This window comes from Budorcas taxicolor, chromosome 3 (assembly GCF_023091745.1).
Source record: "Budorcas taxicolor isolate Tak-1 chromosome 3, Takin1.1, whole genome shotgun sequence".
NCBI classification, from domain to species: Eukaryota; Metazoa; Chordata; class Mammalia; order Artiodactyla; family Bovidae; genus Budorcas; species Budorcas taxicolor.
In genome coordinates this window covers 48925401-49069579 of record NC_068912.1, presented here as the reverse complement: position 1 = coordinate 49069579, position 144179 = coordinate 48925401, and the positions used below count along the sequence as shown (strand labels likewise).

At 43.6% G+C, this 144179-nt stretch overlaps 2 protein-coding genes across 2 annotated transcripts; one reads left to right on the top strand and one right to left on the bottom strand.

Moving 5' to 3' along the window:
- The first annotated feature begins 24968 nt into the window (after nucleotides 1–24968).
- SLC44A3 (solute carrier family 44 member 3) lies at nucleotides 24969–108075 on the top strand. The gene is made up of 15 exons (XM_052637614.1): nucleotides 24969–24995; nucleotides 25438–25545; nucleotides 28961–29103; nucleotides 31515–31651; nucleotides 32557–32650; nucleotides 47673–47833; nucleotides 49668–49757; nucleotides 51476–51600; nucleotides 55251–55437; nucleotides 65991–66156; nucleotides 80543–80699; nucleotides 83763–83849; nucleotides 104108–104245; nucleotides 106632–106868; nucleotides 107980–108075. Exons 1-15 carry the CDS (start codon nucleotides 24969–24971, stop codon nucleotides 108073–108075), a joined length of 1953 nt encoding a protein of 650 aa, XP_052493574.1.
- Nucleotides 108076–110058: 1983 nt separating this feature from the next.
- On the bottom strand, nucleotides 110059–140102 carry CNN3 (calponin 3). Its single transcript, XM_052637147.1, has 7 exons — nucleotides 139820–140102; nucleotides 116544–116665; nucleotides 116269–116335; nucleotides 115340–115477; nucleotides 114863–114979; nucleotides 112694–112840; nucleotides 110059–111161 (listed from the first exon to the last, which is right to left on the bottom strand). The coding sequence occupies exons 1-7, from the start codon at nucleotides 139874–139876 to the stop codon at nucleotides 110820–110822; spliced, it is 990 nt and encodes a 329-aa protein (XP_052493107.1). The 5' UTR covers nucleotides 139877–140102; the 3' UTR covers nucleotides 110059–110819.
- Nucleotides 140103–144179: the final 4077 nt, after the last annotated feature.

Here is a 144179-nt window from a genome sequence, read left to right as displayed (position 1 = left end):
AGCTGTCATTCATCCAGTTTTACAGATGAGTTAATTGAGGCATGGACTTCCCTGGTAGCTCAGCTGGTAAAGAATCTGCCTGCAATGCAGGAGACCCTGGTTCAATCCCTGGGTCAGGAAGATCCCCTGGAGAAGGGATAGTATTCTTCAGTATTCTTGGACTTCCTGGTGGCTCAGTTAGTTAAGAATCTGCCTGCAGTGCAGGAGACCTGGATTTGATTCCTGGGTTGGGAAGATCCCCTGGAGGAGGAAATGGCACACCACTCCAGTATTCTTGCCTAGAGAATCCCATGGACAGAGGAACCTGGCGGGCTACAGTCCATGGGGTTGCAAAGAGTCGCTAAGTAACTTATTCCAGGCAAAGCTTTTTCTACTGCAGCATACTTCTAAGGGGGCAGCAGTAGCGGAACCTGGAGACAGGAATTGCCAAGTACAGCCAGTAACAGGCTAAAGACAGATGCCAAGGGAGGGATGAAGGTCACCTTTTGACCTCAGCCCCCCAGCTCCTCTTAGTCACCTGCCATTCACCAATTTGTAGAGTGCATTTGGAATTCGTATCTCTCATCAATGCCTGCTCTCAGAGTGACACCCAGGGTAGACGTGCTACTTTGCTGGTTTCACTTCTCCAGGATAGTAGTGGGACCAACCTCTGGCCCTCTGAGAGCCTCCTGTGAGCACCTCCCATTTCCTGAAGCTCCCTCCATGTACAACAGAGAAGCAAAAGCCTGAAGCTGGAGGGGCAAGGTGTGGGAAGGCTGGCTTTCTTGGGCTTTCAAGATCTGGAACCTCAGTAGTCAGGCCCACAGACCACTTGCAACACGCTAGCCTGGTTTCCATATCTCGAACTCAAGGAGACTGCATCAGAAATGGAAAGAAACCTCTGTCCTACTGCAAAGCACACGACTGTCCACTGTGCCTCAGTTAGAGGAGGGAGGATGGGTTTGGGGAAGTGGCAGGGAGGCATTAAGAACTCTACTGGGGAGATACATTAAACTGGGGTTCCAGAGGACTCCCTAGGTGGATGGTCCAGCAGGCAACTGGAACTCTCTGATGGAACGCTGAAATACTAAATAGCACCGTGCTTCTCCCACAACATTTTTATTTATGAGAATCTAAACTCTCTCACATGAGTTTCCTCACCATAATCCACCATCAAATCAAACTTCCACAAGCATTAACTGTCATTTGCACAGCTAATAGCTCATAAGCCCAAATTAGAACATTTCTTTAACACCATACTAAAAATGGAGTGAAATCATACCTTCAGATGACTAAGATATTTTAAAAATATGTAATATTTTAAGGGCAAACATACTCTATTTGAATCCAGCTAATGGTTTCTAAACTTTCCTGTTGCTTTTGGTATAAATAATAAAATTGTCATAAATGAGCTATACCATGAGGATATTAGAAATATGCGTTTTTAAATTTTTTTTGTAATTGCAGAATACTTGCTCTACAATGTTGTGTTGGTTTCTGCCATACAACGACATAAATCAGCCATAAATATACATATGTCCCCTCCCTCTTCAACCTCCCTCCCACCTCCCACTCCATCCCACTCCTCTAGGTTGTTACAGAGGCTCCAGGTTGAGCTCCCTGTGTTACATAGCAACTTCCCACGCTGCTGCTGCTAAGTCGCTTCAGTCGTGTCCGACTCTGCGTGACCCCATAGACCGCAGCCCACCAGCCTCCCCGGTCCCCGGGATTCTCTAGGCAAGAACACTGGAGTGGGGTGTCATTTCCTTCTCCAATGCATGCATGCATGCTAAGTCGCTTCAGTCGTGTCCGACTTTGTGCGACCCCATGGACAGCAGCCCACCAGGCTCCTCTGTCCACAGGATTCTCTAGACAAGAATACTGCAGTGGGTTGCCATTTCCTTCTCCAACTTCCCACTAGCTATCTATTTTACATATAATAATGTATATGTTTCAATGCTATCCTCTCAAATTGTCCCATCCTCTCCTTCCCCTGCTGTGTCCACAGGTGTTTCTCTATGTCCGTCTCTCTACTCCTGCCCTACAAGTATATAGGTACCATTCATCAGTACCATTTTCCTAGATTCTGTATGTACATTATTATGTGATATTTGTTTTTCTCTTTCTGACTTACTTTACTCTGTGTGACAAACACTAGGTTTATCTCACTAGAACTGACTCAAATTTGTTCCTGTTTATGGCTGAGTAATATTCTGTTGTGTATATATACCACGACTTCTTTATCCCATTCATCAATTGATGGATACCTAGGCTGCTTCCGTGTCCTAGCTATGGTAAGTAGTGCTGCAATGAACATTGGGGTATATGTGTCTTTTTCGATGATGGTTTTCTCAGGGTATATGCCCAGTAGTAGGATTGCTGGGTCATATGGTAGTTTATTTCTAGTTTTTAAAGAAATCTCCATAGCGGCTGCATCAATTTACATTCCCAACTGCGCAAGAGGGTTCCCTTTTCTCCACATCCTCTCCAGTATTTATTTGTAGATTTTTTGATGATGGTCATTCTGACTGGTGTGAGGTGATAACCTCATTGTAGCTCTGATTTGCATTTTTCTAATAATGAGCAACAATTGCACTCATCTCACACACTAGTAAAGTAATGCCCAAAATTCTCCAAGCCAGGCTTCAACAGTACATGAACCATGAACTTCCAGGTGTTCAAGCTAGTTTTAGAAAAGGCAGAGAGACCAGAGATCAAATTGCCAACATCTGCTGGATCATCGAAAAAGCAAGAGAGTCCCAGAAAAACATCCATTTCTGCTTTATTGACTATGCCAAAGCCTTTGACTGTGTGGATCACAATCAACTGTGGAAAATTCTGAAAGAGATTGGAAGACCAGACCACCTGACCTGCCTCTTGAGAAATCTGTATGCAGGTCAGGAAGCAACAGTTAGAACTGGACGTGGAACAATAGACTGGTTCCAAATAGGAAAAGGAGTACATCAAGGCTGTAAACTGTCACCCTGATTATTTAACTTATATGCAGAGTAGATCATGAGAAATGCTAGACTGGAAGAAACACAAGCTGGAATCAAGATTGCCAGGAGAAATATCAATAACCTCAGATAGGCAGATGATACCACCCTTATGGTAGAAAGTGACGAGGAACTAAAAAGCCTCTTGACAAAAGTGAAAGAGGAAAGCGAAAAAGTTGGCTTAAAGCTCAACATTCAGAAAACTAAGATCATGGCATCCAGACCCATCACTTCATGGCAAATACATGGGGACACAGAGGAAACAGTGGCTGACTTTATTTTTTGGGGCTCCAAAATCACTGCAGATGGTAGCCGCAGCCATGAAATTAAAAGACACTTACTCCTTGGAAGAAAAGTTATGACCAACATAGACAACATATTAAAAAGCAGAGATATTACTTTGCCAACAGAGGTTCATCTAGTCAAAACTATGGTTTTTCCAATAGTCATGTATGGATGTGAGAGCTGGACTAGAAAGAAATCTGAGCACTGAAGAACTGATGCTTTTGAACTGTGGGTGTTGGAGAAGACTCTTGAGAGTCCCTTAGACTGCAAGGAGGTCCAACCAGTCCATCCTAAAGGAAATCAGTCCTGAGTGTTCACTGGAAGGACTGATGCTGAAGCTGAAACTCCAATACTTTGGCCACCTCATGCAAAGAGCTGACTCATTTGAAAAGACCCTGATGCTGGGAAAGATTGAAGGCAGGAGGAAAAGGGGACGACAGAGGATGAGATGGTTGGATGGCATCACCAACTCGATGGACTTGAGTTTGGGTAAACTCTGGGAGTTGGTGATGGACAGGGAGGTCTGGCGTGCTGCGGTCCATGGGGTGCCAAAGAGTCGGACACGACTGATCAACTGAACTGAACTGAATAATGAGTGATGCTGAGCACTTCTCTCATGTATTTGTTGGCCATCTGTATGTCTTCCTTGGAGAAATGTCTTTAAGGTCTTCTGCCCAGTTTTTTATTGGGTTGTTTGTTTTTCTGATATTGAGCTTCCTAAGCTGCCTGCGTATTTTGGAGATTAATCCTTTGTCAGTTGCTTCACTTGCAATTATTTTCTTCCATTCTGAGGGTTGTCTTTTCATCTTGCTTATGGTTTCCTCTGCTGTGCAAAAGTTGTTAAGTTTAATTACATCTCATTTGTTTATTTTTGTTATTTCCTTTACTCTTGCTGCAATATATGTCATCGGGTCTTCTGCCTATATTTTCCTATAAGAGTTTTGTAGTTTCTGGTCTTACATTTAGGTCTTTAATCAATTTTGAGTTTATTTTTTTGTGTGGTGGTAGGAAGTGTTCTAATTTCATTCTTTTTATATGTAGCTGTCCAGTTTTCCCAGCATCATTTATTAAAGAAACTGTCTTTCCTCCATTGTATATTCTTGCTTCCTTTGTCAAAGATAAGGTGCCCATAGGTGGGTGGGTTTATCTCTGGGATTTCTATCTTGCTCCATTGGTCTATATTTCTGTTTTTGTGCCAGTACCATACCATCTGATGACTGTAACTTTGTAGTTGTAGTAAATCTGAAGTCAGGAAGGTTGATTCCTCCAGGTCCATTCTTCTTTCTCAAGATAGCTTTGGCTACTTGGGCGGGGTCTTTTGTATTTCCATACATATTGTGAAATTTTTTGTTCTAGTTCTGTGAAAATATGCCATTGGTAATCTGATAGGATTGCATTGAATATGTAGATTCCTTTGGGTTGTATAGTCATTTTCACAATATTGAGTCTTCCAATCCAAAAACAAGATATATCTCTATTTCTGAGAGATATATCATGCTCTTGTATGTATCTCTGTGTATATAAAAGATGACATGTTTGTATCATCTCTGATTTCTTTCATGAGTGTCATAGTTTTCTATATACAGGTCTTTTGTTTTCTTGGGATTCCCTGGTAGCTCAGATGGTAAAGCATCCACCTACAATTCGGGAGACCCGGGTTCAATTGCTGGGTCAGGAAGATCCCCTGCAGAAGGAAATGGCAACCCACTCCAGTACTCTTGGGAAATTCCATGGATGGAGGAGCCTGGTATGCTACAGTCCATGGGGTCCCAAAGAGTTGGACATGACTGAGCGTCTTCACTTTTCCTTTGTCTTCTTAGGTAGGTTTATTCCTAGGTGTTTAATTCTTTTGTTGTAGTAGTGAATGAGATTGATTCCTTAATTTCCCCTTCTGATTTTTCATTGTCAGTGTATCAGAATGCAAGGGATTTCTGTGTATTGATTTTGTATCCTATGACTTAATTCATTGATTAGTTACAGTAGTTGTATCCGATAGTATCTTCAGGATAGAAACATGTTTTTAATGGTATTATTTATAAATTCATATGATCATAAAATTTCCACTCTCTTCCAGGTATTATAGTTATTTGCATGTCTAGGTTAGGGTATGGGGATTTAAATTTAAATAAACAGTGACCCTTGGAAGTGACATGTGCTTAATAGTCAGAACTCTTGCAATTGAACAGAACTGTTTAAAAAGTTAATCATATTTATTTGTTTAAATGCCTGTGGAGTAAATTTTGAAATAAGTATCAAGTTCAATGGAATATTAACCCAAGTGCAGTTTTATAAGGTAACAATCTAGGTATCTTGTGAACAACACTATCACACAAACCTCTATTAGAACTATCTACAACACTTATTCTCAGCCTTGGCTATGAATTTTGATACCTGAGCTCAATCTCTAGAGATTATTTAGCCTAGCAATTAATACAAGAATATAATTTTTTAATTCTAATATGCACTGTAAGTTGAGAGATAATGAATTATAGTTTACTCTGTTCAAAAACATGATTTTCCAAAATGTCAGCCTCTTGAGTAATTGAAGAAATCAAGATAGAAACAATAGCTTACCATTATCTCAGATTACCAGACAGGCAAACACTAAAAAGAATGCTAGTATCCAAGCACTGAATAGTGTTTTTTTCAAACTGTTGTTACTACTCATTCATGGATCATGTAATTAACTTAATGAATCATATCTGGCACTTGAGATAATTTTGAAAAAGAAAGGAAAGAAACAAGAGAGGAGAGAAAAAGAGGTCATTGCATCTAGTGAAGAAAATAGAAAACTTAATATGCGTGTATTGAATCACTATATAAAATGCTTTTCTTATACTCTCCTGTACTGTTAAGGGGGAATTTAAATGTGCACAACATTTCTTGAGGGCCTTCTGGCAACAGGGGTTTAAAGCCTTGAAAATTTTCACTTGGACCTACATGTTCCTTATCTATGAACTTATCCTAGTGAAATACTCTCTCAAATGTACACTTGTATGTGGGAATGTGCATTCCTTTGCTGTTTACAGTAGGGAAAATTTTTTTAAATATACAACCATATGGATTATGGTTGAATACATTATGAGTTACCCATGTAATAAAATACAATGCCTCTATTAAAAATAACTGATTGTGGATCTATCTCTACTCATTTGGACTGATGTTCAGTTACATTAGAAAGAAAAAGCAGATTACAAGGTTAGGCACTGTATAACCCCACTGCGGTTAGTATGTATTTATAAACGCACAGACTCAGAGCTAGAATGCCTGGCTTCCACATCCTGGCTCTACCGCATCCTAGTTGCACGGACAAGAAACTGAACTTCACCAATGAAATGCAGATAATTATTGTACCTACTTCACTGAGAATGAGCCTAGTTAATAACAATTCTCCAAGCAGTACCAAGCACTTGCTAATCACTCAAGGAATGTGAGCTCTATCTATACCAGGGAAAGAATGAAGAAACTCATGTTGTAAGTCCAAGTCCTAACTAACACTAGGATCACTAATGAACTTCATTCATTAATTTATACATTTTGTACATTTGAAATTTTTAATTACAAAAGACAATTCACGGCATAAAATTAAAAGTATATAATTTTATCTTTGGGTTCTACAATGTCTTTAATTTGATGACTTCAGGCTAAAAGATAAGTATTACTCAAATAGGAATGACAGTAACAACATGTTTCAATTGGATTTTGCTTACTTCTTTAAAGAAATAAGGTTTGAGTGATTTCATGCCCAATCAGGCAAAGAATTCTGCTCTGGAATTTCATTTCCCTGATTTTGGAATTTCTGTAACTGTGACTGGTACCAGAAAATCGGCTTCCAGTCTAAGTAAGGCCATGACAGGAATCCACACTAAATTGCCCCCTTATACAGCCCCCAGAGCTACTCCCCTGTCCCAAAAGCATACCTTGGGCAATTGCATTTTAGTGAAACAAAGATGACATCATGCCCAAAGAAAACAGTGCAAACTTAGCTATCCTTTGCGTTGATCCATGAGTTATGAACAGGGACCTTATATGGCATTGTGTGTGGGTGGGGAGATTCATTAGGAGAGAAAACCGGGAATTAACCGAAACAAATGGAAAAAAGAGAGAGAGAGAGATTTAAAAATTATCCATTGTTTCATCATTCAAAATCTACTGTGAACATATTAGTATATTTCCTTCCAGGCATTTTCTTCATAAGTTTTCTTAGGTTGCTGCAGTTATATTACAGACACGATTTAGTAAACTGCTTTTTCCTCATGGTTTTATATCATAAGCATTTACCATGATATCATGCAGTTTTCAAAAACAATGCCGGCATAAAGTTTTCTTGAGTGAAAATTTTAACCATTTCTCTTTTAAACGGCATTCAGATTCTTTTCAAGTTTTAGCTACTATAGAGAGAACTATGAAAAATTTTGTGAAGGAGCTTTTTAGGTATACAAAATTGTTCAGCTTTTTTCCACATGTGCAGTCAAAAAGTGAAATTACTGTGTCAAAGTTAATGAGTATTTTAAGTCTTAGGATAGATGTTGGCATATTGGTGTTGGCCTTATGTCTAATTACTCTCCTACATTGGAGGTGGCAGGATAAATTTACACAACTATTAAAGAAGGCACTGGAGACATAGATTACTAATTTATATGCAGACTTGTTCCAAAGAGGATTTGAAGCAGTTTATAAAAGCACACACATCTAATCAAGTACTTTTTAAAAGTGGGAGAGTTAGAGAGAAGGGTGAAAATAAGAAAAGTAACAACTAGCATTTATTGAACACTTATTGTGATCAGGCACTGTATTAGGTCCATCAGATATAATCTCATTTAATTCTCACAACAAAGAGGAGGGTAATAATACGCCCACTCTACAGATAAGAAAACTGAGGCCTGGAAAGTTAGTAACTTGCCCCAAACCAGTATGGTGCAGAGCAGTTACTTAAACTCCAAAAGTTGAGCTCTTACACAATACTTCATTTGGGGCTACACAGAGATACCTTTATTAGGGGAAAGCCAAAATAAAAGTCTGCTATCCAGGGGTCTATGCAGACAGGGAGACAGGAGACATTAGAAAATTCATAGTGTTCAAAAGATAAACACAAATTAATTTCTTCTAAGTGTAAACATACCTGTTATATCACCCTTTCTCCAGCAATGGATTGTTTTATTTTTAAAAGCATATATTTAAAGACCTCCCAGGTGGTACAGTGGATAGGAATCAGCCCACCAAGGCAGGGGACATGGGCTTGATCCCTGGTCGGGGAAGATCCCACAGGCCAGTGGAGCAACTAAGTCCATGTACCACAAGTACTGAAGCCATCATGCCTACAGCCTGTGCTCCACAGCAACAAGAGCAGCCACCGCAATGAGAAGCTCGTGCACTCCAGCTAGAGAGCAGCCCCCGCTCTCCACAAAGAGCCAGTGCAATCAGCAATTAATTAATTTTTCAAAGGCATAGACTGAACATGTTCACATCAGTGAATGTTCTATCCCTGCTGATTTTAATATCAAGATTTGGCCATTTTTCCATATGTGTGCTTATTTCTACATTTCCATGTCTTCTGCTGTGAATTGGCTAATTTCTTTTCCTTATTCCTTTTTTCTCTACAGTCTTTATGATCATACCTTAGAATAAGGATACCAGGTTCTTTGCAGCAAATATGACAATTTAATTTCTAACTCTGTAATTTTATATTACATTCTGTAGTCAAACAGAATGTAATGGTTTTCTTTCTACCACTTGGAAACAGTCTTTCATCTACTAGAAGTCTGACAAATATTAAAACTTACATCAATAAAGTTGTTCTGCAATATAATATTTGTTTAATTTATCAAGAATGTATTTGGGGTCATGGTGTGAGGTGAGAACTTATACTGTTTCTCTTTATGACTGTTATTTATTTATCACATATATTCATTTATGTGCAGCCTTGTTCCAACAAGGATTAATTTTCTTTATTATTGTTTGTTTATTCCTTCTCTTTGTACTGGATATTGAATTCATGTACACATAACATGCACCATTGTTAGGCCATAGATTCTGCTCCAGGAACTGTATCCTTCCATCCCATTACTATTTCTGTGCTACCCTCTGATGATACCAGTGCTCCCTTAACAAGGCAGTCTCATCCTCCCCCTTATCTTTAGAATATGAGGTGGTCTTGTCTGAATATATTTTTAGATCAATTTTGAGACTTCAAATTTGCCAAGACTTCTCCCCCACAGAAAATCCTACTGAGTTCAATTTGAAAATGCATCAAGGCTATGAATCATTTTTGCAAACAGTCTCATCTGCACAACGGTTCCTTTTTCAACGTGTGGGGGCCTTCCCTTTCTTCCATGCTCCTTTGCATTGCTCAGTAAAACTGGTGCTCTGATCGCCGTCACATCTGGTCTCCTTCTTCCACCCCACCTCAGGTTCACTCCACATCCCCCTGTTTCCTTACGCGCATCCAAACATCACACAATAGGACTTTCACTTACTACAGATGAGAAATCCTGCATCAGGTCTCATTTACTTAAACAATTAGCTAACAGTGTATTGCCTAAGAGGCATGAGCTATAACTAGAAGGGTAGCACTCTCTAAGTCATTTGTTTTTATCTCATGAATAACCACTCAGAACAGGAGAGTCCTAAGTTCTTTTTAAAGTTACTTGGCTCCATCTTCGAGGTGGGATTCCAATTATTTGGAGTGAGGACAGTTGGAGCCCCCAGAGCCGGGACAAGAGTGAGGCAGGTGCAGTGCCCATGATGCAAAATTCAACATTTCTGGAGGTGCCTCCCTCTCCTCACCCTTGTCCTGGTTCCGCCCCCAGAAGGCTAGCTGCCGTGTGCCAGGCAGTGACGGCCTGCAGCTGGGAGAGGAGACCACCCCCAGAGCACTGCCAGGGGCCTGCAGGGGTGGGCCTCTCACCATCTGTGAGGAGCTCTTAGTCCTGCTTGACAGATGGCCCCCATCTTTGCTTATCCAGGTCACTTTTGCATTTTGATAGCAAAAAAAACCCCAAAAACCAAACACTAGAGCAGTGTGACAGCCTGACACCTACAGGAATGCTCTTACAGGGTCCATGACCATTTGTCTGAACCACTTTATAGGTCAATGGAGTTGTGATCTGCACACTGGCCTTTGCCACCCTTAACTGTTCAGAACCACCACTCACTTGGAAGAACCAGATAATGCTTGAACACAGGAATGACAGCCAGTTAAAAACCCAAGAAGAGTTGGAGATAAGCAGAGGAAAGCAATTATGATAAAATGCACTGTAAAATGGACATCAGGAGGCTACATAAATATGAGGTCTGATTCCATAGTCTTTGTATGCTATTCAAACACAACAAAATAGCTTTGGTTTGGGGCAAGGGGAAATTTATTTAACAATCTTAGCTATGCAGGACACATTCTCATTAATTAGAAAAGGCTCTAAAAGCAAAGAGTCTGAGATAAAATTCAGAATTTGAGAGAAAAGGAAAGAGAAGAGAGAAAATGGAAGAGGACGTCAGAGAGCAGAAAGCTACCAGGAGGGGCAAGAGGCTCACACAGTGAGAAGAAGATCCTGGCACGGGGAGAGGGTTATGGCAGGACGAGGTGCCAGGCAAAAAGGGCCGGGCCACTCAGTTCAGTTCAGTTCAGTCGCATCTGACTCTTTGTGACCCCATGAACCACAGCACGCCAGGCCTCCCTGTCCATCACTAACTCCCAGAGTTCACCCAAACTCACGTCCATCGAGTTGGTGATGCCATCCAACCATCTCATCCTCTGTTGTCCCCTTCTCCTCCTGCCGTCAATCTTTCCCAGCATCAGGGTCTTTTCCAGTGAGTCAGCTCTTCACATCAGGTGGCCAAAGTTTCAGAGTTTCAGCTTCAACATCAGTCCTTCCAATGAACACCCAGGACCACTCTCCTTTAGGATGGACTGGTTGGATCTCCTTGTAGTCCAAGGGACTCTCAAGAGTCTTCTCCAACACCACAGTTTAAAAGCATCAATTCTTTGGCGCTCAGCTTTCTTTATAGTCCAACTCTCACATCCATACATGACCACTGGAAAAACCATAGTCTTGATTAGACGAACCTTTGTTGACAAAGTAATGTCTTTGTTTTTTAATATGCTGTCTAGGTTGGTCATAACTTTCCTTCCAAGGAGTAAGCGTCTTTTAATTTCATGGCTGCAATCACCATCTGCAGTGATTTTGGAGCCCCCCAAAAATAAAGTCAGCCACTATTTCCACTGTGTTCCCATCTATTTGCCATGAAGTGATGGGACCAGATGCCATGATCTTCGTTTTCTGAATGTTGAGCTTTAAGCCAACTTTTTCACTCTCCTCTTTCACTTTCATCAAGAAGCTCTTTAGTTCTTCACTTTCTGCCATAAAGGTGGTATCATCTGCATATCTGAGGTTATTGATATTTCTCCCGGCAATCTTGATTCCAGCTTGTGCTTCTTCCAGCCCAATGTTTCTCATGACATACTCTGCACAGAAGTTAAATAAGCAGGTGACAATATACAGCCTTGATGTGCTCCTTTTCTTAGTTGGAACCGGTCTGTTGTTCCATGTCCAGTTCTAACTGTTGCTTCCTGACTCGCATACAGATTTCTTGGGAGGCAGGTCAGGTGGTCTGGTATTCCCATGTCTTTTAGAATTTTCCACAGTTTATTGTGATCCACACAGTAAAAGGTTTTGGCATAGGCAATAAAGCAGAAATAGACGTTTTTCTGGAACTCTCTTGTTTTTTCGATGATCCAGCAGATGTTGGCAATTTGATCTCTGGTTCCTCTGCCTTTTCTAAAACCAGCTTGAACATCTGGACGCTCACAGCAGGGCCACACAGTGCAGGGTAAATGTGCTGCCCACCACCAACCACACATTGCTCACAGAGAGTCCCCAGGTGATCTCGCAGTACAAGAATTTATGTATTCTTGCCTGGAGAATTCCATGGACAGAGGAACCTGGCAGGCTACAGTCCATGGGGTCACAAAGAGTCAGACATGACTGAGAAACTAACACTCACACAGCAACAACCTTCTGTCGGCAAGAAAGTTGAGACACACATGCCCCCATTTGAAGGAGTCACACTACTGTGTTTCTTTATAATACCATTTGTCTGTAAAACAGGAGGCTATTGAAGTAAGTAGAGATGTGAAGTTATACAGGAGACAGCAATCTACCTTCTCCCACGCCCCAGGGACATGACAGCTATGCTCTCTGGCAGCCAGCGTTGACCCTCATCTCCAGAAGCTCTCAGCCAGGAGCGCCCCCGGACGCCTCATCCAGCCCCGTGTGTGGCTCACTCAGCTGTGACCCTGTCTCCTGCCATGTTACTTGAAACCCTCTTTGACCCAGAGTAGTTGATCAAATGTGCAGAAGACACACATTGACCTGCCACACACATATGTATGTGTGTATACACGTCTACAGATAAGCAGAGAGCTGTATATTCAAGGTTTGGGGTATGTTGAGTTGCCTTCAATGAAAACAGTAGAGGAGAAGGTTAAGTTCAGCAGGTAATTCGGTATTTGCAGGGAGCCCTGTAAGTCTGACCAAGAACTTCGTGAAGGGCAGCAGGAAGAACACCCGTCCAACAGGTCCTGACTGAGGGCACGGGCAGCCCAGGAGGCCCTCCTCACAGGAAGTGTGCTGTGTGTGGAGAGCTGGTCCAGCTGGGTCTCCCAGCTCCAAACACCATGTGCTGGTGTGTTCAGTGTACAGACAAGGGAAACCTGTGCCTGGGACCAACGAAGTCGTCAGCATGTATTTGTTGAATAAACAGTTTCCATCAGGCATGTTAAAGTAGTGTTGACACTTTAAAAGTTAAACTTCAGTTATCTAGAACTGTCATTCACCAATTCAGAATTCTCCTTTTCTATTTCACACAATAGAGATGATACCTTATCACTGTCATGCCAGACCCATTCACTTTTTAAAAATGGGTTATAGGTTTTTATCGAGAAATAATTGACATATAACACTGCAGAAGTTTAAGGTGTGCAATGTGCTGATTTGATTCAGTTATATATTGCAGCATGATTACATTAGCTAACAACTCTGTCAAGTCACAAAATTATTTCTTTTAGGGGATCAGAATATTTAAGACCTAGTCTCTTAGCAACTTTGGAATATATAATGGCACCCCACTCCAGTACTCTTGTCTGGAAAATCCCACCGACGGAGGAGCCTGGTAGGCTGCAGTCCATGGGGTCACTAGGAGTAGGATATGACTGAGCGACTTCACTTTGACTTTTCACTTTCATGCATTGGAGAAGGAAATGGCAACCCACTCCAGTGTTCTTGCCTGGAGAATCCCAGGGACGGGGGAGCCTGGTGGGCTGCCGTCTCTGGGGTCGCACAGAGCCGGACGCGACTGAAGCGACTTAGCAGCATGCAATATGTGGGATCTTAGTTCTCCAACCAGGGACTGAATCTGTACTTCTTGCATTGGAAGTGCAAAGTCATAACCACTGGACCACCAGGGAAGTCCCAGGAACTTATTTTAAAGACATATTCTGTGCCCTGCCTCCAAAGATTTTTAATTTAGTGGGTCTGGGTGGGCCCAGGAACTCCTCATTTGTTTAACAAACATCCCAGGGGATTCTGTTCTGGTAACCACTGGAGACGATAAAGCAATGCCACCTGGGTTGAGTGCCAAACAGTGGTCCAATACTCACAGTCCCCAAGTCAATTAGCTAATTCATGGAATAGCACAGGTACACTCTCCTCAGTTGTTACAAAATAACAGAAGTCTGTTTCACATTTCATTGTTAACCTCAGCTTTTCAAAATTACATAACACTCGATGGAGGTTGGGGCTTCCCTAGTAGCTCGGATGGCAAAGCATCCATCTGCAATGCAGGAGACCCAGGTTCAATCCCTGGGTCAGGAAGATCCCCTGGAGGAGGAAATGGCAACCCACTCCAGTACTCTTGCCTGGAGAATTCCATGCACAGAGGAGCCTGGTGGGCTGCAGTCCATGGGTCACAAAGAGTCGGAAACAACTGAACAACTAACACACACAGATGGCGGTTACTGAAACTGTCTTGAGCCAAGATATTTGCTAGGCATACAGTAACAATTTTTCAAATTAGCCACTGCTATCATCATTTTAAAGATGAGGAAATAGGTTTACAGAAGATAAGAAATTTACCCAAGATAACATAGTGAGTCAGTGTCCAAGCTGGGTTTCAAACTTCTAAGTCTGTCCAACCCCAAAGAAAAAGTTATTCCAGACAACTAAATAATGCATCATTTTCAATTCTTCCATAAGAACCCATGTCCACTGATTTCAGATATTCTTTACAGGTGACTCATTCATTCCAGTTTCATAGGTTCATAACATACTGAATGTCTTCCATTCTAAGAAAATATTAAGATTTAATAAGAACCAACATCATTTGAATAACAGTTTTCAGGGGCATAAAACTCTACAGTAAATCCACACATTGAGTGTAAGATGCCTCACAATTCTGGAAATGTGAAAACGCAAAACTAAATAACAAGGAGGAAGAGAGGGTAGAATCTGGGGGGAAAAGAAAGCATACTACAATTTATGGCTAGTTTACTATGCAGCCGCTGGCTTACAGTGCCACCTGCTGTAAGAAAGTGGCAACTGCATTGGCCTTCAACGTCGACACTGGTCTGAGGGTTATAATCCATCACCTCCTTTCTAACAGTGCCAACATCAGATACAATATGTGGCTGTGGAACAAAGATGAAAATAAGAATAAAAATAAAATTTTAAAGAAGGAAAACTAAAGAGAATGGAAAGAAAAGAGGAAACCAAAGTTGGGAGGCGGTGCCTCACCACCAACCCTTGTGTCATTAGCATCTCTTTTCTTATGCATCAGGTATTTTGCGTGTCTTATCTCCAATCTATTTATGATCTTACACCACCTTGCCTTTTTGTTTTTTTAGTCTTTTCAAAGAACACGCTTTGTTTTTATTGACCATCTCTATTACATTTTCATTTCTACTTCACTTATTTCTGCTCATCTCTGTCATTTGCTTCTTTCTGCTTACTTTGGGTTCTTACTTTCCACACCTCTGCCATGTAATTTTAAGTTACAGGATTCCATAGCTGGAAGGAGACAAGACCTGGCCCTCCCCTCTCGTTTTATAAAGAGGCCCAGAGGGAAAGGGCATTTGCCTAAAATCCTCCAGCTGGGAACAGCGCTCCCACACTCTCCGCTCACTGCTTCTTTTCTCATGCCCCCACTCTCCTTCCTTCTCTCTCTCCTCTCCCAGTCCTCTCCCTCAGCCCAGAAGAGAAAAAGAGAAGATTTTTGGATTATTAAAATTCAGAGGAAATTGATGAATATCTCCCTCAAAAGAGTTGCACGTAAGAACTTGAAAATCAGAGCACATCTGTGTTGGTGGGTTTCCTGTTGTTATAACACAGCACGTTTAGTTCAAAGGGTGTGTGCGTGCTCAGTTATGCCTGACCCTTTCCAGCCCCATGGACTGTAGCTCCCCAGGCTCCTAGAATGCGGGAGTAGGTTGCCATTTCCTTCTCCAGGGGATCTTCCTGACCCAGGAGTTGAACCTGAGTCTCCTACAGCTCCCACATTGGCAGGTGGACTCCCCTGAGCCCCCAGGGAAGCCCAGTCCAAGGGCAGGGTTACCTATTGAATAAGCAGACAGAAATGTCACAAGTAATCAAGTACAGCACAATTTTATAAAACAAAATTCAATCTGCCTTCTAGAAGTTTATGCTTGTGTTTATAAAAATTCTGATACTTAGATATTTGGAAAGAAGCAAAAATTGATGGTATCTTAATGAATCAGGTATCAGTGTCAAAATGCAAAGGTAGTCCTACATTCCAGGTTAAACAGGTGAGCACTTCTGGCCATAAAATGTACTGAATTGTGTGTAAAAAGCACTGGTCCTGTAGGGTTACAAGGCAGCTGAGGTTTAACTTCTGGGCTCATGTCCTGCCACCCCTGGGACTTCAGAAGCCCTGGTCGCCTTGAGGGCCAGGTATCTTCCTCCCTCTGCCAAGATCTTGGATAAGAAAGACTGACCATGAGGTTAGTTATTTACGTCTAGTAAGGAGATATGGCTCAAATGCCTTCTCTGGGGCTGTCCGTATTGGAAGTTCTCCTTCAGTGTGAGTTTTCTTGTCTATGAAATATGAGGTAGCTTTGATCAAGGAGGTAGGTATGGGGGGACAAGGGCTTTCCAGGTGCTCAGAAATAATTCCATCCAAGACCCTGAATATTTCAACACAAGTTTGCCATGTCCTCCAAAAATGTGTAGTCCCCAAAAGCACTTCCCAAAGTAGCATTAAAGTTGTTAACACACACACACTCGCACAGTGTGGTCTAGTCTCTAATCTACTGGTGTACAGTGTGATGCTCTGAGAGGGATATAGAGAAGAATACTTCTAAAACACATTCAACCATGAGACATCTTCTTCAAGTAGCATCTGGAGGTCTGTAATGAGTTAAATAATGTCACCCCCCCCCCAAAATAAAGATGCCTCTACCTGGACATTACTTTGTCAACAAAGGTCCATCTAGTCAAGGCTATGGTTTGTCCAGCAGTCATGTACGGATGTGAGAGTTGAACTATAAAGAAAGCTGAGCGCCAAAGAATTGATGCTTTTAAACTGTGGTGTTGGAGAAGACTCTTGAGAGTCCCTTGGACTGCAAGGAGATCCCACCAGTCCATCCTAAAGGAGAGTGGTCCTGGGTGTTCATTGGAAGGACTGATGTTGAAGCTGAAACTCTGAAACTTTGGCCACCTGATGTGAAGAGCTGACTCATTGGAAAAGACCCTGATGCTGGGAAAGATTGACGGCAGGAGGAGAAGGAGACAACAGAGGATGAGATGGTTGGATGGCATCACCGGCTCAAAGGACATGGGTTTGGGTGGACTCTGGGAGTTGGTGATGGACAGGGAGGCTGCGGTTCACAGGGTCGCAAAGAATCAGACATGACTGCGCTACTGAACTGAACTGAACTACCTGGAACCTCAGAATGTTACTTTACTTGGAATGAAGATAATTAACGACATGAATCTTGAGATAACATCATCCTGAATTGATTAGAGTGGGCCCTGAATCCAATGATGAGTGTCCTGTCAAGAGACATAAAAAAAGACACATGGCAACCCAGAAAATAAGGCCACATGAACACGGAGTCAGAGATTGGAAAGACACAGCCACAAGCCAAGGGAGCTGAAAGGAAGGGTTCTCCCCTTCCAGGGCCTTTGGAGTGAGCATGGCCTAGCCAATGCCTTGACTTCAGGCTTCTAGCCTCCAGAACTGTGAGAAAATAAACTTCTGTTGTTTTAAGCCACCAAATGTGTGGTAATTTACTGCAGCAGCCCTGGGGAAGTAACACAAGGCCTAACATTCTCCAGAACACGCAAGAGAAATCCGTTCATAAACTTCCTTCTGCTCAGTCTCCAGCCCCATCAAAGAACCATTCTGAAGGCTTTCTGACAGTATTGCCATTAGAACTCAGTATTCGCTATAAGACAGAAAAAGAAGAAAATGGTTTCTGAAGACATGCGTGGACATAAAAGGCTTTGGCAAGAGGTGTCCTAGAGACAGGAACAACTGCTTGGTAAGGGGAGGCAGGAAGTGTCTCAAAGTCATTCATGGGAAGGCTCTGCCCTGCACAAAAGCAGAAAACTGGGAGGTGAGAGATCTGATTAATATTCAAATAACATTATAATCAGAGTAAGTGAAAGTGGTGGGACAAAGGAAAGTCAACAAATGGGAGTAGTCAGCCCCCAGCAGCACATGCATTTTATCTTCAACAACATTTTAGAACTCTGGGATCTGATCCTTCTGCTCTTCCACATTATAGTCAGAAAGTCTGTGCTGAAATTGATTGTTATGAAGAACCAGCCTCAATTTTAAAACCAAGCATGAAAAAAAATTATTATAAGTGAAAAAAGTTCCAAACAACTCTATATCATATACCACCATTTTTGTAACATCCCCTAAAAAGCAAAGTAAATTATATTAAGGAACAGGACAATGAGATGTGTATGCTCAAGCAAGAGATTGATACAATTCAGAGAACCAGTTACCTCTGAGATTGAAAGTTTGGTGGGGGTTATGTTCAAGGAAGAAGAACACGGTAATATTCTAACTCTGAGATTGGCTGGTGGGCTCAGAGTGTTCATGTTAACATGCATTATAACTCATACATTGACATTTATAACATGTGTTATACATAATTTTATTATGCAATACTTGATACATTTGAAAGAATATGCTGCTGCTGCTGCTGCTAAGTTGCTTCAGTCGTGTCTGACTCTGTGCGACCCCATACACGGCAGCCCACCAGGCTCCCCCATCCCTGGGATTCTCTAGGCAAGAATACTGGAGTGGGTTGCCATTTCCTTCTCCAATGCATGAAAGTGAAAAGTCAAAGTGAAGTCGCTCAGTTGTGTCCGACTCTTCAAGACCCCATGGACTGCAGCCTACCAGGCTCCTCCGTCCAGAATATATTAACCTAAAATACCTGGGCTTCCTGGTGGCTCAGATGGTAAAGAATCTGCCTGCAATGTGGGAGAGCTGAGTTCGATCCCTGGGTCGAGAAGATCCCTTAGAGAAGGGAATGGCAACCCACTCTAGTATTCTTGCCTGGTGAATTCCATGAACAGAGGAGCCTGGTGGGCTACAGTCCTTAGTGTTGAAAAGGGTCAGACATGACTGAGCAACTAACACACACAAAATATATATAGCCTTTTACAAGAAAAAAAATTAATCAAACTGAAAGCCCCTCAGGGCTTGAGGACAACTGTGTTCCAAAGCAGAGAAGGCAATGGCAACCCACTCCAGTACTCTTGCCTGGAAAATCCCATGGGCGGAGGAGCCTGGTAGGCTGCAGTCCATGGGGTCACGACGTCAGACACGACTGAGCGACTTCACTTTCCCTTTTCACTTTCATGCATTGGAGAAGGAAATGGCAACCCACTCCAGTGTTCTTGCCTGGAGAATCCCAGGGACGGGGGAGCCTGGTGGGCTGCCGTCTATGGGGTCGCACAGAGTCGGACACAACTGAAGTGACTTATCAGTAGCAGTAGCAATGTTCCAAAGACCACGTTTAGGGGGAAACCTGGCAGCTGGACTGTCTCCATGGCTCACTTCCCCAGAAGAGTTTTCTCACTTGATTCCTGCTGTCTCCAAGCCTGGCTGCAAAATTGTCACTCTTGCTCCCAGCCCTTCGGAGATACAAGGATAAAACAGCCTCTCTTCCTTCCAGTCCTCAGAGCACAGCCAGGCAGGGGGGCATTCTCCAAAAGCTGTCCTAAGTGAGGGTGAGTGGGAATGATATACGCATAGCAGGACAAGCAACAACGTGCTGCAGCCCCACACAGGCTGCCCTCGGAGTCACCACACCCTCTCTGCTTCCCTCCTTCCCTGGCTCACACCCCTCCTTCAGTCCTGCTACACTGCTTGGTATTGTCTGTGCAGGCCCATGCATCCAGCCTCTGTCACTGCCGTGTCCTCTGCCTAGGATACCCTCCTTACCTTTCCCTGCCTCGCCATATCTTGTTCATCCTTCGCCTCTCCATGCAGGCAGCCTTTTTCAGGAAGGCTTCAGGTAACGTCAGCTGGGTAAAGAACCCTATCACCTGTCTCACGTCTCATCACCAACCCCAAGTGAGCATGTCTTGCGCACCTGGAGTTGACCAAGTCCTGGTACAAAGCAAATGCTCAGCCAATCCTTGTTGAAAGGATATGTGCTAAAATTAGTCAAGATCCCAGAGGCCAGATTTCTGTGCAAAGATCTCAAGGAGAAAAGAAGACTTTTCTAAGTCTCCAACTTTTTTATCCTGAAATTAATTCAATCCAGCTCCAAAAGGCTGGGACTCCTTTGCACACATACCTTTCTTGGCTCCCTTCCCCCACCCCCTTCCCTGTCCCCTGGCCAAATGGCCTTTTGCAACCCCCTTACCTAACAAGGGCATCTTGAGTGATTCCCAGACAAACTACAAAACCAAAGTTCAAACCCAAGACCCCCTGTATCCATCTTATTTCTGGCTTCTAATCTGAGGGATGAGTCTTCACAACTGATAGGAGAGGCAAGATGAAGAATGATCTGGACCCTCAAGCCTGAGTTGATGGGCACGGTCCCTCTGGAGCCTCTACTAACTGTCTCTTTAAGTGAAGTGAAGTGAAAATTGCTCAGTTGTGTCTGACTCTTTGCGACTCCACGAACTATACAGTCCATGGAATTCTCTAGGCCAGAATACTGGAGTAGGTAGCCTTTCCCTTCTCCAGGGGATCGTCCCAACCCAGGGATCAAACCCAGGTCTCCCATACTGCAGGCCTCTCTAAGGTGAGCCCTAATTCCTGGAAAAGAAATTTCGTTATCATAGTCTAATATCACAGTATTTTAACAATAGGGCGTCAGGCTATGGTTTAAAGGATGCTGGGAACTAGGCCACAGGAGATGGTGAGGAGAGGGAGGAAGCTTGAGAAAGAGAAATGAAGGGTGGGAAACCAGACCTTTCCCAGGTGCTGGCTCCCCAAGCACAGGATCACTAAGACACACCAGCTGAAGCTTAGCTCAAGCCTTAGTCTGCATCTGGAAACCTGACCCCCAGGGTAAAGGTCAGACACCTGAAAATAAAGCAGGCTACTTGAGGGCTTGCAGTTACATCTCTGGCTGACTGGGCAAGGAACAAGAGCCCAGCATCTGTGGAGAGCAGCTAGAAGTTCAGGCAGGTGCCAAAGCCTTTGATAAGGAGTAGAATATCAGGAAAGACAATCATGAGAAACCTAGGATTAGATGGGTGAAGAGGCAGCGTGAGGGAGGGGATAAATAGATCCACACAGAAGAGGAGAAAATGCTATGACCAAAGTGCTACAGAAAAACTGGGAGTCCAGATGGAGTCGAAGAGGAGACTGAGGGGCAGGGGAACCATGAGAGCTGGCACCTTGGCTGTACTAATAGGTTGTGTCTGGAGATACAACCGTCCTAAAGGTCCAGCAGTGGGTGTTGCTCCTGAAGAAGGATGGGGTCAGGCTGAGCCTCAGGTCTAGGCAGTAGGGAGTAAAACTGGAGGACAGCGAGTATGTTAAAAACAGGTACATGCATACAGTACATGTTAGAAGCCTCCTAACTGGAGGCTACCATGTGGCATGTGTTGTTTCCTGTGTGTGTGCACGTGCATGCATGTGTGTGTGTGTGTGTCAGTGTATAACGTATAAAAGTAGAGAAAATAATGAACCTCCATCCATGGAGACGTCCCCCAACTTCTGCACAACTGATGGTCAATCATCTTTCCCCCACACCTCCACCCACTGCCCTCTGCCCTGAATTTTTAGAAGCAACTCCCATATTATCATTTTGTAAAAGTTCCAGTATGTAAATCTAAGAGATAAGGACTTTCCTTTTTTTATATAATTTTATTTATCTATTCTTGGTTGCACTGGGTCTCATCGCCACGTGTGGGCTTTTCTCTAGTTGTGGCGGCTGGGGCTACTCTCTAGCTCCAGTGCACAGGCTCCTCACTGGGGCGGCTTCTCTTGTCACAGAGTGCAGGCTCAATAGTTGTGGCGAAAGGACTTAGTTGCTCCACCGTACATGGGATCTTCCTGGACCAGGGATCAAACCCCATGTCTCTTGCATTGGCAGGTGGATCCTTTACCACTGAACCACCAGGGAAGCCCAGGACTTTCCTTTATTAATTAACCCCAATGACACCATCGACAGCATCAGATCCCCAAATTCCTTAACAGAAATACAAGTTACCAAATATCCAATCAGGATTCACATTTCCTAGATGGCCCTCTAAACGGTTGTCTTTCCTTTTATTTTTCCAGTTAGTTTAATCTGGATCTAAATAATGTCCATACATCGTTAGTTAAAATACTCCCCAAGTCTCTTTTAATTTACAGGTTTTCCTTCCCTGTCTTTTTTATGAAAATTGTTTTGCTGCTGCTGCTATTGTTGTTAAAACACTAGGTCGTGTGTATGTAGGAGGTCCCATTCTTGGTTTTGCTGATGGTATCCCTGTGGTGTCATCTGACTTATTTTCTCTATTCCTTATATTCTTATGAATTATAGATTCACGCGAACTCCTCGGGCGCAACTCTTTCACAGGTGGCAGTGTGTTCTTCACTGAGAGGAGGCTGATGTCGAGTTGTCCCTTTTTTGTTTCAGAAAACTGTGAGGTCCTAAATTCTATCATCCTTTTGGCACTTAAAAGCCAGAATACTTCTATAAAGAGAAACCTCCTTCATCCATTACATGATTACCCTGATGAATGGTTCGGGTAGAAGAGACAGTATATGTGCTCGGTTCTTTCATTTACCAGTTTTTGATAAGGAGTTAGTTCCCTAGAATCTTCTAAAGGCAATCAGTGAGGCTTTATTTTTGTTGAGTATTACTGTGAATTTATGAACATGAATATATTTGATGTATTTCAAGGATAAGATATTTGTAAGATCTTTAAGGTCTGGTATAAGACGGGCCTTTCAATGCAGGCAGCCTGATTAGATTGACCGGAGAAGGCAATGGCACCCCACTCCAGTACTCTTGCCTGGAAAATCCCATGGACGGATGAGCCTGGAAGCCTGCAGTCCATGGGGTCACTGAGGGTTGGACACAACTGAGCGACTTCACTTTCACTTTTCACTTTCATGCATTGGAGAAGGAAATGGCAACCCACTCCAGTGTTCTTGCCTGGAGAATCCCAGGGATAGGGGAGCCTGGTGGGCTGCCGTCTATGGGGTCGCACAGAGTTGGACACGACTGAAATGACTTAGCAGCAGCAGCAGCAGTCCTTTAACAGTTGAGGATGGGTAGACCCAGCAGGGGGCAGGCTTGAAGTAAGCTGTGAATGGCACAGTCGTGTGATCAACCAGTTGACTGATGTATGGTTCCGAGGAGAAGCTATAATTCTGATGAGAATTACTTGAGCAGTCAATCTATTGCTCCAAAAAGTGGATTTTTAAGAAATTCCTAAAACAATAAAAATATTTGGCTTGAGACTTGCCCTTTAAATCTGAGGTTTCTTTCCTTCTTTCCGCCTTGAAATTCATTCCCATTGTCTTCAAATATGTCTTCCTCTCTGTTTTTATATCGTTCCCTTTCTGTTCTAGTTCTATTCTTGATATTAATTAGAAATTTTAAAAATAGCTGCCTTATTTACTGCAAGCTGCTGAAACTACTCTTTCCAATCACTGATTTCTCTTCAGCTGCATCTAGTCCATGGTTTATCCATGTTATTGATAAAGAATATTCATTCTGTTATCATATTCTTCATGTTTAATGTTTCTATTCATTTTAGTTTCATGATTTTTTCCTGACCTATACTGGTATTGTCATTCCTCACTTTCTCAAATATATTTATCATGCTTATTTAAAAATCTTGCTCCATCAGTTTTAATTATTCCGTTTCAGAAGGCATACATTGTTCAATTGTTGTCGTTTTATGGTAGTTGTACTCCTCGCAGGTTTAGTTATTTGGCCTGTGAATTCACGTTCTCTTGGAATTTCAGCTACTCTGATAAACATGCATCCAGAAGGCCCAGTGACTTAGGGGTGGGAGGTCGGTGATGAGCCCAGAACCGAAGTCTCAGGCACAGGAGAGCCACTGTGTGTCCCTCCCACTCCCTGGCTACACCAGATCACTCCTCAGCCAGGTTTCTGCCCTCAGGGAGAAGCAAGGCTGAAAACAAAGGTAACCTGGCAGCCCTGGGTGTGTGCGTAGGGGGAGGAGAGAGCGAAAGGGGGGTAGGGGGTCCACCTTCAGTGTTTAATGTCTCACCCCAGCACCACTTCTGTGTTGGTCAGCTATTCCCAGGGAGGACTCCCCACCAGTGGCTTCTGAGCTGTTACCATTTCTACTGTGAAGAGCCGTGAAAGCAGAACCTGAAGTCTGGTTCATCTCATCTAACTTGGTGGCGTCTCCTCCTGCCACCCACCTGCTACATGTTCACGGATTAAGCCAATCTTTAGATTCCCCAGCCTTTTTATTTCTTTTTTACTTCCTAGAACCTGCGGTTCCTCCAGCTGTTTTAGTTTCTCCACGCGTCGTGGGAGAGCAGCCCCGGGTCGCATCCTGGTGTTGAGAACCACCTTGACAACCCCTCGAGTCTCGGGGTTCAGCTCTCCTAGCTCTACAGTTTGCTGGCTGTGTGTCCCCCAAATTACATGGCTACTGTCCGTGCCTCGGTTTGCCTCGTCTGTAGATTGGGGCAATGGTAGGTTCTGCCTGGTTGACTCTTTAATCATGCCTTTGAAAGCGGTTAGAACAGAACCCGGTGCAGGGAAAGGGCACTCACCTGTTAGCCATGTTGATGTAATTCGGCATGCCACCGTGGCCCGCCCTCGGCAATGGTTTCCTGAGACTTTCTATTTCCTGCTGTCTGCGTGGCCGCACGCTAATCAGGCCCCAGCGGGGGCGCGCGCAGGGTCGTGGCGGGGCCAGCGGGGACCTCACGCTTCAGCGGGCTACACGGGCAAGTCGGGAGTCGCACCGCGCGGTGGTTTAGACGAGCGGCGAAGAGCCCCGGCCTCGGGGGAGGTGCGCGGGGACTCGCGCGGATCGCCGGGTGCACCCGAGCGGCCCCGGGTGCGCGCGGGGGCCGGGGGCCGCTCAGGATGGCGCACAGGGCGAAGTCCGTGGCGCTCGGAGGCTGCCGCGGGGCGGCGCTGCGCCCCTTCTTGCCGGTCGGCCGCCGGGCCCCGGGCCGGCCCGCAGCGGGCTCGGCGAGGGCTCCCAGTGCGCGGCCCCCGGCGCGAAGGGCAAGATGCAGTGCCTCGGAGCGGAGCACCTGGTAAGGGCCGCACCTGGCCCCAGGGGAGGGATCGCGCGCGGGGAAGGCTCGGGCCCCTCCACGCACCTGCCCCGCGGGGACGTTTCCGCCTCCCGGGATCCCGGGGACCGACCTCCCGCCCCTGCGCCGCCGCCTCCTGGGGGCACCTGGCGGGGCACCTCGGACCCACTCGGCTGCTGGGGCGGAGGCGCGGGAGAGGCTGGCCTCTAGGCCCCAACTTGGGGCGGCCTCTAGGTGCGCCTCCAGGTAAGGACTCGGCGGCTGGGAACTTATCCGCTCCGCACAGGCAGGTGTTTCAAAGGATTCGCGAACGTTTCGCGAGGCCACGTTAAAAAAAAAGTTATTTTGAACAGTCTTCGAGTAAGTTTGAGCTCATTTTCTAGGTTGGGACCTAAATATATGATTATCCTCTTTTCCTAAACACTCTTCCTTTTTCTGGAAGGATTCCGCAGAAAGAATCCCCACGCAAAGACAGTGGCGACCTCAGATATATAGGAAATGCACAGATACGGCATGGTTGTTCCTGTTCTTTCTCTTCTGGACTGGTTTGGTAAGTGTGGGTGCCTGGCAGGGAAAAGACCAGAGTGTGGTGTGTGTGTGTCCCGAAATAGCTGTGCCCCAAATATAAATCGCGTCCCTGGGCGGGGGTGAAGTGAGGTGGGGAGTGAGGGTTCCAGGTTGTACCAGGTAACAGGTTGTGCCACGGCTAGAGACGTTTGCCACAGAGCAAATAGCAGTTCTCAGAAGTGCCAGTCAGGTATCTCTTAACCTTCTAGGCTCAGTAGATTGGAGAGGCTGGCTTATTACCATGGGCCACTTTCTAACACAAGACGGCATTAGGATATGGGAACCACCGTCTGCAGTGGGATTGCCATTCAGTAGGCCTCTTAGTACCAGCCCACTGAGGGGGAAGTTCTTGTACCATCTGGTCTCATTCCCCCGCATAAAATGTTCCTCTCACAAAGGGATATCCAGGTAAGCCTAGAAATAAATTCCTCTTACTTTAGCTGAGTATAACTTGCTCTTGGAATGTTGTGTTTAGCAGGTGAACAAGCCTTTGCTATAAACCCTCTAGTTGGATAGGAAATGAGGTTTTTGCCCACTCTAGTTACCAGGTGTGTGTGATTGCTGGTAGACCTTCCATTTTAGTCCTGGAAGAGTCTCTTGGAAGCTGAACTTTGATGCTTTTATAGCTTATTTTAGAGTTGTAGGTAACAGCAGAAAAAGGCTCACTTGAGTTCTTAAAAGATCATGTTCATGAAATCCTCCATTTCAGATGGAGGCATGCTGTTTCTTCATGGTAAATGATTATAAAGCCTGACAGTGGCTACCATGTAATTACCTTTGTTGAAAAGAGTTAAATTTGAATAAACCCTAAAATATGATCTCTTTCCAAGCTAGAAAGGCATTTACTCACTTGACTTACCGACTGGTTTCACACAGATAGGTGAATAACAGGCACAGTGGAAGGCGGGACCTTAAGGGCATAACCATATGTTCTGTGTTGCCTCTATAATGACCCCTGCAGCTTTTCTCTAGAAGTTGGGAAAAACTATACCTATAACACCTCCTCTTAAACTTTCCACAGATGCTGGTGTTTCTCTCTTGGTCTGCTGTTGTGTAAATGTAGAGAGCAGCTGTTCTGCCAGTTCCCAGCTGCTTTGAACTTGGACTGTTACTGATCTTCCCTAGCCTCTCCACAGCTCAAACCCAGTGCCTAACTATCAAACCTTCAGCCAGCAGTTGTCTGGGGAAAGGATTTATAGATGGCCCATCACAGCCGAAAGATCTAAGAACCATCAGAACGGTGGCACAAAGCTGGAAATGGCTTCAAATTTACATATCATTTGCAGAATAAACCTGAAAACTTCAATGTGCCCATGTTCTCTTTACTATATTAAATTTGAGTAATGATAGTTCTTCCTGAGGTGACTAGCTTTTATCTTTTGCAATATTTTTTTATCCACAGCCAAGAGGGCAAGGATGTTATTTCTGCCTCTGCTCTTTGGCTTTCTGGTCTTTGTTATGACATCCTGACCAGGAACAAGGCACATGCTGGATGGAATTATTGATGGTGCTGTCCTGAGCTGGGGCTGAACAAAGGAGGTTTGGGTGAGGGACCAGAATTATAAACCAGGGCAGTCTATGGCAAACAGAAAGAGTGCCAGCCTTTCTTTATATATACAGAACAGAACCTGCTCAATTCTGGGCCATCTCTGCCGGTGCTCCCTCCCCAGTGTCCTCTCTCACCTTGCCTTTTCTTACTCTTCTTTCAAGACTCCTTTTTCCATATCTTCCCACAATTGACTGAAACCTCCTTGAATAGCTCCACCATAACTGGTATACCCACCTACTGTTTGGAATTGCAATTGTGTGTTTGAAGTTGAAAGAAAATTTTAATGGTTTAATGTGGTAATATGACAGGGCCTCAGAATTATCCAAATCTCCCTCCAGCCACCGGCCCCTCCCACCAAAAAAAACCCTTGCCCTCCTGGGCAGGAGCTCCCCTTTATTATTAGATCTCTGCTGATCTGGGTGGAAGACCAGAACCCCTTTCCTTTGTCTAAGTCTAAAACCAATCAGAATCTGACCACACTCCAAAAGGAAGAGCAGGAAGGGGACCAACTGGGGACTGGGTCAGCCGATGGTGCCAGCCACAGGGGCACACACCCACCCCCCACCCGAAGCCTGAGAGTAAAGGGTGAGGGATCTGTCCACTTGCACAGGTGAACCACTCGTCCTGGAGTCTGACCTTGAGGTTGAGGAGGTACTGGTAGAATAGGAGTGGCAGAGACCCTCCTTCCCTGGGATGTCAGAAGTTTCTCAGCCCTGAGCCCTGCCTGTCTTCTAGGCTAAGTTTCTTGGGGGCTCAATTTTGTTTCCGTATCCCTTAGTAGGCACTTTAAGATGGTTATTTTGATTCCTGAATTAGTAATGAATATAAAGTATCTGAAACATAATTGACTTTGGGAATATGTACTTTTGGAACATCTGGTACCACAGTTATTTTTTCCAAATATTGAATGGTATTTTCTGTATTACAGATTGAGAAATTTATGATACTAAGCTTATGTTATGGGAAGATACAGACTCAATCTGAGTAGAGGGCCCATCAATGCATATTAAGGGACTAGTCACTTGAGCTGAAATTTTAAATATTCCACATTCATTACAAAATTGGACAAAAGTGACTACAGATTGCATGATGTTCTTGTCCAGCAAAATTCCTGAAATTCCTTATGTATTTTAACCACTTATTCCAAAGCACCATTTTCTCACTTGTTACAGACCATATTTTGGTATTTTTCAACTGTGTTGCTTCTACCCCTGAAGATCAGTGTCCCCTAAATACAAGATACAAATAAAAGTGGAAGAGGAAGTAGGAGGAGAGAGAGGTGGAAGGGAGGAAAGGTAAATGGATAGAACCTCAGGGAAGGAAGCAGAGCCCCAGTGCCTTAGATAAAACAAGGGACAAAAGTTTTAGTTATCCTGGTGATCTTAGGCAAAAAGAGAAAATGACAGACTCTTGGGGAAGAAGGAGAGAAAGCAGAGAGGAATCTGCTTCAGAGTTTTAGAATAGTGTCCCTCCGTAACCTGGTAAAGCAAGTACTAGAGAAGCAGCAGCCCCATCAGCGGTCCTCAGCCTTATTGGCGCCAGGAACTGGTTTCATGGAAGACAGTGTTTCCACGGACGGGGGTGGGAGATGGTTAGGGGATGATGCAAGCTTATTATATTTACTGTGCACCTTATTTCTCTTATTACATCAGCTCCATCACAGATCGTCAGGCATTAGATCACGGAGGCTGGGGACCCCTAATTGATCTGACTTGCTGGTGTCACTGCTAAAGGAGGGAAGTGCGTTCATGCTGGGGAGATTTGATTTCACCAGGTTCCATTTTAAGGATGTGAGGGCTGCTTTCCAGCCCTTTGGCCAGGCTCTCACGTGCCACTTGGGTTTTGCCAGGCGTTCATCATGGGCTACTCAGTGGCGGCTGGAGCCACAGGAAGACTCCTCTTCGGCTACGACAGCTTTGGGAACGTGTGTGGCAAGAAGAACTCCCCCATAGAAGGGGCTCCTCTTTCAGGGCAGGATATGACTCAAAAAAAGTAAGTGTTGAAGTAAGTCCTCAACCTACAGAGGGGCTAGAGTTCACAACTTTGTATAAATTAGTCATTTTGAGCCTGGAAACTGATATCCACTCAAAACTCTATCAAGCCAACTCATAAAAGAAAATTTTGATATGGTAGTAAGGACACAGGTTTTAGTATCAGCCAATCCCAAATTCAAATTCAATCCTTGCTGTGTGACTTTGAGCAGGGTACTTAACTTCTCTGAGCTGAATTTTCATCTTTTTAAACCAGTTATTATACCTATCTCATAGGCTGTTTTCAGGATCCACTGAGACACTGTGTGAGCTAACGCTTAATAAGTGTTAATTGTCACTATTATTATCCATTATGTGTGTGTGTGTGTGCATGCTTAGTCATTCAGTCGTGTCTAACTCTGCAGCCCCATGAAATGTAACCCTCACCGTGGAGTTTTCCAGGCAAGAATACTGCAGCTGGTTGCCATTTCCACTTCCAGGGGATCTTCCCAACCCAGGGATTGAACCTGCATCTCTTAAAGTATGCTGCATTGGAAGGCGGGTTCTTTAGCGCTAGCACCACCTGGGATCAGAATCATGTTACTAACTATACACCAAAGAGAGTATTGTTTCTATGTGGAAATACCTCAGTCCCACCTGGGGATGTTGAGAACCTGTGTCCCACTCTCTCCCAGCCTACACTCTCAGCTATGGCACCGTGGTGCATACTCTTATCTCCCTGACTCCAAAAGAGAAACCAAAAGGGGAGAGAAAAGACAGGACTCCCCCAACAGGAGAGAAATTCCTGGCCATGATTTTCTAAGATGATAAGGCCTTATAATAACTTCAAGACTTGATAATCAAAAGCAGCTCCTAGGAAAGACACCTTAAGTGTATAAGGTCCTGGGTATAAGTTTGGAGTCACCAAATACAGATCCCAGAGCAGGCCTCTTCTACCACTGAATGTTGCTCTCCAGTAAGGGGCTTTGCATTGCTGGGAATGGATTGCCCTGGGGCCATTTCCCCCTACACTTGTGGGTGTCACTCACAAAGAACACAGGGAGGAAGAGGCTTCCCAGATACACCTGTGCTTCTCTTTGGACACTGCATTCATAATGCAGTGCTGGGAAATAGTCACCCTCTTTGAAATGAAAAGTATATATTTTATTATTAATAGCCAAAAGGTAGAAGCAACCAAGTGTCCAGCAGATGAATAGTAAACAAAATGTATATACATATAATGGGATAATTTTTTAGCCTTTTTAAGGAAAGAAATTCTGACACATGCTATAACATAGATAAATCTTGAGGATATTATGAGAAGTGACATAAGTCAATCACAAAAAGATAAATAGTTTGATTCCACTTATATGAGCTGCCTAGAGTAGTCACATTCATAGAGACTGAAAGTAGAATGGTGGTTGCCAAGATTTGGGGGTGATGAATTATTATTAAGTGGGTACAGAGCTTGTTTTACAAGATGAAAAGATTCTTGTGGGAGGAGGGGCGGGGTGGGTGGTAGTGACGGTTGTACATCAACGTGAATGTGGTTCGTGCCACTGCACACATAAAATCTTTAAGATGGTAAAATTTTATGTGTATTTTACTGCAATTTTTAAAACTTAATAAAATAAGTAGAAAAAAGTATATAGTTATCATACACTTGGAAATCTGTTCCCCCATCTCCTGTTACACCACCACCCCCCTTCCAACCCCAGTTGAGGAAAAAGAAGCTTCTGGGACCCCTTCTCCGGGTCTCTCTCCTGGAGGACTGCCTACAGGGCTCTTGACCTGACATTGCTCTGATCTCAGCAGCCGGGATAAGTGTAGGGCAAGGGTCTGGGAGCTGCCGCTGCCAACCCTCACGTGACCTTGTTAATTGCAACAAGCAGTTTTGTTCTTGTGCCCAGTGGCTGGGCAGCTGCAGCAGGAAGGGTCTCGAGTTTCCTGGCTCAAACTGGGAGGCAGGGGGAGGGGTAAGCCTTTAATTCACAGCCTCGGCCTCCTCCTCTCCCCTTCTCACTTCCCTGGGTTGAGCTATTCTCTGAGATATAGTTGAATATACTATGCTTTCTGTGGACTTCACTGATGCACTGGCCTCACCTAGGGAACCCGGGCAGTGTTATCAGTCCTTTTTGCTTCTCAGCGACTTCCTCCCAGAACGCCCTAGTGTTATCAACATCCCAGAAAATGCTGAATCTGAAAGAGGGAAGTTTTGTTAACATTTGAATACAGCTCCCAAACTGTACAACTCCATAGATGACCCCAGGTGGGCATAATACTTGTTAAATTATGCAGGAAGTATTTGATGATGAAGTTGGCTTTAAGTATTCCCATGTTTGATAGCGTGTGGCTATCGTTTAAGTCCCACAATTAAACTCAACAACAGGAAATGCTCTATGACATTCTCCTTCTGTTTCATCTGCCTCCTAGACACGTGTTTTTTATGAATTCCTGCAACCTGGAAGTCAAGGATGTGAGGCTCAGTTCCACCGTTCTCTGTGTATCCAGTTGTCCTGAAGAGCAGCTTGATACCCTGGAAGAGGTCCAGCTCTTTGCAAACACCAGTGGTGGGTACCAAAGGATGGGGTCTCTATTCCCCCTGAGGCTGGGGATCACGGCAGGGTAACCTGTACAGACATAGATGAGATCACTTGCCTTGCTCCTGCTTCCTCTGCGAAGTGGGAAGTTGTCTTTCCTTGTGGGTGCCTTTCCTTGTGTAGAAAGGGCCATGAACATTTTCTCCTGAGCTTAATTGCGTTCAGGTTTATCTGGAATTCATCTGAAACCCTAGCTGTTCTCTGCTCACTGCCAGGGTCTGGTCTGCCGTAGAAAGTGGGAGGGAACAGCAGACATTGAGGGCCTGAAAGCAGGGTCAGACGGAGGTCAGAGAAGCGCACTTGGCAGGTCCAGTCCTAGAGAGGCACCCACAGGCTTCGCGTTGAATTGCCAACAAGTATGTTCTTTCATTAAAATATTCGGGCTGTGGATAGTTTCACTGACCAGTGGGACAGTTGTACGTTGTTCCAAAAGCGCTTAACTTGCTCTGAGCCTGCTTTTCAGATTTATATTTTAAGGATTAAACAAGCAAAGGGAAGTAAGAAATTCGAGGCAGCCCACTGCAAATTTCATCTGCCTGAGAAGTGGGGTGCCAGATTTTTAAAAATTATTTGCAAGACTGGGTTAAAAATATCAAGCCTATATAATAAATCATCTTCAAATCATTTTATTACCAATCATTTTATAACTTTTGAATTTGGCATTTTGGAGAGAGGAAAGCCGAGAACCTGATTTAATCTCAACTGGATGCTTAATTCTTTTTGTCTTTAGGACACCCAGAGACCTGTTTTCTGTTAATGGTTTATTCTGTCTTTTCCCCAGTTGGGTAAAATGACTATGGTTTCTTTACTAGCTCCCCTAGAGAGATAAGTACAATGTAGGAAAATGGTATAGCCTGTGTGTTTTCTGCTTCCAGGATCCTTCCTGTGTGTTTATAATTTGAATTCCTTCAACTACACCCAGATTCCAAATGCGGACTTGCTGTGCCCCAGGCTACCAGTTCCCCCAAGGTAAGAGCTTTCAAACGTTTTCCTTATCCACTAACAAAACTTATTGGGTACTTGGTGAGAGTCTCTTACATTCTCCATAAGAAGCAGGCCTTGGTGGGCAAGGCCAGATGGTCAACACACCTTTTTTCTCAGTGAGAATAGAAAACAGATCCTTCTCAAGAACATCACTCAGCAAACTGCTTTCACAGTCTTATTCATCCCTATCAACTAGGGCAATACCTGGCACAGAGGCGGTCTCCTGTAATTAAAGCTCTAAGTAGTTGCACTGCCGTGATTAACGGCTCACGTGTGAGCCATTGAGAAGGCTGAGGGGGGAAATGCAATTAATTATCACCACCACCATCTAAACTATTTTAGATACCATCAGGATGCTGAGAGGTACTGAAGAAGGACTTAGGTTTATTTTGCATTACCATTCTTTTGAAAATTATATGTTTACAGTGAATGAGACCTCTGTGCAAAATCCCTTCAAGATAATCACAATTTAAGTAGAACCAAGGCATTATGCCAGCTCCCTAGTATAATGTTCATCAAATTTGTGGTCAGGATTCCCAGTAAGAAGTGCATTACATCACAACTTCATTATACACGTATCTTCATACATACTGATGTATATGGAAACAGAAATAAAGTCTCACAAAACAAGACTTCTTCCTTACTAATAGTTTCTAGTCGGTTTCAGTTTTTTAAAAAGTAATATATTTCGTAATCTTCTAAGAGCTTGGAAAATGCTGAGATAGCCGGTGCTAAGAAAAATGAGTAGATTTTAACAGAACAGGGGGAAGACTATAGGTAACCATCCTTGTGTCCTTTTCCGAAATACTTTGTGTTATAAGTAATTGAAAGAGGAGAGAATTCTTTCCAGAGGAGAATACCATACTATTTTTCTGTAATACCTTTTTTAAAATTTGATTTCTTATTCGATGTCATAAACATATCTCAATGAAACATAACTAAATCCAGAAAAAAAATAAGATATTCCAGTAACTCAAAGAAAAATGATTTAATATGTGGAGAGAAGTTTTTTTTAACTTTATACCCTTTGACCACATCTCCCCTTCCGCCCCCACCCTGTGGCTACTACATTCTGTTCTCTGCTTCTGTGAGATAAACTATTTGAGCTTCCACATATAAGTGAGTTCATGCGGTGTTTGTCTTTCGAGAAGGATTTTTAAAAGAACACTATGTGTGTTCTGGGCCTGAAGAAGGAATTGAAAGAGAATAAAATATCTAAGGCTGTAATTTAACCAGAGTTGAATAAACTGTCCTCTTACTATCAATGGGATGATTACTGTAATTCCCTGGGAAGCTTATATTTTGATATTGATGATAATAACAGACATCTATTGAGTCTGATGCTTGCCCAAAAATTATCATGTACTTTTCTAAGCTCTTAACATGTGTTAATTTACTTGGGCCTCATAAAACCTATGTGTTGTAGATATTTCCACCCCTGTTTTATGGCTGAGAAAGCTATTGCAGAGGCAGGTTAAAGTTATACAAGTGGAAGAGCTGGCATTCAAACCCAAACAGCATCCACGTTTGTTCCTGTAACTCTAAGCAGACAGGTCTTTGTTCGTTTTATTTTGTCTGGCAAACAGCCTAAAGGGCTCACACCAAGCTGGGGAGGGGATGGCGGGGTTGGTCCTGTACCCTGCGTCCTTGGAACACCATCTTTTCTACATCTCAAGCCAGTCTTAGTCCTTTCACCCCTTAAATGCAGACCTTTCCAACGCTTAGCTTTTCAAGTGAAGACAAAACTGCTGATTGACTGGTTTTTCTTGGATGGAGTGAGGGAGATAAAAGTAGCCTCGAGGGCTCCATTTCCTTTTCCTACACAAGCAAGCAGTTGTTTTAAGATGGAAATTATCATATTTTATCATGGAAGAGCAGTGCCAAGAGTGAAAAGCTTGAAAACATGAGAAGTGGGACCATACAGCCAAGGAACGTTTTCTAAACACTTCTCTTTGATAAACCAATTGTTTCTTCTTTCTGGGTTGATCATGTGAGGTATAACACACCCTTTTAGAGCAATGACTGAGTATAGAGAAGGTTTGTATACCTAGGAACAAGCTGCTAAGAGCAGTGAAAAAATACTGCAGAAGATAACAAGCAAGCATATCTTTTTCCTTTTGGTGTTCAATGTAATATTGTATTTTGAGTCCCCACACCTGTTAGATTTTAGATTTAAAGTCTAAAAGGCTTGGGTTTTTCCCTCTAGTAAATTCTATTTCTAGCCTCTCACATAGGAGCCTGTGCATGTCACTGCATTGTTTGCTTGAGTAAATTCCATGTATAGGGTCATCTAAATACGCAGTCAGCTCTCTAGATAGTTCCCTGTGTATTTGAGTGGCTTTCCTGGTGGGGGAGGAAAAACAGACGTGGGAAAGAAACCACCATTTGTGGACCAATAGACACATCCCCTGCCCCAGCTCATTAATGTGCGTCTGGTCCACAGCCTACCAGGGATGACCCACGCTTTACATGCCTCCCTCCATCATTCTCAGAACTAAGATGGAATCAGCATAGGGGAATTAAATGCCTAAAAAGCACCATATTTAACAAGCCATGTTGTCAAAATTAGGGTCTTATGGAGAATTGTGTTTGAGGAAAAGCAAATAAAATGACGTGAAATCTTTATCTGATCTTATTTTTTGAAAACACTAAATAAAAGTTCAGAAAGCATTTTCTTTCAAAACAATTCAGATTCTTTGGTGTTAAGACTGTTTAGTAATAGAAAAGAAAAAGAAATTCAAAATGTAAACACTGGAAAGCAGGAGTTAAAATTATTACTTTATATGTGGTAAGATATACATACTGCTTTATATGTCCTATGGTCCCAAGGGTTGCAAAGAGTCAGATGTGATTTAGCGACTGAACAGCAATGTGGTTAAGAAAACTAATTGAAAAACAACAAATGATAAAAAAAAACTAAGGTAGCAGGGAACAAGATTAATATACTGAAATCTGTAGCATTCATATGTTTTCTGAAAAGACTGCTTTTATCACAGCGGGAAAAAGTATATACAAAAAAAGTCTAGAAATTAACAAGAATGTATAAGAACCACAGAATGAAAGCTTACATATGCTTCTGAGGTACAAAATAATCTTGAACAAATAGGAAGATAGAATGTCTTCTTGATGGTATGACTCAACATGTTAAAAATGTTACTTCCCTCTACACTATTTAAGATGTTATTTCTAAGTTGAAAAATATAGGTTTATCATGATTAAAATAAATATAATAGGATTTTTTCAGTAGCTAGATAAGCTGATTTGAATGTCTGTAAGGAAAAAAATTCTCTTAAATGACCATGAAAAATCTGAAGAAAACAATGAAGGAAAACTAGCCCTTCCAGTTTTTAAACCATGTTTAATAATTGAATACTGTGGTACTAGTTCATATGTAGAAAGGTCAGTAAAGGATACTAGATAATCCAGGAACAGGAATGCTTACAAGAATTTAGTACATGATAAAAAATGGCATCTCAAGTCAGTGACAGAAACTTGGACTATTCAACAAGTGGTGTTGGGACAGCTGGGTAGGAATCCAGAGGGACAAACTGCATCTATACCTCATGGCTTATATGGATAAATTCCAAATAGATTAAAGATCTTAACTTACAAAGTGAAATCAGAAAGTGCTAGAAGGCAGGGGAGAATTCTCTTATAACCTGGAAGTAAAGAAGGCTTCTCTCTATGACTTAAAATTCAGGAGACATAAAACTAAAAACATCAGTAACTTTGGCTACATTAAAAAGAAACATTTCTGCATGACAAAGCAGTAGAAGCAAAATTAACAGGCAGATAAGTTACAATTCATATAAAAAAAGATTGACCTCTAATTTATGAAAGGTCTTACTAATCAACTTCTAAAACACCAGTATCACAATATAAAACTGAAATGAGAATATGAATAGACGCTTCAAAGAAAAGTGCAGTATTTTTTAAAGATACTAAAAAAGACTGAACCTCCCTTATAATAGGGGAAATTCCATTTAAGACTCTGATGTTTTCACCTCATAGACTCAGTTCAGTTGCTCAGTCATGTCTGACTCTTTGTGACACCATGGACTGCTGCACACCAGGCTTAGACTGGCAACATGTTTTGTTTTGTTTTTTTTAAATAAAAAGCACGCTTTGCAAAAGGGTAGGGAAATAGGCACTTATACAATCCTGAAGCAGGATTGTAAGGCGGGTAATTCATCAGTATTCATCAGTCACTGATGTATAATACATGCTTTCATTTATTTGCATTGAAGTATGGTTGATTTACAATATTGTGTTAGTTTCAGGTGTACAGCAGAGTGATTCAGTGTTTTTTCTGATTATAGCTTATTACAAAATATTGAAAATAATTACCTGTATAATATAGCAAATTCTTGTTGCTTACCTATTTTATGTAGAGTAGCTTTTATCTGTTAATCCCATACTCCCTCCCTCTTCCCTTTGGTAGCCTCAAGTTTGTTTTCTATGTCTGTGCGTCTGTTTCTGTTTTGTATATAGATTCACCTGCATTACTTTTTAGATTCTGCATTATAAATGATATGATATTTGTTTTTATCTGCCTGGCTTACTTTACTAAATATAATGTTCTCTGGGTCTCTCCATGTTGCTGCAAATGGGAATATTTCATTCTTTCTCATAACTGAATAATATTCCATTATATGTATATACCACATTATCCATTCATCTGTTGATGGACAAGTGTTGCTTCCATAACTTGGTTATTATAAATAGTGCTGCTATGAACATTGGTGTGCCTCTATCTTTTCAAATTAGAGTTTTCATTTTTTTCTGGCATGTACCCAGGAGTGGTATTGCTGGATCATATGATAGCAGTGTTTCTAGTTTTTTAAAGAAATCTCCATACTGTTTTCTCTAGTGGCTGCACCAATTTATATTCCATAAATGGTTTACAAAGTGGTGTAAAAGTAACATAAGTGCTCCCCTATTGGGTGCATATATATCAATGAGTATAGTATCCTCTTCTTGTATTGATCCCCTTTTCATCATTTAATGCTCTTCTTTATCTTCCTTTATGGCCTTTGTTTTAAAGTCTATTTTTTCTATGAGTATTGCTACCTCTGCCTCCTTCTTGTTTTCTTTTTTTTTCTGATTATAGTTCATTACAAAATATTGAAAATAATTACCTGTATAATATAGTGAATTCTTGTTGTTTACCTATTTTATGTAGAGTAGCTTTTAATCTGTTAATAAAACTCCCTCCCTCTTCCCTTTGGTAGCCTCAAGTTTGTTTTCTATGTGTGTGAGTCTGTTTCTCTATACCCTCACTTTCAGTATGTGTATGCCTTTTGCCCTGAAGTGAATCTCTTGTAGGCAGCATATTGTATATTCTTGTGTCTTTTATCCAATCTACCATGCTGTGTCTTTGATTGGAGCATTTGGCCCATTGACATTTAAAGTGATAATTTATAAGTATGTACTTAATGCCATTAAAAAAAATATTTTTCAAGTTCCTTTAATTTTATGTTTATTATTTTTAAATATTTATTTATTTATTGGCTGTACTGGGTCTTAGTTGTAGAATGCAGAATCTTTGAACTTTGTTGCAGCATATGGGATCTTTTAGTTTCAGCATGTGAAATCTAGTTCCCTGACCAGGGATCAAACCCAGGCCCCCTGCATTGGGAATGCAGAGTCTTAGCCATTGGCCCAACAGGGAAGTTCCGTTACTGCCAGTTTAATCTTTGTTTTCTAGTTGTCTTCTAGTTCTTCTTTGCTTATTTCTTCTTTTTATTTTTCCTTTTGTGATCTGATGACTCTCTGTTGTAGTATGTTTGATTTCCTTTCCTTTTGTTTTTTGTGAATATAGTCTATATTTTTGATTTATGGTTGCCATGAAGTTCAAGCACATTAACTCATGACTGTATCTACTCATTTTAAACTAGCAATCATTTAAGGTCAAACACATTGTAAAAGATTTGCATTTTTGTACTCCCTTCCCTCACATTTTGTTTTCTCGATGTTGTATTTTGTATCTTCATGCTTATCGTTTTACTATTTGTGCCTTGCTTAGTTGTTTAGTTATGTCAGACTCTTTGCAACCCCATGGACTGTAGCCTGCCAGTCTCCGCTGTCCATGGGGATTCTCCAGGCAAGAATACTGGAGTGGGTTGCCACGCCCTCCTCCAGGGGATCTTCCCAACTCAGGAATCAAACCAAGGTCTCCTACATTGCAGGCAGATTCTTTATCAGCTAAGCTATCAGGGAAGCCCTCTTTCACTATTTAATGTAGTTAAATATATATATATATATATTTACAATTTTTTGATTGTTTTTTTGTCTATGTGCTGGCTTATTTAAGTGATCTTCAATCCTTTTATGATTTGGCTTTCCTATTATGATTTTCCCTTTCCTATAGATTCTTGCTACCTTTCTATTCAGAGAAGACTCTTCAATATTTCTTTTAGGGTAGATTTAATATTGCTGAATTCTTTTTGCTTTTGCCTGTCTGGGAAATTCTTTATCTCTCTTTCTGTTCTAAATGATAAGCATGCTGGATAGAGCATCCTAAGTTGCAGGTTTTTCCCTTTTAGGACTTTGAATTTATCTTGCCACTCCCTTCTGGCCTGCCAAGTTTCTGTAGAGAAATCAACTGATAGCTTACAGGAGATTCCCTTGTAACTGACTCTGTTTTTCTCTCACTACCTTTGGAATCCTCTTTATCTTTAACATTTGCCATCTTAATTATGAGATGTCTTGGTGTGAGTATTCATGGGTTCTTATTGTTTGGGACCGTCTGTGCTACCTATACCTGAATATATGTTCCCTTCTTTAGGTTTGGGAAGTTTTCAGCCATAATTTCTTCAAATGCATTTTCAACAATCCACCACCTTCTCCTTCTGGAATGTCTATTATGTGTGGGTTGGCACATTTCATATTATCCCATAGGGATCATATGTTGCTCTCATTTGTTTCCATTTGTATGTCCACCTGCTGTTCTAACTGGGTGATTGCCATCATGCTGTCTTCCAGATCACTTATTCATTCTTCTATAACATTTATTCTGCTATTAATTACCTCTAGGTTGGTTTTTATCTTGGCAGTTGAATTGTCCTTTTTCGATCAGTTCATCTTTATAGTTTTTAGTTCCTTGTTACAATGATCTCTGTTTCTGTCAATAATCTTTCTTAATTCAGTTAGCACTTTTATTGCCACCTTTTTGAACTTGGGGTCTAGTGGATTAGAAAGGCCTGTTTCATTATTCATTATTTGTTCTTTTGGGGGATTTCTCTTGTTCATGTAATTGGGAGTAGTTCCTCTGCCTTTTTATTCTATTTAACTTTCTTTGTCTTTATAAATTCAGGAGAAACAATTATCTACTATGGTCTTGAAGAGAAGTTTTTATGTTGGGGCATCCCCATGTAGCCTCTGCATGTCCAGTGTCTTTGGTGTAAGTTGCTGGCTTCCATATGGCTGCCAGCCAGGCCTTTCCTCAGAGTTTGCTGGCCATTTTGCCCTTCGTGGGGAGGGTTGTTTCCAGAACCTGTGCAGGATATGAGGGGGGGCTTCCCTTTTGCTCCGTGGCTGTTGTGACTCTATTAGGAGCAGTGTCAGCTCCTCAGTTATTGAATTAGAAACCCTAAAGGTCAGGGTCAGTGAGGCTTTATGGCCCTTGAGTGTGTTCCCCTACCCCTACGGAGGTGATTGCTGAAGCAAGTGAGGCATCTGTGGTCACAAAGGACCTATGGGTCCCCATGGCTCTGCTTGGAAGCAGCCCAAGATCACATCCCTTTCTCTGTTGTGTTCGTCCCAGATCTAATGCAAGGCTGTGGCGTGGAGTAGGCTGGGGCTAGGGGTTGGATGTTGTGGCTGCCCAAGTTTATGTGCCTGTGCCCCCCTACCAGGATCTATGCTGCCTCTGTGCCAGTCTTCTCCGGGACCTGTCTGCCCCAGATTTAGGGTGAGGCTGTGGTGTGATGTGGGCGAAGCTGAGGAGCTCTCACTGGGAGAGGACTTGCCACTTCTGAATGCACGGACAATGGCCATCGCTGCCCCACCCAGACCACATTCCAGGCCCTCTGGGCTGTTTCTGTGTAGCTAGATGAGTCCCAGGGCCTGTCTGCCCAGCCCTTAGCCTCTGTGCAGTTTCTGTGTAGCTAGATGAGTCCCAGGGCCTGTCTGCCCAGCCCTTAGCCTCTGTGCACTTTTGGCACCTCCCTGTGCTCACCCTGCCAATGGCCGATGTGGTTCCACTCGCCCCGTGCGTGACTAGACAGTGTCCTGTGTGGCTTCACCTGCATCACACCCCAGGTGCCCTGGTCTGTTTCTGCATAGCTGAACTGAATCTGTGCCCTGATCTTGCACCAGGCTGTGGTTTGGAGTGAGCAGGGCCAGGGTGTTTGCCCCTTCTGATTGAGTGTGGTGAGCTGGCAGCCACCAGTGCACGGCTCTCTCCACCCTGATTCCCAGCAAGCCAGCATGCACACACTCTGTGTAAGTGGAATCTAGGCTCCTCTAGTCCTTCTCTCTGTCTCTGCAGATTTTCCAGCAGTCACGGGGGCTAGTCTTCTCCGCACGGGAGCCCAGGATGTGGATGCCCAGATTGTGGCTTGACAGCTTGCTTTTCAGGGGCACAGGTCCCAAGGCAATGCCTTTTTGTCCCAGCCAGTTACATGGAACCACTTTTTCTTGCAGGTTTGGTTGTATAGGAGTTCTTCTGCTGGTTTCTAGTTAGTTTCCTAAGAGAATTGTTCCACATGTAGATGTATTTTTGATGTGTTTGTGGAGGTGGGATGTGTTCCACATTCTCTTGATCCCCCTCCCTACTTCTCAAAGGGGACCATTTAGCCATTTTGAAGCTACATATTATGACTGATTATAAGAGGGCCTAGGACCAGTGATTCTCCAGTAGCAATAAACATACCCAATGTCCAGAGCTTGGTTTCTAAGTGCTGTTCTCCAAAGGGTCTGATTTTAGGGCTTGAATGAGGGAAATACCAGATAAGCCTGGCATCATCTTGTCAAATTAGAAAGTAAGGAAGTGCTCAAGGGGGAAAAAAGGGATTGGCCATGTCAAAAGGACGCAGGGGCCAACCTGAAATACCTCCCAGTGGACAAAGATGGAACAATTTGAGCAACTGACTAAATAACAATCATACTGGATTATAACCCAAAGAATATATATCCAGGAGTCCATACTTACGTAAATAAGAGACTAAGTAATAAAGGGGAGGAAAGGGATAAATCTTTACAGAGGGATCTCTGATAATGTGTGTTGGTATTCCTCCTCTAGGATATGGAAATTAATTTCCTTTTGAGAGCAGGCTGGACTTAGTGACTCACTTTTAAGAACAGAGTGAAGAAAGAAAAAATACTCACATTCCAGTGGAGAAATCTGGCACTGCCTAACCACCTTAACCAAGTGATCCTGGTCAAATTCAGCAGTGAAAGGCTGCTGCCATGTCCCCAATGTAGTCTTCTGAGAGCACCTCCCCTTGGTGGCATTCTTCCCCTAAACCCATTCAGTTCAGTCACTCAGTCGTGTCTGACCCTCTGTGACCACATGGACTGCAGCTCACCAGGCCTCCCCATCCGTCACCAACTCCCGGAGTTTACTCAAACTCATGTCCATTGAGTTGGTGATGCCACCCAACCATCTCATTGTCCCCTTTTCCTCCCACCTTCAATCTTTCCCAGCATCAGGGTCTTTTCCAATGAGTCAGCTCTTCACATCAGGTGGCCAGAATATTGGAGTTTCAGCTTTAGCATCAGTCCTTCCAATGAATAATCAAGACTGATTTCCTTTAGGATAGACTGGTTATATCTCCTTACAATCCAAGGGACTCTCAAGAGTATTCTCGAATACCACATTTCAAAAATATCAATTCTTTGGTCTGCTTTTCTGGTTGCCTGATGACCTCTGCCAGTCTACAGAAGTTGTTTTGTGGAGTTTGCTCGGCGTTGAAATGTTCTTTTGAGGAATTTGTGAGGGAGAAAGTGGTCTTCCCGTCCTATTCCTCTGCCATCTTTTCAAAACCTCAAAAATATCAATTCTTTGGCACTCAGCTTTCTTTATACTCCAACTCTCACATCCATACAAGACTACTGGAAAAACCATAGCCTTGACTAGATGGATCTTTGTTGGCAAAGTAATGTCTCTGCTTTTTAATATGCTGTCTAGGTTGGTCATAACTTTTCTTCCAAGGAGTAAGTGTCTTTTAATTTCCTGGCTGCAGTCACCATCTGCAGTGATTTTGGAGCCCCCCAAAATAAAGTCAGCCACTGTTTCCATTGTTTCCCCATCTATTTGCCATGAAGTGATGGGACTGGATGCCGTGATCTTCATTTTCTGAATGTTGAGCTTTAAGCCAACTTTTTCACTCTGCTCTTTCACTTTTATCAAGAGGCTCTTTAGTTCTTCTTCGCTTTCTGCCTTAAGGGTGGTGTCATCTGCATATCTGAGGTTATTGCTATTTCTCTCGGCAATCTTGATTCCAGCTTGTGCTTCCTCCAGCCCAGCGTTTCTCATGATGTACTCTGCATAGAAGTTAGATAAGCATGGTGACAATATACAGCCTGACATACTTCTGTCCCAATTTGAAACTTGTCTGTTGTTCCATGTCCAGTTCTGACTGTTGCTTCCTGACCTGCATACAGATTTCTCAAGAGGCAGGTCAGGTGGTCTGGTATTCCCATCTCTTTCAGAATTTTCCACAGTTTCTTGTGATCCACACAGTCAAAGGCTTTGGCATAGTCAATAAAGCAGAAATAGATGTTTTTCTGGAACTCTTCTTGCTTTCTCAATGATCCAGCGGATGTTGGCAATTTGATCTCTGGTTCCTCTGCCTTTTCTAAAACCAGCTTGAACATCTGGAAGTTCATGGTTCACGTACTGTTGAAGCCTGGCTTGGGGAACTTTGAGCATGACTTTACTAGCATGTGAGATGAGAGCAATTGTGCAGCAGTTTGAGCATTCTTTGGCATTGCCTTTCTTTGGGACTGGAATAAAAACTGACCTTTTCCAGTCCTGTGGCCACTGCTGAGTTTTCCAAATTTGCTGGCATGTTGAGTACAGCACTTTCACAGCATCATCTTTTAGGATTTGAAATAGCTCTACTGGAATTCCATCACGTCCACTAGCTTTGTTCATAGTGATGCTTCCTAAGGCACACTTGACTTCACATTCCAGGATATCTGGCTCTAGATGAGTGATCACACCATCATGATTATCTGGGTTGTGAAGATCTTTTTTGTACAGTTCTTCTGTGTATTCTTGCTACCTCTTCTTAATATCTTCTGCTTCTAGTAGGTCCATACCATTTTTGTCCTTTATTGAATCCATCTTTGCATGAAATGTTCCCTTGGTATCTCTGACTTTCTTGAAGAGATCTCTAGTCTTTCCAATTTTATTGTTTTCCTCTATTTCTTTGCACTGATCACTGAGGAAGACTTTCTTATCTCTCCTTACTATTCTTTGGAACTCTGCATTCAAATGGGTATATCTTTCCTTTTCTCCTTTGCTTTTCACTTCTCTTCTTTTCACAGCTATTTGTAATGCCTCCCGAGACACCCATTTTGCTTTTTTGCATTTCTTTTTCTTGGGGATGGTCTTAATCCCTGTCTCCTATACAGTGTCACGAATCTCCATCTCATCAGGCACTCTATCTATCAGATCTAGGCCCTTAAATCTATTTCTCATTTCTACTGTATAATCATAAGGGGTTTGATTTAGGTCATACCTGAATGATCTAGTGGTCTTCCCTACTTTCTTCAATTTAAGTCTGAATTTGGCAATAAGGACTTCATGATCTGAGTCACAGTCAGCTTCTGATCTTGTTTTTGCTGACTGTATAGAGTTTCTCCATCTTTGACTGCAAAGAATATAATCAATCTGATTTCAGTGTTGACCATGATGTCCATGTGTAGAGTCTTCTCTTGTGTTGTTGGAAGAGGGAGTTTGCTTTGACCTGTGTGTTCTCTTGAAAAAACTATTAGTCTTTGCCCTGCTTCATTCTGTACTCCAAGGCCAAATTTGCCAGTTACTCCAGGTGTTTCTTGACTTCCTACTTTTGCATTCCAGTCCCCTATAATGAAAAGGACATCTTTTTTGGGTGTTAGTTCTAGAAGGTCTTGTAGGTCTTCATAGAACCGTTCAACTACAGCTTCTTCAGCGTTACTGGTCGGGGCATAGACTTGGATTACCGTGATATTGAATTGTTTGTCTTCTAAATGAACAGAGATCATTCTGTCGTTTTTGAGATTGCATCCAAGTACTGCATTTCAGACTCTCTTGTTGACTCTGACGACTACTCCATTTCTTCTAAGGGATTCTTGCCCACAGTAGTAGATATAATGGTCATCTGAGTTAAATTCACCCATTCCAGTCCATTTTAGTTCCCTGAATCCTAGAATGTTGACGTTCACTCTTGCCATCTCCTGTCTGACCACTTCCAGTTTGCCTTGATTCATGGACCTGACATTCCAGGTTCCTATGCAATATTGCTCTTTACAGGATTGGACCTTGCTTCCATCACCAGTCACATCCACAGCTGGCTGTTGTTTTTGCTTTGGCTCTGTCTCTTTATTCTTTCTGAGTTATTTCTCCACTGATCTCCTGTAGCATATTGGGCACCTACCAACCTGGGGAGTTCATCTTTTAGTGTCCTATATTTTTGCCTTTTCGTATTGTTCATGGGGTTCTCAAGGCAAGAATACTGAAGTGGTTTGCCATTCCCTTCTCCAGTGAATCACATTTTGTCAGAACTCTCCACCATGACCTGTCTGTCTTGGGTGGCCCTACACAGCGTGGCTCATAGTAATTGAGTTAGACAAGGCTATGGTCCATGTGATTAGATTGGTTAGTTCTCTGTGATGGTGGTTTTCAGTCTGTCTGCCCTCTGATGAAGAAGGATAAGAGGCTTATGGACGCTTCCTGATGGGAGAGCCTAACTGAGGGGGAAACTGGGTCTTGTTCTGATGGGCGGGGCCATGCTCAGTAAATCTTTAATCCAGTTTTCTGTTGATGGATGGAGCTGTGTTTCTCCCTGCTATTTACCTGGGGCCCAACTATGGTGGAGGTAATGAAGATAATGGTGACCTCCTTCTGTATGCTACCCTCAGCGCCCCCAGCCCTGCAGCAGGCCACCACCCTAAACCTGTCCCTGCAGTCTAATCGTGAGAGAACATGAGGGTCATTCTGCAGCTTGCAGGACGTTCATGAAATACCTGACCATGAATCTTCAAAAGTGTCAAGGTAATGACAAATAGGGAGAACTAAGAAATTGTCCCAGACCAAGGGAGACACAACAAATAAATGCGGTGTGGTATGCTGGAACCGGAAAAGGAATTGGTGGAAAAGGGCCATTTCCAAATAAAGGCTGTGGTTTAGTGAATAATGTAGCACCAGTGTTGATTTCTTAATTTTCACAAATGTACTATGGTTATGTCAGATGTTAACATAAGGTGGAGGTGAGGGAAGGTATGTGGGAACTCTCTGTACCTTCTTTGTGACTTTTCAGTAATGCTAAAGATATTCCAGAATGAATGTTTCTATTTTAAAATGCTTTACTGTTCTCCAGCCTCGAACACTCTTATAATGTGTTGTTATTGTTTAATCACTGAGTCGTGTCCAGCTCTTTAGCAACCCCATGGACTGTAGCTTGCCAGGCTCCACTGACCATGGAATTCTTCAGCCAAGAATACTGGAGTTGGTTGCCATTTCCTTCTCCAGGAGATCTTCCTGACCCAGGGATCGAACCTGAGTCCCCTGCCTTGGCAGGCAGATTCTTTACCGCTGAGCCACCAGGAAAGCCCCTTATAATGTGTAGGTGAAAGATTTATGAGAGTAACAGTTTTTTTTTTCCTACCTCTTGTTTGAAAAAGGTCTGGTATCTCATTTAGGGATATAATTTTTACTATTTTTGACACTCAGCAGCAGACTGCTATTTAAATTTCCTGTTACGTTCATATATGCTAACAAATATCTCTATGGTGATATGCAAGAAACCAAAACCTAATGGCCTGTGGACAAATGTTCTTCAGTGGCTCAAGGAGAAGAAAGAGCAATTTCTTATGATTTATTCTGATGTACTTTTGGAATCTGAGCCATTCAGATTGTATTGCATCTGTAAAATTTTTAATTTAAAAAAATGGCTTGGTTGTATTACTCTTGAATCAATATTTGATGACTCAGGAACTGTTTCTCTACTGTTGAGCCTCCTGAGAAAGATCCTTCTGTATGTTCTATGTTGAGATTCACTGGGTGTTTCGAAGCCATTTTTCCTTCATGATGCTGTAATGTCAAATGACATTTGGGTTCCCCTTTCTTCATCTTCACGCATTTCACAAAATATTTGGTAACTGCCTAATACTTTAGCAATTTGTCAGATAATTAGGCACTTCATAAGTTTGGATTATTTTCACTCTTTGGGGCCCACAGAAGGAAAGAAGAGTGGGATGCTGTGAAGGTATTTGTGGCTACAGTAAAGCCATTAGGAGGAACATTCCTGGGCATTTTTCCATTTCAGGAAGGGCTCCAGAAGGGGTCAGCTTTCTCATCTACCTAAGACAGGTACCAACCACAGTTTCACTCATACATTTATCACTCATTTCTAAAGCACTCACTCTGTTCATAACAAAACTCTGAAGCTTTATAGGTCTTCATAAAGAGAACAAAGATAAAGCTTTTGTTTTCATTAGTACACCTTCTGACTGAGCCAGCCTTTAGCTCTAGAAGTTCCCTAAAGAAATGTGATTCTTGTGTTGGAGTTGGTGGTTGTTATCCAGGAAGGGCCAAGATATGAGACTCAGAAATGTCACTCACCAAGTTTAGGTTTTGGGTGTCTGTGGGTCCCTGTGATCAGTTTCCCACCTAGGCGTTAGCTAAACAGTGTGACAGCTCAGATGCTTGGCTTTGTAAGTGTACATTGCAAACAGGACTTTAACCTTCTTTTTATTACTTTAGATCTTATACATTTTGGTTGCTGAGAATTTTAAATAAGTATGTTTTTAAAGATAAATCAACACCTTTGCCACTTCTTCTATCTTTTTTTTTTAGCAAGTCTTTTCCCTTGTTTAATCGATGCATCCCTCAAACTCCTGAGTGTTATTCTCTGTTTGCGTCTGTTCTGATCAATGATGCGGACTCCCTCCATCGAATTCTAAGTGGAATAATGTCAGGAAGAGACACAGTCCTCGGCCTCTGTATCCTCGCCTTTGGTAATTTTTCATTAATTTTTCTTCAGTGACTATTTATACCAAAATTTCTAGTGCTTATGTGTGGTGTACAATGAAAATTAGCCTCTTGACCTAAATATTGAAAGGTCAGTTCATATATTTTCTCTGTAGATATTGTCAGTGTTTCAAGTTCAAGCGGAGGGGTAGTAAGACCAGGAAAAGGCCAGCTGATCCTGCCTAGAGGTCTCACTAGGTGCGGGTTGCCTTAGACATTGACGATGTTCCAGGGTCTGCTCCTCAGCTCTGCTTGAAGATGGATGTGCAGAGCAGATTGCCACTTTGTGAACTGGCCAGGGAAAGTGCCAGAAATGCATGTCCAGCAAGTGTGGACATTCTGTAGTGCCTCTTCCTGCAGGCAAGCCAGGTCAGAGCCTACTGAGTAGGGAAAGGTGTGTCCATCGTGTTAGTGCCAGAGGGCACTGAGCCGGTGGACCCAGCTCCTTCTAGGAACAGGCTTGCTGGGGTGCAGGCAGGCCAAGGCCTTGCCCCAGATCCTGCCTTTTCCGGGTCTTTCTGGAAGCAGCCACTTCCCCACTCTTTATGGTTTAACTTCCCTTTTGCTATTTTAGCTTGATGAGTCCTTTTAAGAGTCAGCCTTCTCTTTGAATGAGTTAATACTCTCTGTTGCTCTAGGCAATAGTAGTGGCCTATTATTTACCCCTGTCATTTACAGTGGCTGCCTCCCAACCTTGGAAGGTTGAAGGAAGCTCTTTGATCATCCATTAACATCATGTTTCCAGTTTATAAATTGAAGTCTCCATAATTTCATTACCCAAAGGTTACTAATTCCTGAATGCTTGGGGATGCTTCACTAGCCACCATTATGTAACTTCCAGACTTCTTATGACCCACATGCACCAGGCATTGTGCTTATTGTTAACTCTTTAAACCTCATCAGAATCCTATCACCATGTGTATGAGAGGAAACTGAGGCCTAGAGAGGTCTGAGGCTTGACCAAGGTTACACATCTAGTGGAGATGGCAGAGCTGGGACTCGGCCCAGATCTGTCTGACTTCAAACCCATGATCTTAATCACTACACTGAAATACCTATATGTAACCTTGAATTATGGTTCAGAAAGAAAGTGAAATAGTATCTATAAATTCACTGAAGTTCCCTGGTGACTCTGGTGGTAAAGAATCTGCCTGCAATGCAGGAGACCCAGGTTTGATCCCTGGGTCGGGAGGATCCCCTGGAATATTCTTGCCTAGGAAATCCCATGGACAGAGGAGCCTGGTGGGCTACAGTCCATAGGTCACAGAGTCAGACAGGACTGAGTGGCTAACACTTTCACTTTCAATAAATTCTTAGGCTTAAAAACCCCCAAAGTGGAAACAGATACGCAAATTTTTACACATATATCTTATCATACAATTATAATCTTAAATTTTTCATTTTTAAAGGCATTCATCTTTCATATTTAGTTGAGGATATCTGAGAACACAAAATTAGAACTTTTAAGTTATGAAATCAAGAGTTAAGTTCAGTAAAAAAAGAAGTTTAGATGTTTCATTTGGATTTAAAAAAAAGTTTAGGGCATTTGGGAATAATAGCTGCTTTGAAAACATTTTATAACTCAAGAAGCATGCTAGCGCTTTCAGGACACGGCTTACTGTCACAGACTGAACTTGTACATGCTTCAGAGGGTGGCCTGGGTATGTCTTGTTTTTCTGTTTGATAAGTGTCCAAGATATTTCGAGACTGAAGAAAGTCCTCAGCCTTCACTCTTTCGAAAGGCTTAGTCATTCCAGCCCTAGTGTCGTCACCTTCATGCCTTGATTGTTGTTAGAATTTATGTTTTGCTTACTTTTCCAGCCTTATCTTTGGCCATGATGTTCACCTTCCGCTTCATCACCACCCTTCTGGTTCACATTTTCATCGCACTGATTGTTTTGGGATTGTTGTGTAAGTATTTCCACTTGATTGGTTTCTTCTTGAATAAATGAAAAGCCTTTCTGTTACATGTAGAACTTAAAAGCTGGCTTTTTTGAGCAACATGGGATCTTAGAGAAGCTCTTGTCCAGCCCCCTCATTTTATATAAGAGGAAACACAGGCCCACAGAGGACAGGGAGGACTACAGGATTGCTTCTGTCTCACAGCTAACAGCAAAGTTCCTGCCTGGCCTGCCGTCTCTTCTGCACTCTCAGATGAGCCAGCCCAGTGAGTGGTACTGGTTTCATCCGTTAAAAGGCAATTCCAGTGCCTGTTAGAAGCCCTTTAAAGAATTTTTTCTGAATTTTCATAGCCCCGATTGGCACGTAGGGGCCCATATTGCCCTGCAAAGGCTCAGGCCAGTCTGAAGAGACACAGCCCTTGAGCTGGGCAGGGTACCAGAGACATGTCCCATGCCCACTGTTTTCCTTTTCAGGGCTGGATCCTGGGTCCATCCAGTTGTTGTCAGGGAAGAAGATCTGAGGGACAGGGGCAGGCGGGAAGATCAAGGCAGCAGTATAGGATCCTGGTATAGGATATTTTAATTTTTAATAATTGGTATGCCCAAATAAATACTTGGCATGACCATAGTGTTTCATCTTCTGAACAATCAGTTCTGTCCTCGGCACCTCCCAGCCCTGCAGCTCACAGGTGCCCGGCATGCCCGTGCTCGGGGACGTGTAGGACGGCTTGTGAGGGATGCCCTTCCCCACCTGCGAGTGGAAAACACGCCTCCCTGAAGCCACTGTGGATGTGATGCAGGTGTCACCAAGTCCCTAAATTTGTGATGCTGGGACATCACACCTGCAAGACTGGGCAGAGCATTTGTGATGTTGGGACATCTGCCCAGTTTTGTAGGTGTCAAGCCAATATCCATATAGTCAAAGGTATGGTCATTCCAGTACAGATGTGAGAGCTGAGCCATAAAGAAGGCTGAGCGCCAAAGAATTGATGCTTTTGAATTATAGTGCTGGAGAAGACTCTTGGAAGTCCCTTGGACAGCAAGGAGATCAAACCAGTCAGTCCTAAAGGAAATCCACTCTGACTGTTTTTTATAAGAACCGATGCTGAAATTGAAACTCAATATTTCAGCCACCTGATGCGAAGAGCCAACTCACTGGGAAAAGACCCTGATGCTGGGAAAGATTGAAGGCAAAAGGAGAAGGAGGCAACAGAGAATGAGATGTTTAGATAGCATCACAGACTCAGTGGACATGAATTTGATCAAAGTCCTTTGAGATAGTGGAAGCCAGAGGAACCTGGCATGGTGCAGTTAATGGGATTGCAAAGTCAGACACGACTTCACAGTGCAACAACAGCAAGACCGATATCCAGGCTCCTCTGGAGTTGTCACCGCAGAGCTGGTTTGGAAATTTTAGCCTTTGGACTCTAATGTTGTTCCTCTCACCATCCTGTCCGTTCAGGTTCCTCTATGCTCACACCCAGCCCCACCTGTGGGCTAGGCTCACAGGACACACCTGTGTTTTGGAGTCACCTTCCTGCATCTCCCAGAGATACACAGCCGCCCTAGGCCTGGCAGCTCCTGGCAGCTGCTTCAGAGGGTTGGTCATTGCCTGTAAAGCCCAAGGGATTTGGGACCCACTGCCTGAGCAGGGCCACCCAGTGTCAGGGGCCAGGGTGTTCACCTCCTGGCATGCGTGCTGAGTTCCACTGCTGTTTTGCTTTCCAGTTGTCTGCGGTGTCTTATGGTGGCTGTACTATGACTATACCGATGACCTCAGCATAGAACTGGACACAGAAAGGGAAAATATGAAGTGTCTGCTGGGATTTGCTATTGTATCTACAGTGATCACGGTAAGAAGCACTCTTCCAGCAGTAGATCAGGTAGCCTGCCAGAACTCTGAAGTCCAAACAGTTGCATTTTAACCCCAAACAATGAGCATTTGTTTTTCTTTCACTGCAGAAGGTGCGTACATATTAATGTAGTGAGTGTACATAACGCATTTAGTGCCTTCACATTTCATTTGAGATACCTGTGTAGGAATGCACTGCAGCCTCAAAAAGTGAAAAAACAATCTTACCTCTTTCCAAGTCATTTCTGCCATCTCAGAAGTTGATTCGTTACCCATGCGGATCCGTTACCTTTGCTATAGCAGCACTGCTTTCACCCACAGGCAGCTGTGGGGTGAACACTACCGTGCGGAGAGGGAGGCAGACTTGTAACAGTTCCTACGTCCTGGTTTGAGAAGAGACCCCCTCCCTCCTCCAGCCAGTGGACGCTTTGCTCCCAAAGGCGTGACAGCTCCCACTGCTCTTGAACACAGAGAGCCCTTTATCTCCAGACCTGCCATCCACTAGGTTCATTTGTCTTGCAGAGAGCCTGCTGCCTCCCCAGTGAATTCCCTGGCTGAGAGTGGGCAAACAGAATATTGAGCCTGGAGATATAGGTTGTTGGGGAAGGATGGTTGGCAACTGAGAGTCATTCAGGCCACTTCCTGGATGCTGATCAGGGTGCTGGCATCACAGGCCTGGACAGGCTCAGGGGGTGGCTTCAGGCGGCCCATGGCCATCCTTTAGTGTGTTGCTTCCTAAGCATTATGTCATGGAGGCATTGCAGGCAGGGGTTTTCACATGCCCATTAAATGTTTCAGCAACTCAGTTCTCATAAGAGCCTCAAATTCTCTCACCGACTCAGTTCTCTTCTTTAAGGAAATACTTGAGTTCTCACATCTGACACAGGCCTGACATTTTCTCTTCTCTAGGGAAGTGTCAGGTTTGTGTTCCTCACATGAACTGCATCTCAGGGAGCAAGTATCCGATAAAGCAAAACTCCTGGTGTGTCCTGGGTCCAGGCCCATGGCTGAGCCGAGGCCTGGGCAGGAGGCTGGAGTAGAAAGGCCCCCCACACCCCAGGCCAGGTGCTGGGCTGTTGGGCACAAGGGACGGAGAGAAGCAGGGCTGGGAGCCGGGCCGCTCACAGCCTTCCGCTCCCCCCGCACCATTGCCCTCCCAGCCCTCCACAGGGCTCCCTTTGTCTTCACACACTGACCCATCGGTGGCCATCAGATGCCGGGTCAGGGGATTCTCTTCACTGAGTGTAAGGAGAGAGAACGGGGAGGCTGCGAGAGGAGAGGGAGGACCCGCACCTCGGCTCACACACCATGCATTGACACATGTGTCACTGCTGCTGCGTTTCTGCCAGGGACCAGCTTCTGGTGAGCTTGTTCTAATAAGATCCCTAAGACTCTCTGTCACCGTCACCATTCACTGAGCACCTGTCTTGCACAGGGCCCTGCACTAGACAATGGAGCTGACCAGAAAAAACACACAGCCAGCACACACCCCACCGTGAGATGAACTACAAAGCCAGCAATGCCGTGACATGATGCACAGGGCAAGATTCCAGCCGTGAGGGGAGCTGCCTAGGAATATGATTCCAGTGGTTTTGATAGACCCAGTAGCAGCAATGGAGAAAATGGGCTGAAAGGCACTGGCTGCTCACCTCAGGGTGTCAGCCTAGGGGTGCAGGCTGAGATGCAGCAATTTGCGGCTTAGAGCCCAGAAAGGGGAGTAGAGGCTTGAGCCCTGTGGTGACTCAGCTCTGCTGCCCACTTCGCACCCCTAGCACTGTCCCCAGTGGGTAACGCTGATTTCCCTGAGACTAGGAAATAACGGGATAGTTAACTCTTCAGTTCTGGTCAGTATCCTCGTGGTGTACTTTGAACATGAGGAGAGCCTTTTCTACACGCACACACATATTTAAGTTGAAAAACACACATATTAAATACACATATTTTAGCATTCCATTTAGGAGCTACCAACCACTCAGGAGATCCAAGTTTATTTGCCTAAAGATTATATCATTTTGCATCATTAAAATTTTTAGTAAAAAATGAACTCCCTCTTCCTTGTTGATTGTGCTAGGCATTGAGGACACAGAGATGGAAATTCCTACTCAGCCTTCAGAAGTCTCACGTCTCCTCCAGGCATCTCCCTGGGTCCTCAGGCTAGTCCCCGCAGCTGGGTCACAGCTGGGCCCTTCAGCCTCGGGAGCAGTTTTGCACATTTTATCCCTCTGTCCCCCACTTCCCACCACTTGACTATGAGATCCTCATAGGCAGCAACACCCGAGTCCAGCGGGAAGAGGAATGGCATCCTGGGCCCCTGGAGTGGTGTGCTGGGTCACGTGGACAAGAGAGGAGCCTGTGGGACGTTCCCTCGGCAGGAAGGGACCGGACCGGGGAGGTCCTGATTTGCGGTGGTGATGATTTCAGTCTTTATCCAGGAGCTCTGGGGAAATGTCAAAGGATTCTGACCTGCGAGATGACATCCTTGACTGCACGTTTTACAAAGATCCCTTTAGCTTGTGTTGGAGGAGGGGTAAGGTCAGGAGTAGGGGGTTAAGGGAATTAAAAGCAGAAGGTAATGAGGTTATTGGGGGTCTAGGAGAGAGAAGATGAGATCTGAGCTGTGGCATCAGTGTGGGGATCGAGAGGAGAGAATAGACTGGGAGCTCTGTCAGCAAACTGAGATTGTGCTATGGCTGTTGCTTTGCCAGCCCTTTACAGTAAGGCCTGGCCCTGCCCTCTGGAAGCTTGATGTCAAGTAATGTGCCATGTGGGCAATGAACATCCGCAGTAGAAGATGCTGAGTGCTACAGCAGGGTAAGATGGAAGCCTGCAAGAGAGGAACCTAACTTTTTCTTGGAGAGTGCAGAAAAATTAGGACCGCTGGAGTAGGGAAAACGGGGGAAACTGATTTTTGTGTGAAGATGATGAAGTCAGTTCTGGACACGTTGAGTCTGACACACTGGAGGATAGCCACTGCCTGGTCAGTAACTTGATGTGCTTACATGAATCATGTAGAGAAAGGGGAGGTTGGAGATTTTTATTTTAAATCGATAGCATTGCATAGCTTGCAGGATCTTAGTTCCCCGATCAGGGATTGAACCTGTGCCCTCTGCAGTGGGGGCATGGAGTTCTAACCACTGGACCACCAGGGAATTCCCTGGAGGTTTTTATTTGAAAGTTTCAAGCATCTAAGAAGGATGCTATAACCACAAAAGGGCAGGAAGGACCACCCAAAAGATCCCAAGAAACAGCAACTGAAGAAGAAGGAGACCCAAAGGAAGGAGCATTGTCCTTGTGGTCCCTTGCCCTTCTGCAGTCCTTCAGCATTCTCTGGCATGTTAGGTGCTGTTGGGAAAAAGAAACAGACAGTTCCCTGACACCCGAGGACCTCATTCTCTCTCTCTCTGACCAGACTGCAAGCTCCTTTAGGGCAGGGGCTCTGTCTTGTCCACTGTTGTGGCAGCAGAATCTAGCAGAAATATCAGCACATAGTAGATGCTCAATTAGTACTTGAGAACATGTCTATTCCATTATAATAAAAGTAGGGGGTGGCTGTGTTAAAAGAGCTGTTTGCTGAGATGTCAGTAAAATATTAGGGTTTAAGTTCGTCTCAGTTCTTCATTATTCTGAATAATTTAACCCCTTTTTCACCAGGCAGTTCTGCTCATCTTGATTTATGTCCTCAGAAAGAGGATCAAATTGACAGTTGAACTTCTCCAAGTCACGAATAAAGCCATCAGCAGCTCTCCCTTCCTGCTGTTGCAGCCACTGTGGACGTTTGCCATCCTCATTTTCTTCTGGGTCCTCTGGGTGGCTGTGCTCCTGAGCCTGGGGACTGCAGGTAAGGGCCGTGGAGATGGGGTCCATGATGCTGGAGTCAGGCATAGAGGCCCCAGCATTCTGGAACCACTGGCCTGTTTTTTGTAGGGACCAGGCTTCCCATGCAGCTCGAGGCCTCTGGTGGCAGCAGTGATGGTGTCTGGGGCTCTCATGGGGAATGCAGGAAATTCTTTTCCCTCTACTGTATCAATATGTGAGGAAAAAAAAAAAAAAAAGACCCTTCTGAAATGTTGTTGCTGTCTCAGAAGAACCAGTTTAATGTGAGTGCACACAGACCTCTACATTGCCTTGCTCCTGAGAAGACAACGCTGTTTCATTTTGGGCAGCCATGCACAGTTTAAAAATAAGAGGTTCTGTTACCAAGAAAAGATGAAAGAACAGAAATCATGAGACAGCTGGAAGTCTCAACTGGGGCAACACTGAACAATCATGTTCTAGCTCATTTCCTTGACGCAGTCTCAGTCCTGGTCAGATGGGAAGGCAGTGGCCTCGGTCCCTGCAGGAAAGTGAACACGTGTTGAAAATTTCCTGAATTCTGAGTTCTGTACTAGGTGCGTCCTTATGTTCTCTCCTTTAACCATCGCAACCCCCTTTTTATGCCCGTGTTGTTATGTTCAAGTTATAGGCAAGAACACTGAGGTCCTAGTAAGTAATTTGCTGAGGGCCCTCCAGCTAGCTGACACCAGAGCTCTAGAACAGCTCTAGCTCTAGAACCGGACCTCTTTCCACTGCCTCACACATCCCTGTGTCTGGGATACGGGGCTAGGAAATCAAACTAGGTCTCCTGAGCTTTGTCCGTTCAAGTCGAAGCAGTGTCGTGGCCACCGAGACTGGTGGTGGCTGCAGGCTGTGCCCATAATGTGGTGTTTGCAGCCTGCGACTAGAGGGCAACATGGCAGGCCAGGGGCTGAAGCCAGAGTGGGCTGGGAGTGAGGTGTGGCAGGACTTGACGCTCTGGGTGGTAGACTGTGGTGCTGAGCCCTTGTCCTCCAGAACTGCAGGGACGAGATGAGACCTTGGGAAGCATGACTTGGGACCAGGGAGGGACCTTCCTCCTCCAGCCTCCAGGGCACAGTGGCCCACTCTGCTGTCAGTATGGGCCGTGAGTCTGGGTGGAGAGAATTGTCTCTGTGGTTTGGAGCAGGACACATTCTTTTGTTTTTTCTTTAATGCACAGATGTTAGGTGAGGGCTGTGGGACAAGGTCCTGGCAAGGCACTGGGGAAGAGAGGTGGCCTCTGCCCACATTGAGGATGGCAAAGGTAGAGGACCATCACCAGAGGAGAAACTGGGGAGTGGTGAGAGTACCACAGCAAGACTCCAGCCAACTTTGTGAGACCAGGAAGGCTTCTCAGAGGATGGGCTGGAAATTACCAGAAGATCAGAAAGCACAGAAAGAAGCAAAGGGGTTTAGTGGGGTCATGTCCAAGCATAGGAGAGAACCTGATCATAAAGGACAGGCGAGAGCTGGTCCTGAGAGTTGGGGGCCCAGTCGGAGAGGAACATGCCCCAGGGCCGATTTGGGTGAGGGTGACTTGATCCGCTAGCAGGGTGCCCCTCCAGTTCTCCTTCTTAGGCCCCAGTTGGGTCCAAGGCCTGGGAAGCATTAAACAGCCTGGGCCCCAGGGCTGAGAGGGGCGGGGGCAGGGACAGGGCGGGGACTGCTCTGTAGGGTAGAAGGCAGCATGTTGGAAGGTTATGTATTAAAGCGTGGCTATTTCGGAAGGAGATAAATGAGCAAAAGTGAGATGAATTGAAGAGCAGGAGGGACTTCCCTGGTGGTCTGGTGGCTAAGACTCTGCTCTCAAGGCAGGGGCCAGGGTTTAATCCCTAGTTGGGGAGCTAGACCCCACATGACCACGACTAAGAGTTTGCATGCTGCAGTTACAAGATGCTGCAACCAAGACCAAACCAAATAAATAAAAATAAATATGAAGGGCAGGAAAGGAAACTGGGTGCCCCGGACGTGCTGCGGGAATCTGTGAGCAGGTAGATACCAGGCTTCCAGGAGGCCTGGTGTTGACAGAGCTCCCGCCTTCCCTCCTCCCCAGGGTTGGGCAGCATAGAAACCAGGCCACCTGCCTCTCCTTTCCACCCACCTGTGGGGCAGCATGGTGCACAGAGGTCCCTTTGTCTTCAAAGGCCTTTTCATGCAGTGCCAGGATGACAAGCTCTAGGCCTGGGCGGGTCATCTGCTGCTGTTTGGCTCCTCAGCAGATGCCCATGTGATAGAGGGTGAGGGACGCCCGCGCAGCACCTGTCTCATTTCACTTTCCCTAAGCAGATGCCCAGGTGGTGGAGGGTGGTGAGGGACGCCCGCGCAGCACCTGTCTCATCTCATGTCCCCTCAGGCAGTCACAGAGCCCTCAGACTCTCTCTCCAGTCTCCGCCCAAGGTCCCCAGTGTTGTGGGGGTGTCCTCAGTGGTGCATACTGTGAGATTTTTATTGTGTCACATGACTGAATAGTTAATACTTTATTGTGTAAAAAAGAAAAAATACAGAAAAAGTCAACTTAGCTTGATAAGATTTTGCCATTTTTTGATGAGCTGTTTCTCTAGTGACTGTTAGTAAGTCCCTCAACTAGTTGACCAACTCGGGCTTGTTTAGGGATTCCTTCAGTGGAGCAGAAGAAATGACAGGCCCCCCAGAAATGACAGTAATTAGCTGGGACTTGCATGCTACCAGCAATGTGACAGTAATTACTAGAATCCAGTGGAAGAAGTAGCTACAGGAACACGGTAATAACCTTGGGAATCCAGTAGGTGCGGTTGGCAGGTTGGAAAGAGCCCAGATGATCTGATTACCCTCACTTATCATTAGGTGGTCAGAAAGCCTCAGAGTTGAAACAGTAGAAGGAAGGGGCCTGTCTGGGCTGGGGGTGGCTTTCTCTCCCAGCGGTACTACAGTCAGATGAGATCTATCATCACAGGAATGTGCTTAACTTGCTGAAAGGCAAAGGCCTGTGCTTGGAAAGGAAGAAGCAGGGTCAGATAGAGGGACTCCCATCAAGAGACCTGGGATCTAGGCTGGCTCTGGCCTTCCTTGAATGTTAATCTGGGCTTCCTTGTTCCCATTTTTGCAGTAGTCAAATGGTGCTTTCCCCAGCCTGCCTCATAAAGAAGTTAGGAGGCTGAGATGAGACCAGAGCTTTGCTTTGCAAATAGGGGGCTTGTATGTGTTTCTTATATTAGAAACTAATGTCAACCAAGGAATGTCTAGTACTAACTTCAGGTTTGTGGTTTGTTCTCTGCCTGGCATATTTGAGAACACAGTCTAAAAGAAAATTGTCCTTTTTTTAGGTTATCAGAGATCTGGAAGATAATTGAAGTTATTTCACAAAAGCTTCCTAGTAGCCCAGCCCTGTCCTAGGAACAGAGGGAAGAGGGGTGGCTCAGGAGAGATTTGAACAGCTCCTGCTTTTCCGAAGTTTATGTCCCTGTGGGGAAGTGTGAAGGGAGACAGCCTCCATGAACATCTAGTTGTCTTTGCACCTGCTGTGATCTTAGTCTAGAATCTTCTCCCCTTCCTAAGCCTCACCTCAACTTTCTGCTCATCACTGCTTGGAAAACGAGTCATTATTCAAGATTTGTTTTGAGTAATATATTTCTTGGAACTATCCCTGCTGGTTCAGACAGTAAAGAATCTGCCTGCAATGCAGGAGACCTGGGTTCGATCCCTGGGTCAGAAAGATCCCCTGGAGAAGGAAATGGCAACCCACTGCAGTATTCTTGCCTGGATAATTCCATGGACAGAGACATCTGGCGGGCTACAGTCCCTGGGGTTGCAAAGAGTCAGACATAACTGAGCGATTAATACTTTCATTTTCAATATATTTCTTGGAAACTCTCTTATAAATTGCCCAAGCATACCGAGCTATTTCTTCTTTTTCTTTCCTTACGTTTTGTATATGCTTCATTCTTTCAAGAACTGCTCATCGAATGCCTGCTGCATGGCTGGGGAACTAGAGATACAGCAGTGAACCAGACACAGGGAATGGGGAAAGGAGCATAAATGTGTTATGTCAGGCGGTGACGAGGCCTCTAAGCAATTACACAAGATAATGACTTGTGTGTTGTCCCCCTCAGGAGAATGAGCATCTGGAGGGCAGGGCCTGTGTCTTTTTCTGTCTGTCTCTGAGGTCCGTGCACAGCCCTTGAGTGAGTTCAGCATGTGCTGAGTCAGGGAGTGAATTCACATCTATGTTGTACTGAATGTGATGTATACCCAGAAAGAACTAGGTAAGCTCCAGGCATGATGGCCGTGCGATTTTCTTCTCTTTTTCCTTGATCCCTGTGCTGTCAGAGCAGAAGCTGAGCCAGTGGGAGGCACAGGCAGGCTGGGTGTCAGCAGGACACCCAGCCAGTTGGCTGGAAGAGGCCAAGTGCACAGAATGTGGTAGAACATAGGACTGTTTTAAGTTGGGCCTGCATCATTTGGGAGATTATCCCAATCAGCTGCACTGCCTTCCTTGAGAAACTGCCATTTACACTAATCATTAGTAGTATGTCAGTCTTTCAAACTGCTTTAAAACTTGCTTGTAATACCCAAATTTCCAGCTAGCTGCGTGTTGCATTTCCTCCAGGTTATGACGATGATCTCTAGGCAGACTTCCTGAAAGTTGTCTCAGACCTCTTTGATAGGATGTATTACTTGAGGAAGATTGGTGCAATCATTCACTGAACAAGTATTTATTGAACATTTACTAGATCAGATCCTGTTATGGATGCTGGAGATACAGCTTTCCTTCCAGTTTGGAGGCTACAGGGAGATAAGCATTAAATAAAATGAGTAAGTGAACTTTATAGTATATTCAAATTTGATAGGTGGAGAAGGAAATGGCAACCCACTCCAGTATTCTTACCTGGAGAATCCCAGGGACAGAGGAGCCTGGTGGACTGCCGTCTATGGGGTCGCAGAGTCGGACACGACTGAAGCGACTTAGCAGCAGCAGCAAGGAGAAAAATAGAGCAGAGAAGAATAATAAATGTTTGTGTTGTACTATGTGTGCCCAATCATGTCTGACTCTTTTGCAACCCCATGGACTGTAGCCTGCCAGGCTCCTTTGTCCATGGAATTTTCCAGGCAAAACTACTAGAGTGGGTTGCCATTTCCTACTCCAGAATAAATGCTTAAGTAGCCCCAATTAACCTGTTCTACTTTTTGCCATAACACTTATCAGATTAATTTATCATAACACTTTAAATCAGATTCGAGACAAGTTTACCTTCAGGCCCCTAAAGCTTAAACTTCAGGGTCTTTCGTTTGCAAGGACTCTTGCAAGGTTCAGTACCTAACTACCTAACTTTGTATTCTTTGTCTTATCAAGGGACCCTCAAACTGTGTAAAATTCAGACATCTTAAATGTATTCTAGCATTGATTATATTTTCATAGTATATTTTTAAAACAACAAATGCTTGAAGAAGGGGCTCCAATTTTTAATTTAATAATTGGGTAAGGCCTTGTTGAGAAGATCATTGTGAGCAAAGGTTTGAAGGAGGTGAGGGCAGAGCCAGGAGACTAAGGAAGGGGAGGTGTTCTAGGCAAAGGGACCAGCGGAGGCTCTGGGGACACAGTCAGGAGGGCCGCTCCCCAGAGTAGTGTGGTTGAGGGGGAGCATGGTTCAGGCCGGGGTCAGAGGGAGCACAGGGTCAGATCCTGGGCCTCCTGGGCCATTACAGAACTTTGTTTCTGAGACAGGAAGTCGTTGCAGCATTCTAAGCGGCAGAGTGGCATGGTGTGACTCACATTTTCATGGCAGTGATTCAGGGAGGAGGTGTTAGTGGCTTAGAACAGGGTTGTAATGGTGGACATGCTGTGACATACAGGTTCTGTGTCTGTTTTGAAGAATTTCCTGATATTAGATTAAGGATGTGAAAGAGGAGTTGGGGATGACACTGAGGTTTTTTAGCTTGAGCAACTGGAACATGAGATGGCCATCAGCTGAGACAGGATAGGACTTCGAGTGGAACATCTTCCAGGAAGAGCAAAAATTCGTTTTAGTTGTGTTTATTGAAATATATTTTAGACATCCAGGTGGACATTTCGGGTAGGGAGTTAATGGTTTGAGTCTGAAGTTTCTGGAGAGACCCAGCTAGAGGTCTACATTTGGAAATTGGGGAACACATGAATAGTATTTAAAGCCATGAGACTTAAATGAGTGCAGACAGAAAAGAAATCCAAGGACTGTGTTTTGGGGCATGTAAATGTTAAGAGGTCTTGGAGATGAGGAAGAAAAAGGAAAGGAAATTGAAAGGGAGCAACCAGTGAGCAGGAGAATAATGTGCTGCACGGAACTGGGGTGAAATGTTGACTGCGTCGTAAGCTGCTGATCAGTCAGCTAAGAGCTAAGGATGGCCCACTGAGGTTAGCAGCGTGGGAGTGAACCAGAGCCATTTCAGAGCAGCGTGGGAGTGGATCGCAATTAGAGCGGGTTTAAGAGAAAGAGAAAAGGGATTGGAAAGAGTAAGAGACAGCCTCGAGAAATTTGGCTGCGAAGAGGAACAGAGAAGTAGGAGGGAAGCTGGAGGAATAGAGGGAGTTCAAAAGTAGGGGGTTTAAGATAGGAAATTATTAAAGATGATTCAGTAAAGAAGACTATTTTAAGGAAGCAAGAAAGAGAGGGAAATTTTCTGAAGTGGTATCTTCAAGTAGATGAGAAAGGGGGAATCTAGTGCAGGGGCTGACCCTAGAATCATGGACAGTTTATCGTATTCAGGTGGGGACGACAGAGGATGAGAGGGCTGGATGGCATCACCGACTCGATGGACGTGAGTCTGAGTGAACTGCGGGAGCTGGTGATGGACAGGGAGGCCTGGCGTGCTGCCTTTCATGGGGTCGCAAAGAGTCGGACACGACTGAGCGACTGAACTGCTGTCCAGTTATGGACACATGCTGCGGAGGGGTAGAGATGGAGAAGATGCTCCCAGAGATTTTCCCATGGCTTCCGTTTTCTCAGAGAAACCAAAAGTGAGGTCACTGACTGAGCATGAGGATAGGAAAAAAACCCTTAGAGATTGGAGGAGAGATTATAAACAGTCCAGAAGAAGGGGAGGTGAATAAACTAATGGAGCAGCATGTGAGTTCCTGATATTCACTCTGATTGTATCTTCTTTCTGATTTTTTTGTTTGCCTTTTTCATTTTTCTCCCTTAATAGCTGACGTCCAGCATAAATCTAGAATGCTAAATAAATATTTCTTAACTTCACAACCGAAATCATATCTACTTTTACCTCAATTATAGCTAATCTTCTCTTGTATTTAATATTCTAAGCAACTGCCTGTTTAATCCTCGTAACAGCTACATGTATGGCGTTTAGAGCCACGAGACTGGATGGAATCAACAAGGAAATGGAAAGTAGGTATTAGTATCTTCAGATTACCGACATTGAAACAGAGGTTTTAAAAGGCCCTGCAACCTCACAACCTGCCTGACATTGTGCAGCCGTTAGGAGACAGAAGAGATATATGAGTCTCAGTCTGTGTGACTCTCAGACTCTCTAACCCCTGCCCTGGGTTCATCTTGTCTTCTCTCTTCATGTTTACAGTTAGAGAACAGAGGCCCAGGTTGCTTATCACAAATGTCAGGCCGAGATTGGAACCAGGCCTTCATCCAGTTCAGTGCCCTTTTCACTACCATCCCAGATCAAATCTCATCTTGGAATCCAGTTCCCATTAGCATCTGTTAGCTACACATGCTGGTAACAGTACTGTAATATGTTCGTATTAATAACAAAACAACTGATACTTTGATGAGAGGCTCTCGCCTGCACTAACCTAGCCATCCAGGAGAGGGCAGTCGTGTGTGCATGAACACACCTGCCCCACCCACAGTCGTGTTCTAAGCTTCTCCCTGAAGCCAGAGCTCCCGATTCTTCAGAGAATGTTTGCTTAAAGCTGTGGTTATCAAGCAGCAGTTTGGTAATGTTTAGAGACATTTGGGTTGTCTTAACTGGAGGAGGGGAGGGAAGATGCTCCTGGCATCTAATGGGTAGAGGCCAAGAAAGCTGCTTAATATCCTGCAATGCATAGGGCAACTCCCCCACTTCACACCCCTAACAATCATGTGATCCAAAATGCCAAATGCTATGTTGAGAAGTTGAAAAACCCTGCCCTAAAGGAAAGTCTGTAAATAGCCTGGTTATTACTGAACCGGAAGAATAAATAGTTGATGGTTTCAGTAAAGATGGTCAAAAACAGTAAGGTGGTCAGTGAATAATATCTTTACCCATTCTGCTTCTTCGAGGAATGCCAGGAGTGTGGATCCTGTATGGATCCTGATGTATCCCGTTTAGCCAACCTCTGCTTGCTGACTGCTGCCATCAGTGTGCCAAGCTGGGGTGTGTGTGCCAAGCTGGGGTGTAGGCCATTGGCAGCCCCGAGGAGACACAATTCCTCCTCAGCACCCAAGGCCTTTGTATTTACTTGCCTTTTGTCTGTTGAGGAAACCGTCCCTCTTCTTTGGAAGCTTCATCCATCCCCAAATCACGTGTGACATTGTAGACCTGTGCTTGCAGACTGCAGTGTGTCCCCGTCACTGGTGATCCCGTGCTTGTTGGCTGGCCCCATCACTTCTGCTGTTCCGGGAGTGGCTCTCTGAGTCTCCACTCACCTGATCCACTATATCTATGTGCCTGTCAGTCACGAGGGGCCGCCTCCTTTGGGACTGGGGATGCTTTTCTGAAACACGTCCATTTTGGAAAGGCGTAACCAATGGCACCCCACTCCAGTACTCTTGCCTGGAAAATCCCATGAACGGAGGAGCCTGGTAGGCTGCAGTCCATGGGGTCGCTAAGAGTTGGACACGATTGAGCGACTTCCCTTTCACTTTTCACTTTCATGCATTGGAGAAGGAAATGGCAAGCCACTCCAGTGTTCTTGCCTGGAGAATCCCAGGGATGGGGGAGCCTGGTGGGCTTCCATCTATGGGGTCGCACAGAGTCAGACATGACTGAAGCGACTTAGCAGCAGCAGCAAGCATTTATTAGCACCTTACCTGAAATAGAGATTGCCTCCAAGCCAGAATGAATCCAGTGTTCAATAAGATATTAACTTCTGTCTGTGAACCAAACTGATCTGGTATTTCTCACAGTGTGACTCTTGTTCAGCAGAACACAGAGCGGGAGTTACTAAGACCAGCCTTCGTCTGTGGAATCAGTTCCTTCTACAGCATGATCATCTTTCCCACCTCCTTTGCCCAGACCCTATTGTGAATGCCTAAAGACATATGAATTATGAACCTGAGAGCAATTTATAGCTATGAAAGGAAATATTAGTATGAAACTCGCTTTAAATGTTCTTCAAGTTGTAGGTTTTGCCAGAGACCAAAGTGCCATCTTCTTTCTTACAGTAGCTTGTTTAAAATGTACAGCAGGGAACTTCCTTGGTGGTCCCATGCTTAAGACTGCCTTCCAGTGCAGGGCGTATGGGTTCAATCTCTGACTGGGGGGCTAAGTGCCCATATGCCTCACAGCCAAAAACCCCAAACATCAAACAGAAGCAATATTGGAACAAATTCTATAAAGTGTTTTTAAATGGTCCACATAAACAAAAATCTAATAATAATAAAATGAAACAGAGCAGAGAACATCTAGAAATCAAGTGTAGTTGCAGAACTGAGATTTGGTATGGAATTGAGTTGAACTGCAGAGCCAGTTCAAGGGCTTCTTTAGATGAGAGCAAAGTAATCAGGACATAGCCAGTGAACGGCAGAGCATTGCTGGGGTTACCTCACTTGGCTCACTTGCTCCTGAAATTTAAGCAATAAAAATCGTCATCACTTGCAGACTGATATTTCTGTGGGCCAGTACTCACCAGGTAATCCCATTCTATCCCACTCTTTCTTGAATAACCATCAGAAAATGGGTATTACAGATAAGGATACTAACACTCCAAGAGGCCAAATAACTTGCCCCAGGCTACCCAAAAAGGGATAAAGCTGACGTCTGAATCTAGGAGATTAACACTGAGGCCCACTAGCCATTTTAAATGTACTAGGAGAGTTTGCTCTTGAAATCTGAAATGAATCCTTTTGAACAAATGAAGATTCTTGTCTTTATTGAGTCTAAATTTTTGGTGAAGCATGTTTCTATAACACAGGGTTCTATAACACAGCTTTCATCAACATAAGTTTTGTTTGCATCACAAAGTGTTGTGATAGAAAAACCATGGGTTTTAGAGTTCACTGTGTCCAGGTCTATATTCTCCCTCCACTAATTATGAGCAGTGAGACTTTGCAAATGTCACTTGACTCTTCCAAACCTCAGTTTTCATATCTGCAAAGTGGGGTGACTATTAGAAGATAGATCAAATGTCATCTTATACAAGTTGCCTACCAGTTATCACAATTATCACTGTCAATATTATTCATAAAAGTGGGTTCTCAATTTTAGTTTTGCTATGAAGATCTTAAGTTATGGTGGGAACTTCAAACTTGACGTTGACATCTGTGTTTCGTGTGATGCCAAAGTCTAGAACTGAGGAAGAATGGCCTCTTGGACCTTCTTCCATATTTAGGAAAACACACATATAAAGCATGTTTGTGTTTTAAACTTTAGGAGCTGCACAGGTCATTGAAGGTGGCCAAGTGGAATATAAGCCTCTTTCGGGCATTCGGTATATGTGGTGGTACCATTTAATTGGCCTCATCTGGACTAGTGAATTCATCCTTGCATGCCAACAAATGACTGTAGCTGGGACAGTGGTGACGTGTTATTTTAACAGGTAGGTCTAGCCCCTTACTGCTATTGATTTGTCTATGTGCTTCATGTTGTGTGTCTCAAAAGATATTTTGGAATTTTGACATGACCTCTCAAAAGAGATTGGCAAGAGAAAAAGACTAAGCTCAAAATTAGGCAGAATGGTGGGGGGAACTGAGAGACTGAGAGTGAGATACGTACACGATCGGTACTGTGTGTAAAATAGATAGCGAGAACCTACTGTATTGCTCAGGGGATCTACTCAGTGCTCTGTGGTGATCTAAATAGGAAGAAAACCCAACAAAAGAGGGGATAAATGTATACATATAGCTGATTCACTTTGCTGTACAATAGAAAATAACACAGCATTGTAAAGGAACTATACGCCAATAGAAATTAATTTTAAAAAGTTAGGCAAAAAAAGTTTGGCAGGATGTTTATTTAGTAGTAAAAAGAAATACTATATCTTAAATCTGTCACATTTCCAACCTCTTTTGCTTTAAGCTAGAAAATCCAAAAGGAAGCCAAACACAGAAGTAATCAAACTGCTTAGAACTGAAAGATATTCAAATGAAAGGGTTGACTTCTCCTGTAAATATCCATTCTTACTGACTTCAAACTTTAAAAAAATTACTGATCTATTTGGAACACACTTCAGTAAGTTCTATGAGCATCGTTTCATCCTGTGTAAAATGAGGAGAATGTTTTCTTTGAAAGCAGTTTTAAATCCTAAGGGAATTGTACGTGACTATAAAATACAATTCATGTTCTCATAGTTAAATGCTAGTGAATTCATTAAATGCTTTTCTGTTCACTATGCTATTTAAGTGTTTATCCTCCATTACCTCATCAAAATAATTGAGGACACATGCACATACGTCTCAACTCTACCTCTTTCGTGTTTGTGAGGTTCTCCATGAAGCAGATAAAACCACAGGCAAGAAGAACATGGCCAGGGCAATGACAGGCTTGGACTCAGAACAGGAAGTTTACTTCTCATGGGGCTGGTCCTCCTCTAATGTCTCAGACTAAATGGGCAGAAAAACATGAGGGTTCATGGGGGCAAGAAAGTCATCTAGGGATGATTCATGCTGTAGAACAATTACCTCCCAACGATAAGGAGTGCTATGGGTCTTATTACAGTGGTGCTGTTGGGAGCCTCCTCCTTTAGAGACCCCGTCAGACGCACGAAAGGCTGTAGTCCTTGGCACTGAGAGCCTTTGTGCCTTCGGAGGAGGCGGTATGTGCTTCTTGCTCCTGAGTACAGGAGCAGAGATTGTTCTAACCAAACTGGCCAGCAGCAGGTCACATCTGCCTGACAGCAGTGATTTTGTTCTATTTTAGTAACACAAAATCAAAACGTTTTCAGTGAGGGCTTTTTATTTAACCTCCAGTGAAGTGTATATATGTATCTCCTAATGCCTTCCCCCACTCTAACTCCCCTCCCCCAAAATCATGAAAAAGTGAAGAAAGCATAAACACACAAGGGCAGGAGGAAACAGGCAGTGATAGCAGCTAAGAAACACCATGGCAATCCAGTCCAGTATTCCTGCTGGGATAAACCCATGAGCAGAGGAGCCCCCGGGTGGTAAAGAGTAGGACATGACTGAGCGCAAATGAATGAATGAAGAAACATCAGTCAAATTTTGGAAACTGAAGACAGGATGAATGAGCGGTGAGCAGATTGGAGAAGACTCAAAAAGCCTATCTCTGTGCATCTGGTGGGAGAGGAGGCTGATTTGAGCCGTGAAAATCTAGAGAGATTCAGGAATTTAGGTGTGAAACATGCTTGCAAAGATTAGTTAAAGGTCTTACTAAGGAGCAGTTCAGCCCCACGGCCCCTCCTTCAGACCAGCAGATATAATTGGGAGCTTTGCTCTCTGGAGAAGTGATCAGAGAGGGCCTGGATATAGGGTATCTGGCACAGCCAAGGCAGGGACAAAGCTCTGCCCTGAAAGAAGAGGGAGCAAGTGGAAGTCTAAGAATCTGCCTGCAATGCAGGAGACCTGGGTTTGATCCCTGGGTTAGAAAGATCTCCTGGAGAAGGGAATGACTACCCTCTCTAGTATATTCTTGCCTGGAGAATTCCATGGATAGAGGAGCCTGGCAGGCTACAGTCCATGGGATCACAGAGTCAGACACGACTGAGCGACTGACACTTCACTTTCATTCTACCTGCTACTAACCCACACTCCACAGCTCAGCCTCCAGGATGTTGACAGCCAGGTTGATATTTCTTAGGCATGAGATCATCGGATTCTTCTTTGGAGAAACTATATAACCCAAAGCAAAGACCTGCAGATAGTACCACGTGGGGATCCCCCAATGAAATTGCCTGATGCCCTGACTCTGAAGCAGGTGGTGAAACTCACTAGTCAGCAGTCACACTTGTATAGAACCTCCAATTCACTCTTTGGTTCCTCACGCTTAAATGTGAACCTATAGCCAGTGATTATTAAAAATTTGAAGAAGCCTGTTGTGAAAGAAAAGGATCAAAATGAACAAAACAAGCAACCAAAAAAATTTAGGAAAAATAGGGGCAATGCAGGCAGCAGAAGAAAACTGCAACAGCAACTCTAATAATATCTTCAGAAAGAACCAAAAAATGTTGCTTCCATAAAATAAGAACCAAGAAAAAAAGAATAGTGAGAGAACAGAAAGACCTCTTTGTTGTTAAAAATATGATTGCAAAAGTGAAAGTTTTCTACTGATGGATTAAAATACAAAGTTGAACTCCTCCAGAAGATAGAACAAAGAGATAAAGAGATGGAAAATAGGAGAAAAAAGATAAAATTTAGGTCACCCAACACCTGACCAATATGAGTTCTAGAAATAGAGAACAAAGAAAAAAGGGAGGAAACTGTCAAAATTTCCCAGAGCTGGAGGACATGGGGAAAGAGAAGATCCCAGAAGCTTTAGAAAGAAAGATCACAGGCAAAATATGAAGAACTAGAACCTGTACAAGATCTGTACTCTGAAAACTATAGAACACTAATGAAAGGAATTGAAAATGATACAAATAAATGGAAAGATAACCAGTGTTCATGGATTGAAAGAACTAATATTGTAAAAATATGCATACTATCCAAGCAGTCTATATATTTAATAAAAAATACCCATGACATTCTTCACAGCACTAAAAAAATCCTAAAATTATGCAGAATCATAGAAGACCCTGACTAGCCAGAGTAATCTCGAAAAAAAGGACAAGTGTGGAGGTTTCATACTCCCTGACTTCAAAATGTACTACAAAGCTGAAATAATCAAAACTACAAAGCTACAGAGGCATAAAAACAGACACATAGATCAATGGAACAGAATAGAAAACCCAGAAATAAGAGAAGTGAAAGGCGAAGAAGAATAGGAAAGATATAAGCATCTGAATGCAGAGTTCCAAAGAATAGCAAGAAGAGATAAGAAAGCCTTCTTCAGCGATCAATGCAAAGAAATAGAGGAAAAGAACAGAATGAGAAAGACTAGAGATCTCTTCAAGAAAATTAGAGATACCAAGGGAACATTTCATGCAAAGATGGGCTTGATAAAGGACAGAAATGTTATGGACCTAACAGAAGCAGAAGATACTAAGAAGAGGTGGCAAGAATACACAGAAGAACTGTGCAGAAAACATCTTCATGACCCGGATAATCACGATGGTGTGATCACTCACCTAGAGCCAGACATCCTGGAATGTGAAGTCAAGTGGGCCTTAGAAAGCATCACTAAAACAAAGCTAGTGGAGGTGATGGAATTCCAGTAGAGCTATTTCAAATCCTGAAAGATGATGCTGTGAAAGTGCTGCACTCAATATGCCAGCAAATTTGGAGAACTCAGCAGTGGCCACAGGACTGGAAAAGGTCAGTTTTCATTCCAATCCCAAAGAAAGGCAATGCCAAAGAATGCTCAAACTACCACACAATTGCACTCATCTCACACACTAGTAAAGTAATGCTCAAAATTCTCCAAGCCAGGCTTCAGATATACGTGAACCAAGAACTTCCTGAAGTTCAAGCTGGTTTTAGAAAAGGCAGAGGAACCAAAGATCAAATTGCCAACATCTGTTGGATCATCAAAAAGCAAGAGAGTTCCAGAAAAACATCTATTTCTGCTTTATTGACTGTGCCAAAGCCTTTGACTATGTGAATTTTATCACAATAAACTGTGGAAAATTCTGAGAGAGATGAGAATACCAGACCACCTGACCTGCCTCTTGAGAAATCTGTATGCAGGTCAGGAAGCAACAGTTAGAACTGGACATGGAACAACAGACTGGTTACAAATAGGAAACGAGTACGTCAAGGCTCTATATTGTCACCCTGCTTACTTAACTTATATGCAGAGTACATCATGAGAAATGCTGGACTGGGAGAAACACAAGCTGGTATCAAGATTGCCGGGAGAAATATCCATAACCTCAGATATGCAGATGACACCACCCTTATGGCAGAAAGTGAAGAGGAACTTAAAAGCCTCTTGATGAAAGTGAAGGAGGAAAGTGAAAAAGTTGGCTTAAAGCTCAACATTCAGAAAACGAAGATCATGGCATCTGGTCCCATCACTTCATGGGAAATAGATGGGGGAACAGTGGAAACAGTGTCAGACTTTCTTTTTTTGGGCTCCAAAATCACTGCAGATGGTGACTGCAGCCATGAAATTAAAAGACGCTTACTCCTTGGAAGAAAAGTTATGACCAACCTAGATAGCCTATTGAAAAGTAGAGACATTACTTTGCCAACTAAAGGTCCATCTAGTCAAGGCTATGGTTTTTCCAGTAGTCATGTATGGATGTGAGAGTTGGACTGTGAAGAAGGCTGAGCGCCGAAGAATTGATGCTTTTGAACTGTGGTGTTGGAGAAGACTCTGGAGAGTCCCTTGGACTGCAAGGAGATCCAACCAGTCCATTCTGAAGGAGATCAGCCCTGGGATTTCTTTGGAAGGAATGATGCTAAAGCTGAAACTCCAGTACTTTGGCCACCTCATGTGAAGAGTTGACTCATTGGAAAAGACTCTGATGCTAGGAGGGATTGGTGGCAGGAGGAGAAGGGGACGACAGAGGATGAGATGGCTGGATGGCATCACTGACTCGATGGACATGAGTCTGAGTGAATTCCAGGAGTTGGTGATGGACAGGGAGGCCTGGGGTGCTGCGATTCATGGGGTCGCAAAGAGTCGGACATGACTGAGCAACTGAACTGTACTTATATTCAGTTAACTTACAATGAAGGAGGCAAAAATATACAGTGGGGAAAAGAAAGTCTTTTTAATAAGTGTTGCCAGGAAATGGACACCTAGGTGTAAAAGAATGAAATTAGAACATTTTCTCATACTATATACCAAAATAAACTCAAAATGGATTACAGACCTAAATGTTAGTCTGGAAACCATAAAATTCCCAGAAGAAAACAAGCAGGACACTCTTTGCCATAAATTGTAATAGTGTTTTTTTGGATCTATTGCTTCAGGCAAAGGAAACAAAAGCAAAAATAAACCAGTTAAACTTAAAATCTTTTGCACAGCAAAGGAAACCATCAACAAAATGAAAAGACAGCCTACTGAATGGGGAAAATGCTTGTAATTGATAAGAGCAATAAGGGGTTAATATCCAAACTATTTATTAATGAAGTCATACAACTCAGTATAAAAAAAAAGAACGCAGTTTAACAATGAAAAGAATAGATATTCTTCCAAAGAAAGCATGCAGATGGCCAGCAAAGACATGAAAAGATGCTCAGCATTGCTAATCATCAGAGAAGTGCATATCAAAACCATGAGATAGCACCTCACACCTGTCAGAGTGGCTGTTGTCAAAAGGACCACAAATGTTGGCAAGGACATGGAAAAAAGGGAACCCAAGTACACTGTTGGTGGGGATGTAAATTGATGCAGCCACTGTGGAAAATAGTATGGAGATTCCTTAAAGAATTGAAAATAGAATTGCTGTTTGAATGAATGCCACTGCTGGATATACAGCCAAAGAAAATGAAAACACTAATTCAAGAAGTTATATGCTCCCCCCTCAGTGTTCAGGCAGCTTTATTTACAGTAGGCAAGTTATGGAAGCTACCTAAGTGTCCATCAGTAGATGAATAGATAAAGAAGATACGGTGTGTTTATACAATGGAATATTAACCATAAGAAAAAGAATGAAATTTTGCTATTTTGCAACAATATGGTTGGACCTGGAGGGCATTAGACTTAGTGAAATAAATAAGAGAAACACAAATACTATATGTTATCCCTTAAATGTGGAATCTAAAAAATAAATGAATATGACAAAATGGAAACAGACTCAGATTTAGAGAATAAACTAGTGATTTCCATCTGAAAGAGGGAAGTGGACAGAGTCAAGGTAGGGATAGGAAACCAAGAGGCACAAACTACTGTGTGTACTATAAATAAGCTGTATATTGACTACTGTGTGTACTATAATAAGCTGTATATTGACTACTGTGTGTACTATAAAAGCTGTATATTGACTACTGTGTATATTATAATAAGCTGTATATTGACTACTGTGTATAGTGTATACTATAATAAGCTGTATATTGTACAATACAGGGGATACAGCCAATATTTTAAAATAACTTAAGTGAGGTATGATCTTTCAAAATATTGAAATACTGTGTCATACATCTGAAACTAGTATTATAAATCAACTACACTTCAATAAAAAATAAAATTTAAAAAGAACTAGAATGGAATCTGATGTTCAACAGCAACTCTGAACCAGGGAGATAGTAGGACAAAACTACCAAAATTCTGAGAAAAGATGATTTCCAACCTAGAATTCTATACCTGTTCATACTATCAGTCAAAGATAAAGGAAGACAAAGTCCTATTCAGGCATGCAATATCTCAAAAGGTTTCCTCCCCATATCCTTTCTCTCTGAAACTGAGTAAACCAGGGGGAAAAAAAAAAAACCATGAGTTTCATGAAATGGGCTCCAACACAGTGAAGAAGAGAAGGGAATTTCCAGGAGGGTAGGTATTTAGCAGGTATAGAAAACGTCCAGTCCAAGGAGGAGCAGGAGAGCAGTGGGCTCCAGGAGGGATGTCACCAAGAAAAAATAAAAAGGAAACTTAGAGAATATCAGATATGTTGTTTGAATATGTGGAGAAAAAGAATTATACTTTGATGAAGCATTTGGTGAAGCATGTGGAAAACCAAGCAAATAAAAGATGTGAAATATTATTAAAGAAAAGTCAAAAGCTAGAAAGAAAATATAATCAGAATACACTGTTTCAAACAGTTGTGAATGTTATTTATGTACTGATAATGTAAGCCCTAAACGTTAATTAAAACCTACTCAGTGGTGAAAGATTGAAAATTTTTTCTCTAAGATCAGGAATGAGACAGGACTGCTCACTCTTACCATTCCTATTCAACATAGTACTGGAAGACCTAGCCAGAGCAATCAGGCAAGAAAACAAGGAAAAAATACATACAAATCACAAAGAAAGAAGTAAAATTGCCTTTGTTTGCAGATAATATGACTTTATTAATATATAAAGAAAATTCTAAGGACTTCATCAAAAAAACTGTTAGACTAATCAGTGAATTCAGTAAAGGTACAGGATACAAAGCATTCAGAAAACAGTTGCATTTCTCTAACAGCAAAATATCTGAAAAAGAAAGAAGACAGTCTCATTCACACTGGCATTGAAAACAATAAAATACTTAGGAATGAATTTAAGGAGATGAAAGCTCTGTATACTGAGAAGTATAAGACTCTGATGAAAGACACAAACAAATGGAAATATATCCTGTGTTCATGGATCAGAAGAATTAATATTGTTAAAATATCCTTCTTACCCAAAGCCATCTATAAATTCCATGCATTCCCTGTCAACCTTTCAGTTATATTTTTCCACAGAAATAGAAAAATTCTAAAATTTGTATCACAAAAGAGCCCAAATAGCCAAAGCAATTCTAAGAAAGAAGAACACACCTGAAGGCATCGTATGTCCTGATTTCAAACTATACCACAAAACAGTATGGCGCTGGCATAGAAATAGACCCATAGATCATTGGAAGAGAACTGAGATCCCAGAGAGGGGAAAGGATAATCTCTTCAATAAACAGTTCTGGAAAAACTGGATAACAACATGAAGAATAAAATTAAACCCCTGTATTACATGGTTCACAAGAATTAATTCAAAATGGTTTAAAGACTCAAACATAAGACCTGAAGTCCCTAAACTCCTCTGAGAAAACATAGAGGAAAAGCTCCTTTACATCAGTCTTTGAAATGATTTTTCAAATATGACACCAAAAGCACAAGCCACAACAGCAAAAATTAGTGAGATTACATCAAACTAAAAAGTTCTACACAGTGAAAGAACCAATCCACAAAATGAAAAGACAGCTTATGGAATGGGAGGAAATATTTGCAAATCATTTGTCTGATAAGGAGTTAATACCAAAAAATATATAAAACTCCTATAACTCCATAGTAGAAAAAAAAAAAATTCAGTTAAAAAAGGGGCAGAGGAGCAGAACTTCGTTTCCAAAGAAGATACAAAAACAGGCACATGAAAATGTGCTCGACATCACTAATCATCAGGGAATACATATCAAAACCACAATTAGATACCACCTTATACCTGTTAGAATGGCTATCATCAAAAAGACAGGAGGTGACTAATGTCGGCGAGGATGTAGAGAAAAGGGAGCCCTTGTTCACTGTGGAATGGGGTGTGCAAATTTGGGATACAGCAATTATGGAAACTGACAGTATGGAGCCTCCTCAAAAAATTAAAATCAGAACTATAGGATCCAACAATCCCACTTCTTAGGTATATATCAAAAGGAAATAAAAAAAAGAATCTTGAAGAAATGTCTTCACACCTATGTTCATTGCACCAGTATTCACAATAGCCAAGATATGGGAACAACCTTAGTGTCCATCGAAGGGTGAATAGATGAAGAAAATTTGGTGTTCAGTTCAGTCGCTCAGTCGTGTCTGACTCTTTGCAACCCCATGAATCGCAGCACCCCAGGCCTCCCTGTCCATCACCAACTCCCGGAGTTCGCTCAGACTCACGTCCATCGAGTCAGTGATGCCATCCAGCCATCTCATCCTCTGTTGTCCCCTTCTCCTCCTGCCCCCAATCCCTCCCAGCATCAGAGTCTTTTCCAATGAGTCAACTCTTCGCATGAGGTGGCCAAGGTACTGGAGTTTCAGCTTTAGCATCATTCCTTCCAAAGAAATCCCAGGGCTGATCTCCTTCAGAATGGACTGGTTGGATCTCCTTGCAGTCCAAGGGACTCTCCAGAGTCTTCTCCAACACCACAGTTCAAAAGCATCAATTCTTCGGCACTCAGCCTTCTTCACAGTCCAACTCTCACATCCATACATGACCACAGGAAAACCATAGCCTTGACTAGACAGACCTTTGTTGGCAAAGTAATGTCTCTGCTTTTGAATATGCTATCTAGGTTGGTCATAACTTTTCTTCCAAGGAGTAAGCATCTTTTAATTTCATGGCTGCAATCACCATCTGCAGTGATTTTGGACCCAAAAAATAAAGTCTGCCACTGTTTCCCAATCTATTTCCCATGATGTAATGGGACCAGATGCCATGATCTTTGTTTTCTGAATGTTGAGCTTTAAGCCAACTTTTTCACTCTCCTCTTTCACTTTCATCAAGAGGCTTTTTAGTTCCTCTTCACTTTCTGCCATAAGGGTGGTGTCATCTGCATATCTGAGGTTATGGATATTTCTCCCGGCAATCTTGATTCCAGCTTCTGTTTCTTCCAGCCCAGTGTTTCTCATGATGTACTCTGCATATAAGTTAAATAAGCAGGGTGACAATATAGAGCCTTGACGTACTCCTTTTCCTATCTGGAACCAGTCTGTTGTTCCATGTCCACTTCTAACTTTTGCTTCCTGACCTGCATATAGGTTTCTCAAGAGGCATATCAGGTGGTCTGGTATTCCCATCTCTTTCAGAATTTTCCACAGTTTATTGTGATCCACAGAGTCAAAGGCTTTGGCATAGTCAATAAAGCAGAAATAGATGTTTTTCTGGAACTCTCTTGCCATTTCGATGATCCAGCAGATGTTGGCAGTTTGATCTTTGGTTCCTCTGCCTTTTCTAAAACCAGCTTGAACATCAGGAAGTTCATGGTTCACGTATTGCTGAAGCCTGGCTTTGAGAATTTTGAGCATTACTTTACTAGCGTATATAATGGAATATCATTTAGCCATGAGAAAGAAGGACATCATGCCATTTAAAACAACACAAATGGATCTTGAGGGCAATATGCCAAGTGATACATCATAGAAAAACAAATAGGGATGATACCACTTATATGTCAAATCTAAAAAAGCTGAACTAATGGAAACAGGTAGAATGGTGGTTGCCCGGGAGTGAGGTAGGGGAGAAGGGGAGGTATGGATTACGGGCACAAACTTCTAGTTAAAAGATGAGTAGTTCTGGGGATCTAACTATAGCCTGATAATTATGGTTAACAATACTGTGTTATATACTTGAAAGCTGCTAAGAGAAGAGACCTTGAATGTTCTCACCACAAAAAAAGAAATGGTTAATTATATGAAGTGATGGAGGCATAAGCTAACCCGAAGATAGTAATCATTTTGCAATATATATGTGGGTCAAATCAACACATTGTATACCTTGGACTTACATACTGTTACATGTCGATTATATCTCAGTAAAACTGGGGAGAAATCTTTTAGAACTTCAGTATAATTATATTGAGAAGACGAGGAGTGGGAAAATGAGTGTACTTGGGAGTTTAAGCTTCCCAAGAGAATGAAACCTGTGTCTTCCATAGTGGGAAGTCAGTAGACAGTCTCTGAGACTGAAAAAATGAAGAAATTCCAGTAAGAACAAGTAATTTAGGAGTGTGAAGGTGGGTTCCAGAAGAAACAGCTAAAATACTGCCTCTAGGGAGAGACAATTAGTGGTGGAGGAAAAAAACTGCTGTTTTCCCTGTTACACCTAGCAGTGCTATTTGCCTTTTTAAGATATTTCACATATTTGATAAACTAATTTAAAATAAAATGCATACTGACTTATTTTTAGCAGTGCTGTTTCGTTTATTAAAGAGTTCTGCATTCTTTTTGACTGTGTGCTAATTTTGAAACCTCAAGGTTTTCCCTTATCTCAGGGCTTATAATTCTTTAATCTCATGTTCCAGTCTGCATGCAGGGTGAGAATTAAATATAGCCAGAGTGCATTCATCTCTGTCATTCATTTAAGCAGTAAGAGGGATGAAGAGGTCATCCAAGGAGCATCAAGTACCAGGACATGGGCATCCTGTGTAATTTCCCTTTTACCACCATTTGCTTGAATTTCAGAGAGGTCAACTGAGAGCCATAAAGATGGGGCTGGGGTGTGATAGGAAGGAGCCAGCACTGCTCAGTTTGGAGAAGGGACGCTTGAGTCATGACTTCATCGCTTGCAAGTATACAGAAGATGGTTTCCAGCTGCTTTGGATTTGCTGAAGAGGAAGTGAGAAAGTGGATTCACAGCTGAGCCTAAGGAATTTTGGTAGGAGACACATGAGTTTGCTAACCCTGACGAGAGCTGCTGAGGACCTGTTCTTCATAACAAAGAGTTTCCTTTTTTCTTTGGGATTGGATAAATGAACCTCACAGCTTCCTCCACAGTCCTCCCAACCCCATCTTGCAGTGATTCTGCTGAAAGAAATGTCAGGAAAGGACGAGGTCTCTTCAGGGACACACCGCACTCCTTTGCCCAGGACCAGACTGACACTGTGCAGCCTGATCCTTGTCCAGGAGCCGCAACACAGAATGAATTATCCATGCTGTTGAAGAGTTCTCAGTGAGCACTCGACTGGATGTAACCAGAGCTAAAACGTGCCTCCAAGATTCCTAAGTTTCTGGAGTAAGTTATGTTGAAGCAAATCATAGCTGTATAATAGCACTTAGGTACCATGACCCAAAGGCGTTATAGACTTAGGTGAACGAGAACATTAAACACTTTGCACAGGACTTCCTGGTGGTCCAAGGGTTAAGAATCTGCCGGCCAGTGCAGGAGACATGGGTTTGATCCCTGGTCCAGGAAAATCCCCACGTACCACAGAGTAGATAAGCCCTGTGTGCCTCAGCTAATGAGCCTGTGCACCTAGAGCTTGTACTTTGCAACAAGAGAAGCGGTCGCAATGAAGAGTAGTCCCTTCATAGTTGCTCATCGCAACTAGAGAAAGCCTGCGTGCTGCTGTGAAGATCCAACACAGTCATAAATAAATAAAAATGTTTAAAAAGTAGTGTTTAAAAAAAAAAGGAAAATGGTTTGCCCAGGGATTTGAACTGATGCTGTGTCTTGGGACCCCCTGTCTCCGTCACACACAGCCAGGCACCTTCAGCACTCAGAGCAGCCACAAGTTTAAAACTAGAGGAGCTGGGCTTGTGGGGTACATCCTGGAGTCTCCAGCTCTCCCCTGCTGCCCAGGGCCTTCCTACTGCCACCACCCACAGAACCCAGCAAAAGGTGCCCAGCATGCAGTACTCCCTGTGGACAGAAGTGGAAGCCCACCAGGAGGCTGTGGCATCCTCATAAGCCCATCACTGAGCTGCTCAGTATGTCCCTCGCTGCATTGTGGTCCCAAACTCCAGTTCTCAAAATGTGGTGAAGTGTTAGTTTAAGCTTCACTAGGTGTAATCAAAGCCTCTTCCTGAAGGCAGGTTTTGCTGTTTGTGAAGAGATGAAGGCCCTAGGGACATGCACAGCAGAGGAGGGGTTGACAGGGTGATATAACCTTTGAATGTGGAAAAAGTCTAGGGCAGGAAGGTGGGGTCTCCGAGACCCCCCAGTGATTAACCCTTTCCTGGGTATTGAGTGAGTTCTGGCTCCACAGGCTGGCCTGGTTTGTGAGCTGGCCCTCTTTTCAGGTTTTCTCTCCCAAGTGGTAAGTCAGCTTCTGGAACATGTACGTCTTCTTCCAGCCAAGCCCAAAAGCATCTGGAGCCATCACTGGGATGTGACACGGATGAGGGCCATCCAGACAGTGTAGACACCACCCTGCCTTAAGTGGTCAATCCCATCCCTGCGAAACCTCAGAGAATAGATGTCTAAGCCCAAACCTCATGCCTGGAGGACCAGCCCTCCAGGCCTGTGAATCACTTGTTTCCGTATCAGATGGAGAGCAAGCGCTGCCCTCGTCTGCCTGCATCTGCCTGCATCCCTGCTTGAGAACCAGTCAGTTCTAAGGCACATGGATCTCCTCAATGGGAAAGTAAACAGTCTTCCTCTGAAAAAAAAAAAAGAAAAAAAAGGACTGAGGAAAGGGGAAAAAACATGTCAGACTTTCCTGGCTGTGCTACTTTTCTAGTTTATCAGATCTAAGTGAATTCATATCAGCAATAGCTTCCCTGGCATTTCCTATTTTCAACAATATTGAGTTGAAACACACATCGCCCTTTTTGTGGGACGGCTGGATTGCAGCTGCTCTGCTCCCAACGTTACTTTCATGTTCTCTCTTCCTTCCTGGATGATTTAAGTAACAGCAAAATGTGGCCGTTGCCAGCTCTGGAAACATTTCTGGCTGCGTTCCTTTTCCTCCCCGAAAACCTAGGCTCTGGTCAAAACCTTAATTCACAGTGACTTATTAGCAACCAGAGCGAGCTGTAGAATAATCCATTATGCAGAAAGCAAGCCTCCCTTGGAATCGCGTGAAGGAGCTTCTCGGAAAGGGCCTCACTTTCTAGAGCTGGCCTCAGTGGGCCAGGGGAGGGGTGACATCAGCCCTCCCGCCTTTGTTTTATCTTTCAGGTGTGGGGGAGGGGGAAGAAAGATGTGCCCATTCTGTTCTGTTTCACTTTTTTCCCCCGGCGTGTGAAACTGACTTTTGCATTCTTAAGAGCTGTGTCATGACAAGTCCCGTAAATGATTCACAGTGAGGTGACCTTTACAGAACAGAGGAGAAATCAGCTGGGTTTCAGGAGCTTTGGAGAAGCCAAAACTCTTCCTCCCTCTGCTGTGAGCCAATCCTGGTCATGTGATGTGGTAGTGATTTTCATCACCAAGCTAATACTGGCAATATTTACAGATGCAAGTGTGTAATTTAAATCTAGGGGATTATTATATAATTAAACTTCTGAAACTGAAAATGGGATCAATACCCAATTTAATGGATTGGTGGAGGTGGTTAGGTGTTGTAAAGTGTTCACCTCATCAGTATGTTTTAAAATTTTCTCTTCCTTGTTTGTAACATTGAATACCTCCAAAAATATTTCTTAACTTAGTCCAAGAAATAATTTAACCTTAGCTAGCAAGGAGTATAAAAATTTTGCCAAATGCAGATGGCATCACTGCTTTCTAAATTGTTAGTACCGTAGATGATTTGAACCAGAGAGAAGTTTTTTTGTTTCTTTCTAAATAGTGTTTTTTAAAATGCTGTCTTTTTTTTCTCCTGTTCCCAGAAATAAAAGTGACCCTCCTGATCGCCCGATCCTTTCATCTCTCTCCATTCTTTTCTGCTACCATCAGGGAACAGTTGTCAAAGGGTCATTTTTAATCACTGCGGTGAGGATTCCAAGAGCTGTTCTCATGTACGTGTATAACACTCTGAAAGAGAAGGTAAGGCAACACGTTAAAACAGAGTGTGCTCTGTGTTTGGGTTACAGAAAAGTGAATCACTGGAGAACTGCACTGGGTCCCAGGACAGGAATGTGACCTGTGCCAGGGGCCATTCAGAAAGCTCCAATGGGCTTCAGGTCCCATCCGCACCCCACCCCCAGCAACCTTCCTGTCCAGCTCCCTTTTTTGTGTAATTTTGTTGGATTTTCTCCAACATGGTGGCACAGGTGGTGTAGGGAGTGCTTAGTTCTTAGCTTGCTGCTTTTTCTTCCTATTTAAATGCTGAACAAATGGGAGAAATTCTTAAGATGAAATTTAAGCAAGGTTTTATGGACATTTATCATGCTTTTTTAAAGAAAGAAAAATAGACCATAACATGAGGAGATTTGCTTATTTCTGTTTTAATGCTAAAATATTCCCCACCTTCTGTGTTTCCTGGAGGGTGTCATGGGAAGTTAGTTGCATGTGCCTGTGTGTGCGTTCATGCTTAATCGTGAGAAATGGGCAAGCTGACCTAAATCTCAGATCAAAAGACAGAAAACTGTGCGGCTTTTGTGCCTGGGGGTTTTTCTTCTCCGTTTTTATTTCCATGCACATTTGGTTATGAATGCCAGTGGAAACCAAAACACCAGGAAAACAGCTGTTCTCTTGGTATTTCTGGCCTGCCAAATAAGGAAAGGTTGGATTTTCCCCAACTTTTCTGTTCTCACACAATGTTAGCCCCGCCCCCGCAGCCCCCCAGCCCCCCAGCCCCACCTCTGTGTTGGTGACTTAGTCAGAGTTTCACAAACAATGAGTCCAGCAATTTTGGTATAGGTATGTGCTTTTAGTAAACTGGGAAAGTTTTACACGTGGATTTGTAATTATACTTTAAAATTGTCTTTGTTTGCTCTTTTAAGCAGAAATCTGAATTGTTGAAGATTTCAGTCAGTCAGTGTTAGTTGCTCAGCTGTATTCGATTTTTTGTGACCCCATGGACTGTAGCCTGTCAGGCTCCTCTGTCCATGCTCTCCAGGCAAGAATATTGGAGTGGATTGCCATTTCCTTCTCCAGAGATTCTTCCCAACCCATGGATCAAACCCAGGTCTCCTGCAATGCAGGCAGATTCTTTACCCTCTGAGCCACCAGGGAAGCCCAATCAAGATTTAATTGTAAATCAAGATTTAAGATTAGTATATTAATTAAGAGCAGTTGATTGGCTTTCACATAATATTATCTAGCTTCCTTACCTTGAAATGCACACTAAGCCCTCACCCCCCTGATCAGAGAGTATTTTCTGTTGAAATATTGCTTAACTACATGTTGGGACTTAAAGAGACATTTGCACATCCAGGATAAATCTAGCTACTCTGGCTGGTGCATTTTGAAATCGATCCTTCAACCTTAGGAAACTTAGAGAAAGATTTATTGAAGAACAGAGCAACTTTTTATTTCAAGTAGATTGGTATAGTTTATATATATTAAATATATTCATATATGTATCTCATGCTCTGCTTAGTTGCTCAGCATCTGCCTACAATGTGGGAGACCTGGGTTCAATCCCTGGGTCGGGAAGATCTCCTGGAGAAGGAAATGGCAACCCACTCCAGTACTCTTGCCTGGAAAATCCCATGGATGGAGGAGCCTGGTAGGCTACAGTCCATGGGGTTGCAGAGTTGGACATGACTAAGCGACTTCACTCACTCACTCATGGACTGTAGCCCAACAGGCTCCTCTGTTATGGGATTTCCCAGGCAAGAATACCAGAGTGGGTTGCCATTTCCTCCTCCAGGGGATTTTCCTGACCCAGGGATCAAACCTGCGTCTCCTGTGGCTCCTGCATTGCAGGTGGATTCTTTACTGCTGAGCCATCAGGGAAGTCCTCATATATGTATATATGCATGTGTTTTATATATAAATATGCATTAGTACTAGATAATCATAAGTTAATAAACATGAGGGAACTCACTGTACCCCCCAGAGCTAGGCACCTTAAACTTTTTGGGGAAACAGCTTCCATAAATCTAACAGTCAATGGGTTAGCCTCTCTGGCTGAGGTCTAAGAGGTTATTTATCACTTCCTAGATCCCATAAGGACTAAAGGGGTCAAACTCCCTTTTGGTGATGTCACTGTTGGAGAAATGTGTCCTTTCTTAGGTTAAAAAAAAGTAGTCTTCCTCAGCAGCCTTACAGCCCTATACTGTACCTGCAGTATAAGCATTTCACACGGCCACTGTGAGGTCCTTCTTACATTAAATGGCTCATTCACAACGATAGCCAGGCTGAAAAGGATGCAGGTCAGATTTCATCTAGTGGAATTAACACTGGGACAAGAAAATGTCTATATAAGGCTAAGTTGTCCCTGGGGTCCTAATAGAAAACTATTTCAGGATTGTTTTCAGGGATTTCCTCCACCCCAACCCCAGTCTGGGCAGTAAGATACATTTAATCACCCCTTCCCCCAATAAGTTTTATTAATTCATCCATTCTTGAGTTATACACAAGTTCAAGTTATATTTCAAAGGACTAACTTATCCCCCAAAATTTAACCCTGAAAGTCTTAATATGGGATGTATTTCTAAAAAATTAAACCTGATTTTGTGTATGTGTGTGGACGCATAACTACAATGCATTAGTTTTATTGTCTGTGGGATGTGAAATTCTCATGAATATAAACTATGGTTTGAAAAAGCAGAGTTTATGATTGAAGACACTTAGGAAAAGATGAAGGAAGAGAGGTGTTTTTTTTTGTTTTGTTTTGTTTTTACTAGAACCAAAAGGTCTGGTTCACCTTTGCTAGTAAAAACAAGCTAATCCGTTTCCCTTTCTGCTGAACTCAACAGCACTCCTAACAGGTAAGCCCACAGAAGAGAACCCTTGCTCATCAGTATAGTAATGATAGTAATTAGTAGTAGCAGTAGCATATACAGAATAGAAGAACTCCTGTGCCCATGAGAATTGCTGTGATGCTTCTCCAGGTACGCAGATCTCCAAGTAGGAACAGGGTGTGCTGGGAGACACTTCTGTTTGCCTCTTTCCTGTGCTGTTGGTGACACTGTTCCTTTCTTTCTGAACCTGACTCAGCAGGACGGTGCCTTGTCAAGGTGCGTGTCCCAGTGCTGCTGCTGCTGCTTCTGGTGTCTTGACAAGGGCTTGCACCATCTCAACCAGGTACGTCTCCTGCGCCGGGGACACGCGGTGTGAGGGCCTGCCAGTGGGCACTGTCTCTTACGCCAGGGGTTAGCCAGTTTTTCTGTAAAGGCCAGATTGTGTAAAAGTTTTCAGGTTTTGGGTCATCTGGGTCTCGGTCACAGCTACTCAGCTCTGCTGCCGCAGCAGAAAAGCAACCACAGACAGGATGTAACTGGATGGGCCTGAGTGTGTTCTAGCAGAACTTATGGGCACTGAAATCTGAATTTTATTTTTTGTTTTTGCTCCCCTGTGTCTTTGTTGTAGTGCGAGGGCTTAGTTGCCCCGCAGCATGTGGAATCTTAGTTCCTCCACCAGGGATTAAACCCACATCCCCTGCATTGGAAGGTAGATTCTTAACTGCTGGATCACCAGGGAGGTGCCTGAAATCTGAATTTTATATTTTTTATGTGTCAAGACGTATTCTTCTTATTTTGAATTTCTCCAACTTTTTAACATGTGAAAATTACTCTTAGCTCTGTACTGAGGGAAGCAGAGCTGGATGGAAGGATCTGGTTCCTTGGCTGTTGTCTGCAGTCCTTTGCCTTAGAACCTTAGGTCATTAATACAAGTCTTCAAATTCTGAAAGAAATGTGTCTCTCTTTCAAAAAAAAAAAAGAGGAGGAGGCTTTAGAAACTCTAATACAATGCATATGTATCAACTGAGAGCAAATTTTCAATGTCTTCTCCAAGAACTATAATTTTCCTGAAATAGGAAAAGGACTGCCTCCTTAATGTTTATATATTTCACAAGCCTTTCACTTTCAAGCTATAAATATTCCTTTAAAAATCTGAAAAATTATATACTGTGATTGTTTGAATTTCAGATTTTTTTTCCTCCTGAGTCTTTCAAACCAGTGGAAAATTAGATATGTATTTTATTTTTCTGTCGATAATTTAGGAAATTTTAATAACCCTTAGTCAAATTTACACAAAGCAGTATTTTTATAAGTCAGCAGGCTGTTTTATAATTTAAATGTTCACAGTACTCGCTTAGAAAAATACTTCTTATTTTTGCCCTTCTTCCTAATAAATGTACCAGTAGAAGTAAAGGGACTAATTAGGCCATCTATGTTTAATGTCTTATAAATGGTATTAAGAATACCTTATATTATTCAGGGGAGATTGTAGTCTTCTTATAGTAAAGCCCTATATTTAAGGCTCTTCTTAAGACTCTTGGCATACATTTTAGAGTGTGTTTAGCTTTCACTTGGATCACTTCAAGCAAGTATGTATAAAGCACAGTAAAATACTATTGTACCTTTCAGAACGGTAGGTCCCGTAGCAAGTCAAGCCAGACCCTGTGAATGTCTTGTCACAGTGTAATGTACCAGCCTCTCTCCCCTAGAATTCTCTGTACACATCCAGATACCAACTTATTCTATGAAGATGCTATTGAGATGCATTACAAATATATACTGTGATAAAATATATATACATGAAAATCAAGCTAAGATACATATAGACAGACTGGAAAGACAAAAGCAGTGGAACCTTTGATATATCAATATGTTGGCCACATGGTCCTTAGGGCCCTAACGCTGAGTTGCTGTTCCCTCACAGTATTAGGAAATTCAGGTTCTCTGCATGTCCCTCTTTCACTGCTTCATAGACCCCTGGGGCTCTATGGATACTGCAGGGACCACCACTTCAAGAGAGGAGAGAAATGGGTGAGAAGGAGGAAGGATGGGCTCTGGGCTCATATCAGCATCACCACCTCCCGCCCCTGCCTCCAACCAGAGCAGCCCCACTTTTATCTGGTTGAGAAGTGGGATTCCACTGAAGGTTTCCTTTAAAGACAGGCTCTGTTGCTTGAACAGACTTGAAAGCCACTGTCTCAAACTATGTTCTTGCTTGTTTTATCCGCCCTTTTATCCTAAGGGATGTACTTTCTGCATTCTGACATTTCAGCATCTTATATTAACCCTGTACCTTTACTTTTGGGAGTTCAAAATGTTTCCATAATCATAAATAGTGTTAGTATTAATCGCAGTATAATTATTATAAATTGTTGAAATCCTTTTAACAGACGTACAATGGGAATGATTGTCCCTGAATCACAGAAAAGACTCAGCTAGCCTCAAGGATCCAGCTCATGGTGAATCAGTGTTGCAAACAGGGATAGGTCTTTGAATTTTGATCTTGGTGCCAGTGCATTGTGCCTGGGCCTAAACCAGCTGCCAGAGCAGCTTTTTTTAAAAAATGTGTATATATATATATATATATATTTTTTTTTTCATTCACTTATTTGGCTATGGGATATTCAGTCTTTGTTGTGGCATGTGGGATCTTTAGTTGTGGCACTCGAACTGTTTAGTTACAGCACATGGGATCTATATCCCTAAGCAGGGGTGGAACCCAGGCCCCCTGAATTGGGAACTCAGAGCCTTGGCCCCTGGACCACAGGGGAGGTCCCTAGAGCAGCTTTAATGTGGGGTGACTCCTATAGGACTGGGCGCTGCCAGGTGATGTGGGCACTGCTGGGAAGCCTCAGGTTTAGGAGATTGAGACAGAAGAGGAGGAAGAATAAAAGAGAAAGAAGCAATGTGAATACTGATGAGGAGGGAAAAGGTCACCTGTCGTCCAAACAACTCCTGGAAAGCAGAGTGAAGTGAAGATTTGTAGGGACTTCCCTGGAAGTCCAGTGGTTTAGATTCTGCTTCCAATGCAGGGGGTACGGCTTTGATCCCTGATTGGGGAACCAAGATCCCATATGCCATGCAGCATGGTAAGAAAAAAAAAAAAAAGATTTGTAAGAATAAAGATGATTGTTGTGGAGTCGTGGCCAGAGCTATTGTCGATCTCATTTGGCAGTGGACAAAGGAAAGGGAGAGAGAAGGAATTTAGATTAGCCTTTGAAAAATTTCCTGGCACTGGAATGAGTTGCTAGGAAAAGATTTTCTCTGGAAATCCGATTTAAAAGAATTGAGGCTTTTTTTTTTTTAATCTTGCTAGTTTTGTGCAGAAGGAGCCGGGAAATGCTAGAGGAGAATGAGATCCATTTGTTACCATCAGAACCCAGATGCTCTTCTTAACTTAATATCAAGGAGCGGGCTGTGTTTCAGCTTTGCTGCTTAAAAGCCTAATCCGTCTTGCATGGGCCTGGGAGGGAGGCTAGTGGCAGTTGCTGCATTTTGTCGATACTCAGCCTAAGAGTACCAGGTAATTCACCTGCAGGGTAGGGAATGAAATTCCACATCTCATCATTTCTCATTACTTGCCTCTCTACGTTGTAAATCCCAAGTGTGTGTACACCTCACACTTTTATTTATCCAACATCTAATTATTTATGTTGTATTCAAACCATTAAGGTATAACGAGAAGGGGACTGTGGTGAAACAGAGTCAATATAAAGCAAGTCAGGGCTTCAGGGAGCAGACAAACTAGTGTGGGGAACGGGGGAGACTGCGAGACACTTGCTTGAGATATATATATAACTGTATGTGCTGGAATGAGGTCTTTGAAGTTCAGGAAAGGGAGTCTTGGTATGGGGAGGTGCTTTGACTTGATGATAAGGAGAGGTTGCACTGAAGAGGTGGGATTTGTCAGGCATGAGCATAGAGCACCACCAGAGGTCACAGCTGATAGCAACAACAGTAGCCACAGCTTCTTGGCACTCACGGGCTTCCCAGGTGGCGCAGTGGTAAAGAATCCGCATGCCAATACAGGAGGTGCAAGAGACACGGGTTCAGTCCCTGGTTTGGGAAGATACCCTGGAGTAGGACAGGACAACTGCTCCAGTATTCTTGCCTGGAAAATTCCATGGCAGGCTACAGTCCATGGGGTCACCAAGAGTCGGACACGCCTGAGCCCACAACGCATGCCCTCGACCCCCACTGTATGGCTAGCTGGGTGCTCAGCACTTTCCCGCAGTAAATCAACTGTGAGTTTTCACTGCAGCCCCTTGAAATAGTTATCTCCAACATATAGATGAGGAAACCGAGGCTTAGAGAGGGTCTGTAGTTAGTTAGTGGCGGAACTAGGAGTTGAAGCCATATCCCCAGAACACTGTGCATTTTGAACAGCCAGAGAGGGAGTCACAGCCACTGTCTAGGGTGGGTCTCTTGAGCGCCTGCCCGAGCCAGAGTCCAGACTGGCTGTGAAGCAAGGCTGATTTCAGGCAGATTTTTGTGGAGGAGGACAGGAAAGGTGTGGGAACAATGACGGGGCTGGGGGCTGGATCAGGCAATTATAAACCCAGGAAAGGCCAGTCGGGGTGGTCTAAGCCCACCTCCTCCCCTCAGCCATGCCTGTGTCAGAGCTTCTGGGAGGCCGACTGGCCAGGCTGTTCTCAGAGTTTTTCAGATGAGATCCTGCAGCCTCCCCCTTCCTTCCAGCACTTTGCAGGAGTCCAGCTGAGAAGTCCCCAAGTGGGACCTTGCAGGCTAGCCCATCAGCAGGAGGCCTGCCCCTTATTCTATGGTCCACACATGGTTCCCCGTGGAAATGCCTTCCTGAGTGTACATTTTGTCCACGGAGGATACAGACATCTGAACTAGTGCTGATGGTGGCTTTAGATCAGTGTTCCTCTAGGTTTGACACCAACTGGCGGGCTCACTGGCTTTGGAACCAAAATGTTCCAGAATGTTCTCTCTTCAATTCTTACAGGCAAATGGTAGAATTTCATGGATTTTCATTTTCGCATTACGACTAAAGGCTTTTTACCAGTCAGTAAAGTGCCTGGTATGTTTGGACATGCATGGTCGGCCACTCAGTTGTGTCCAGCTGTTTGGGACCCTATGGATCGTAGCCCACCAGGCTCTTCTGTCTGCGGGATTTCCCAGGCAAGATATACTGGAGTGGATTAAAAAAAAATAATAATGCTGGAGTGGGTTGCCATACGCTTCTTCAGGGGATCTTCCCAACCCAGGGATCAAACCCACATCTCCTGAATTGCAGGCAGATTCTTTACTGCTGAACCACCTTAAAGCTTATTGAAGTGTGTCATTTGGGAATCAAGTGGTGTTTTATTTAATTTCCTGAGGTCTCAAATTCATAATTCTGTTGAGACGTCTGACTGCCAAAGTGAAGCCTGATGAGCATTCAAGGCTTGTGAGTGAGCCCAGGCGGAGTTGGGATTTTGCAAACTGGGGAAGGAACCTTTACTGTGGGTACCACTGGAGTCCCCTTGGTTTGGCTGTGTTGTTCAACTACAGTCCTACTTGTCTTGTTTCCCACTTCATTTCTGGTGAGTATTTGGCTGTTGTTTAATGCACTGTATGTTTATCATGTTGAGCATTGCCTTCCTTTTCAATTCTTTGCTCTTCCAGAAAAGTGGGAATGGCTGTAGAAAGTGAGCTATGGGCTGAGGTCAAACAGGTTTGAAAATGATTTCCAACCTGTCTCCTGGGAGGAGCTCTTAAGTAAAGGCAGCCCCTAGCCAAGTATGGCAACAGTTGGGTTTCTGCCTTCTTGGTGGAACTTGGGTGAATCCCTCCACCTCACTGAGCTTCTGCAGAAGAAGAGGGTCAGTTTAAATGACCTGAGGTCCTTGTGGGGTGTGCTCAGCCTTGTCCTGGTGACTTGCTTTGAGCTCGGGCACACAGGCACCATGTTACCACATTGCAGCTGTGACATGCTTTGTGTGGAATGTGGGGCAGGCTGGAAAACCTGAACTGTGTGTCTTCCCATTGTGTCTGGAACAGCAAGATCTTTTTCTTTTTAATATTTATTTATTTACTTATTCAGCTGCACCGGGTCTTAGTTGCAGCATGTGGAATCTAGTTCCCTGACCAGTTCTAGAACCCAGGACCCCTGCATGGGAGCATGGAGTCTTAGCCACTAGACCACCAGGAAAGTCCTGAATCTTTTTTTTCATGTGGTTATTCTTATCTATGGTGAGGACTTACCCTGGGATCACAAGGTGGGTGACGCTTTATGTTGCCTGGATCTCAGGCCTCCAGAATCTTGTCAAGATGTGAGAGAACCGCTGTCTTCATCCCCTTATGGCAAATCTCCCAACACCGCTGCTGTAATGACAGCAACAAATACATCCAACTGGTGACCAACTGCCGGTAAAATGCCAGTCACTTCAGTCATTCTTAACAGTGGAGGGTAGTGTCCAGAAGCTTTTACCCCCCATTTCTACTGTGGGCCACTATGCAGGGTAGCTGGGTGATTCTCTGCTGTATCTCCTGGTCAGCGACTTGAGAGGATGGGGTGACTCAGACCTGCCTTAATGCAGCCCATCAAGCTGCCGGCCGCTTAACTGTGACATGTCTAGATATGAAATACCAAGAAATGCATGCAGAGATTAATGCCCTTCCTGACTTCTGACTAACAAATATACTGGTCAGAAGAACTCCAGATAATCCTGTCAAATCCAGTACAGAAAAAAACTTGCTGCCACCTGGCAGACATACACATCTCGCCCCTCCCTACTTCATACCCCAGCCCACACTGCCTGCCACTGCTTGTCTTTCAGGGCACAGAAAGTTGGTCTTTGTCATCTAAGGCTTTGTGGCAGACTTAACTCTGTAAAACCCCAAAAACCTTCTCTCCCCCCCACCACCTCCCTTGAAGTTAGCTCGATTTCAATGCTTCTCTTTCTCACAGTCCATCAAGAGCGAAGGCACTCGGTGACTTTTCTGTGTCTGGTTTTGGTTCATCCTTAGCCAGCTGGCAAACCTCCAGGGACTCCTCTCTTCTCCCCAGAGCAGCATGTGCAGCTCAGAAAAGAAAAGTAATGAATATTGTGCAATTCCTCCAGGTTGATTATGAAAATGATGTAAAGGTTCTTAAGAGGACATGGTTCTTGGAGTAGTTGACATTGCCTCATCACAGAGCATCCAGACAGCTGTCCTTTCCATGACAGTGGCGGTTCCGAATCCTGCCACCCCCGCCGACTGGCTTAGAGCTATTCTGGGGTGGCCAGCTGACGGCGAGAGCCCTGGAGAGATGCCTCTGTGTGAGCATGGGGTAGAAGGAAACACACACGTGTGTCAATATGATCATTTACATTAAAGCCCATTTATAGATGATGGTAATCCTCATAGCCCAGCTGTTTTGTGCCAAATGCTACTGTCCTGACTTTAGATAGAAAGGAATTGAGACATCTATCTATCAGAGGCCCCAGACTGTCTGGGAGAAAACTGACTGTATCCTCATGTTTCCTGGTGTGTAGCTCAGAACCTGCTGGACTGAGGACCCTGCCTTTATGTGGCTTCCTGGGGAGCAGGCTTGCTGGAGCCCAGCTCCCACCTGCTGTGGGTGTGTTGCAAGGCTCAGACATCAAGAGGGTGTGGCCCTAAAGCCTTCTGCCCCAAGTGGGCCTCCGCAGCCTCTCGTCCTTCTGGGGAAAGGCCCAGTACACAGTTGCCATCTGTCTTTCCTGACTTGAAATTCCTCTACCTTCTCAGAGAAGCAGTTACTGTTTGTTGAATGAATGATGGCCTTGTTATAGGGAAGGAAGGGTGAGTTATGTTGGGAGCCCTCAGCTAATCAGAAAATGCTCCTGGGATGCAACTATTGGGCTCCCTCCAAGGTGTGCAGCAATTTCCCAGGTGGCTCAGTGGTAAAGAATCCACCTGACAATGCAGAAGACACGGGTTCTATCCCTGTGTCGGGAACATCCCCTGGAGGAGAAGATGGCAACTCACTCCAGTATTCTTGCCTGAAGAATTCCATGGATAGACAAGCCTAGCAGGCTACTCTCCATGGAGTCACAAAGAATTAGACATGACTGAACACACGCACATGTGCACACACACACACACATACAAGGTGTGCAGCTCCTCAAGACAGGAATACCTCCCAATTATCAGGCACTATGTGTGCCAAGCACCAAGCTGTAACTGCTTCACATGTATTAACTCCCTTCATCTTCATAAATAATCCTGTGAGAAAGGTACAGTTATCACCCTTTTTCTTTTTCTAGTAGAAGATGACACTTAGATTCAGAGAGGTTAAGTAGCAACTTGCTCCAGGTTCAGTTCAGTTCAGTCGCTCAGTTGTGTCCGACTCTTTGCTACCCCAAGAATGGCAGCACGCCACGCTTCCCTGTCCATCACCAACTCCCGGAGTTTACTCAAACTCATGTCCATTGAGTCAGTGGTGCCATCCAACCATTTCATTCTCTGTTGTCCCCTTCTCCTCCTGCCTTCAATCTTTCCCAGCATCAGGGTCTTCTCCAATGAGTCAGTTCTTCACATCAGGTGGCCAAAGTATTGGAGTTTCAGCTTCAGCATCAATTCTTCCAATGAATATTCAGGACTGATTTCCTTTAGGATGGACTGGTTGGATCTCCTAGCTGTCCAAGGGACTCTCAAGAGTCTTCAACACTGCAGTTCAAAACCATCAATTCTTCGGTGCTCAGCTTTCTTTACAGTTCAACTCTCACACCCACACACGACTACTGGAAAAGCTGTAGCTTGACTAGACAGACTTTTGTTGGCAAAGTAATGTCTCTTCTTTTTAATAAGCTGTCTAGGTTGGTCATAACTTTTCTTCCAAGGAGCAAGCGTTTTTTAATTTCATGCCTGCAGTCACCATCTGCAGAGATTTTAGAGCCCAAGAAAATAAAGTCTGTCATTGTTTCCACTGTTTCCCCATCTATTTGCCATGAAGTGTTGGGACAAGATGCCATGATCTTAGTTTTCTGAATGTTGCGTTTTAAGCCACCTTTTTCACTCTCTCCTTTTTCACTTTGATCAAGAGGTTCCAGGTTACACAGAAGGAAAGTACAAGAGTTGAGTGTTAAGGTTTTGGGGACCTAATAAGTCGCCCCCTCTTCCTAATAAAGTTCTGAACAGAGAGATCCAAGAGACAGCAGATGAAGATTAAAAATACCACCTTGAATATCTAATGCCTGGGGTGGAAAGTGCATTGTAAAAGCAGGTGATTAATGTTTCACCCTTGAAACGAAGAGACCAAACCATTCTCTTCCCAGGTCCAGCCAATAGCGTACCCAGCTCCTGAAGTCTCCCCTGTAAACTCAGTGAATAAGCTGAGAAGGTGTGTTCCCAGGGGCAGGTGGATCCCAAAGTGCTGAGCCAGACTGTGCTCTGCCCTTCCCTCCAAACTCTCAGGACATGTGCCTTATCGTTCTTTGTCCCTTCCCATCGTGGCATGTTCTAGGCATGCTGCAAAAATGCTGAGGGAGGTGGCCTGTGGTTTTAACTTTGATCTATGGAAACTGACTTTTGAGTCAGCAAAATCCAATTTTCCTATAAATAAGGAAGCAGGTCACCCGTGCAAACACTGAGCTCCAGTGAACAGTGTTTGACCTGAGGTGGAGGCGGTCGCCTGTTGACTCCTCCTGTGTTCTTCACACCCGCAGTCTAGTGCCTGTTGTGGGTACCACACTTACAACTGAGGCTGGGTCAGCATCTGTGATGGTGGCCCAGGTCGGGGCCAGGCAGGGGGATGGTTCGGTTGGAAGACAGAACTTCACAATCCAAGTTTGCAACATTATCCTAAGTGCTTAAGAAACAGAAAGATTATAGATTAGCTTTGACATTTCCCAAATTCATTTAGTGTGGGAAATGAAATTAAACCATCAACTAGCTCTTACCTCAAATCTAATCTTCCTCATGATGGAGAGCAGGTGTCTTCACGTCATTTCTCTTTATCTGCGTCTGCTTCTGGAACAGAGTTGTTGTCCGAGGCTCAGACTGCCCACCTCTGAAGACACGCCCTCGCCTCCTCACTGCCATACCCTTCTAAGGGGCTGTTGCTCCCCAACTGTTTTTGTCTTAGGCATTAGACCTGTTGGGAGAAGGTGTTGATTGTTGGCCAGAGACTAGAGAATGCATTCATAATTTTTTTTTAAGAGGAAGGTGGTGTGCGTCACAGTGGTGGAGGGAGTAAAAGCCACTTTGATGTGGCAGGTACTGATCTCACATTCTGCTACAAGCTAGAGCCTGACGGTGTTCCAGGCTGGTGCTGCCACCATGTGAGTCTCAGCTTTGACTGACTTCCACACGGGTGTGAACCACAACCACAATCTCAGATGTGCAAGAAATATTATATCATGACTCTCAACCTCATTTCTGGCTGTGAACTCCCATTCCACTGAACTGGCAGAAAGTCTAATCCATTGTTCTTGGGCTATCCCTCCATGGTGTTATACAAAGTATCAGGTAGCCCGGGGCATTAGTACACACAGCTTGCCATTGAGACATACATCCTCCTATCCTCATGGCTCCTTCAGGCCCTGCTGGGGAAGCAGGAGTCTTCTGGAAGGCCATTTATGGCCCTATCTGCCTAGATGTGCCTGTGGGTACAGTAACCAACCCTCTTGCTTTGCCTGAGATTGTTCTGATTTTAGTTCTGAAAGCCCCAGGTCTCTGAAACCCCCTCCCACCCAGTAAACCCAGACCCTACGGATGGACACTTCCATTTAGAGTCCTGCCACTTCACCATGCTCTGTTAAAAAAAAAAAGGCAGACCTGGACATGTGTTTGGAACCCACAGATCTCTCTCTCTCCTTCCCCAGTTCAATGGGGTCTCATTTTCTAACTGGGGGATAGAGGAAGACCATGCCCACCTTTTGTTCCCAGACACTGGGGTCATGTTGGGAACCCCCTTCCTTCACCTTCTTCACTGGTAGGAAAGGTTTAGAGAGCTAAAATTTTGGAAATCAAAAGCCAGTGAGAATTTCACACTGAGTGTCTGCTTAGTACCCTACCCCCAGCTCCCTCCCCTCACCTGGGGGAATGAGCCACAGATTGAGTCCTGTGGGAATGAGGCAGACAGACCAAAAAACGAGAAAACCGATGCAGGAAGAGAAACAGAAGTCGTGAGAGCAGAGTGAACCATCACACACACTGGGGACTGCTAGACAGTCCTCCTTCCATTTAAGGGCTCACCTCTACCAACACTACAGAAACGAGGTCTGTGAAGAATAGGAGAGGAAGTGACTAAGAGCATTTTGGCACAGTTAGCATTTTTATCTAGGCAGGGCTAGAAAATTCCTTTAAGTTTTGTCAAGTGGATCCAGTCTTTGAAATTCTTCTTCCTCCTTTTGCCTTGTCCAGGAGGCCTCAGCTGGCACAGGGGTGGGGCAGGGAGAAGCATTTGCTAGACTTGCATTCATCCAAGGAGTGAGACAGCTGAGGCCGGATGACTTCATCAGGAAGCATCTTGGAGGGGGCAAGAAGGGCCCTCGGGGACTGTTGGCCCTGCCAACATCTTGCCTCCATCAAGGCAGCAATAAAGAAACTTCGTGAGGTCCAAGAACACAAACCTGTCAGCCTGGCTCAGTGCCCAGTGCCCAGCAGAGGCACACCCTCCATGCGTGTCTTTGGATGGGAGGATGAGCCCCTGCTTTCTCAGCACCAGCCCTGGTTTGTGCTGCCTTCTCACAGCCTAGAGCATCTGCTAGGAATATCAGGGAGACAATAAAGAAAAATGCAAGCTCATAAGAGGTGCCTTCGCTTGTTGGAGCTGCCCTGACAACACCTAGGACTGACTGATTCACTAGCATTTCACCTAGGGAATCTGCTTTCTGAGCAGAAGTGCTAGTGGTTAGAGGAGGCCAGAATGGAAGAGCAAGTAGTCCTTGGAGCTTCAGGAAGGAGAGATCTGTTATTACAGCCAGTGTCTTTAAACAGAAGCATTTTTCTTATAAGAGAGTTTCCACTGCATGCTGGGCCAAGCATGCACAGAGCAGTGATTACCCGCACGCAGCAACCTCTCAATCGATTACCAGGCTCTCTGTCAGCAGGCCTCGCAGGTCAACTGTTGCTTCGTCCGCCCCACTCCCATCAACAGCATGTTCATAAAGGGACATGCGCCTGACTTAGAAATTATTCCCCCAAAGTGTGCAATATATGAAAACATGTAAACATTCCCATTTCTGTTCCCCATCTCCCTCTTGCCATTTCCTCAGGCCTGAGCTTCAAATCAAAGATGTTTGACATTCTCTTGAGAACCAATTTACTTGGGTCTGTGAAAAACATAGCCATTTCAGCTCAGACAGTTGTTCCTTTGTGTCTAACTCTTTGCAACCCCATGGACTATAGTCTGCCAGGCTCCTCTACCCATGGGATTCTCCAGGCAAGAATACTGGAGTGGGTTGCCATTTCCTCCTCCAGGGGATCTTCCCAATCCAGGGATCGAACCTGTGTCTTTTGCGTCTCCTGCATTGGCAGGCAGATTCGTTACCACTGTGCCACCTAAGAAGTCATTTTTTTATGGTCTGTCAGGCACCCTGGTAAACATGTACATACATGGTCTAAGTTTGTCCTCTCAAGGACACCGTGCAGGTGTTACTGCCACTGTACAAATGAGGAAGCTGAGGCCACAGGCTGAAGAGCTTACCCAGGATGCTAGCTGCTATGTGGGGATCCTATGACTTCAAGTCTGTAGCCCTACTGGCTTCACCGAGCTGCCTGGAGTTCCCTGTCAAGGGTAAGAGTAAGGAGGAGAGGAAATTAATGGTCTTCACTCACCAGGGACAGCCAATCCATTTAGTCTTCTTTCTAATAAAGCCTAACGTCAAAAAATAGTAGGAGTATTTCCCATCCCCTATATTTCCCTTTGCCCAGATCCACAACTTTTTGCCACATGGATGCCCAGGCCTCCCTTTGCCTCCGTCTTTTCCACCACCAATGATTTCCAGGTCAGATGAGGTTGAAGCAGGGAGAGCCCTCCCTAAGGGCCTGGGGGAGGCAGGCGGCACTCCTGCACAGCCGTGTATCCAGGGCCTGCTCACCACTAAGCACTGCATCCTTGTCCTGGCGGGTTTCCCTGGAGGGGCGCAGAACTCTGCTAGCATATCAGTGATGGCCAAGTTCAGCAAGATGCATTGGCCTGACTTGGCTTTTTCTGGATGTGGGGAGAGGAGAGGGCATGACTGTGAATATCTGATTCATGTCCATTTTTTGTCACCTCTGCCTGATCATTTAGCCTCTTGAGACTTCTGCTTCCTCATTAGTCAAATGAAACGGTTTTCCAGGGTGGCATCTGGGATAACCTTTTAATCCTAACATTCTACTGAAGGAACAAATGTACCAATGGATTGAATTTGACTTTGGATGAAGAATTATTTGGAGGCCATTCTTGGTTTGCAGAAAGCATCTTCCTTTATGCATTCAGTGTGCATGAGCCTCACAGAGAGGACGTTTCAGCTGAGGGCTTCCCCCAGCCCCCTACTCCGTGCCCTGCTGAACGGAGTCAGAGCAGCTGGCCCAGAGCTGAGTGTCAGGCAGCAGAGACAGTGGCTGCGCTGCGTACATGCCACCCAGTAATTAAGACTGTCACTATGGAAGAAGCTGTATATGTTCAAACTTCTGATAAGGTAACAGCAATAACGAATCACACTAAACTCGGGAGGCAGGAAAAAAACAGAGGATTCATCTTTCACCATTCGTGCTGCTGAAACTTAAGCCATGGTGTTAAAAAATAAGCACTCTAACCTCTTAACATTTTTCACAATAATTTTAGAAAGATTGTTTTTTTTTAGAAACTGAAGTCTTGTGTGTGAAGATACATTTGTCTGACATTCAAATAGTCCTGCAGTTTCAGTTTCGTTTTGTTAAAGTCGAATTCACATTTGTGCTTTCATTGAACAGTACTTTTTGTTTCCGGTTTTAAGACCCATGCTTACCTGCCCATCCATCCTCTCTTCTGTCTGTCTCCCTGCTGTATAGCTTTGTGGGGAAACACTGGGGTGAAGTCCACGTGATATTAGCAATGGTTATTTCTGAGGGGAGGAGTCAGAGTAACTTTTTCTTGCTTTCTTGTTTGTCTCTATGTTGATTGATTTTCTTTAAAGACAAGCATGCAAATGATAGAGCCATTCTTCTAAAAAAATAAGCAAAAGGAAAATACATTTTAAAGGAGCAAACAGGACCACACTGCCTCTGTGTGTGTGTGTGCGTGTGTGTGTGTTAGTTGCTCAGTCGTGTCCGACTCTTTGCAACCACAGGCTCCTCTGTCCATGGAATTCTCCAGGCAAGAATACTAGCACCTGGCTTTACTGGCAGTATCAGGCCCCAGCCAAGGCAAGTTTCTTCCTCACCCGCCTCCCGCTCCCAACCCCGAAGGGTCTGGCAGGTTTCCCCACTCCCCATCTCCCTGGACTTGAGTAACTGGTGAGCAGTGAACTCCTGGACGGATCCGAGCGGCAGATGCCAGGCCCGGAGGCTGTGCCCCTTCTTCCTCAGCATGTGTTTATGATAAAGACGGAGCTGAGAGGAAAGTCACTTGCGATGGTTCCTACAAGTCTCACCAGAAAGGACCAGGACGGCTCTGGGCACAGATTTCACTGTATTTCTTTCAGTCCCTCGGAAAGCATGAACACCAGTGTTATTTATTCATCATCCAGTGTCTCGGGTTTGTTTTCATAGTTCTTGTTTTATTTTGAGTTAATAAATATCAGGATTTTGTGAGGAAGGCACTCCAGAAATAAAGCTGACTATTCACGGCAGGGCTTTTGGCAAACGCCTTTCCTCCTGTGCAGAGGGAAACTGTTTACCTTTCTGAAGAGTCAACAGAAGCTCGGGTTCACAGTTCCGCCACCAGAAGAAGGGCCCGCTTCAGTTTCATAGGCGGACTAATGGCTGCCCTTCGCTGATGAAGGACGCAGAGTGGACTGGGCTGGCTTCTGGCTTGAGTTAAGGAGGGAAAATGTGCTTTCTGTGTAAAAGCTGCAATTCTTGGACAACTCTCAGAGTGAATCAAAGAAATAATCCAACTTTTCTTTTGCCTAAAATTACACTTTAATCTCTTTCCTTTCTCTTCAAAAATAAGAATTCTCTGTGAAATGGGAATAATATACCCATGGTGATTATTTCACTGAGTTGTGGTGAGAAGCACATCAAGCAACATGATGGCAGGAGGGTGCCTGGTCCACTTTGAAGTGCTGTACCAACATGAAGCATCTCTAGCGAGAACCTGAGAGCGAGTGTTAGTGTGAAGTGACATTACTCAGTGGGGCTGGTGAGCCAGTCTGTGGAGGCAATGTTAACAGGAACCCAGCCTCTTTCTACTAACCCATCCTGCCACATCCTTGGGTCTTTTTAATGATATGTCTCCTGAGAGCACCACTTTATTATTTTGAATCTTTTGGAAGGAAGCACCAAGTACAGCTCAAAGTAAATGTTTTCCTGATGGGCCTGAATGAGTCAGAGGTCCGTTTCTTGTAAGTGATGCAGTGTTGGTTGCATGCGTGTGTCAGGGGGTATGCTACCCAACCTCTCTGCGCTCTAGTTCTCATCATCCACTTGTGGTTGCTAAGAGGATTAAATGTTTTCAGAGGAATACAGAACAAGGCCTAGCACATAGTATGTACTCTGTGAGTGCTTGCCGTTTTCAGTTATTTATTTACACACAGAAGTTGCACACCTGCCTACGGATAGCAAAAGAAAAAAAAAGGCCACAGGAACAAATTAGGAAGCTGCTTCCAGGTTTCTGGCAAGCAGACATATCCCTAAGGCATCCCTTGAAGTGGGGCAGAGGCGGGCAGAGTACCTGGCATGAGTTTAATTCCTCATACTCTTATTTTCTGCCCACAGAAGAGTTCATTTTGGGGGAAGCTGGCCCCTGGTTTCTGATAGTTAATGATACCAATGTGCTCAGTTTGAGTAGTCACAGTGTGTGGCAGGAAGGGGGACCCCTTCCAGGGCCTGAAACTGGGCTCTTGTCTAACACTCAGAAACAAATTGTCCATGGAGACACATGTGCTGACAAAGCAAGAGATTTTATTTGGAAAGGGTGCCCGGGTGGAGAGCAGGAGGGTAAGGGAACCCAGGAGAACAGCTCTGTCACATGGCTTGCAGTCTCGGGTGTTATGGTGATGGGCTTAGTTTCCGGGTTGTCTTTAGTCAATCATTCTGACTCAGAGTCTTTCCTGGTGGTGCACGCCTTGTTCAGCCAAGATGGATGCCAGAGAGAAGGATTCTGGGAGGTGGTCGGACATGTTGGTGTATCCTTTTGTTCAAAAGGATACACCAACTCTTCCGGTTGGTGGAGGCTTATTAGTTCCATGTTCCTTACCAGGACCTCCTGTCATAAAACAACTCATGCAAATGGTTACTATGGTGCCTGGCCAGCGTGGGCGGTTTCAATCAGTTGCTTCCCCTAACAACTGGGCATTAGGTACAACTCAAGCAGAGCCAGGAGGCCCAGTGGAGGTGTCTGGGGGCCCCCCAAAGGCTTTGGTGAGAATGAGCTTTGGGAGGTGCAGGACTTTCTGGCTCAACAGAAGAGGGTGAGAAGAGATCTGCCCTGAGCCTTCACGGGGCAGCTTCCAGAAGCACAGACTGTGCCTTCCTGTCCTCCCCCTTGCTCCACAGCATGACGCTTCAGCCCTGCTGAAGTCCGGGTCTGGGGGAGTCCCAGCGCACTTCTCTGCTTGACCCCTGAGTCTCACTTCACTGTCTCCTGCTGCGCCTTGGCCCCATGTACCCCCGTCCCCTGCAGGAAGCCAGCCCAATGCCAGTTCTATGACATCTTCCACCCCTTCCCCTCCCCCATGAGCCCTCCTCCCCTCACCTTTGGCTGGGTTTCCACTCCACTATCCTGCTCTCTCACTGGAGCTTGAGTTGTAGCTCATTATTCACAAGTCCTCCCAGCATACAAGCCCCCCCTCCACACCCTCCCCTGCAGCTTGTGACAGACCCTGGTGGACCGTCCATGAGAGTCTGAAAGCTAATCCACCTGTACCTGCAGGGAGTCCTCAGTCCCAGGCAAGAGAGTGACAGTGGGACCTAGTGTTGAGGTGTCAAGTGGGTAAACCTTCCTTGTATTGATTTTGTGTTTTTGTGGGTTCCATCTCAAGGCATAGACACGTCCAGTTGTTCAGCCATGCTAAAGAAGCATGCACACTGAATTTTGTCTGGTAATAAAAGCCTGGTGCCACTACCTCGTTTTTTCTTGTTTCAGGATCTCATGATTAACCTTGACCACCAACACAATGTATTCTCGGTTCCTTATTGTATCAATTCTTTCCTAACGTGTTGTTAGGGTCTACAGATCACTTTAGCATTCTGTCATCCCAGGAAGATGCCAGTGCTCCAAGCCAAGACTTACAGCACTGGACACTTACTGCCATCCAGCTTCCAGTTGCCTGACAAGGAAACACTTCTCAGAATAAGCACAAATTAGCTACTGCTGAAACTGCAGAAATTTTCAATCCATATCCTGTATTGTTAGTGATTCTTCCCTCCCCCAGCTCCTCATTCAGCCATTAATTCTAGGTCTCTCTGCAGCACGCAGGGTTGAACCTTGTGGTAAAATACTAGTGGTGCAGTAGCGGCAGGAAGGCATATATATAATTTCCCTGTCAGAGTGGTTTTAATGCTCTCTTTCATCGGGCATGATACATTAAAGAAAAGATAAATGGTTACGGGCCCCCAAGATCTGTGGAGTCAACACATGTGTGAGAAAGTACCATTTTAACATTTAATTATTTTAGCCAAGGAATAAAATCTATTTTTATTGCTTATGAGCAGTGGTGCTAAACTGACTACAAGGCTGTGATCTGTAGGAAAAGGAAATCTTGACAGAAATTGTATACCCAGCCTGATACAGGGAGACCACCAAGAACCGCAGTTTAAGAGGAGACGTGGAGGGGTGGGGGCTGAGGACAGAATCCAAAGAAAGAGGCCGAGTGGCGTGTGGCCCTGCTGCTGAGCAAGATCATGCGGGGACCTGGGGTGTCATCTGGGAAGCAGGTCCTGTCTCTCCTGGGTCCCTGCGAATGTGAGGGATTAAAGCCTACAGATGAAAAAACCGCCGGTCCTTTCCAAACCTCAGTGCTTAAAGAATGGCCTCTGTGTTTCCCAGTTGTAAATGAGATCATCATTGGTGAGGTCTGGAGGAAAATAACCACCCTCTATTACATGCTTTCTATGTGCCTGTGCTTTGCTAAATGCTTTACAGGGAAAATGTTCTTTAATCCTCCCAACAGCCCTTTGCAGTAGGTGCTATAATTCATTTTATAGATCAGGACATTGAAGACTGACAAGGGGGTAAATCAACCAAAACTGACAGCCAGTCAGTGGTGAAGACTGAAGACTGGGACTTGGACCCAGAGATTACCTGCCGACAGGGCCTGTGCTTACCTTAAGCACCATGCTTTTAAAATAGCCTTTGACAGTGTCATATCCAGAAAGTTAGAATGAAAAAAAAAGCTCCCTGATGTTCCAGAGCACTTGGGGCAATGCCTTTGACCTTGGTTTTCAGTCTGTAAAAGACTGATTCCGTCATTTACCTACCTGCCCCGCACGTATGTCTTCAGGATGTTGAGTTGGTGGTGAGGGCTCTGAGAATCTTATATGATCACAGATGCTTAATCAGATAATGAGCAATGCATTTTCATATCACTTCTGAAGACTTAAGTCCTCAAACTAGTGGACTTAAGTCTGCCAACTGCCAGTCTGAGATTTTAAACGTGAATTTTACATGCATTTGTTGTAAGTCGGAAATCCAAAGTTCTTTGTGGAATACCATTAAGGCGCTTCTGCAGGGACCTCATCTGACATCTGACGGAGAATATCCTGCTGAGGCAGGCAGGGTGCCTTCCCTGGGGAGGTGAATACCCAATCTTTCATCTTTGAGAACCAAATATTCCTTTCTAGTTGACCGTGGGGAAGAGGGAATTACCAAGAGAGGGTGAGTTAGGATGCAGGTGTGCAGCAAGGCGATTCAGCTGTGCATGTACATGGACTTATTCTTTTTCAAATCTTTTCCCATTTGGGTTGTTACATAATATTAAATGAAGTTCCATATGCCACACAGTGAGTCTTTGTTGCGTGTCCATTTTAAATATAGCAATGTATACATAGCCAAAAAATAAAAGATAATTCCACGGCCTTGCTCCCCTTCTCCTCTGTAACTCGCTCTGATTAAGACGTGCACCACTGGGGGCTGGATTACTGCAGCAGACTCCAAGTTGGTTTCTTTACGGTGTTTTGAATGGGTGTATGGAAGGATTAGCTTTATATCATGAAATAAAACTTTCATCCTTTAAGCCAAAAGGAAAGGCAAAACCGAAGCAGGTAATATTCGCAGGGAAGTTATAAATTATTGTAAACTGGCAGTGCAAGTAGCATTTTAAAGGTTTCAGGGGAAATGTAAATAGATGGCTTTGAAATTACCATATAGTTATAAGGAAAAGGTACTTTGGAAAAATGACCCAAGAAATCTCATATGAACACATACACCCACTTGTCCTCTTCGATTTAGTAATCCCATTTCTGGAAATGTATCCTTAAGAAATGATCCAAAATTCATGAAATTAAGATGTTCCTTGCATAGTTTTTTATAATAGCAAATATTTCAAATAGTTTAAATATGTCCTAGCTACATATGTGCATGCATATACACACTCCTGATATAAATGTATTTATTAAAAATTAGAATAATAAAAGTCAAGGAGAAACATGAAGATGCTTATTTCCTATGTAGCGTAAGTCAGATATATAACAATGGCACTGCACCATTTAAACTGTATGTCTTTCCACTTCTAGAGTTTCTGTCCCATTTGTCTTCTACTCTGCCTCTTCATGTTTCATACCATACTGTCATTCTTTATGATCACTCTTCCTTCAGTCTCCTTAACATCTTAAACATACTTCTTCGAATGCTTTATTTCAGATTGTTCTCAAGGTGCAGATTCTCTTGGTGGAGGCTCTGTTCATTTCCTTGAGTCTCCTCATAAGTTTTTCCTGCGAACACTTAGTCTTCTTCAAGTATGGTTATCTGTGGGGCTCCACCATTCCCTGGCCTGGGGGATATGGTTTCCTCTGCTTCTGCCCAGACCCTAGTCATTTCAGGGGTCCCAGGCAGAAGTTGCATTTCTTGACCAATTTCCTTGAATGACTTAGTATAAATTCTGTGATTGTGCAGACAGTTCAGTTTCCTGGCATGGGCCTGAGCAGTTTCTTACCCACAAGGGGTCCAACCCCAGCCCCTCACTCCTACAGCCCTTACCTGATTCCCTGCCCACTGCGTCCCTGTGGTTCAGTGCTCCCGATCAGGCAGGGTCTGCTTTGTGTCTAGTACCTAAACTTCTTTGCCCTCAAACTCTGCTATGTATATGCATAACTGTATAGTTATGTAGCACTTGTCACTTAATCTACCGTATTGACCAGAAATATTTCTTTTCCATTTACTACAATTATGTGAAAATATATGTGCATATATTCCAGAGACTGAAAGGGACTTTGAAATGACTGTTATGGGTAGAGATAGTGGGTTTATAGTAATTATTTTGCATATATTCTGTACTGGCATTGTATTATTTTTAAAACAGTAAAGCTCATCATGTTTTTAACTATTGTCTTTTATTTCAGAATGCATACACTACAACTGCCATTAATGGGACAGATTTTTGTACATCAGCAAAAGATGCTCTCAAACTCTTATCCAAGAATTCAAGTCATTTTACATCTGTTAACTGCTTTGGAGACTTCATAATTTTTCTAGGAAAGGTAGGATATCTTAACTAAAATAGTAAAGTAACTTGGGATCCAAAAATTAAGCCATACAACATGACTTTGACGGAGAACTGTTTCCTGAGTGCTTACTCTGTGCTGGGCCTCATCCTCTCATTTAATCATCAATCCTGTGAAGTATCTCTGTTTTACAGGTGAAGAAACTAGGGCTTAATAGTTTGGCTAGGATTTCACAGTAGCTTGAGTCAGGATTCAAATCTTGGTTTTACTCTTAGCTATTATCCATTGTGATCCCACTTTTTCATATCTAGAATGAAGACTCTATGACTTCAGAGAATAAATGTTTTATAGAGGTTGTCATAAAAATATATGAAAATTGGAACTTCCCTGGTGGTCCAGTGGCTAAGACTCTACGCTCCCAATGAAGGAGGCCTGAGTTCAATCCCTGGTTACGAAACTAGATTCCACATGCTACAACTAAGACCCAGAAGAGCCAAATAAATGAATAAATATTTTTTAAAAAAAAATGTATGGGCATAGTGTTAAAACCTGATGAAATGTCTACATTACTAAGAGCATTAATTTCCTAAATATACAGAATTATTGATATCTCAGATGGAGCCAGTTGCATTCCTGCTGTCGTCTTTTTCTAAGGAGTTGTATGTCATCTTGTGAAAACCTCATCTTTCCTACCTACAAACTAAAACTAACATCCCCTTTCCAGGTTGTAGGTTAGAGTCCCTGAAGTAGAAGTAGTACTCCAGCCCCTTCTTGACCATGCCTCAGGTTGAAGGTTCTTTACACTGGCTAGCGTCTCTCTCCGTGTAGTTGTCACTCACTGGGCTTATTTCTGCACACACCTGTTTGCTTCGTCCTACTTCCACCTGACTGCCTTTCAAATTCTTGGAATTTCACAGACAGTTTCACAGACAGACATCCTGACCCTCCTTCCACATCTTCACTTTTCTAAGCTAGCCATCCGTGCCCCTCCAGCCATGCCTCCGCAAGGACAGGAATGCCGGTGGCTCTCGTGGCCCCAGAGTGAATGAGCTCTAGTCTCCACTTGTGCCAGTGCCAAACACGGGGACTCGTGACTCCTTGTTTAGCACTGTGTGCTCCTGTGGCATTTGGCGTATGTCTCCAGCGCATCACTGTCATAATGCCGTCAGGAACAAGTCAGAACACGCTTGGATTTCACAGGTGTGTGCTAATTGCATATATATTTGAAGGCACAGCTGGGTCCCAGAGACTTTTCGTGTGACAGTACTCTAGAAGCACAAACTGATTATGCCTTTTAAAACAGCCTAATAATCCAAGTTGTAGTTGTATCTAAATGGATAATATTGTTTACATTTGCTTGGTAGGGTTGCGGGTGATACATTTTGTAATAGCTACTTCCAAAAATTTTTATTAAGAGGTTTCATTTTTATAACAGACTTGTGTTTTACTTTAGGCAGTAATTCATTTTCTTGTATTTCTCAAAAGGAACACATAATTACAGATGGTTTTTTTTTAATGAAGTGGCATGCAGATTCACATCCATCTTTATGGATATCCAAGCACAATGACGGTTTATGGATATCCAAGCACAATGAAGGCTCCAGGGGGTTCCATTTTGTCTGGTAAAGAATTAGGTTCTTCACGGCCTATAATCATTTCCTGGAAATATAGCAATTACATATAGCAAAAGCCTATTATCCTATTATCCCTGTACCAGCACTGGAAAGCCCATCCACTTTAATCCCCAGGATAAAAGCAATCGCACGTTTAACTACAGTACATCCACTCAATGGATTGATGCATGATTGTTTTTTAAAAATGAGGGTGTATTAAAAAAACTGTTCTAATGAAGATGGTTATTGTAGTTTTTAGTAAAAGAAAAGAAAGCAGACTAAAAATTTTGTGAGGTACCATTGTTGTTTAGTTGCTCAGTGGAGTCCGACTGTTTTGTGACCCCATGGACTGTAACCTACCAGGCTCCTCTGTCCATGGGAATTCTGCAGGCTGGAATACTGGAGTGGGTGGCCATTTCCTTCTCCAGGGAATCTTCCCGACCCAGGAATCAAACCTGCACCTCCTGCAATGGCAGATAGATTCTTTACCACTGAGCCAACAGGGAAGCCCTGAGGTACCATTACATCTACATAAATAAAAAAAAATTAGGCATAGATAAAATGAAAGTATATATACTCTTCCCATTCTCCAGATTAACTGGGGTTTCTTTTGGTATCATCATAGCTTTTCATTTTTTCTTCTTCCTATATTACTGAATCCAGTTTTCTGACAAGTACTCATTATAGGAAGGCATATACACCCCCACATATGCACATATATGAAACTATTGCTTATCCCTGACAAAAATCTTTTCTACAATATCCTAACCAATTTATAGATATTTTCAACAAACTCTTGTTTTGGACAGGTGTTAGTGGTGTGTTTCACAGTTTTTGGAGGACTGATGGCATTTAACTACCACCGTGTGCTTCAGGTGTGGGCAATCCCACTGCTCTTGGTTGCTTTTTTTGCCTACTTAGTAGCCCACAGTTTTTTATCTGTGTTTGAAACTGTGCTGGATGCACTTTTCCTGTGTTTTGCTGTTGATCTGGAAACAAATGATGGATCCTCAGAAAAGCCCTACTTTATGGACCAAGAATTTTTGGTAAGTAAACATCTCATTTCCTTTTTCAACCTCCATCCTCATAATCTCAAAAGTGTTTAAGACTCGCACATAAAGGAGGCTGGTACCCAGCTTATTTTCTCTCCCAGGTAGGCAGGCTCTGTGAGCTTCCACAAGACCCAAATGTCCTGAGAGTGAGATTTGCGTTGTATTTTCTGAGGCTGATCCCACCTCCCTTATTGAAACCTTCCTGGAGAAAAGTGAAGCTGAACAATTAAGCACTTAGTAAATGACCCAGGGTAGAAGGTATTTTGGGTGCAGTAGCCATCCAAGTCCCTACTGGTCTTAATGGCTTATTTTGGCCTTTTGTATGGTCCGGAGCTTTCACAGTTGATCTTTTTTCTAAGGTATTTTTGCATCCCCAAATATCATGTCATACCAGTTGTATTTTAGGGAACGCCCACTCTCATGGAGACCAATCACCTTCAAGGCCACTATTGACAGATCTGTGATTCTGAGGCCCTTTGTTAACCAGGGCACAAGGTTGAGAAAAGCCACACCCTCAGTAGAGCCCCCATCCTATCTGGAAATAGCAGGCAGCTGTTCCCAACAGCTTTTGCAACACAGTTGTTGCATATTTGCCTTATCCTGTGTAGACAGGGATATTTTAACAGCTGAATGAATCTTCTCATCTCTTTCCGTTGTCTCTGTCAAGTAACATTTTAACAATTTTCTTTCACTCGATTACCATAAAATCTAGGCATTAAGGCCCTTCTGCTTTGAAACAGAGAATGCAAAGCACTCCTTAGTCCAGCCAGGCACTGATGTTTAAAAACACTTCTATAGTTTCATAAATAAGTGTATCATTCTCCCAACAGATCATAAAAATACAACACTTTAACATATTTGGTATGTATCCCAAAGAACGTGCTTCTTATGGTTGTTCTTATGGTATTAGGAAGTTAACTAGGTCTCTTTCTATAATTTACACTTTTTTGATTAAAAACCCACTTTGAAATCTACCCCCCAAGATATTTTAGTTCAACAGGGAAAACTTTAAGGACAAAATTCCCCAAAATGATATGGCCATGTAAATGACTGCCAATCAGTGTGGATACAGAACACTGGTCTAACTCGTTCTTTTATTTTTCAGGATTTTGTAAAAAGGATCAATAAATTAAACACAAGGGCACAGAGAAACAAGAACTCATTAACAAGCGAAGAGGGAACAGAACTCCGGCCATTGTGAGATAAGTGCCCATCAGGTATTTGTACCTGAAAAAGTTTCCTTCTCCTAAGAGCTGTGCGCAGAATAAACGATAAGGCCCAATGTGGCCCCAGTTCTTTGCCACTGTTTTTGTCCCCATTGTTTGACCACGTTACAACACTAGAACCACAGAAAAAGTATGCAACCTTTTTTGTACCAAATGAGACTGAAAAATCTTTTAAGACCTTGTTTATGAGGTCAATTAAAAAAAAAAAGCACATTATGTAAATACTCATTTCAGCGCACCCTGAAAAGGACTTCCTCACTCACAATCAATAAACCTTGGCAGAAATCTCTGGAATATTGCCCTACTACAGAGAACTTCTTCCTAATCCTCCACTCCTGGAAATGAGCTATGTATGTTACAGCTTTTCGAAGCACAATTCTTCAATTTAGGGACAATTAAAACCAAAAGTGTAACTGGAACTACCACCTGATGGGCATGGCATAGAATAGGCACAAGTTTAATCAGATGTGAAGTTAAATTTTGTTCAAAGTACAAGGCCACCTCGTAGAAATGAGCAAACGTTCTGCATAAGTGGTTTCCAAGCCCGGCCCACCTGAGGACTGCCTAGAGGAAGATTTCAAGTTCTGCCTGGACCCAATTCCCAGGTTTAGATTCAGTGGTGGGTAGAGAAATGGGGGGAGGGGTGTCCTTGGGCTGTTTTTCCTTTTTAAAGCTTTAAACAAATAGGAACATCTAACATATTAATGGGCAGCCTTGCTTCAACTAGATGAACAGGTAAACAGAATTACCCACTCTCCTAACAGGACAGGCAGTCTGGCTTATTTGGCAGGGCAAACAGTGAATATGTTTCCCTAAACCCCTCTTCACGGAGGGCAGAAAACTGCCGCGGTGGCTCAGGTCTCCTATAACAGATGCAGATAATGACTTTTCCCTTAAACAGCACCATCGAATTAGTTGAACTCGTCTCCTTTTAAGAAAAGGATTTACAGAGCAGTTTCTCTGAAGCGTAAAACTTAGTCATTGTTGTGTGATGAGCAAGTCAACTGGGCTGCTTTTGTGGGTACAGACACCCCTATGTCCTCATTATCTGCCTCAGCGAAAAACAAGCAGGCACGGTTCACCCCCAGGCCTGAGAGAGCCAGTGCTATCGGAGGAAATCACTTGGCTGAGAAAACATCTGAAAGTATGTTAACCACCTGTCTCTTCTTCATGATTGGATTTTTTTTATCATTACAACACTTAGATGTTCGACCTCCTCCATGTCATAACCGAAGGTTGCTGCTGCTGCTGCTGCTCAGTCGCTTCAGTCATGTCCAACTCTGTGCAACCCCATAGACGGCAGCCCACCAGGCTCCCCTGTCCCTGGGATTCTCCAGGCAAGAATACTGGAGTGGGTTGCCATTTCCTTCTCCAATGCATGAAAGTGAAAAGTGAAAGTGAAGTCGCTCAGTCGTGTCCGACTCTTAGCAACCCCAAGGACTGCAGCCTACCAGGCTCCTCCATCCATGGGATTTTCCAGGCAAGAGTACTGGAGTGGGGTGCCATAGGTTTTGCTAAACTTACTATAAACCCTCATCTGTTATTAAACAGCGTGTCCTATTCCTAATCCAGATGTTTCTTAGTATCATTCAGCCTAGAATATAACATAAAATCACCCCACCCCATCCCCAGTGTTTCCCAAGATGATTTTAAGATTTTTCCAAATTGGATTTAGAATGAGGTAGAGGCAGCTGAAGCACAATGGAATAAGCAAAGGGTCAAATGATAGTTTGAATCCTGGGTGGCATTTCCTATGTGCCATGGGCAGGTCCCTTCCTTTTTTTAAGCTTTGTCTAGAGCATTCAGTCCCAGTAATGGTGTGTAGATTCAGTAAAGAAATGTTAAAGTATCTTGTAACAATACCTGGGAAAGAATACTTAAAAAAAAAAAAAGTCTGACTCTACTCATCTGAAATTAGCTAGAAAAATAATCAGCCTGTGGCTCATATGAATGTTCAAAAAAAATATTTATTTATAAAAAATACAATGGGATAGGTTTATGCTGAGAAATGCAGCAATAAATACAGTGGAGGAAAACAGAGCAATTCTACATCGATACATTGGCACAAACAGGAAGAGCAAAGGCACCCCCAGACTTTGATGTCTGCAGGCCGGTTTTGTACATGCTCCTTTTGAAACACCACTCGGAAAAGATCTCGTCGGCTTAGGTAAAAAATAAGTACACATATAATCACAAATGCACACTGATCAGGACTTTATTTAAAAATTAGCAAACAATACTGTAGAAACATTGATATGCAAATTTCTAAAACGCTGCATCTTAAATTTAGTTGGCAAAGACCACATTTAGCTATAAGCATGTTTAGTCTTCCATGTAGAAACAAGATACTAAACTGTAAAAAAAAAAAAAAAATAGCTTCCTATTGTTTGAAAATACCAGTTTAAGTAGAGGACTGTAAAAATGCATAGATTTTTAATGAAAGAATTGACTGTACAAGAGTACTCCCCTTTCACAGTATTCCTTTTTACTTCATATGTGAGTTCCTGGTTATGCTGTAGGATTTAACTGTCACAGCACTAAAAGGCAACTATTTAGGGAAGAGGCAGAAAAAGGAAAAAGGAATGTATGTAAGGCAATAGTTCCTTTAGGTACAATAAGCATAATAGTGTTTTAGGAAGACAAGATAAAAATTACTCAAGGCTAGCTTGGTTCTCACCGAATAAGAACAATGGGCTAAACACTGAGCTCCTCTGTGAACCTAGTAATCAATGCCTTGATCACCATACTGGTAATCTCTGGGGTAGTCATCTTGGTACTCGCCATGATACTCATCTGGGTATTCTGCCTGATAATCACTATCACTGATTTCTGACCCATTGGTTCCTGTTCCTTGGCTTCCGTTGTGAATGACAGGTTCTGTGGGAGCAGCACAGTATTTGGGATCATACACTTGCCGCCCAAGCCCATACACACTCATTCCTTTCTGGGAAGCGACTTTGTTGGTACCCATCTGTAGGGAAATCGTCGAGTTGTCCACGGGCTGTAATGTTAGCTTCTGATCGTAGATGTCTCTTCGGGTACCCGGTGCTAACATTCCCGCCTAGTATTAAAGCATAGCAAAGTCAAAACAGCAGCTAAAATCTTTTCCTGTGAATAGTCTCTAAATTATGAAATGCACATTGAACGTGAACACTAATAACTTTCATTTGGTTCAGGGGTAAAGCTAGCTTACCAAAATATCTCGATGCTGAATCTCTCTTACAAACTAATATTCATTGGCTTTCAAGCCAGGTCAGTCCTTCCCTTCAAGTCCTTGCTCTGCTATAACACTGCTCTGTGGCCTCAGACAAGTTAATTTACTTTCAGTTTTAGGGTTCTCAGGCACAAGATGGAGACAATACCACCTACTTTGTGCCCAGGGAGAAGACTGGGCACAAAGAATAGAAAAACCCGGCATAATGCTGGCATACCTAATAGTTATACCTGAATGCCTACTATGACCATACACGCTATCCAGGTTACCAATTTCAAAAGTCTGTAATACATTGAACAAAAATCACACTGGAATAGGAAACGGCAACCCACTCCAGTATTCTTGCCTGGAGAATTCCATGGATAGAAGAGCGGGCTACAGTCCATGGGGGTCGCAAAGAGTCAAGACACAACTGAGCACACACGGACACAATGTGTAATATAAAATTCTTACTGCTGTGTAAAGCAAATATCTTTCTCAAAATATTATTACTTAAAAAAAATATTTCACTCTGAGCAGTCCTTAAGGACTTGAGGCTCTGAGGCGCCAAAGAGCCAGCCATCTCAGAACATCTACTCCCCGCCTTTTCACAGGCTGGTAACTCACCTCATCTCTTCATTTATGCCAAGCACATGCTTCAGATTTAATCGGTAAAAAATACCTGAGTGGCAGCTCTGAGACAGAGCCCATCTACAGGACAAGCTCCATAAAGGGCAACAACAGCACGCCTCACGGGGTCATGATGAAACGCTTCCCCAAACCTTATCCCCACTCCTGCTGGACATGAGACGTGTCCTGCTCTGATGTAAGTCACGGGTACACCTCCTTGCGAGGTACTGGTGACCTGTTTTTCACAGGAAATACTTCCATCGTGCATAGTGTTAGAATACTATTAATAGCATTCTCCTTGCGCTGCTTTCCATCCACTTGTTCACACATTTACCAGGTTGCTAGCTAGTTGTAAAATAGTTGTTATAGATAGTAAAATAGCTAGTTGTAGATAATTTTACCTACCAAGTTTGTTGAGGGCTCCTTTAAAACTAAGAAGCATTAGAAATAAATAAAAGTCAGAGCAATTCACTTGGATTTGGAGCAATAACACTGTAAAAAAAAGTATCTTTTTCTTCTGGTTTGGTAGAAATGCCAGCTATTCTTACTGCTGTTAACAGCCGTGGGCCACACGGTACTTATGTGGCTACAGAAAAGGCCCTTTGATCCTTTTGCTTTCTCAGCAAATCTTACTTTCCTCAAGGAGTATACTCTATATATATCGCACAAAAATAACCACTTTGAACTTGGTTAATAAGAATAAGGTTAAGTGTGAATTTAAATGGCCCTTTTGTACTCTCTGAAACAAGAATAATCAAGGTATCACTTACCTGGCTGGCTCCTTTGTTGGTGCCCATTTGCAGGCTAATTGTGGTCTGATCAAAAGGTTTGTCAGTTTGCATTTTGGGATCATAAAGGTGCCTCCTCGTCCCATAGGCTGTCATACCTGCTTGGCTGGCGCATTTGTTGGTTCCCATCTTTTAAGTTAAAAATAAAATCACTAATTATCAGAAGTCAACAATCTATCTGACACAACCAAACTTTCTGTTCTGCTAAAAAAGATTTCTTAGAAGGGACGCCATTGACAAGTCCCCTCCAGAGCTGAGGTTGCCATTAACTAAATACAAAACCTTTATGCTTTTACAAATAAAATTTTAAGGTGCTCATTTGCAAAAGAAAAATTTCAAAGACTTCATTGGATATAAAACCTCACAACATAATCAGATAAAAATGTGCACATAGGAAGAGGACAGACACACACAAAATTACGACAATGGCAGAATTGTGAATAATTTCCTATGCTACTCTTTCCCCCACACTCTGTAGCACAGGCAACCAAATTAAGGAGTACCTGCTTCAGCCACTTAAAGGGACAGAGTAATCTCTGGCTCAACAACATGCTTTTCTACTCCAGATGTGTTTTGTATAAAATGTGATAGTAAATGCCAGGTGTCTTGTCTGGCAGCTTAGCAAGGGCTTAAGTGTCATTAAAATCAACATTTTTAGGGGAAAAAAGCTATATTTTATATCTCTAATTCACATATCATTAGACATAGAGAGGCAGAATGAAGAGTTTAAATTCAACCATGTTCAGAGAAAATTTTAACTTTTCTTCTCCACTGTGAGTAACATGGCTTCAGGGCTAACCAGCATACCCTGTTCTAGTTGGGGACACATTTCTACTGTTGGGCTTTTGTCCTTAAAAACAATGATCTATTAAAGGAAAGCTGTATTATTACAAGTCAAACCTGTTTATTGGAGAAGATAAAAAATATAAGCAAAAAGGAAAGGGGGGAAAATCACTATAGTTCTAACCTTTAGACATTCTCTTGTGTATCTTGTTTCTGTGTATATATCCAGATACATATACGTATAAATACACACACACACACAAATATGCACGTGCATTTTAAAAATAAAACTAGGATCAAGCTGACAGTATTTTATAATCCTGATTTGTTTTCCTTAATCTTTGAACTCTTATCATCTTTTCATTACTATTTCCATTTACGGAGTTATCGTATTTTTTTTGAGTAATCAGTTATCATAATTTAAATAACTGATTACTGGAAATTCATATTTCCAGTTTGGAAATTCATATTTGTAATCTCTCACCATCAGTACAATTTTGTACTGTGTAAAAAAAAAATTCATCGTCAGTTATACTCCAATAAAGCTGAAATTAATGAACAGATCCACCTCATTTGACTCAATCAACAGAGAGGCATTGTGTCTAAAAGGATCAGATAGAAAAGCCCTCAGCATACTAGGCATTTAGCAGTGGTGTTTTTGTGACATTCTCTGAGAGAACAACATAAAGGAAAAAAATACCTGAATGAAGAACTCCCCAGGACTGACAAACCATGCTTTAGGGTAAATAAATGACTGGCTTTGAGGTTTTGTAAAATTGCTTCATTTGGTCAATAACATTTAGGAATTTATAAAATATGTTTTCTTGGAAACTAGGACAATGTAATTAGGACTAAAAAAACATTTCCTGGAGAAACAATTACCAAGTCAGAGGACATGTCTGAGGTTTCTTCTAAAACCATCATCGTCTAATCGGCTTTAAATGGAGAAAAATTGTATAAGCCGCAAAATGTATATATCTATTCCTTACTTATAAGAGACACTTTGGATGGTAAAAAATAATAAACAATACCACATCACTGTTGTTTAGTCACTAAGTCAGCTCCGACTCTTGCAACACCATGGACTGTAGCCCGCCAGGCTCTACTCTCCATGGGATTCTCCAGGCAAGAATGAAAAAGTGAAAGTATTAGTCGCTCAGTCGTGTCCAACTCTTTGCGACCCCATGGACTGTAGCCCTCCAGGCTCCTCTGTCCATGGGATTCTCCAGGCAAGAATACTGGAGTGGGTTGCCATTTCCTTCTCCAGGGGATCATCTTGATCCAGGGACTGAACCCAAATCTCCTGCATTGGAGGTGGATTCTTTACCACTGAAGCCACCAGGGAGGTCCCAATACCACATTACTCACCTGCAAACCAATTACACTCTGGCCAGCTTTTAATTTTCCTTCATCAAAACGTCTTGTTTGTTTTTCTGCATACTTAACTCCAATGTCAATGGTTGTATGGAATCCTTTTGTTTTGGCCTACACAGAAATATGCACACTAACTGAAAAGGAACACTTACACAGAGATTCTGCCAACAGAGATTTACAGAAGGAACAACAGAGAAACTATATGGTCCATAGATAAAGGTTAAGTTCGGTAAGACCCAAGCTTGTGGTGAAAAAAATATCTACGGCCACTCAGACTACACTAGAGATCTCTGAAATGTGAGTACTCTAATTAAGCTATCCAGTATTAGGCAGCTGATGTCAGCAGCCTTTCTCCAAAGCTAATAATTACAGAGAGACAGGCCTAGCCTGAATTCCCATGAGGGCAAAGACGCAATTAATCACCAATGTAGTAGGGATTTCTTTAAACAGCCATTAAAGACATACACGTACCAGACCTGCAAGGGCCACCAACGTAGTCTGAACCTGGGTCATGTTTCCATTCTCAAAAAGATCATTTGCTTCAAATATGTCATGTGGCTTCATGCCATAAGCCTGAATAGCTTTAATAAAGTTGCCGATATTCTCCAACTATTAAAAAAAAAAAGCATATAACTTTTGGAGCTAAACACTGACATTCATATTATCTAGGAATTTTAAGTCTTTATGACTAAATACAAGATGCAAGGCAGAAAGCTACTTGGCAAGGATTCATGACCAGATACATAGTAAGTGTAGCTCTCTTAGAAAAAGGGAAAGAGTATTTCATAGTAGATTACATAATGGTCTTTTTAAGCAGTCAGGGTTTTTCTTTAAAGTCAAGACCTTCCTTACATGTTTTAAAGAATTCAGTGTCTGAACTATCCAAGACTGGAATTTTCTTTCTCAAATGGTACAAAATTATGTTAATGCACAATTTATTGTGTTTAAATGTTAAAAAATATGTGGTTACTAAATGTTTATTCTCATATCTCAAAACATGCTCAAGACAAAAGACTCAATTTTACTTAATCATACACATTCATAACGAAGACTAAGGTTAATACCATGTTCTACGGCCCACCCTTGGTTATGTTAAATATTCCTTGATTTTTCCCTTATTCATCCTGTGGTCTAGGTTGTATTTCTCTGTGTAAGCTGTGTCAACTCCTGAGAGTATACAGACTAAATACAGAATAAGAAAACTTCTAAGCTAAACATCTAAGAATCACAGAACTAATTCTAAGTAATTATGGAAACATTTAAAAAGTAACACTATAAGAGAACCAAATATAGTCATGTGCACAGATTTCTGCTAAATTGTCTATTTAAAAACTATAACCAAGTTCTTGCTGCATAGAGAGTAACCAACTAGAATCAGGGGTTGCTGATTTGGCTGTTACCTGAGGCCAGTTTAACGAGGACTCATTGACCTTCTTCACTGAGCCTGGCTGGAGCTTGTTTATGAGTCTGAAAGGAAAAGCATTAAGTGACAGCGTATTTATTGGAATAACAAACAAAGGAGTGGAATGTAAAGTTGGTCCTTTTAACATCAGTAAAGGAAAGCATTAAAAACATTTGCAGAATATCAAGGTTTTGAGACCCTGGACTGGGCAAGAGGCATGACAGAGGTCACAGGGAGGACTGGAAGAGCAGCCACGTCAGGACCAAGGCTTACTCGCAGAGGATAATGCCGTCTTTCAAGCCCAGCTGGAAGTTGGCGCCAATGCTCATGCCTGTCACCTCTTCTATCCAGTTGCGGAGGTCTTCTTCTGCCTGATGGTCATACTTGGAAGCAATCTGAAATGCAAGTTAACTAACTTTAGAAGTTTCACACTAAAGCACCCAAAGCTGCTGGCTCCTTAATTACTCATTCAGACCATAGCTGTGACCTGAAGTAAATTACCTTCACTGGAGCTCACTGACAAACCCAACCATTTGAGCTTCAGTAACTAATAAAACTTTTGTGATTAAGGAGGTGTCATACAAAACGATGAGCAACACATGGAGGGAAGCTGGGACTGAGAGGGAGAAAATACGGATCAAGCTAAAACAGATTCCCATTCACGACACACAGGAAGTGAGAGGCTAATAGTGTATTTCAATGCGGCATCGGCAATATTAAACATCGAAGATTAAGTCATTAGCTACCACATGAAGTGAGAGAGAGTATGAGGGGCAGGATTCTGATACATGCAACTATTTTACACAATACTGCAACTGGCCAATACCTACCAGTCTAATAGTTTTGTTGCCTCGAAAGTTTGGGTGTTTCTGTGTCTATTTGGCAAAATACACCGCACCCTATGCATATACACACACCTTCCTCACAATAATTACTGTACTTACAGTATAATATTGAAGTTCTGCTTATGCATGGTCTATATCCTATTAGACTCCACACAGGAAGGAAAAGCATTTAATTCACTTTTGGACTCTTAGTAGCCAGCACTGCCTCCAACACCCAACCATTTAATAAGTAAAAGAAAAGTTAACTACTTACAGAATTCAACAATAAATGCAACATTACCAACAAAGATATCTGCTTTACTATCATACATGCTAAAAATAACTGCTAAGAACAGGTTTTAAAAGATCCCTTCATAGTAAAACCATAAACCTGAATTACAAAAAATAATAATAAAATGTAAATATTGTTAAAGATCACATGCTCAAGTTCTTAAGCTGTTCCTTATCCCAGGGTCAGTCCTTAAACAGGCTGGTCAAACAGTTATTAAGGAGAACACAGCTGGGAAGAAGGAAAGATTATGTCATTTTTCTGCTCATTAGCACAGGTGAAACCACAGACAATGCCCAGGGGGATGGCCATCACAGTAAGCTTGGGAGTGAGCTGCAGCATTGATGGAGATGGAAAGAACTGGTAGAAATGTTTGCTTCTATAACATATGACTGAAAGAAATGAGATGGCATGATGACATTTTTGTCATGGAGAGGCCCTTTGAGTTCCAGTCTATCCCAGACACAGAGGAAACCTTTCCCCTCTCCCCCACCACACTGGGGCTTCTGCTCCAGTAATTACCATGTCCTTTAAAAAGACAGGGGCTTCCCAGGTGGTGCAAGTGTCAATGAAGGAGACATAAGAGACGCAGCTCTATCCCTGGGTCAGAAGATCCCCTGGAGAAGGGCAAGGCAACCCATGCCAACATCCTTGACTGGAGAATCCTCATGGACAGAGGAGCCTGATGGGCTACAGTCCATAGGGTTGCAAAAGAGTTAGACACGACTGAAGCTACTTAGCATGCACACATGTTGAGACAGCAGTCCTTATCATCTGCATTGCTCCCCAAATTAGAGAAAAAGCTCAACAGCCTTTGACAAAATAGTAACTTATTTAAGCTGTAGATTTACTTGACCAGCCATCGAAAATGGAAATTCAATGAGTTTATATTTTCATGTTAAGGTAAGTAACACTGTGCAGTGTTTCCTGGATTAAGGTTTGGCTTGGAGATTAGTTTATATGAGATAGTTCAGGCACAATACTGTGTTAACTTCCTGCATGAGGACCCCCAATCCCCCCAAATCACACATCTATCTATTCTGACTTCCTCCCAGTCTGAGTTACAGGGGTATCTAGGTGTGTGAACCGGGAGAAGGAGGTAGTGATGCTCAAAGATTCTGCCTCAGGAACACACAGCCTCTGGTGTGAAGGAGCAAGCCATCTCCTACTATATATACCTCAGACAAATATTCCTGGATAACACATCTCCTCCAACACACCAAATATACCTATTTACGCATGGCACCTTTAGAAAATGGAATAAGTAACAAATTGGAAAAAATTTAAGACTTGGCTCTATTTTCACACTGAAATCCTGTTCTAGGTGGCTAGAAAACAAGTTCTCTCTATATAAATTTGGGGGTAAGGGGAAAATGGACGGAAAAGGACAAGCAAAGAAGAAAACTAGAAAGTAGTGGGATTCTCTAGGCAAGAATACTGGAGTGGATTGCCATTTCCTTCTCCACCTTAAGCACAGCTATGACAAACAATATCTAAGAGTGAGTTGAATTTTTTTCAAAAGCAAAGCACTCTCAACTGGGAGAAGCATTTCAATGAATGAAAGAAACAGAATATCCTAGGCTAGGAGGAGCTCTACCTTGGCTGAAGCCTGGCTCTACCCATTTTGCTAGGGACCACTGGTTAATTCATCTCACTTCTGAATCATTTCCTGTCTACACAGCAGAAAGGCTGAATAAGTGAACCAGGTCTGCTCCCATTCTAAGTTTTCTGTTAAATAATTTGGTTAATCAGCAAAAATTGTAAAGAAATTCTTTCTCTTATGTGAAAATGAATATATACACGTACTGATATAACTGAATCACTTTGCCATACAAGGGAAACTAACAATATTGTTAACTATATGTACTCCAAAATAAAATTTTAAAAGAAATTCTTTCTCTTCATATTTTCAATTGTAGAGATGGAAGTTATGTTGGAGGGGTTTTGTTTTTCTTGCGGGGTGGTGGTGGTAATTCTTAACCGAATCCGACCAATTATTATTCCACCAAAAAACCGTAAAACTATATTTACATTTCCTGTGTTCAAAATGTTTCTGACAGGTTCGGTGCCATGTCCCAAACCACAGAGTGGTTACCGATGTAACATGAAATATCCCAGAAGGAACACCAGAGAGGAATTTTTATCTCCTCTGTTCACTGTTCTTATCAAGAGAGTGATGAGAGAAAAATCAAGGCCTGGACTTAGAGGGACCTGGGTTCAAACCCTTACTAGTTACAGGTGGGGCTCTAGACCACTTGCTGACTATCTCTGAGACAGAGATTTAATGTAATAATAGCACATGCAAAGAAAAAAATCGTAAGCTCATATATGCAAAGCTCAGCACCCCAAGTGACAAACTAAAAATGAAAACTAGGTATGCTTCCATATCATGTAATGATTGGTTTTCACCTATGAGTTTTCCTTTAAGTGAAGGAGAGGCAAGGATTTTTCTGCCCAAATACTGCTAATAAGTGTCAGCTTAATAGAGTTCAAGACTTAGGAATGTGCACTTTTTTTAAGTTTAAAAAATGTATTAAATCATCTAGGGAGAAAAATCTATTTCAATTTGTCTCAGCTTCTAGCCTGCAGTTCTGTTCCACTGGATGCAGAAATCATAAATTTCCTTTAAAAGTATACTAGAATACACCTCAAACTACTGTAATTAACTACACAGGTTATTTTTAAACTGTTGTGCACATCTTTTAAAATCAAGGGACTGAGAGCAATTAAAAATAAAAAGTAGGCTTTGGCCAATAAAATTTACTTACTATTTTTATCTAAAAATCTTTCACTTCTAAACATCAGGCAGTAAGCAAATGCTGACATTATTTTCCCTGCACCAAAAAAGTTACCTTTAAAAATTACTTAATCTTATCTCATTAATACCTTACGGAAACTTCACTTTAGTCTGTTTAAAAATCACTCCTTTAAGTTGTTTATAAACATTCACTTCTATACTAGTCTTTAAGATTTATTTTATTTGACCTTCCTAAGCAGCTTTCAGAATTTCTGCCTGGTCCTTTCAAGTCCTCGGCAGTGCCTGGTTCCTCAAATGGCCCTGCCTCCTTCCCTAAAACCCAGGAGTTCTCTAGGGCGGGGCCTACGAACTCTTCTTACACCAAGACACTCTTGCAAATGACTTTCCTACAGCTGCAGAGAACACCTGTTGGAGGCTTCTCTCAAAAGCTCACCAAACACCCCCACCTTGCCAAATACAATCAAAAAGCAGAAATGAAGACTGGGAAAAAGCCTCCTGGGCATCTGATGGTGTAGACCATCCTCCTGTTACAGTGCTTCTGAGCCAGGGCCCAGGCCCACAGCGGCTCCAGCCCCTGCTCCTTCCCACGCTCTCCACAGAGCAGCCCCGAGCTCCAGTGTGCAGTCACCCTACAGCTCAAAGGCAGCGCAGCCCTCCAGTGGTGTGAGCTTTCTTCTGGATTTCTAAAATAACTTGTTTTAAAAAATTAAGTATGTAGAGCAGTGCATTCTCTTAGATATTACAATCATTTGTGACCCTCCCCCAACAAACTCTGTTCTTTTGTATTAAATTTGGGGGAGGTTAGGAGGCAATTAGGAAAAACATCTAAAAAGGCTCTTTGGGGAAAAGATGAGGAAAACAAATCGTTGGCTCAGCAGGTAAAGAATCCACCTGCAGTGCAGGAGACACAGGATACTCAGGTTCGATCCCTGGGTCGGGAAGATCCCCGGAGAAGGAAATGGCAAGCGACTCTAGTATCCTTGTCTGGGAAATCCCATGGACAGAGGAGCCTGTACACACACACACACACACACACACACACACACACACACACACACACACACACACACACACACACACACACACACACACACACACACACACACACACACACACACACACACACACACACACACACACACACACACACACACACACACACAGTTTAAAGTACAGGTCTTTCACACACACACACACACACTTTAAAGTACAGGTCTTACACACACACACACACACACACACACAGTTTAAAGTACAGGTCTCTCTTCACTCCTTTAAAGTACAGGTCTCTCTTCACTCCCCCAACACACACACACACACGTGCACACACACTTTAAAGTACAGGTCTCTCTTTACTCCTTCCCCAAATCCCACATCCTTCCCACCTCCCCAGGGGTAGACGCCTGTCCTGTCTGCAAGTCTTCTCCAAATCGCATTTATCTTACAATAAATTGTGTGCAAAACAGCACTAGAAAAAGATCCCCTTCAAAAACACAGGCCCTGAGGGCCTACACTTCCTGATAGTAAAGGGCGACAGAAGATCAGATAAACGCCTGCTCCTGCCGGCTGTTAGGAATTGCCCAGCCCTTCCTGGCACTGAAGTCTGGGAAGTTTCCCTCGGAATCCCTACAAGGGGACACTGAGTAACAAGGGAAACCAAGCCTCAAAAGCATCTCAACAACTGACCTGGAAGTGCTGTTCCCACACTGTACTATGGAGCATCCAGCCAAGGGGTGATTTAGTAGAAAGATGGAGCGGTGCCTGGCATGAGGAAGAGTGAGGACTATATATGTACGAGAAGTGTCTGAGGGCCCACTCACACCCAGGATATCCTAGAATCTACTAAAGAATAAGGGCGTGTCTTTCCCATATATTCCTTCTCACAATACAATTTTTTTTTTTGGAAACTCCTGTTTTTCTGTATAGTTTCTTCTTTCTTTTTAAATTGGAGTATAATTGCTTTACAATGTTGTGTTAGTTTCTGCTGTACAATGAAATGAATCAGCGATATGTATACGTATATCCCCTCCCTCTTGGGGTTTCCTTAGTGGAGCAGACGGTATAAAGAATCTGCCTGCAATGCGGGAGAGCTGGGTTCAATCCCTGGGTCAGGAAGCTCCCCTGGAGAAGGGCATGGCAACCCACTCCAGTATTCCTGCCTGGAGAATCCCATGGACAGAGGAGCCTGGCGGGCTACAGACCACGGGGGCGCTAAGAGATTAGACTAACTGACTAACACTTTCCTTCCCCTTGAGCCTCACTCCCACCACCTCCACATCCTACCCCCCTAGGTCATCACAGAGCACTGAGCTGAGCTTCCAGTGCTACAGAGCTGCTTCCCACTAGCTGTGTATTTCACACATGGTAGTGTAAGCATATCAATGCTAATCTCCCAAATCACAACCCCCTCGTCCGTGCCCACACGTCAGTTTCTCTATGTCTGCATCTCTATTCTTTCCCTGTTGTTAAAACCTGAAGCAGACAGACAGGTTTCTATCTCTGGTAGGTACAACAGCGTCCCCCAAATTTCAGCTGTGCCTGAACTCTCACTAGACTGTTTCAAGCCACCGGGACAATCCAGCATTACCCCAAACTCTCTATGTAAAATCACATTCAATGTCAGCTTCCTTCTTTAAAGTGATCCAAGTGTGTCGGATTCTTCCTTCAATTTCCTTCTGTATTCCTTTCTCCTTTCACTCAGATGGTGACTGTGTAATAGGCATGATTCAAAGGCAAAGACTCTGCCCTAAAAGCTTAAGTTCGAGTGGAAAGAGACAACTACTAAACAAGGTGTACTGAGACATTCACCAAAAAAAGAATTATTGTTACTCAGTCGCTAAGTCGTGTCTGACTCACTGCGACCCCATGGAAAATAAAGAAGGGTATTTAAAAAGAACAGAGTACTTAAACTAAAGGGAAAATAGAAAGACGGGGACCACCAGCCTCAAAACAAGAAACAAATAGTCAATTTCCAACTGAAATATCAAGACACCGCTTCCTTTCCTTTGCTTTTTCACTTGTCCCAATCGATACCTCATGCAACACAATGAACAGGCTTTAACAGGGTTTACCTACCTTAAACCCCTCCCCCAGCAGATCTCCCAAGCATGTACAACACCTTGGTAAATTTTTAAGTACTCACACTGGGGATACAACAGACCAAAGATCACATGCTTTGAAGTCCAACTTTCAAAACTGTGTTTCCAGTTCCAGAGTGACCTAAGTAACTTAACTCTGGCGACCTCATTTCTTACAAGTAGTCTTCTTCTTTCCAAGATCACTGTGAGGAGGAAGCCCATCTCAGCGCTTCACACACACACACACACCCCTCCGAATTAACACTAGCCATTTATACCAGCTTGAAACTGTGCAACTCAGATGGCGACTCAAATTGATCTTTTAACTGAGATCACATCTGGTCTCAGGAGTTAATGAAGCTCAGGTTCTTGACGTCCCATCACAGAAAGAATTCAGTGAGAGACAAAATGATAGTTAAGAAGTGATTTAGAAACTCACTCGACAGAGTGTGCGCTATCTCAGAAGGCGAAGAGTGGCCCCAGAATATGGGGTTGTCAGTTTTTACAGAGGTGGGTAATTTCATAGGGTGGGCTTCCCAGGCCGCTCAGTGGTAAAGAATCCGCCTGCCCACGCAGGAGATGCAGGTTTGATCCCTGGGTCTGGAAGATCGCCTGGAGAAGGAAATGGCATAACCGTCTAGTATTCTTGCCTGGGAAATCCCATGGACAGAAGAGCCAGGTGGGTTACAGGCCATGGGGACACAAGAGTCAGATACAGCTCTGTAACCAAACAACAATTACATAGGGTAATGAGTGGATGTGAGAGTGGACTGTGAAGAAAGCTGAGCGCCAAAGAATTGATGCTTTTGAATTGTGGTGTTGGAGAAGACTCTTGAGATCCCTTGGACTGCAAGGAGATCCAACCAGTCCATTCTAAAGGAGATCAGTCCTGGGTGTTCTTTGGAAGGACTGATGCTAAAGCTGAAACTCCAGTACTTTGGCCACCTCATGTGAAGAGTTGACTCACTGGAAAAGACTCTGATGCTGGGAGGGATTGGGGGCAGGAGGAGAAGGGGACGACAGAGGATGAGATGGCTGGATGGCATCACCAACTCGATGGACATGAGTTTGGGTGAACTCCGGGAGTTGGTGATAGACAGGGAGGCCTGCTGCTAAGTCGCTTCAGTCATGGCCGACTCTGTGCGACCCCATAGACGGCAGCCCACCAGGCTCTGCCGTCCCTGGGATTCTCCAGGCAAGAACACTGGAGTGGGTTGCCATTTCCTTCTCCAATGCATGAAAGTGAAAAGGGAAAGTGAAGTCGCTCAGTCGTGTCTGACCTTAGCGACCCCATGGACCACAGCCTACCAGGCTCTTCAATCCATGGGATTTTTGGTGTGCTGCATTTCATGGGGTCACAAAGAGTCAGACATGACTGAGCAACTGAACTGAACTGAATGAGTGGGAGGAGCGTTCTAGCTATTTTGGGGAAGGGGTGGGAATTTCCAGGAATTGGGCTACTGCCATGTTTTGACCTTTATTGCAGGATTGCAGGGCTTTAAGTCATGGCACCTGTGGGTGTATCATCTAGCTTACTGATGTGTTATAGTGAACATACACTAAGGCTCATGAGCTAGTAGAAGTCAACTCCCTTTGGTTATGTAGTGTCCTCGGGCTGCCCCCTTCCCTCTGGTTTCAAGCTTGACTACAGACCTGTATGAACCAAATCCCACACTAACCTGTTCTCTTTACCATCCACAATTCAAAAAGAACATGCCACTGCAGTCAGGCTCATCCCACACACTGCCCATAGCTCCTGTCCATTCCCATCACCACACATCTCCACTCTTCTTCCTGCCTGTCTGCATTCCAAATTCTCATTCTTTTCAGATTACTGCTGGTGAAAGGGATAAAGTATTTTTTTAAGTGGGTTTGTCAGAAAAGCAGCAGACTCATAAACACACAGAACAAAACTAGTGGTTAACACCTGGGGGGAGCAAGTTAGGAATTTATGGATGGGGCGGTGGGAGGTACAAACTGTTGGTTGTACAGTAGGTTCAAAGATGTATTGTAAAACATGGGGAATATAGCCAAGATTCTGTAACAATTATAAATGGAACATAACCTTTAAAAGTTATATAAATTTTTAAAAAATTTCTCGAATAAATAATAAAAAGTATAAAATTGAAGGAAAAAAAAGAAGTAGGTACTATCCTCAACTTTAAATACTGGATTAAAATTGGCTCCTGTGGGAATGATAAATACCAAGTGCAAGACAACAGCTTCTCCAGGGAAGAGAGAAGCATGGGATCGGGGGCTCAACTGTAATTTTAACATACTTTTTTTAAATGGGAAAAAAAAGTTTTTTTAACTTAAAAAATTAAAGGCAGGTTTATATCTTATGGGGAGTAGGGGGTAGGAATTCTAGAGAAAATCACTTTACATTGATATCAAGGTAGACTGCAGCTTCCTCAAGTTCACTACAGAATCTGAGACACATCCTATGGCCCGAACTTACTAAATATTTACAGGAAATGACTATATATTCCCCAGCTATGGAAACCCACATCTGCCTGGGGTAAACCGGAATAACATCTAAGGGCATTTTAAATGTGGGCGCATCTCTGAGAGGTACAGCTGAATCTTCAGATCAAGGTAGCAACGTATGGCACCAGCACGAAACTTCCCCTCCAAATATGTATAGTCAAACAAATACAAAAACACTATGACTCAACATATGAATACTGTGAAATTAACAAGAAATTAGAGATTTTAAAATAACTTAAGAGGAGCTGATCCAGGGCCCAAAGCAAGCAGTATGACTAACCAATGGCAGGAAAATGCAGAAACAACAGGATGCCAACTTTGTCTTCTCTGTCTAGCAGATGACCATCAGACTACAGAGTTTAGAGTACAGATAGTTAAAAAGCAGATTTAGAAAGTTAAAACTTACACAAGGAGGAAGTAATCACAGAGGCTGGATTCCCAGAAAAATCCAGACTCAAAAATAATGAGTAAAGATGTGCATACTGAATAGCTTCCTGTGTAAGAAATCTTGGCAAACAGTAGTTAATAAGAACCTAGAGAGGAGCCCACTCCTCCCCACTCTTGCCCAAACACAAGGGCCTCTCCCTTACAGGCTGAAGAGCCTGGCTGTCGTGCTTGAGTGGACTCCACAAAAGGTGTGTTGGCACTTAGTGGGCAGGACAGTCACCACCAGGAGCCAGTGTAGACATGCAAGGCACGTCTAAGAACACCTGCCTATGTCTTCTTGATGGCAGAACAGGCTTCACTCATCTTCCCACCCTTACAGCCCATGCCTGCCCATAGTGGATACTCAGCAAATTGCTTCTTTATTCACCAAGAGTATTACCAGACTAGGGAAACGCCACAGATTTAAAAATCTCTCTTGTTACCGAAAGGCATCTGCATTTGAATGCCTGGCTCTTAGGGGCATCACATCTCCTTGATCTACCAATCTAGTCATCTTAGATGGATCACTAGGGACATATCTGTTTTACTTTCTGATAAAAGTCCCTTATGTCTATGGCACTCCTGAAGCCCAGTTTTGTAACTCTAGAAGTAGGGCCAGGTCAGAAGCAACAAACGTGCCCACTGTGCTGATCTACGTCAAGGCGGGAGGGGCTCCCAGGGATGGGCACCCAGAGGCTAAGAGTGAGATCTCTGCTCTTCTGTTTTGGTAATTTAATGATTTGAAACTATTAGACACACTTATTAAACTTACAAAACATAAATCGGGAATGGTTAAAAAGAAACAAAATTCTTTTGAATTCTGAAAGCTCCTAGCTTAATAAACAAATTCTTCAAGATATATGTAAAATCCTGCCCCAAAGTTCTAGAACTAACTAGTAATGCTTACTCAGTGATCCTAAGAAAAGTGAATGCTATCTTGGTCTGCAGAGGTCTACGATTATTTATAAAATACACACTATTGCTCATCTTATTTGTTTGATGAAAGCAGCCTCATGAGGTAAATCAAGAAAAGGATTATTTAAATGAAACAAATGTGAGAAGAGTATGTGAAGTATAAAGCCTTAGACAATTATCATCACCCCTACTTTAGAGACTGAAAAAAATCAACCTGCCAAAGCACGGATTGGAATCTTCCTTCAAACCACCTCATCAGATGATGACATTGATCTAAACAGAATGAGTTAGTGCTTTGTAGTCGAACAAAAGAGTTAGTTAATAATCCCACTGTGCCCTGGTAGTCAGTTCTGTGTGCCACACTCTAAAAGAAGACATTGACAAACTGGGATCAGTTTCTAGAAGGAGCAAACTGGGTGGGGAAAAGATTAGGAAAACCGTATATAGCCTATCATGAGAGACTGGTCAGCTGGAAACAGCTACATTTGACCTAGAAGGGTCTCTGGGGGCCCACGAAACAGACTAGTACCGTCTAACTATGTAGATGGACGTCATATAGAAGAGGGAGTGATTTACTCTGAATGCCACAAAGATGGTGGACCCTGGATAAATCGCAGAAATCCTAGGGAGCCAACCAGAGGCACACGGGCGGGAGATGACGTGCACCAATGCAGCACAGGCAAGGACACAACTTAGGACTAAACAAGATCTTCAGGCACTTGTGTCCTCATAGAACTGTGTGTGTGTGTGTGCATGCACACGTACTCGGACACTCAGTTGTGTCCAACTCTGCAACCCCATGGGCTGGAGCCCGCCAGGTTCCTCTGTCTATGGAATTTTCCAGGCAAGAATACTGGATCAGGTTGCCATTTCCTACTCCAGGGGATCTCACGGACCCAGAGATTGAACCTACATCTCCTGCATTGGCAGGCATATTCTCTACCGCTGTGCTACCCAAGAAGCCTCTCAAATAATCTGAGTCAGACATGTGAACAGCACTGAAGATTAATCCTTTCTTTTTGTGTAATTACAAGGAGTATCACGGCAGTAGTTTTTCTGTAGCTTGAGAATGTCTATTCATTGGCAAGTTTGCTTCATAGGATAAGTCTTGGAGTCCATTATGACCTGAGGAAGAAGGCATGAAATCCACCCTCACATCCCAAGTGTCACCTGTAAACTCGTCTCTCCCCAGCTTGGAAGCCCCCTGACCATGCTCACCCAAGTGTTCCCAGCTGCCTACCCTGGCACAGAGTGAGAACACACACACTGCCCCCTACTCTGAGCTTCTGATGGACAACAGTGGAAGGTAGGCCAAGGAGAAACAGACCTCACCATCTCATTAGCTCTCAGGGGAGCTCCTCTTGGGGCTCCCTTTCTGCTTACTATGATGGAGTCTACCCATTGGACAGATGGCTTTATACAATCAGCAAAGAACAGGATTGACACATCTTATTTTACATGTAGCATAGATGCTAGCTAGAGATAGTTCATGAGCGTCTTAAGATGTATTGTCTGTTCAAGCTATCACTGCCTTTTTTTTCCCCCATGAAAACTAGAGGGAAGGAATTTTCCATGAGGGCACTCTTGCATCTCAACAGTAAAAACTAACTTCACATTGTACCTGATTGTAATGCAATCTGAGAGCACAGAAAGGGAGGGAAAAAGTGAGTTTCTCTGGAAGCACGGAAGCCTCCATCAGATGGCTGCACCCAACACCAAGGTATCCCAGATGCTGTGTCATGAAGGCTTGCTGGTCACCCAGGCACAAATAACAAAATCAACCCAACTTCACATCCTTTCCAATCAAGGGCCAAGGAAGGGAATGAAGAGACAGCAGTGCCCAGGCTGCAAAGGGGGCTCCAGGAGGACTAAGCAGAGAAGCGGCTGAATCAACAGTGTTTTCCACACGTAGGCCTTGGCCTGGACCCTCTTCTCCTGCTCCTGCTGCCTATGCCATCAGATATCAGGGGCTCTGTGAGAAGGGCAACACAGCACTTGCAACAGAAAAAGGGATGTCTTATCCACCTCGCTTCTGTTTCTCTGGTCCTTGTCCTTTTTATCGGGTTGGCTGAAAAGTTCATTTGGCTTTTTGTAACATGGGAAAATCGGAAAGGACTTTCTGGCCAACCCAATACCTTCCCAGTTTTTCATGGCAAAGCTTCTTCTCTGTGCTGCTTTGCTCCCACCTGCCATGTGTATTGAGCCCTGGCCTTTATCCCGTCCATCAATGGACAAGCGCAATGAAACAAGCACATCTTCAGTTGAACCTGCTGCCAGCCTCAAACACGGTCTTGTTTCTCTTCTATACCACGACAATCCTCTGCATTTCCTCACTTAGTATTTATTCCTAAACCCCACTCCATTCCCATGAGAAATGTGCTCTACTGAAAATGGTCTCTTAAAAGGTCACCAGTGATCTCTCCGTGGCCAAGTCCAGTGGCCTGTTTCCTTTTCTGGGCCTCTCTGCAGCACTCCTGGGGCCCCCTCCCACGTCTCTTCCTTCTGACTTCTTGTTAAAAGATCTGGAGCCTCCCCCTCTGGTCTGCCTTCTCCTCCTCCCGAGAGATGCCAATTTGCCCTGAGTTCTGACCTCAAATTAAAATGGTTAGGAGCATGCGCCCCGGAAACTGAATGCTCTATTTAGAATCTCATCTCCGCCATGCCCATTTCCTCACCTGTAAATCAGAGATCATTAATAACAACTCACATCAGAAGGTGCTGAGAAGGATCAATGACCTCATTTACATAAATCTTAAGACCCCAATAAATGTTAACCCTTCACTTTCTATCTACATTTTGCTGGCCACTCCTATCCAGCTACTCTTTGATAGCTCTTTTGATAAAGTTATCATTTTGATGCCAACTGAGCCATTAAAAAAAAATTACAGTCAAATAATTTATAAAAAGAGATGCCCTCACTCCATTCTTTAGCCTCATCTCATTGCCACCCCCACTTGAGTCTGGTAGAGGTGACAGATGGAGGAGGGGCCACGAATGTCACTGAATCAAGACTTGAAAATAAAGAAGTAAAGCACGTGACTTGAATTTCGACAAGGTTGCTCTGATAGTTTTGTCTGTTTTTAACATCAAGAGGAGATCTCCCTTCTTTTTTGAACCATTAGTGGGAACTAGTCAACTGTTTTTTAGGCAGCAAGTTGGCAATATCCATAAACATATTTAAATGTTGGGTCAGAAGTTATACACTTTTCCACACAAGTGACTTTTTAAGGAAATATCCACCAGTATGGAAGTAATGAATAAATACATAATTGAAGTCCACATGATAGACTATAATTCAATTTCTAAAATGTCCAAATGATATTTAAAGGTGTACAAGCAGTTGGGTGGGGGTAAGGGATACAGAATACTTTCACTTCTTTACTTTCATATTTTGGTACTGTTTGCATTCTTCCTGATAAATATTTCATTCATAAAATAAGGATCAAAAAAGAGAAGAGTTTCTCATAGGCAAAGAAGATTGCATCCCAAGGTAGATGCATCATTTTCATGCAGCGATGACTTGGCCAAGGTCACAGGCTTGGCAGGGATTCATCTGGACCACGTGTGGCTCCAAAGTCTGAGTCTTTTCCACCCCTGAATGTTCTCCCACTCCCACCCTGCTAACTAAGCTGAGACAGAAACTCTCTAAGCTAGCACAAGCAACTCTGCGGCCTGCAGACAAAGGATTAAGAACTGAGAACGGGGTGGTGGCTTAAAAAATCCTTCCAACTCAGGGAGATGTGAGAAGGCATCCAACAACAACCAGCGCCATCACTGCAGCAGATCGGTGCACCGTGAACTTGCTGCGGCTTCGATTCAAACCAGCCCCGGAATCTGTAGTCTCGAAGGGTGTTGCCAGCATGGTTCAAAAGTTCATAATAAGAGATTTGGCAGAGATGCCTCAGACTAAAAACATTTCAGTTCTTCCACTGGCCCCTATAAAAAGTAGCTTCCTTCCACATGCATGTTTTAGAAAATGCTGGAAAGGGTGTCAACAGCAGAGTTGTCAATGACAGGAGAAACAGAAAATGAAAAAAACAAAGCCCAGAGAGGAAGAAATTTAGGAACAAACACCTGGCAGGCAAAGCCTGTGTGTGTGTGTGTGTGTGTGTGTGTGTGCGTGTGTGTCTCTGTGTGTGTGTCTCTGTGTGTGTGTCTCTGTGTGTGTGTCTGAGGTGAGGTGGCAGGAGGGGGTTTTATTCACATCTAGGCCTCTGAAGAAAGGGAAAGACAGAGACGAAGGCGTGTCCATTCAGGGGGAGAGATCTGGCTGTGGGAGCACCCTGAAGAGCCACCCTAAGGTTCCAGCTCAGCTCCTAAGGGCCAAGGACTCCAACAAGCTCAAAATGTGCTATTTCATATAAGTAGAGTTCTATACTCAATTAGAAGTATGATTGCTGTTGCTATTTTTGCTTCCAAAGTAGAATCACATGTTGGAGTTATAAGAGACTCACTACACATGGTATTGATTATTTTCTCTATTTCCTCCCACGTGAAACAAAAGGAAGGAGGGAAAACTGCAATCATAAAGCACTCTCTCCATCCAACTGAGGAGCCTTCTGCAGCACTAGGCAGGCAGAGAGGCTTAAGATAATGATGAAAGATTAGTGTGCAAACATCTGAGAAGAGGAAAGAAGAAACAACAATGATATCATAGCAGTGTGCCTAGCCACTCAGCAGCTGGGGTCCCCTGGAACACGTGTGGGCAAAGAGAGGAAAGGGCCATAAATGCTTAAGTTATGAATTGCCCAGAAGGCCTCCTCTCTTTGGACGCACATCCCTAATTCCTAACCTCCCCAGGGCGGGTATGCCTGCCTCACACTCACACCCTGAAGCTTCCTGGTCCTGGGAGGAAGGAAGACGAAGAGGTTCCCTCCCTACTGACCTGGGGGAACCCAGGAATTAAGTCTTTTCTCCTCATGGACTTGCTTCACACAGGTCTAGGGAGAACCTTCCTAAGACCATTTAAGACTGAAGGCCTCCACCGACAATACTACAAGGTAAATATGCTTATCAGTCCACTGCAGAGGAATACCCACCCTGTCTGAAATCCAGAAATGAAAGGTGTATCTTGTCTAACAGAAATCAATTTCTTAGGAAGAAAAAGCAAAGTACTGGTACACCCAGAAAGCGAGGCCTCTAGCTCTACACAGAAGTCCATGGCCCTGAGGGCGGTGTGACACGCGGACACAGCCCAAGGTTCACTGCAGGACTCCATTACAGGCTGCTGGGGGAGAAGGTGTGGATCAGGACTCAGGAAGCGGAGCACAGTCCTGAGTTAGAAATAGAGAGATATTGCTTGGCTCTGTAGCCCCCTATCTGCCAGAAGCCTCATTCAGACACAGATTGGTGCATGAATGTTCAAGTTTTCGAGATAATCTCAAAATCTAGAAGGTAAAAGAAGCTGGGGAGAACACAGGACTGAACCTAACCAGCAGAGCAAAATGGAACAATTACTAATGTGTACATAACGTGTACTTTGGGTTCTAGGTATTATTTGAAACATGTTACATAGATTATCTTGCTTATTTCACCCCAAACCCTACAGACAGGTACTAGCATATCCACACTTTACAGATGAGACACTGAGAGGTTATTTGCCCAAAGTCACAGGGTAAGAGGCAGAACCAAGATTAGGAGCCAGTCAGAGCCTCCAGGGCTACCAGGTTCTACTTTCTCTTGGAGAAGAACTTACAGGGGACCCACCTGACATCTTCGAGTTCACAAAGATTCCCATGGTCATGTTTTCATAAAATGTGCAAAATATTTTTTTTTGGTAATGATGAACTCTAAATTGTATAAGCTTCAGGCCCCACAAACAGCGTGAATCAACTGCAGGCTCAAAAAACTCTTATCAAAAACCTGAGCACAAGCACATGAGTAACAGTTAAGAGCCCACATGGCTAGAGCTCAGAGTTCAGGAAAGCCAAGGCACATAGTATACGCTATAGAAGGATGCCTAGAAGAAAATCAAACCTGTGAAAAAATTCTAACAAGCTCCTTCCCATGACCTAGTCATACTGAGATGAGAAATAAGCATTTCCCCTCTCTCTTAGATATAATGGTCATGAATGGCTGAAAAATCGAAACCACCCAACTGTGCTTTTTTTCTTTTAATGTAATATATATTAACTGGGGTTCCTGATACGTTGTGCAGTGAAAGAAAACAATTACTGATCTCATGATTCCACTTGGAAAGGGAAAACGCCTACAGAAATAGAGGATCTGACTCTTGTTGATGATGGCTGCAGCAAGGTCTTCACTGTCAAGCTCACTTTGAGAATTTTGAAGGACAGCGGTAGATAAATAGCACAATTTCCACAAAGAAAAGAATGTAAAAAGCTGTAGATCATAGGATAGTGAGTTTGATAATGATCCTCATTAATATTCCAAAGTAAATAATTCTGAGTACTTTAAATGGGTAACAGGTACCTCTTCTCAGTTCAGCAAATTATGTTTTCTTTGGGTTTCCTTCGTCGCTCAGTCAGTAAAGAATCTGCCTGCAATGCAGGAGGCCTGGGTTTTATTCCTGGGTTGGGAAGATCCCCTGGAGATGGAAATGGCAACCCACTCCAGTATTCTTGCCTGAAGAATCCCATGGACAGAGGCACCTAGCAGGCTACAGTCCATGGGGTTGCAAGAGTCGGACACGACTTAGCAACTAAACCACCAACCACCATTTTAAATGGGTAGCAGGTATATCTTCTCAATTCAGCAAACTGTTTTTCCTTTAATTGTTTTGGTCAAGACAGGAAAACAAACCCCCAAAGCAGGCAAACTGCAATGGTACAGCCCCACCAGGACTGGCACATATCCAGGTGGGCTGAAGGGCCACTTCACAGGCGGCCTTTTGGGAGATGACCCGACAGAGTCTTGCAGAGGGGATCTCTACTGTTCCTCCCTAACCTGGGAGTCTAAGAAAGAAATTCAACAAGAAGAAGGAATTATCTCAGTGATAAATTTTCAGTGTAGTAATAACAATGAAAAGAAACTGAAGAAAAATTAACTATAAAAATCACCACATCCTTCAAAAATTTCACACTTGTACCATAGAATTTCTTTACATGGACTTCTCAAACACTGCTACTTTCCGGTTTCTAGAAACAGTAAAACCCATTCCTGATTAATAAATTCATTAAATCAATAAATACTTATTGGGCATCCATTATGTGCCAAGTTGTATTCTAAAAGATAGATTTTTGAGATATCTCACCAGTGAATAAGACAAAGATTCTACTGATGGTATAAAGAGATAATAAAAAGTTCTAAATTAAAAAGCTATTACTGAACCGTAAAGTGAAAAAAAAGCTAAAGCTAAACCTATCCGTACATTTTTATCAGGATTCTCTAGCAGCAAAACAAGGCGGACCACCTTAGAGCACAATTTACATCAGGAGTCCACTATCACCCTGGGGTTACTCTGATCAGTGAGCAAACTGCTTGTCCAAATGGCACTGGACTGGCAGGCTGGCAGGGTCTCAATGGGACATTTGGTAATAATATTTAACTGGACATGGAACAACAGACTGGTTCCAAATAGGAAAAGGAGTACATCAAAGCTGTATATTGTCACCCTGCTTATTTAACTTATATGCAGAGTACATCATGAGAAACACTGGGCTGGAAGAAGCACAAGCTGGAATCAAGATTGCCGGGAGAAATATCAATCACCTCAGATATGCAGATGACACCACCCTTATGGCAGAAAGTGAAGAGGAGCTAAAAAGCCTCTTGATGACAGTCAAAGAGGAGAGCGAAAAAGTTGGCTTAAAGCTCAACATTCAGAAAACGAAGATCATGGCATCCGGTCCCATCACTTCATGGGAAATAGATGGGGAAATAGTGGAAACAGTGTCAGACTTTATTTTTTTGGGCTCCAAAATCACTGCAGATGGTGACTGCAGCCATGAAATTAAAAGACGCTCACTCCTTGGAAGAAAAGTTATGACCAACCTAGATAGCATATTCAAAAGCAGAGACATTACTTTGCTAACAAAGGTCCGTCTAGTCAAGGCTATGGTTTTTCCAGTAGTCATGTATGGATGTGAGAGTTGGACTGTGAAGAGAGCTGAGTGCCAAAGAATTGATGCTTTTGAACTGTGGTGTTGGAGAAGACTCTTGAGAGTCCCTTGGACTGCAAGAAGATCCAACCAGTGCATCCTAAAGAAGATCAGTCCTGGGTGTTCATTGGAAGGACTGATGTTGAAGCTGAACTCCAGTACTTTGGCCACCTCATGTGAAGAGCTGACTCATTGGAAAGGACCCTGATGCTGGGAAGGATTGGGGGCAGGAGGAGAAGGGGACGACCCAGGATGAGATGGCTGGATGGCATCACTGACTTGATGGACATGAGTTTGGGTGGACTCAGGGAGTTGGTGATGGACAGGGAGGCCTGGCATGCTGTGATTCATGGGTCACAAAGAGTCGGACATGACTGAGTGACTGAACTGAACTGATATTTAATTATTATTCTGTGATTGCTTAATTTACTTTTTGCTGCTACTGCTGCTAAGTCTCTTCAGTCATGTCTGGACTCTGTGCCACCCCATAGATGGTAGCCCACAGGCTCCTCTGTCCCTGTGATTCTCCAGGCAAGAATACTGGAGGGGGTTGCCATTTTCTTCTCCAATGCATGCTAAATCACTTCAGTCGTGTTCAACTCTGTACGACCCTATGGACAGCAGCCCACCAGGCTCCTCTGTCCACGGAATTCTCCAGGCAAAAGTACTGGAGTGGGTTGCCATTTCCTTCTCCAAATTTACCTTTTAAAGACTTACAATTTTAGTAGTAAATCGTCTGAAGTGTGTTTTGTCTGTTGAGGGATACCATCTTGAAACCAAAAAGACTGTGTGAGAAGCTACTTTGCTCAAATCAGACATTCCCTGGGAGCGAAACTGTGAGAATGTGCATTCCAATTCCATACTTCTTAATACTCAATTAGACCCCTCCCCCAAAGACATGCCCAGGTAAGGTCACTGCATCTTCACTCACTCCTGCCTCACAGCTAACTCCTCCACTTCCCTGAGAACTGTAACTGCCCCCTGCAGCACTTGCTCTAAGACTGGTGAGGGCATACTTCACTGCATGCTCAGCTTTACAAAAAAGTACCCTGGATTCCCAGGTGGCGAGGTGGTTAAGAATCTGCCTGCCAGTGAAGGAGCTGCCGGAGACCAAGCAAGGTTCGATCCCTGGGTCAGGAAGATCCCCTGGAAGAGGAAATGGCAACCCACTCCAGTATTCTTGCCTGGGAAATCCCATGGACAGAGAAGCCTGGCAGGCTACAGCCCGTGGGGGTCACAGAGTTGGACACGACCGAGCACGCATGCATGCACCCTGACTCCAACATCAGCACCAAGTGTTGGAAATGCTGTGCTTCCCTTCAGGGCGTGTCATGTTTCCATGGTTCATATGGCACAGAGCTATTTACCTCTGGTCCCTTAGATGCAGTCAAGGGCCTGGCTCAACCTGTATGATCCATGTAAGACCTTTCTACTTTATGTTCCCACCTCTCACTGAACTATCTACACCAGCTTCTGTTTTCCTGGACCTTCTACTACATTATAGTCTTTGTAGATTGCAAGTTATAATCCTTTTATTATTAGAGAGACACTGTTATACTGCAGGCTAAAGGATTCTACTTTTTTTTTAGGCTGTTTCCAAACATCTTTTTGCCAATTAAAAACAAAAAAAAAATCTGTATGTTCTGCCATGTATTATTATCTTCTCAAACAAATATCTTAAATTGACTGATTTTCCCTTGAAATGTTATTAATTAAAGCTATCTGAGATCAAAGGTTTCCTCAATTCACTGGTAAACTGCTTTCACAGCTCAAATATAAACAGACTAAAGCCTTTTTAAAAATAAAATGGAATATTTAAAGAGGCAGTGACATACAAGTCTAAGAAATATAATACCAATGCTAATTTTCTATTATAAGAATATCCACAACATACTTATTGAGTACTTACTACAAGCCAGACACATGTCAGTAACACAAAGTTTAGAGGTGGTAAATATTACTTCCCCCATTTACTGATTAGGAAACTAGGGCAGAAATATCAAATAACTTGCCAAACATCACTCAAGGCAGTTAAGTGGCAAGGGGGATTAGAAGCCAGATCTGTCTCACTCCAAGGTCCATATCACACTACCACCCCCCACATGGTTAAATGAGGTTTTAAGAAAAAAAACAAACAAACACCAAAACTGACATTTAAGCAATCTATCACAGAGAAAAAGCAAGTTATGTTGTGCAATACACAGAGAAAAAGCAAGAAGAAATCAAAAGCTATCCAAATAAAGCAGTGTCAAAGTTCAAGTTCCACAGACCCATTCATCAGGTGGTTCTGAGCCCTTAGCTGAAATGCATTATCGCATACGAAGAATTAGCAGACAGGGATATTTGATTTCCAAGCCCAATTAAAACAGCATTAAATGAATAATCATGATGCCAGGAAGTGACAGGTGGACAGCAAAAATAGCGGGGAGGGGGACAGACAATACTGACTGGTAACAGAACAGCTCTAAGTACTCCACTAAGACATCACTCTGAGTTAAAATTCTTAGAATATTCCAACTTTCTCCTGTGATCTTGAGCAAATCACACCTCTCTGAGCTTCAGCATCCTGATCTGTAAATGATGTTGGGTAATCCCAGGAATCCTCCCCATCTCAGAGGGCTGCTCTGCTGTGGAGATCAAAAGACTTCCTATGAAAGGATACAGTCTGAAAGAACCATATAAATGAAAGGGGTTATTAAAGGTTGGTTTGATGCTTAAAGGGGTAAACCCACAGTTATACAAACCAAAAGTGAAAACCAACTTTCCAAAGATCCTGAAAGCTGAGGTTTTACTATTTTAAAAAATGTATAATAATTACAGTTATTAATGATCTAGCCTCAGTCTGTGTACTTCCTTCAGTCTACTCAATAATAAGTAGGAAAGGGGCAGAAGTTGCTTCATTAATCAGCAAAAAGATGATATTACCAACCAAGAGAAGTCAGTCACTTGAAGGACTGCCAAGGTCAGTACCTCATTTACAACGCAAAAGGTAGAGACTTAAGGGTTGCCATACAAGTATCTCAAGGGCAAATTAAAATTAATGTGCACAAGCCAGGCCAGGCTATTACATCCAGCAGATAGGACATGCTGATTCCACTGAAAGGATTCCTAAAGGTCCGCTTGCAAACCTTGGAAAGAACAACACAATAGTCTAGGGGTTTTCAATTGGTGGGGTTTGTACTCACAAACCACTCACTTTTCTGTTCTTCTAAACAATGTTCAGGAAACCGCTATCTAACACACTTGACAAGGCAAAAGATCTAAATTTCAATTTTAGATACACACACTAAAATCAACTGCTTGCTTCAAAGATTGTTTAGAATTTAGTAACAACTGAATTGATAATATGATGTGGAGACTCCGTATCAGGGATTGAGCAGAGCCACAATTCTCCCTTGGGGTGTGACAATGGTGCACTTCACAGTCCCTCAGTAATTCCCTCCACACTTCCTACATCCCCAACGCTGGGATGTTACAGTTCTGACAATGCCGGTGAATTCTACCAGAGGTAGGACGGTTCGGGGGCAATCCTGACATGCTTCGGCTCCCGGGAGGTTAATGGGAATTAAACCACAGCAGCCCGCCTTTGTGGCGCTTTGGCCAGAACAGCAGCAAGGAGACAATGAGCGTTCTGTGCGCAGTTCCGCGCGGATTGGCTGTTCTCTCCCCTCAGAAACCCCTGATGTCATGGGCTTGGAATGCAGGGAGGGAGGAAGGAAGGAGAGGGTTTGAGGAGGGGGACGCCTCTCATCTCTTTCCCAGACCGAAAGTCCCAAAGATAAACTCAACGCATTCTTATGCTGGGCAAAGTGGTAAAACCGAGGGTTAACCAAAGCCCAATCACTCCAAACTACAGTCCACCTCGGCAAATAAACCCTGAACAAAAGCAACGCACGAAGATTTCCTTGATACCGTTAAAGTCTAACGTACTACAAACTTCAGTGTTTTGGCTTTTTTAAGAAAAAAAAAAAAAAGCTCAAGGCTACAGCAGATATCCCCGAAGCGGCGCGCTCCGGCTTTGTCTCCTCTTGCCGCAAAAGCAGTAGCAACTGGCACCGGGATTCGAAAACCAGGAAGGGTTCCGGCCGGCTCGCGTCCTTCCGGTGGTCCTAAGGCCCTTGCCTGAGGCCGCTCAGCGGTCTCCCACCCGGCAAGAGGCGAGGAACAATGGGGACCCAGTTTGCCCACTAACCGCCCAACTTTACTCGCGGCTTTGAATTCCGCCCGGGGGCTAGAGTGTGTGAAGGTCCAGGGTCTGCCAGGGGTCCGGGCCGGGGTGGATGGCGGAGGCTGCTCGCTGGGTCCCCAGCCGCGCCGACGGGCCCCACCTAAGGGCGAATGACCAGGCGGGAGCGCCCCCTTCCCGGGGGGGTGCGTCCTGCAGCCGCGGACCCGCTTCTGGAACCAAGGGACGGCGCTGAGGGATTCCAAGAGCCTGGGAACCCACCGCCCGTCGCTAGCCTCGGCCCGCGGCGCTGGAACAAAGCCAGCTGAGCGCCCGGGAGCCTGCGCTTGCCGCCGGGGACAGGACGGGGACGCGCAGAAACTGTCGCGCACCCCCTTCCCCGCCCGGACATCTACTATCCGCGAAGCCCGCCAGCCGAGGCGCGCGGGGAGAAGCGCGGCCCCAGCCACCCGGGTCTCGGTCCCGGGGCGGCGCCCTGCATCCCACCTCTGGCCCCAGGGTCCCGCCCCACCCGAGCCCAGGCGTACCTTGTTCTTGACCTCGGCCGAGAGCCCATAGGAAGGGCCCTTGTTGAAGTGGGTCATGATGATCCGCGCGGCGGGAAGAGGCTGAGTTCGGGTCCGGGGGTTTCTTGCACTCGGTTTCCCCGCTCCTGGCCCCGAGGAGTGGCCGCACTACAAGATGCTCGGAGCTCGCTCTCCTGGGCGGCGCAGGAGTCGCCGGGACGCGGCGGCGGGACGCGGGCGGTGCCTCGGCTGCTCGGCCGGACGAGGTACCCCAGACGCTCCCGCTCTGCTCCGGAGTCCCGCACGAACTGCCCCCCACCGCCTCCCCCGGACTTTCAGGGATTGGCCGACGAGCCCGACCAATGGAGGGCCGCCGCCTCCCGCGTCTCCGGAGAGGGGGCGGCGCGGCCAATTGAAGGGCGCCGGGCGCCGCGCTCCCTCCCGGCGCGGGTCTCGGGCCCGGGTCCCCGCCCTCACGCCTTGCAGGGGCGAAGCGGCCCCTCCTCCAGGCCCGGCGGAGCAGGCAGCGCCGGTGGAGGCCTGTCCCGCGATGGGAGTCGCCCTGGCTCCCGGGGGCTTCCCAGAGGCCCGGAGTTCGCGTCAACTTCCAGGCATCCGCTTGCGGAGGGAAGCCCGCCAGGGTTGACCCGTGGCTGATCCACCGCCTCCTGCCTGCTCCCTGGCTGCAGACCCCGCGCGCGCAGATGGCGGGCAGGACCCCTCCATTCGATGCGGGGGGCAGCGTTGCAGCCCCTGTGCCCGAGAAAGCGGGGGGGCCCTCCTCCGACACCTGCTTCTTCCTCCCTTACCCTGCAGCTTCCCACACCTGTTGGGCTGACCTCTCCACTGCTGCCGTCCTGGGAACAGTCAAGGCTTCGGGCCAAATTCGAGCTCACTCTGGGTGTGCTGTACGGAAAAAAAGTGGGGAATATGCCATGGCAGAGCCTGGGCATTTTAAGCCATTTTCTGGATTCGCACCAACCTCTTTTTACAAGCATCTTTTATCCGGGGTTCAGCTAATCCAAAAACCCAGGTGATTGTTCTATTTCTCTCTCTCTCTCTCTCTCTCTCTCTCTCTAATCCGTAGGCTTCTTTGAGCCAGATCTTTTGTGTAGAGCTAAGTAAACTTGTATCCTTTACGCCAGAAGGGCCTCCATCCTTTCATGGTCCCGCTTCCAACGCATCACTTTCTTTCCCTCAGATCGCAAATAACTTGATAGGAGGAAGGGAACAGAACTCTCCTCATCCATCAGTGCCTGGCACTGTTCTAGACACCTCCCAAACACGTTCTCATTTACTCCTCTCAAACAACCCGTAGGTAGACATCACATCCATTTTAGGGGTGAGAAAGCCAAAACTCAGAGACCGAAGTATACTGACCCAGGTCTGCTGGCCTCAGAAGTTTTGCCTCTGGCCAGAACTTTCTCCTGCATACTTAGGACATGTTTCTATCCCTGAGAACCTAGTGGAAGAGTTCTCTTTAGCAAATACCAGTTACTGTGCCAGAACAGATCATGGAACCAGGTGTGGCAAACTGCTTGAGAGGAGGAGTCAAACTTTCTCCTGTAGTTGAGCGCGCTTGGAACAGAAATGAACAGGGCAACTTTGAAAGAAAATGCACAAAAGTGCTATTAGCTTTTCAAGGGCTTTTGACTGATTTGGTGGAGGGAGGGTAGAAGGTGCAGGAGACTAGTAGGGAGGAGAGTGAATGATTTATGTGATTTGCTAATTTAGTCAGGAGGTAAGAATGATAATTAGGTCAGTCATCCCACACAGAAATGACACAGTTGACCCAGGATTGGTGAGGCAAGCAGTTTGGGCTGCTTTTTCAGTAGTGTGATAGCGGCTGAGTGTCATGGACAAGACTTCACCCACTTTTCTTTGGGACTAAAGAGTGAGAAATGGAGGCCAAATTTGAGGTACAAGTCAGTTCTATCACATGCTGTTCCTGCTGGGATGTAAGCTTGTCTGACTACAGTAAGATGGAGAACATAGAGTCAAAATCACTTTCATCTACTTCAAGGTCATTCCTTGTATCATAGACTATACAAGAATCATATTCAATTTCATCATGGAAACAAAGACAAAAATGTGACTTTTTTGTAATGGGGGTTATTGTTTAATGGGTACAAAGGTTAGCTTGGAATGATGACAGAATTCTGGAAAATGGTTAGCGGCAATAGTCATAAAACAATGAAAATGTACTTAATGCCACTGCTGCTGCTGCTGCTAAGTCGCTTCAGTTGTGTCCGACTCTGTACGACCCTATAGACGGCAGCCCACCAGGCTCTGCCGTCCCTGGGATTCTCCAGGCAAGAATGCTGGAGTGGGTTGCCATTTCCTTTTCCAATGCATGAAAGTGAAAAGTGAAAGGGAAGTAGCTCAGTCATGTCCGACTCTCAGCGACCCCATGGACTGCAGCCTACCAGGCTCCTCCGTCCATGGGATATTCCAGGCAAGAGTACTGGAGTGGGTTGCCATTGCCTTCTCCTTAATGCCACTATATACTTTAAAATGGGTCTTTTTAAATCCCTCCCTTTCTCCTCCTTGCTACCCAACTTGATCAAACAACCATGGATACATTTTATGTCTCTGCATGTCCCTTTGTGTTTCCTAGAATTTTATATAAATGAGACCATACAGTGTTTCCATTTCAAATGGCTTCTTTCACTCAGCAAAATCATTTTGAGATTTGTTAACATTGTAGCATATATCAGTAGTTCCTCCTAGGTTTATTACTGAGCAGCATTCCATTGTAAGATTATACCACAGTATGCTGTGCTGTGCTAGGTCACCCAGTCGTGTCCAACTCCTGGGACCCCAGGGACTGCAGCCCACCAGGCTCCTCTGTCCATGAGGATTCTCCAGGCAAGAATACTGGAGTAGGTTGCCATGCCTTCCTCCAGAGGATCTTCCCAACCCAGGGATCGAACCCAGGTCTCCCCCATTGTGTGTGTATATCTATCTATCTATGTATATATATATATATATATATATATCCTCTTGTTGATGAACATTTCTATTTCCAGTTTTTAGCTATTGCAAATAAAGTTATATGAAAATTCATGTACAAGACTTTTTATGGACATATGCTATCATTTTTCTTGGATAAATACCTATGAGTGGAATGACTGGATCATAAGAAAGGTATAGGTTTCACTTTTCAAGAAATTGCCAATCTTTTCCAAAATAATTGTACCACTTTATATTCCCACCAGCAGTGTACAAGAGTTCCAGCTTCTCTGCATCCTCACCAACACTTGTTATAGTCAATATTTTTAAGTTTAGCAATTCTAGTAGATGTAAGGTGATATCTCATTGTTGTTTAAACTTTAATTTTCCCAAATAAGTAATGATACTAGGCATCTTTTCATGTGCTTATTTTTGTCATGAGTATATCTTTTTCATGAAGAATTTTTTCAATCTTTCCCCCATTTTATGTGTTTTCCTATTATAGTAGACATCTTTAACGTTAATCATTACCAGAATAGATTTAGAAAATCCTGACCAATGTCTAACAATAGAATGTGTCAGCAAATGCTAGAAAGTAAAATTTCACGTTACAAAATAACTACCAGGTGTGGCCCAACAATCTTAATTATTTTAACTGGAGCTGCCTTAATGTGCAGAATTGAAATAAATGCTCTTAAAGAGGTCAATACTACCTTTCCAAATTCCCATTAATTAAAAGAAGTTGGTGGGGAGCTGTAAGAAAGTGTCCTTTCACGGTACAAACCTGTGGGTCACATTTGTCACACACCTTCCCACTTGGACAACAGCAAAAAATGTTTCGGAGAATACACCCTGTAAATACACAATGCCAGAGAATTACAGAGAAGCAAGAAGGCATCAGTTTATGCTATTAGAAGACTCAGAGGAGACTAAGCAACTCTTAAGCACCTACTATGTGCTAAGCAATATTAGAGGTGCATCATGGGCAGTAAGATCATATAATTTATTGCCCAAATAGGAATACTTCTGAGAGTGAAAAGGGGTACTGCTAACCAGTCCATTCTGAAGGAGATCAACCCTGGGATTTCTTTGGAAGGAATGATGCTAAAGCTGAAGCTCCAGTACTTTGGACACCTCATGTGAAGAGTTTACTCATTGGAAAAGACTCTGATGCTGGGAGAGATTAGGGGCAGGGGGAGAAGGGGACGACCCAGGATGAGATGGCTGGATGGCATCACGGACTTGATGAACGTGAGTCTGAGTGAACTCCGGGAGATGGTGATGGACAGGGAGGCCTGGCGTGCTGTGATTCATGGGGTCGCAAAGAGTCGGACACGACTGAGCGACTGAACTGAACTGAACTGAACTGAACTGAACTGAATATTGTTTGTATCAGGCAGTCCTGGTAAGTCTCCTTGATAATGTTCTT

Coding starts and splice junctions, on each gene's coding strand:
- SLC44A3 (XM_052637614.1), top strand. CDS start 24,969: ATGCAGTGCCTCGGAGCGGAGCACCTG. Junction 47,834..49,667: donor CCTCTGTATCCTCGCCTTTG/GTAATTTTTCAT, acceptor TTACTTTTCCAG/CCTTATCTTTGGCCATGATG. Junction 104,246..106,631: donor TCATAATTTTTCTAGGAAAG/GTAGGATATCTT, acceptor TGTTTTGGACAG/GTGTTAGTGGTGTGTTTCAC.
- CNN3 (XM_052637147.1), bottom strand. CDS start 139,876: ATGACCCACTTCAACAAGGGCCCTTCCTATGGGCTCTCGGCCGAGGTC. Junction 112,841..114,862: donor AGAGTGTAATTGGTTTGCAG/GTGAGTAATGTG, acceptor TTAACTTAAAAG/ATGGGAACCAACAAATGCGC. Junction 111,162..112,693: donor CCAACAAAGGAGCCAGCCAG/GTAAGTGATACC, acceptor CTTTAATACTAG/GCGGGAATGTTAGCACCGGG.